Source organism: Eschrichtius robustus, chromosome 6, assembly GCF_028021215.1.
Source record: "Eschrichtius robustus isolate mEscRob2 chromosome 6, mEscRob2.pri, whole genome shotgun sequence".
NCBI classification, from domain to species: Eukaryota; Metazoa; Chordata; class Mammalia; order Artiodactyla; family Eschrichtiidae; genus Eschrichtius; species Eschrichtius robustus.
The window spans coordinates 74,763,074-74,889,332 of record NC_090829.1 but is presented as its reverse complement, the minus strand read 5'-3'; the positions used below and the strand labels follow the sequence as shown (position 1 = coordinate 74,889,332).

Here is a 126,259-nt window from a genome sequence, read left to right as displayed (position 1 = left end):
TGGATACTGGAGCACTCCCTGCTCACCTGGGACACAGGCGTGGAGGGTGGGAGGGACCCACACAGACCACGTCACTGGCACCTCCCCGATCTGGGCCTGCTGGTGTCCCTGGGGGTCTGTCTGCAGTGTGTGGGGTAGACGACCACTTGGCGTGCCACCTGAGGAAGGGGTCCTGGGGCCATGGTTCCATCTGCCCACCCAGGCTCTGAGGGTACAGGGAAGTACAGGTGGGGATTCCCCAGGGACGCCCAGCTGCTCTCAGCCTCAGGTTCCTACAGTGCCTTCTTTAGTCCCTAAAGAAGGTTTATTCTTTTCTGTTGTAAACAAACCTGGCCATGCCCTGGTGACTACACAACCTTTGATAATCTAAACACCTGCAAAGCAACCCATAGAGGGAAACATGGGCTTTGGTGACAAGCAGACTTGGGTTCAATCTTGCCTGCTCCCCAATTACTAGCTGTGTGAAAGTGGACAAATTGCTTAACGTCTCTGAGCTTGATTTTCTTAGCTCAGGAGAGGGAATAATAATACTTACCTCCTAAACTTATTGGGAAGAGTGGATGAATAACATGTAAATTTCTAAGCCCAGGGTTTTCTCTAGGGGATCAGCAGTTCTCAACCAGGACAGTAATGACCCCTAGGGGACAGTTTGGGAAGTGCTGGGGTGTTTTCAGTTGTCACTGTGCCAGAGGCTACTGATGTATTGGGTTGGTCAAAAAGTGCCTTTGGTTTTTAAGTAAAAATAAAAGACACATTTTTCATTTTCAAGAACTTTATTTGACCACCTAGAGGGGTGGGATAGGGAGGGTGGGAGGGAGATGCAAGAGGGAGGAGATACAGGGATCTATGGATATGTATAGCTGATTCACTTTGTTATAAAGCAGAAACTAACACACCACTGTAAAGCAATTATACTCCAATAAAGATGTTAAAAAAAAAGATAAATTAACTGATAAATATTTGCCCTCTGATTATCCAGAGTTAACTGGACTGTTATAAAAATGTTTCCAATCTTCTTCCACATATGAAAGTTTAAAAATGACCTATATATATTTATGTGCATATGAATTAAATTGTAGAGAAACAGAATTTGTAGAAACACTGACCAGCAATGGGTTTGGGAAACTAGTGAAAATAAATGTTATTGAAAACAAACAAAAAAACAAACAAACAAAAAAGAACTTTATTGAAAACGTATTCACCCTTTTGTTCCACTACCTTCTGCCATTTTTCAGGCAACTTCATAATTCCATCTTCCCAAAACTTTTTATCTTTTTGAGCAAAGAAGTTCCAGGTGCCTTTTACAGTCTTCCAGGGAGTTGAAATTTTTTCCATTAAGAGAATTTTGTAAAGACCGAAATAAATGGAAATCCAAAGGCGCAATGTCTGGTGAATACGGCGGATGAATCAGGACTTCCCAGACAAGCTGTAACAGTTTTTGCCTGGTCATCAAAAAAACATGCGGTCTTGCATTATCCTGATGGAAGACTATGCGTTTTCTGTTGACTAATTCCGGATGCTTTTTGTCAAGCGCTGCTATGAGTTGGTCTAATTGGGAGCAGTACTTGTGGGAATTAATCGTCTGGTTTTGCGGAAGGAGCTCATAATAGAGGATTCCCTTCCAATCCCACCATATACACAACATCACCTTCTTTGGATGAAGACCAGCCTTTGGCGTGGTTGGTGGTGGTTCATTTCGCTTGCCCCACCATCTCTTCCGTTCCATGTTATTGTACAGTATCCACGTTTCATCGCCACTCACAATTTGTTTTAAAAATGGAACGTTTTCATAACGTTTAAGTAGAGAATCGCATTTGGAAATATGGTCAAGAAGGTTTTTTCGCTTATGTGGAACCCAAACATCAAAGCGATGAACATAACCAAGCTGGTTCAAATGATTTTCAGTGCTTGATTCGGATATTTTGAGTATGTCGGCTATCTCCCACGTGGTATACCTTTGACTGTTCTCAATTAATGTCTCGATTTGATGGCTATCAACTTCACCTGGTCTACCCAACTGTGGAGCGTTGTCCAGTGAGAAATCTCCTGCACGAAACTTCACAAACCACTTTTGACACGTTCGATCAGTCACAGCACCTTCTCCATACACTGCACAAATCTTTTTTTGCGTTTCAGTTGCGTTTTCACCTTTCTTGAAATAATAAAGCATAATATGCCGAAATTGTTGCTTTTTTTCTTCCATTTCAATATTAAAATGGCTACACAAAAATTCACCAATTTTGATAAGTCTTCTTTAAAATGCACGCTGATATGACAGCTGTCGCATACAATCTAACAAAATTGTTTCAAATGAAGTTAAAGACAACTAAGTGCTACTAGAGCCAGCTTACGGAAAAAACTGAACGAAACTTTTGGCTCACCCAAATAAAAGGCCAGGGATCTTCTGCTTTACACGGAGCAGTTATGCACAGTGAGGAAATGTCCTCTGTTCTACATGTGGCAAAGGAGGGTTTTTTGCACGATATTAAGAGACACTGAATTTTCCAGGAATGCAACTACTGGATGAATTGAGGGGATTTCATGTGTTTTGTTTGGCACTTTACCAAGACTTGTTCACTGATTTAGAAAATCTCACCACTGACAGCACTGCTACTTGTGGTCTCTGAGCGGCCATGAGATAACTGTGTGTCAGTGCACGTTCGTAATCACACCTGACCCTTGTGATGTCTCAGTGATGTGTTCTAACTCAGTGCACACTCATCCCCTGGGGACCGTGCTCAGGTGCAGATTGGGATTCCAGCAGGTCTGAGGTGGGGAACTGAGACCGGCGTTTCTCACAAGCCCCCAGGAGAGGCCAATGCTACAAGGTCCTGGTGCAGTCACACCTGAGCCATGACATGCTTCATTATAAATTATAAATTCCACTTCTCCTTTGTATGACGGTTAGAGCATTGTCTTAGGTTGAGTTTCCCAGGAAACACCCTGAGAGGGATATTTCCGTGTAGGTGGTTGCCTGAGGTGTGTTGGAAACCCCTGTGAGGGGTGGGAAAGGCGGAGGGAGCTGAGCTGTGAGGCAGTCATAGAAGGATCCCTCAGGGAGCTCGAGGTCTGGATGGTCTTTCAAAGATGTCTCACATTGACACAGGGCCCTGGGCTTCTGCTCTGACTCTGAAGGATTTGGGTCATCCTTTAATGCATTCATTCACTCATTCATGTATTCATTACATTCTCACTGAGTGCCTGAAGCCACTCTGGGCCTCTTTCCCTCTGTGGCCCCCCTCCACCATGTCTCCCAGCACCCAGACCCTCACTGACTCCTTCCTGGGAGAGATGTGCACAGACTGGGGCCAAGGAGTCTCTAGGTCAAGGAGGGGAGGGGCGGGGTGTGTCCTGAGCAGGAGGTCCCGGTGGTCCCTCCGCAGCAGCCTCATCCTAGCCTCCAACTAGGAGAGAGAGTGCCCCTCCTGGCACCCTCTTCTGCATCCCTATTCTCCAGCTTCTCCAACCTGAAAAAGGAGAAACAGCCATTTGTGCCAAGTGCTTTACACATTTTTTTCATCACATCCTTACAACCACCTTAAAATTTATGTTTTATTATGCCCACTTTATGGATGAAGAAACTAAGGTTCAAATAGACTAAATATTTCGCCAGGGGTGGCCAGTAGAGAACCCAGAACTCTGGGTTCCAGAGCTCATGCCCTTTGCACAGCAGCGTGCAGCCTGCCAGAAGCCCTCTGGGGACTCTCCAGGCTGGAGAAGAAGAAGCTGAGGGAAGATTCAGGAAACATTTTCTGGTCAATGTGGAGGTTTAATCGGAGGAGCTAGTGCCTGTCCTGTCCCGAGAACAAGGCTGAGCGTATGGTCAGAGGCATGACTGAGCATCCCCCAGGGGCAGGCTGACGCTACTATAATCTAGGGTCCGGGTCCGTACTGGCACACCTTTGAGTGTGAAAAGGGTTGCTATTAGCAATACACAGAAGCAATGGGCATAAACAGGGATGCGCCAGAGAAACTGGGGAGGGATGGTCAACCTGCTCAGGGCAGACAGAGGGTGGCGAAAGTACTCTCTAAGGGGATTGCCCAGAGTGGCCAAAATGCACAAGCTCACCCCTCAGGTGAGCTCTGGGCAGCGAGTGATATTCCGAGCAATCATGTGGTTTCTTCCGGTGACTGACTCTCCTTATGGCTGGGTTCCCAGGACCCAGCTTGGCAGCCACGCTGGTTGTTTATGTAACCAGTAGCTATGGATTCCAGTGCTATCTCTTTCTGTGCCTTTGGGAAAATTACCAAACCTTTCTGAGCCTCAGTTTCCTTGTCTGTAAAATGGGACAATAAATTCCAGCTTGTGGGGTTACCGTATTATACGAGATAAGGTCTGCGAAAGTGCCGACTGCTTAGTAGGTGCTCCATAAAGATAGTGTTTACCTTTGAGGTGGGGTCGGTATGTGGGTGGGATGGGGACGTCAGGGTGATGATGTTAATTAAGTGTCAAGGTCAATGTAAGTTTTCTCCACCGGGGTAAATCCTGACTGGCCTGTGGCTTCCTTCTGCAGGAGTACCCTCAGGAGCACTAGCCTGGGAGGCAGGTGCCCGTCCTAGTCTGAGGTCCGCTATTGGAGACTCTGAGAAGTAAATGGTGGCAGGTGGATGGGGAAGAAAACCGGAACCTGAAGTTACATCAGACCAGCAGGGAATTTTCCTTTTTTCCCCTCTGGCCTCTCCAGACCTGGACTAGGACAGCTGACCTGGAGCCGTGGTCGGAAAGAGCTCCAAAGAAGCTCTCTACCTCTGGTCAAAGGAGCAGAAAGGGGGGCTCATGGGTTAGAGTGAGTGGAGGGGATCTCCTACATTTTCTGTTGTTTTTTCATTCTCTTCCACCTCAGTTTCCTGGCAAACCTACAGCAGCACTGGCAACAGCTGGACAGGCACCTAAAGCTCCAAGGGAGAGAACTCTTCTCTCTGACCAGAGAATCTGTGGCCCCCAAAGTATGGGGGGAATCACACTGCTTTTTCTTCTCTCTCTTCACTCTCCTTTTGCGTGGTCAGAGGCAGTTGCCGTCATGGGAAGTGTGGGATAGAGCAGGGAAACTAAAGCCCTGGCTTTTTTTTTTTTTTTAATAAATTTATTTATTTTATTTTATTTTTGGCTGCGTTGGGTCTTCACTACTGCACACGGGCTTTCTCTAGCTGCGGTGAGCGGGGGCTGCTCTTCGTTATGGTGTGCAGCCTTCTCATTGTGGTGGCTTCTCTTGTTGCGGACCACAGGCTCTAGGCGCGTGGGCTTCAGTAGTTGCAGCATGTGGTCTCAGTAGTTGTGGCATGCAGGCTCTAGAGCGCAGGCTCAGTAGTTGTGGCGCACAGGCTTAGCTGCTCTGTGGCATGTGGGATCTTCCTGGACCAGGGCTCGAACCCGTGTCCTTTGCATTGGCAGGCAGATTCTTAACCACTGCGCCACCAGGGAAGTACCAAAGCCCTGGCTTTCAAGCCAGAGAACCTGGAAGGGAGGCCCCTGGGAACCAGAAAGTGCCAAGGAGATTGTGAGGAGGAGGAGGCTCCAGAAATCGACCCTATAAAATTGTAGAGGAACTCCTGGGCTCATGCCCACACTGCACATGCCTGGTCTTTCCCTAAACAGTACACCAAAGGAAAGAGACAGTCTGCCACCCAGGTCCCAAATTGCCCACTGGGTGATGCACACATGGGCAGATCCAAATAGCATTACAACACACTAGCAAAGACTTGAAAATTGAACTGACATTGGAATCCCAGCTCACAAGGCAAGTAGGAACTTGTAATTGTAAATCCATTGCCTGCTAAAACAAACAAACAAAACCAACATTCTCCATAGGCTTTAAGCGAGACTAGAGTCTCACAACATAATATTTAACCAAAACAAAAAATTCACTGGATGGGTACCACACTAGAATGAGCCACTGGCAGGCCAAGGGCTCCTTGGGTTTAAAAGACAAGGTGTGGAGGGTCGGGCAGGAAAGCCAGCACCAAACCAAGTGGCTTTGGCCCCAGAACACTTAATGCTGCTGCCCTGAGGCCTACATGTGGATAAATCTGCCCAGCCCTTCCTAGACCAGCCACTCTAGCCCCCCACTCAGAAGCTGGCTGTGCTTACCCTCCAGCCCACCACTGTATTTTCTAACCACCTCCTTGATGAGCCCCCTCCATGTATAAGCTGCCTACGGGGAGGGACTGGTAGTTTTTCCTCTGCACACAGCAGGAGGTACAGAAGGAGGACTCACCTCCAACTGGGGCTCGGGGGGGAAGGAGCAAAAGTGAACAGCTAATTAGATCTCACAGCTGGAAGCCCTGACATGTCGACTCCCTCACAATTGCTCACTCCCATTTCAAGAGGAGGAGACTGATGTTCCTGAGAGATTAAAAGACAGGGATGAGGTTGAATGTGAGTAGCAGAGCTGGGGTTCAAACTAGGGCTTCTGCTTATAACCCTGGGCTCTTTAGACAGAGAAGACAAGAGGGACAAGGGAGGGGAGCACAGATGGCAGCTGCGGGCAGAGTCAAAGCATCCGTCTTCTCCTCCCAGGGACGGAACACAGACTAATAGAGGCAGGGGACAAGGACCCTCCTCCAACCCCTCCTTTACGGTCTGTGAAACTCAGGACCAGGGAAGGACCGGGACTTGCCTAAGGTCATACAATCAGTGGCAGAAATACCTGTTTTCCTGAACTTTCTATATTTCTGGAGAATTCAGTACTATCAGGCTTCTACAGGTTTCATTAAGGATTTCATTTTTACCAAAATGTGCACAGTTCAAGAAAAAAGGTTCTTATATTTAGATATCCTTAATAAATAATTTGCTAAAATAGCGTGACAGGTAATTACTATTTTTTAAAGGAATGCACCAGATTAAATGCAAAGCACTGAGAGGAGCTGGTTAAATAGTAATAAGTTTAGCACAATTAGCTTTGGCAATAAGAATTATAGAAGGAAAGTAGGAACTGCTTCGATACTCAACCAAAGGGCAATGGTTAAGAATATTTGGCACATGTACTCAATGGACTATGCTTATGAATCTATGATGAAGTGAATACAGTAAAAACCAAACAAAAACAAAAACAAAGACAAGACAAATACCAAGATGTTAAGCACTGGTTGTATTCAAGTGTCAGGCTACAAATGAGCTGAAGATGCTATTTTCCTATGTTCCAGAAATTCCATAATGAGAATGTTCTTTTAGTAAAGAAGGAAAATGTTTTATTCGGCCAGGGGTGGGGGGGGGGGTGGGGGGCGGGAAGCCACTCTTTCATTTTAGTGGGAGGACAATAGATGGAACAATAGCTGATCTGACTTTAAGCAACTTCCATGCCTGGTAATCCATTTCTCTTTTGCTCATGACTATACCTCTAGCTCCTAGCACAGTGCCAGGTATACAGTAGGAATGCAGGAAATATTTATTGATGAGTAAATGAATGGATGGATAGATAGATGGCATATTTGGAAATATTTAATACTTGAAATTTAAAAACATCTAGTAGAGAAACAAAGGAGTTAAAAATAAGAATTATTCCAAATGGGAACTCTGTAAATGAGACAAAGAGAAATAATTGCATATTAGCGGAAGCTGTTAGGCTTTTCACCTGTGAATTAGGCTGTGGTTAAACAGACAATGACTATCAGACATGACAGAGTCCTCACAACCCCAAGGCCTTCAGCAGTCAAACCACTCCTCCAAAACATGGGCCTGATGTTGGTTTTCTGCGCCTCTACCATCCTTCTCTGACCAGCTGTCCCTCACCTCCACGGCCAATGTCAACCCCGAGGTTCTGAGGGGAAGCAAGTAAGTGAGAGGGGTGGGCAGGCCGAGAGGAGACCTGGGCACCTTCCCTCCAGGCTGAGTCCTTCCGGAGGCCTGCCCCGCACCCAGGGATGCTCGGTGCCCCGACGGGCCTCTCTGGTTCTGGCAGGGAAGGATGGGACTGGGGGGGCAGTGACTTGCCATCATAGACAGTGTGTGCATCTTACAGAAATACAGTTAATGTATTCCAAGCACCCAACAGTAGCCACTCAGTTATAACGGGGAGGGAAACACTGGCCTGGAAAACGAGGAAAGCAACACTTGCCCGGCGCACATAAGGAGGGGGGCAAGATACAGGTCTGCTCTCTAGAACTTAAGACCTGGTCACGGAGACAACACCATCCCCTGAGGTCACCCGTCCAGCGCTTCCTCTGGGCTCTCCCCTACCTCCCCGCACCCCTGTCCAGCCACCGTTTCCTACCACACGAGTGCTTCTGTGATTCCAGATCTTTGTTTCTTCTAACTTCCGCTTTCTGTGCCTGGCAAGCGCTCATCCATCTAGGTTCACACATTTCTCCGGTTGTGCTGCCAGGGCCCCTTGTCCCTGTCTGTCCCATCAGAACTCTTGGCTCGGCGTCGTATAAGGATCTGTGTGTGGCCATCTCCCCTCATTCACTGGGAGCCCGTAAGAGCCTCGTGATGGCTCGAGAGGGCAGCTCACATAGACGGGACGCCTGCGAATGAACCGTAGGGGAGGGGCTGCGGCCACGGGCAGGCGGAAGAGGCAGCCTGGGCGGGAGGGGCTGGGAAGGCCGTGTGGGAGTCGGCACTTACGGGGTGGCTGCCGTCAGCAGGACTGCGAGACGTCTCCGCACAGGGGCGCCGCCAGCCTGGCGGGGATGGCAAGAGACACATGCGAGGCGCTGCTCCTCCAAGAACCGGCTGATAAAAACCCTGGAAAAAGGGTCAGGACAGAAGGTGCTGGCGTGTGTGTAGGGAGAGCTGGGCCCACCTCACATGCTTGGAGACGGGAGAAAAGCAGGATTCCTAAGGCCAGTGAAACTAAATGGCGAGAGAGGAGGCTCCAGGTCATGGGGTCAAGCAAGAGGGCAGTTAGGACAACAAAAAACCAACAAACCAGTTAAAAAAATGGAAAACAGATGACCAACAAGCACATGAAAAGATGCTCAGCATCACTGATCGTTAGAAAAGTGCAAATCAAAACCACCTTGTACTCATTAGGATGGCTGCTATTTTTAAAAATAAATAAATAAATAAAATAAATTTTGTAATGTGTATTTTACCACACATAAAAAAGAAAACTGGGTGGGGGTGCGGAATTCCCTGGCGGTCCAGTGGTTAGGATTCCGCGCTCTCACTGTTGAGCGCCCGGGTTCAGTCCCTGGTTGGGGAACTAAGATCCCACAAGTCGCCTGGCTCGGCCAAAAACAAAAAGAAAAAACATCGGGAAAAAAAAGTATAACAGAAAGTCATTTTCCAATAGAAGAGAAGTTTTTAAAAAAAATTTTTTTTGTTTTTTTAAAAAACCAGCCGCAATCCCATCACTAAGAAATAATCAATTTTAATATTAACTGAATATCAATTGAATATTCTTTTAAGGATGGTTTGATATGCTGTGTTGTATCCCATTCTGTGGATGAAATAAAGTATGTTCAACCAATCCCCCATTATCGGACATTTTGATGATTTCCAGTTGTTTACTGTTATACACGGTGTTGTGATTAAATTCCTTGTACATATATTTTTAAACGAATTGTTTATTCACAAAAGGGGGGGAGCATTAGAATGGGTGATGGGTCATCGGGGAGGGCAGGGCAGGGAGCACAGCCCCTGCTGGGAGAGGACCAGGGGTCCTGGGAGCCAGCAGGGCCACCCAAGGCCCACCAGCTCTTTGGGATTAGAGCAGAGCTGCCTTACTTCAAGCCTTTACACAGTTAAGCGTGTCCGAGGATCCCCTGGGAATCTTGGTAGAATGGAGATTCCAGTTCAGTAGGTCCAGGGTGGGGCCCGGGTTCTGCATTTCTAGCAGGTTCCCAGGTGATGCTGACACTGCTGGACCTACCTCATGCCACTCTTTAAGTAGCAAGGATAAGGATAAGGATACCCTTAGCATAAAAGATGAACACAGGATGCAGCCTGTGATAACAGGACTGGAGATGTTTCCCTCAGAATTTGGCCCAGCAGTTTGTAAAACCTCCACCTTGTCTCTACCTCACAAAGGCCAGCAACAGAAGGGGATTCTGTCCACCTGATGCCAGAGCTGTAAAGGGAGAAGCCATGCATCCTGGGGGCCATCCTGGAGGTGCAGCAGAAACAAAGTCAGAAACCTCCAAAGGGACAGTTTCAGAGAAGACAACTGGACCAGTGAGAATGTTCCCACCTGGAAAGTGCGTGTATTTTCGTGTAGCTTTTTATCATGGAACAGTTCATTCACCCCCTTAAGTAGAATAAGCCATCACATCCCATCACCAGCTTCGACAATTATCAACTCATGGCCCATTTCTTCCAACCATCTGGACTATTCTCAACAGATCACTTCATTCAGAAATGTTCTTAAACATGGCTCCAAAATATAAATCCTGTCTTTAAAAACATATAGGTTTTGTTTCTATAATTCAAAAAGATACATGTACCCCTATGTTCATAGCAGCACAATTCACAATAGCTAAGACATGGAAACAACCTAAATGTCCATCGACAAATGAATGGATAAAGAAGATGTGGTATATATATACAATGGAATACTAAAGAATACACAAAAAGAATTTAAAAAATACAGTGGTGGAAGAGACCATAGGCAAAACATTCTCTGACATAAATCGTACCACTGTTTTCTTAGGTCAGTCTCCTGCGGCAATAGAAATAAAAACAAAAACAAACAAATGGGACCTAATCAAACTTACAAGCTTTTGCACAGCAAAGGGGACCACAAACAAAACAAAAAGACAACCTACGGAATGGGAGAAAAATACTTGCAAACGATGTGACTGACAAGGGATTAATTTCCAAAATATACAAACATCTCATATAACTCAACAACAACAACAAAACAACCCAGTCGAAAAACGGACAGAAGGGACTTCCCTGGAGGTCCAGTGGTTAAGACTTCACCTTCCAATGTAAGGGGTGCAGGTTCGATCCCTGGTTGGGGAGGTAAGATCCCAAGTGCCTCTTGGCCAAAAGACCAAAACATAAAAACAGAAATAATATTGTAACAAATTCAATAAAAACTTTAAAAATGGTCCACATCAAAAAAATCTTTAAAAAAAAAATGGGCAGAAGACCTAAATAAACTTTTCTCCAAAGAAGACACGCAGATGGCCAATAGGCACATGAAAAGATGCTCAACATCGCTAATTATTAGGGTAATGCAAATCAAAACTACAATGAAGTATCACTTCACATCTGTCAGAATGGCCATCATTAAGAAGTCTACAAATAACAAATGTTGGAGAGGGTGTGGAGAAAAGGGAACCCTCCTACACTGTTGGTGGGAATGTGAGTTGGTGCAGCCACTATGGAAAACAGTATGGAGGTTCCTCAGAAAACTAAAAATAGAATTACCATATGATCCAGCAATCCCACTCCTGGGCATATATCCGGACAAAACTATAATTCAAAAATATACACACACCCCTATGTTCATAGCAGCACTATTCGCAATAGCCAAGACATGGAAACAACCTAAATGTCCATCGACAGATGAATGAATAAAGAAGATGTGGTACATATATACTATGGAATACTACTCAGCCATAAAAAGGCACAAAATAATGCCATTTGCAGCAACATGGATGCAACTAGAGATTATCATACTAAGTGAAGTTAAGTCAGAAAGAGAAAGACAATACCATATGATATCACTTATATGTGGAATCTAAAATATGACACAAATGAACTTATCTACAAAAAAAGAGACTCACAGACACAGAGAAGAGACTTGTGGTTGCTGGGGGCAGGGTTGGGGGGATGGGGGAGGGATGGACTGGGAGTTTGGGATTAGCAGATGCAAACTACATTTAGAATGAATAAACAAAAAGGTCCTACTGTATAGCACAGGGAACTCTATTCAATATCTTGGGATAAACCATAATAGAAAAGAATATAAAAAGAATGGACATATGTGTATAACTGAGTCACTTTGCTGTACAGCAGAAATTAATACATATTGTAAATCAGCTATACTTCAATTAAAAAATAAATTAAAAAAATAGAGTGTGTGGTGGGGGGGGGGGGGTCCCAAAGGGCACTTTTGTCCTCCCAGGACTTTTCCCTTAGCCCACAACTTCCTCCCAGGTAGCCCAGAGTTTCTTTCCTAGGTTAGGGGTGGGCTCCTTCAAAGCCCCCCACTCAGTCCCTCTTCCTGGCATTAAATCCTAGCTGGCCCCTCTTTGGCTCCAGATGATGGGCGAACCTGTTCCTTTCCTCGCAGCTTCTCTGGAATGAGTCCCTTGAAGCACCCAAGGGCCTGGGCCCGGAGCTTTTGGACTTGATTATTGGGCAATGACTTTACACAACCTCATCCCTCCCCCTAGCTGACATTCAGCCCAAGAGAGTGCAATGCCCCATGTTGCCAATAGGTGGTGCTGCCTAACACAAAAGCACTCTTGCCTGGGAGTTCTGACGATAGATTTCAGGGATCATGATTTAAATTAATAATTGCTTGAGAGGGTGTGCTGATATAGCATTGCTACGTAAGGGTGAGGGGACAAATTTACCCCCTACCACTGCCATCACCACACAAGAATAGCCATTTTAATACCAAAAACGTAGGAAGACAAAAATCTCAGAGTAAAGAAAATCCCTGCAACTGAGCACATTTCATTTTAAGAAAAACTCAGTTGCTTGCTTCTTATTCTTAACATTTCACCTCAGGCCAGTGAAAACTTGACCCTAGGCCAGCACTGGCCTTGGACTGGCCCTCAGGACCCCTGTTCTACCCAAGGATTCCAGGAATTTGTGGCCTCTTCATTCCCCAAGTTCAAATTTCTGTAAAAATCAATTTGCTTCAAATTAAGAACACATTTATTTTCCCATTGTGCAGCGAGACAAATATGCTAGATCTTTCCTCCACTCGTGGCCGCAGTGGAGGAGCGAGCCACTTTAAAGCAGAGCCATCTCTCCTTTTAAAAAATTTTATTGAACTATAGTTGATTTACAATGTTGTGTTTAATTTCTGCTGTACAGCAAAGTGACTCAGTTATACATGTACATATGCTTTTCCATTATGGCTTATCACAGGATATTGAATATAGTTCCCTGTGCTATACAGTAGGACTCTGTTGTTTATCCATTCTATATATAATAGTTTGCATCTGCTAACCCCAAACCCCCATCTCTCTTAAAAACACAGGTCCGACCACATTATTCCTCTGCTGCTGCTTCTCTGCCATCTCCCTTTGTCTACAGAGTCAGAGAACTTAGCATTTCACACCAACGTGTTCATGATCCAGGCCTGCCATACTAGCTAGGATCACACGAAAGCCACTTCCAACCCACCCCAGAAACTTAACAAAAGGATGGGTGCTAACCTTGCCAACTTCAGTTCTCAGGACAGGCCTGAGAACTGGAGATTGGCATCTCCATACCGTTACATGTGCAGTTCCCCACACCTACAATGCTTTCATGCCATCTCACCTTCCTGGCATAGGCCTATTCTTCCCTGTCACATCAGACAATGTCACCTCCTCTGGGGAGCTACCTCCTCTGATCCCAAGGCACCTGGTGCATAATGATCTAGAGCACTCATCACCTTGCAATGTCACAGTCCCCTGGGGCACAGAGTATGTCTGTTCAACTTGTATCCCCTCTTCAGGGCTTGACACAGAGAAGGTGCCCAATGAATCCTCACTGATTTATCAATTCTCCATGTTGGCAAACAAACCTGGGTCAACTTTTTCAATATCTTTCCTTGAGATCTTCTCAATAAACCCAAGAGATGCTGGCAGAAGCTGGCAGGCTGATCAGAAGTGAGAAAAACAGCAGGAAACCCTAGAGTTTAGGGAACTGTGTGTCTGGCAAGAAAAGTATTCAATACATTGGTTCTCCTGACCCCCTGAGGAACCCCCAGACGCTTTGGCATGCCCCTTACAAAAAATATTTCTGAAGTGTATTAGCTCTGCCATTATTTATCAAAAAATGACATTTTTCAATGAAGTCCAAAGTGCCCACGCTCTATAAATAGGAGAGCGGCTTTGCAGCAAAAAAACAAACTGTTTCCCAAAAAAGGGGGTGGGGGATGGGAAAAGAAGACAATTGTACACTTAGAGTTGTTCGGTGTATAATGTAATCTATTGATTGGTAGGGACAGGCAGGAACATGAAGAAATAAAATATATTATGATTATAGTTTATTGGGTACTTACCATGGCCCACACACTTAGCAAAATGTTTTACCTATGTGACCTCATTTAATCCTCACAACCATTCTATAAAGCAGGAATTACTCTCCCCCAGTTTACAGGCTCAGAAAGCTTAAGAAATTTTACCCAGATCCAACAGCTGAGAATGAAATCCAGGTCTAGCAGTGATGCCCAAAGGTAACAATACTTTTTCCCTTCTATGATATCATATTTGACTAATTTTTTAAAATTGCAGCTACATATAACTTAATTCCTGCGTTAGTGAATAGGACACACAGAACACATTTGGATCTGAAGGCTAAAGACCTCCCAGGCCTCAGGAACCACCACACAAGCCATCCTGGAGCCCCAAAGAGAGTGGCTCAGACCCACCCTGAATGGCCTTTGTTTTTAATAAACCCAAGCCGCCAGCTTGCTTTGTTATGATTTATCTCTTTTCCTAAAGTTCAGATGATAATACTGTAAAGCTCAAAAGGCTAAATTTCTTTTTCAAGTAAATTCCTTAGAAACAGTAAGAAACAGATTAATAACCTAATCCTTAATGGGTCAAAGCTGTCGTGGTCTGAGCGCGGGTTGGAAGAAGAATTTCCAGACACGAAGTATTTTAGAAAAGAGTGAGTTTATTGAGAACAGAGAGCAGAGCAGAGTTAGTGAAGGGCGCTGCCAATACAGCAGGCAAACTTCCTGATAGACCAGGGAGAGCCGGCCCCCTTTGTGGGCTAGTAGCCAACTTTTATAGCCTCAAGACAAAATTCCTGCTGGCAGGATGGCATTAGGTGATTGGTCAGGATGCTACAAGTTTACGTACGACATGGTTATTATTTTGCCTAATATGGAGCTGGGGGGCTGCCTAGTTTAGACTAGGAGAGACCATGGCAACAGTTGCTATGGGAGTTTGGTTAATTCCAGAATTTTTGTCCTGTGTCCTTGATGTAGACTGTCCTTGATGCAGGGCTCCACATTCCCCCCTCTTTTTATTTATGGGCCAAATCTTTGGCCCCTTATCACTCCGCTCATGACTAACTCTCTGCCTAGCCCATCTGGGGCCATAGGAACCTAGGGTATTGGGGAAAGAGGCGATGACCTTTCTTAGCTTCTTCCTGCTGGACAGGGGCCTCGTGGGGCCCTGGTCCCCAATGCCCGCTCTCCATCAGGGTGTATTTACGGAGGGAGATGAGAGCCCACAGAATGATAAGGCGGCTTGTTCCAACGTAGTTCGTGTGCCAACTGGCTGGTATCCTTGTTGTAGCACCATCTGGAATTGAATCTTTTGAACCTGTCAGGAGATGAACTTAGATAATGTGTTGATAATGCAGGGGCCAAACAACAAAACAAAGGCCATCAGGATTAATGGTCCCATCAAGGGCAATAGCCATGTCCATATCTGGATACCCATAGAGGAGAGGAGGCTGGAAAGCCAGCTGGGGCCCTGTCCTGCTCTCTCTTTTAAATCTTCTATTAATTTGATGTTTTTCTTTAGACTCTGAAGGTCTTCTTCAACCTGGCAGGAGGTATGAACATAGAAGCAGCCTGTCTCATTTAGTTGGGCACAGACACGCCCCTGCCTCAGCTGTCAAAACATTAAGGGTCCTCCTGTTTTGTAAAACCACCTCGGCCAGAGAGCCTAGGGCTGACTGCTCTTCCTCAGTGGCTGCTACCATAGTCTTCCAAGACTCCAGGACCACGATGGTGAGATGGAGAACGCTCCTCTCTAAGGGTTATGCCTGCAAACAAGAAGAGCCCTCTAAAGACACTATGTATTATTTCGGGCCGATCAAGAATTGGGATATCATAACCATGTCCCCCAGTCAGTGGTTCGTTTTTGTCTCTCCGGGACAGGTCTTAAGGCCTCCTCGAGGAAGGACCCAAGGTTGGGAATGCCTCCCGAGGAAGCTAAATCCTTTGTAGTCATAATGGTCGCCTCTGGGACCGCAGCAATAATCATGCAGGAGCCCCCAAAGTGTGGGAATATCCAGATAGACCCTGTTACCACATAGAAATGAAAATCCAGGGCCCCTCAAGGATACCCCATTGTGGGTCCCCAGAGCCAGGCCCTGACCTTTTGGGAGATTTCCTCTGGAAATAGACTGGGGTCCCATGGCCTAGGATTATATTGGGAAGGCCAAACTCCGAGGAAGTAATCATCTACGCATAAAGGGGAAAATCCGGGCTCTGACTGATTATGAGTGTGATGGGGGGATCGGCATAACAAATTTCTGAATGTTAGTTGAATTATGTTATATTTCGGAGGAGAGGCTTGTCAGGAGGTTAAACTAAGTAAGTGTCCGGTCGTCACACCAATCCCCACATATTTAGTTCCCAGGGCCAAGCTGTTTATGTGGATATGGTCTTCATTAATATATTTCTTAGTTGCATTTTTCCTTGAATTTTCCCAACACAAAGTGAAATTATCTTCACATACATCATATTCATCCTCCTCTGACCAGGGATCCCACTCCAGGCTAGTCTGATTAAAATTGAGGGTGTAGATACAAAGAGAGTCATTTAGCCAGCCCCAAATGGGTCCCCATCCATCCAGGTTGGAGATAGTCCTTTAAATTATGTCTTTTCCAGTATGCACAATCCCCTGATTGTAGGTCGTAGGGCATCTGATCTTCATCCAAAAATAGATTACTGAGATAGATTTAGAAACAAACTTAGGGTGTCCTTTAATAATTCAATTAAACTTTTTAGCAATATAACATAACAGCAAGGAACTATCTGGGAAGTGAGTCTTGGTAACACAGACCTTAATTAACAAAACTAGAATCTAATATTCAGTGAAACGTAATTTTTTTCCCCCATTGTGAGGGCATTAACCCTGCAGCCAGGGAAGTCTTTATCCCATCAAATAAAAAAATGAGGTTTGTCAAGGAGCTGGAAAAAACCAAACGGCTGTCTTGGATTTCCCATAGCCTTGACTGTTTGATTGACAGCTATTGTTTACCCATTTTAAATTCCCTGATTTAGGAGTAGACTGTTGCCATGTTTTAAGGGCATCAGGATGGCAAAAGTCTGGAAATGAGGGGTTAATTTTTGTGGAAGCAGAATGAACTTTATCTACATGCGCCATAATCTTCATAGATCATTGTGAAATACTACTTATTTACTCAACCAAAGTAACAAAAGGATTTTAAAAGCAAATATAAATCACTTAAATGCAAGGTAATTCACATAGTCTGTTATCAAAAGCAACATTCCAAGATAACTTCGTTCTCTTAACAGAGAGAAAGAACCAAATTCCAGTCTGGTACCAGCTTACTGTTAATAATAACATAAAGCATGCTGACGCATAGATAGTGGCGACAGAATTATGTGGAAAACAAGGTTTACTGATTTATTGTCTGCTATTCGTTCCGTACTAAACCTATATATACATTCATGCTCTTTGAATAAACTTGCCTTGCAACCAAAAAAAAAAAAAAAAAAAAAAAAAATTTTACTTACCTAATTAATTTTAATTCAATCTTAGAAAGTCCTTTCTATAAATCTTGAAGAGGCAGTATTTTTGCAAAGGCAGTTCAACATCTTAAGAAAATTGTAGCATGTATAAAACTCTTTTCTCGGGGTCCACTTTCCACAAACCTTTTTTTATCACTTTCTGTATCCATCATTTTATTTTCCCATTCAAAAACAGCTACCTGTAAGTCAGTCCTACTTCCTTTTTCCTTAATAAAATGCAATTCCATTCCTCATACCTTTTTTTACTAAAAACATACATCCTACTTTCCTTAAGCAACCATGAACTGTCCTTTATATCATCACTCTGTAGATTGGTAAACATATAACCAAATAATAATTTTTGAAGAATGTGCTTTCTTATAGTAAGTATCTCAGTGTGGCACCAACACATTTTTTAATAGTTCCAAACCTTTTGTTTCTCTGTAAAAGGAAGCCAGTGTTCAGTAATTAATGTTTCAGTATCTTATTTTATTTGGAAATGGACTAGGTATTTAATAAACTTCCATCCTTTAACTTAATTTAGCACAACTCAATGTTTTAAGTTGTCGACTATCTGGAGAGATTATTCTTAAGCAGACATTCCTAAAACATAATTATCCCTAAAAAGTTCACCCAAAGCTCTTATCTCATTTGTATTTTCTTTTCTTAAAAGTTTCTTCACCTTGAATTATTTTCATTGCTGACAAATTTGCAGCAATGAAATAATAAGATCTTATTTAGTTTATATTAAACCTAGGCACAATAAAAGTATTATACTTAATGTTGATGGCTCGAAAGACATGTCTATATTAATTAGATCAACAAACATAAACATTAGCACAGGTATTAATTTAATATTGAATATTTCCCAGTTCACATGAACCTGAAATTTATTTAGCTTAATTTTTCTTGTTTTAGAATTGTTTGATTTGTAAGCGCTTACCTTTCTTTTAAGCCAATTAAATAGAGCTCATTTACAAATTAACCTCAGCAATATTATCCAAAGAGAAAGACACATACTGAGACATACACATATATCCAGACAGTCAGAGATCTCATTGTTTCCACTTGAAATTTAAAATGTCTCTTTGCCTCTTTTTTTTTTCTTGGCTTGAAGTTCTACTCATTAACCCAAGGCTGAAGTCTGAGGCAAAGTGGGCTGTGTTTGTAGCTCAAGGACATGATAAGAGTTAGCTTCAAACTTTTTCCTAGGCATATTTTTGTTCTCTCAGGGTCAGCATTCTAAAAAAAAATATTTCAACAGGCTAGCTTTTCTAACTGCACATGCAAAAAGAACCCCTTTTGCAATTTCAAAAAAAGTTGTATTTTAACCAGTTTTCTCCGGAGTCTAAAGAATATTGTGGCCATCCTGACTGAAGGAACCTAACTTGTTTTGAATTTGGGAAATGTCAGACATGGGAAAGGGAACATGGACTCAGTGCTCATGTCTCCATTTGCTACTTCCCTTAAAGGAAGCATATTAGAATCTGTTTCCTGGCGTTGGCCAGTCCTCCACCTTTTGTGGGGAAGGGAGAGGGGGCTTTTGCCCTGATAAGGGGGTGCCTGTTTGGGAGCTGTGGGTTGAGGCAGGGGCAGGGGCTGAAGCCAAGGGGGTTGATGGGGTGGGGGACAGGAAAAGTCGAGTAGAGGGTCGCCTAGGAGATCTGATGGAGAGGGAGACAGAGGGGGTTGGGAGGATAAGGCGGCAACAAAAAGACACATGTGGCACGAGTCCCTTAGCTCCAGATTCTGATTAAGGGCCATAAAGGTCTGGACATAAGGAACCTCTGAGTCCTTTCCTTGTTTCCGGCAAAAGAGATCAAGTTGGAAGATCGTGTTATAATTTAGTGTGCCATTAAGAGGCCATTGTTCTCGGTCCCCCAGTTTATACTGAGGCCAAGTCGTGTTACAAAAGAAAATGAGCCTCTTCTTTTTGAGATTTTCAGGGTCAAATTTTTCCAGTTCCTGAGGATACAGCCGAGGGGTGAGTCTGAGGGAGGCTCCCGAGACATACCAGAACCCACTCTTAGCCTGTATGCCGTAGAATGGTGGTACTGAGAGCCACCAGCTGACAGAAAGCGTCCCCTGTGTCCCAGTGATCTCTTCATGCGACTAAGGCACAAAATGGGCCGACCATCCCAACAATCGCATCCGACTATGAGAGATGACCCCTGAGCGTGCGACTAAGCCACCATGCGACTCGGGCAGGGAAAGAAAGGAGAGATTCCCAGGACCCACTGTTTGGCAATTCCCTGAAACGTGACAAGGCACTCCTGGGATGGCTCAGAGGCAACACCTAGGACCCTGTAAGTCAATCTGGACTGAGAAAAAGGTGAAAGTAACAGAGAAGACAGGCTGAGGAATCTACCTCATAGTCCTGCCAGGAAGGTGGCAGCCAAGGGGAGGGGGCTCAGTGTTTTGCTTGAACCAATATGTACCCCATGGTGCATGGAAGTTGGCTTGCTGGGGGCAGACGCTGTAACAGCCTCGGCTGTTCCGTGACCCCCCTATCCTTTCATGGGAGTCTTCAAGTGGCAGGTGCCCTAATGGCTTTTAAATGCCTGACCCGTGCCAGCACAATACCAATCGGCCTAGTCCTTGGTCAGAAGGAAGACAGAGGGAACCTCACCCGTTCTGGGCGGCAGTTCCTGGGGCAAAGTGAGCTGTGGAGCCTTCAGAACACACCAGGGCGTGGCCCTGGCCAGAGTTCCTCTGTTGCTTCCCCAGCAGCTTGCTTGTTCACAGAGGGTCCCAAGAAATGAGGAGAGGAGGTTGGGGAGGAGACCCCCCAAGAGATGTCCCCGTACGGGCCACCAAAATGTCATGGTCCGAGCGTGGGTTGGAAGAAGAATTTCCAGACACGAAGTATTTTAGAAGAGTGAGTTTATTGAGAACAGAGCAGAGCAGAGTTAGTGAGGGGCGCTGCCAATACAGTGGGCCGACTTCCTGATAGACCAGGGAGAGCGGACCCCCTTTGTGGGCTAGTAGCCAACTTTTATAGCCTCAAGACAAAGAAATTCCTGCTGGCAGGATGGCATTAGGTGATTGGTCAGGATGCTACAAGGTTATGACATGGTGATTATTTTGTCTAATATGGAGCTGGGGGGCTGCCCAAGTTTAGACTAGGAGAGCCCACGGCAACAGTTGCTATGGGGGCTTGGTTAATTCCAGAATTTTTGTCCTGTGTCCTTGATGTAGGGCTCCACAAAAGCTATTAATAGGTAGCTTATAGAAAAGGAAATATAAATGGCCCAACTTATTTTTTAAATGTTTATTCATTCATTAGAGGAATGCAATTAAAACTATCAAGACACCATTTTCCACGTGTCATACTGTCAAAAATCAGAAAGCTCTGGTACCACATGGAAAGCTCTCACACACTGGTGGCTGTAACATCGGGAAGAGCCTCCTCTGTGGGGAGAAAACTTTCCCAACTGGCAGGATCCCTCACTAGCCGCACACACCCTGACTCAGGAGCGCCGCTTCTGGGAACTCATCCTTCAGATTGCCTTGCAAGTAAGGAATAACCCACATTCGCCATTTATTGATGCAATGGCTATAACTGCAAAGGACTGGAAACAACCAAATACCCCTCCATCCAAAGGGGCCTGGTTAAATAGATTATGGTAAAACCATATCCATGCAACCCTAAACAAGAGTTCTTTCAGTAAGGCTATGGAGCTCTTCAAAACAGTGAAAAAAATTAGAAACACACGGGAAACATGATAAAGGCAGCCTCTGGAGAGGGGAGGTGGCAGCTGGGGTGGGGAATTTCACTGTATACTCTTTAGTACCTTCTGAATTTTGAACCATGTGAATTATTAGCTATTCAGAAAAAGAAAATTAAAATACTTATACATATTGAGTCCTTCCGTGTTCTGAAAGTTTCTGGCTTAGCTCCCGCTAATTGAGTTACTGTACTCTGTCCTGCGGTATATCCTGCCTCCTGGAACATCAGAGATAAAACCTAGGGACTCTGAGTCAGGTGGGGCTCTGCCCACTGCCAGCCCCAGAAGGGGAGAGACCCGTTACGGTCAACCAGGCCTGCACTTCCCCCCTCCGTCAACAGGTGGCACTACAGGGCCTGTGGCCTGGGACAGATGGCAGTGGCTTGGGGAGCCCAGGAGCCTCAGGCCGCTGACAAAGAGGCAAAGAAGCAAAGAAGCAGGCAGACACAAATAAGTAACATAAAATAGAAACTAAATTTATTTCTCTGGAAGAAGCAGATATTCATAGCCGGGGCAGCAACTTTGGCAAGAGGCTGGTGGGAAAACAAAGAACAGCACAGGGGAAGAGCTGGGTCAAAGAGGAAGCACTGGTGTCCCTCCAGGGCAGCTGCCCCCTTGGTCTCCTTCCAACCCTGGGGCCTTGGGCCCTGGTCCCTGCCAGAGAACGATCTGGCACCCTAGCTCTGCTACCTGAGCCACCTCAGGCTATTTCCAGGCACAAGATCCTAACACCAGCCAAGTCCCTTAACATGTCCATGGTGAGGCCACAAGTCACATTCTGTCTGACACCCCAACTGCCGCCAGGGGCTCCCTGGGGAGGGCCGCCGCCGCACACCCTGGGTGCTGTTCCACCTTTCTGCACGGCCAACACATCCTCCCTGCCCGGGGTCAAGCCTGGCTTCCCCGCCGGCAGGGCCTGGCAACACATTTCAGCTACAGGCCCCACCAGGCCTGCCTTCAAGAGGCTCCCTCCTGCACCTCGGCTGGGTGCACTGAGAGCTCCGAAGTTGCAGGGACAGCGCTGGGTGAGGGAGGGACAGGCAAGGCGGGGCTCCCAGCCTCCTGCTGCCTTGGCCTCGCTCTGCCACTGGGAGCAGCAGGTGCAGCAGGTCCTCCAGGCCTGGCAGGGCATCTCCCCACCCTCGTCAGATGGACAGGCTCAAATGATTCCTTCAGGGCAGATCCTCTGAGTCTCCAGACATCTCAGCGCCTAAAGGATGGGAAACAACCAGAAAGCCCTTCCATCAACAGGGGTCGGTGCAACAGAGTATGGAATGTCCAGTGTGGGTGGGTGCGAGAGGGGCCTCTCAGGGTCAGCCAAATCGGTTGAAAACCGGTGGTTCTAGGCACTAATTTTGGAATTTAGCATCCTGGGATGACTTCTTTAATAAACTAAGAATAAGAGACCAGCCGTATCGTGTATTAGAGTAACGGAGGCAAATCAGTAAGAATAACCATGAGGTAACGGCCAACATTCAGTGATGGCGTCCCATGGGCCAGACACTTGCTGTGCGGCGCATCCCTCATTAATTCTCCTAACCAGTTCTACGAGGTAGGCACTATCATTTACACACGTTTTACAGATTGAGGACCCTGAGAGGTCAGGAAAGGAGCATAAGCTGACGCCACGTGTGAGAAGGCTGGGCTCCAGCTCAAGCTGTCTGCCGCCAGAGGAATCCGACACACCCGCCCCGCCAGCGCCCCCCAGGGAAGGATTTCACTTTTTGACTTGATAAAACTTTCATTTGTATGTATTTATACTCTATATCAAGTATGCTATTTATATATCTATATATTTTGTTATATAAACACGTACATACTTTTTTTATAGGAAAGTAATGGATTTTTTTTTTTTTTCCTTTAAAAAGGCATTAAATCTTTGTTACTTCAAACTGCAATAGGAAATGAAGAGGTGAGAGAGATTTGTTTAAACCACTGGATCCTAAACTGCTTCTCACTGGAGCCCGGTCAGGAAGCAAGCCCCCTGCAACCAGAGAGGCTCCAATTCCTTTTACTCATTAGCTCATTTGAACAAAGCAGCTATGAAGTCTAGATAAACGTGCTTAGGAGAAGCTGTTTTCTCCGAGAACTGTCTGTGTCCTGGGATCGGGACCCCTTTCCCTCCTCCCGCCTGGAGCCCTGTGTCTGGCCGTGTGTGGCTGTGAGCTGTTGGCTTTTCCCAGAGTGACTGCTCCAGGACACCCCGGGGACAGGAAGGTGGCAGGGGCAAGGTCTGCTCACTTGTGGTGGGCTGGGCCGCAGGAGCCCAGCAGGTGGCAGCCAGCCTGCTCCAAGTTCCAGTCGAACATCTCCAGCACTTTGTGGCACTCGCCTCGCGGCCGCAGACCCAAACCAAAGAGCTGCTCCACCTGAGGAGCAGAGGGTGGTGCCGTGGGACACACTGGGGCCAAGGGGTGCTGGACCAGGGCGGGACAGAGGAGAGTGAGGGTGGGGGCAGGGAGCAGGAGGGTTGGAGGAGAGCCGCAGAACCAGTCTTCAGGGTCCCTGAAAGCCAGAGTGGGCAGGAGGTGGTGGTACCTTCAGATACTGGGCAGCCCTCTGCACGCTCCAGCTGTGGCTCTGCAGGGCCGCCTGGCACTCCTCTGTGGTCACCCCATGCACCATGGCCTGCAGCTGGGCACACCCACCCACCCGTCAGCACCACTCAGGCCCCTTCCTCTGGGTCCCTCGGGCCCCTGCCCCTCCTCACCCTGTAGCCAGGCCCACTACTCACCATCTGGATCTTGTCTGCTGGCCTTCCAGCCTCTGGCCCGTCCCCGGGGCAGCCCCTCTGTGGCGGCCGAGCAGTGGCCCTCAGGGCTGGCGGCTGGGCCCCTGAGTTGCTGGTGTTGGTGGAGAAGTTAGCCTTGGGGTCTGGGGCAGCCTGAGGCATTGGTCGAACGGTGGCAGTGGGGGCAGCAGGAGCTGGGATGCCGGGAGGGGGCAGCAGCAGGGGCACAGGCATGGGGGCCGGCTCTTCGGGGCTCCGGGTCTCACGTAGGAAGCGCTGGTAGCGCTCCAGGTAGGGTGGGCGCTCAGGCAGCAGGTAGTAGTGGGTGTTGCTGACCTTCTTGCCATCGCGGACAATGGGTAAGATGCAGGGGCCAGCCCGGGGGCCAGGTGCCTGGATCACCTGGGGTGTGGCATACTTGGGGTCTGAGGCGAAGCTCTGGGTGGTGGGCATGGTCTTCCCAGGTGAGCTGGAGAGCCGGGGTGGCAGCGGGGAGCTGCCGCGTGGCACCAAGGGGCTGGGGGTCCTGGAGCCTTGTGGGGACAGGGGCTCCCGGGGTGGTACCCGGGGAGGGGAGGCAGGTCCAGGCCACCGCCCCATCTCCTCCTCGCCCGAGGGGGCTGGAGACAGCTCCCCACGTGGGCGCGTGGGCCTCGGGGGGATGGGCACACGGGGGGGCACCTGGGGCTTGTCGTCGCCCACCGGGCTGGGCGAGGGGACCAGAGAGCCGGCCGGGACCTGTAGCTGCCGCATGCACTCCTGCTGCAGCGCCTGGAAGATCTCTGCGGTCTGCGCTGAGTTGGGCGGCTTGCCCCCACCCTGAGGCGGGAGGAACAGGTTGTCCTCCAGGGGAGGGAAGAGCCGCGCCGGCTCAGGCACAAAGGCGTAATTGGTCTCGCCCTGGCTGGGCCCAGCAGAGACCCCTGCACTCACTAGGGTGCTGTTGATGGAGCAGACCTCAAAGTCATCCTCATCCTGGGCCACGTCGTCGTAGGCAGGAGGCGGGGGCAGCGGGCGCGCATCCCAGTCCACCACCGGCGTGGGATGCAGGGGCCGGGGCAGCGCCCGCGAGGGGCTCTGCGGCGGGGTCTTGTCCAGCAAGGAGCAGGCATCCATGGCCAGCTGCGCCAGTGAGGGCGCACAGGGCTGCGGGGCCGGGACCACGGGCTCCTCACCAAAGTCGATGAGCGTGACCTCACTGCTCCCGCGGCCCGCTTTGGTGCCCGGCACCCGGGCCGAGGGCTTCGCGAGCCACAGCCCACGGGGCAGTCCTGGCTTCCACAGGCCCAGCCTCTTGAAGTCGCTGGACAGGGGGTCTTGGTCCTCACTCACAGGGTCGTAGGTTGGTTCTGCGACGGAAGGTAGACCCCAACAGGGAGGCGGCGTCAGGCAGGCCGATGGGAAAGGTGGGGTGTGGGGAAGACAGCCCACCAACTCCCCACTCCCAATTCCCGCAGAGGTCGGCCCTCAGCCGCCAGAATTCTCTGCGCACCCAGACCCCATTCAACAGGAGGGCAGAACCTGCGCCGGTGGTTGGCAGCCCTCTATGGGGCCTGGCGAGCCCCTCCCTCCATTTCAGCTAGAGCAAGCAACACCCCACACCTGCCTGCCTCTGACACCCCTCCATCAACACAAGACCCCATATACCCCAGCTCCTGAGCCCTGGTTAGTAATCCCTACCCCATTACGGCACACCATTAGTGCAGGCAGGGGGCTATGGGCAATCTCCCACCATCAAGGGCAATAGGAGCTATCCTTAGAGAGGACAGAGCTCCTGATCAGCTGGCGTAAAGCCCAGACACGGCCTCTGCAGGTCCCAAAGGAAGTGAGGCAGGGCCAGGCAATGGCGGACAGTGGCAGAGTGGGCGCCAGGACCACACTCCTGTTCCAGAAGCCCAGGCTTTTGGGGGTGGGGGGAGAGGCAGGCATGCCGGGCCAGGTCAGCAGCAAAAGCTCACAGCACACACCCACTTCCCCTCCCACCAGCCGGCAGGCCAGGGCTCTGTACCTTCCAGGAGGAGAGAAATGAGAGGAGAGAGGGGGCGGGGGCGGGGGCCAAGGCACCAAGAGCAGCCCCACTTACTCTGAGTGAAGATGGCAGGCTGAGGAGGGCGAGGTGGAGGCTCCCCTGCGAGAAAGGTCATGCGGAGAGTAGAAGGGGCAGAGCAAGGGAGAGAGGACAAGGGAGGGGAGACAGAGTCAGACAAGAGGGCAGAGTGTGGAGGGGAGAGGGGGTGGAGAGGGAGAGGGAGAGAGAGAGAGAGAGAGAGAGAGAGAGATGTGAATAGGGGCAAGTGAATGTACAAACCCAGCAGCAATGGGAAGCAATGGGGCGGCAGGATGGGAAAACTATGTTCCGGAGCGACAGGCCCTGGATCCGGGAGATGGATGAGGCTCCTGGCCAAGATGGAGCCCGTGGGGTGGTTTTGGCAGGAGAGGAGAGCAGGATTAGGGGGAGTGAGGAGAGCCAGCATCTGAGCACGGCGGGGAGGAGGAGGGAGGAGGGAAGCTGAGCGGGCAGGCCAGTGCGGGCCAGACCGAGGGTGCCCACCTGGGCGGATACAGCTGCCTCTCACCGTCCGCCCCACGCCCAGCCGGAGCCAGGGACACAGCTGTCCCCCTGCTGCCCCGACCCAACCGCCCCAGAGCAGGAACAGCCAGCTCGGGGTGGTCTGAGGAGACAGCATCCCTTCCTGGGCAGCTGATGAACTAGGGGACCAGGGCTTGGGGGCCCTTACTTTTCACCCTGCCCAGATGCTGGGTGGGTCTGGAGGTGCTCAGTTCCACACTCAGCAGGTCGGGAGGGTCCATGGGGTTTCCCAGATACAGTCTGTGGGGAGAGAAGCAGGTCAGAGATGGGTAAGGGTGTGGGGTGGTGGCAGTGAGGGCACCTTGGAGGAGATGCTGGGCCTGTCCCCTGGGGTCAGGCAGAGGACAGAACCATCTCATCCAAGCCCCTTGCAGACGTAGGCCTGGAGCCCAGGACTTCTGACCCCCAGTAGCTCCCTTCTGTAGATCTAGCAGGAACCCGGGGAGGGTACCGTGGAGAGGGGGCAGAGAAAGAACTCCTGACTGTAGGTTGAAAAACCTAGTACTGTAGGAGCTCTAAGGACACCCCAAAAGGGCAGAGCTGGCCCTCTGTAACCCCAAGGCACCCCAACCCATGCCCGGCAGCCACCTGCTGGCACACTCTCTTCTCTCCTGCCAGGCCCTGAGGCGTCTGGGCCACACTGCCCCAGCCAGCGTGGACAGGAGGCATCCTTCTGCCCCACTGCCAGGAGGTAGGGTACGGGCCGGGCTACCGCCACGCTCCCAATTCACCTGCAACCCCTGTGCCTACTCTCAGGATCTGGGACGTAGTCACTGGGGCTGATTAAAGCCCAGAGGAATGGGGCTGGGCTGGCCATGGAACGCCAGGAGCAGGGCAGAGGGTGCCGGGCCGCCTTCTGGAAGGTGTCTGCCTTCTCCGGCCCCAGCTCTGCCAGGCCCTCGCCTGGCTCCTGTGAGGCAAGAGACAGGCACCCTCCCAGGGCTGTGTTCTGGTGTGCAGGGCAGGGGGTGATGGGCCTGCTGCGCCACACCCCCGGGGGCAGAAGCCTGTCAGAAGTCAGAGGAGAGAGCGCTGCCCGGAAGCCCCGTGGTGCCAGCACAGAGGCTCGGAGGCCCAGCAGGAGGAGCTCCAAGTGGCTCCCTCGGGCGGGGCCCCCAGGAAGTGACTAATTCTCCTGTGTGTCCTCCCCAGATGCCCCCCCGATGACCTCATCCTTTCACTTAAAGGAGACTGAACCCCCCTCCCAGGTGCAGAGTGAGCAGGCAGGTGGGCGCTCTGAAGTTTCCCCGCAGGGAGCTTTTTCTGCACCTTGCACCCCTGGGCCTGAGCCAGCAGCTCCCATCTCCAGGACTCAGGTACTACCAGCAGAAGAAGGGAAACTGCCACCCAAGTGCTGGGGATCATGAGAAGCTTTCCTACTGAACTGCTTCCAAAGGCTGTTCCCAAGTCCACTCTCCTAAAGCCAGTTTGCCAGGGGGGCTTAAGGTGTGGACCCTGGAGGCCTTTTATCCTTTGAAGCTCCAACCCCAGTTCTGCCGACAAGGAAAAGCTGCTGAACAAGAGACCCTTGGCCCACGGCTGTAACTGGGACCTTGGGGGCCTGGAGAGCCTGCATGCCCAGAGAGGGGCTGCTGGCCCTGGAGCCCCCAGGCGGGACCCTGCCGGTACTCACTCATCAATCCTGTCAGGGAAGCCCCAGCAGTGCCGGGGGTCGCTGTCACCATGCCCTGTGTGAATGAAGCTGTTCTGCAGGGGCTGGCTGATGTCCTGGGCCGACAGGCCGGCCACAGAGGTCACCACGTTGCGAGGGAAGGGCCCCACGCAAAGCGTCCGTGTGTTCTGCCCGCGCCACCAGTAATTCTCAGCCCTGCGCAACAGAGGTGACATGGTGAACACCAGGGCGTGGTGGGACGGTCCCAAGGACTGGGACCCTTTTCACACCAAGCTCTCTTTAGCCATGGTATCTGACCACCTTGGCAGAAGGGAGCACAAGGGCTAAGGCCCCAGGATCAGAGTAGCCTGCCACCAGCCCACCTCCTCCCAGCAGCCCCCCAGGACCTGCCACTCACCCAGTACAGGGCCTGGTATTTGCACGCAGCCTTACCCTAAGTGCCCTAGGTGGGTCAGACAGCTTTTCCTACAGTTTACAAATACGGAAACAGGTTCAAACAAGTGACATGACTTGCCTACAGTTACCAGAAAGAGTACAGCAGATCCAGGATTCAAACCCAGTTGTTAATCCATGAAGCCAGCGCCCTTCTCACAATACCACCTCGCCTCCCTCCTCCCCCGGCAAGGCCTAAGCCCCAGTCCTCTCCTAGCCACCCGATCTCACTCTTCAACCCAGTTCCAGGAGTTCTGAGCTACAACAGCCCAAGGGAGCACCATGGCCTTAGGACTGGGCTTGGGGCCAAGCCCTCCTACCATAATCCCATCTCCTGCAGGCAGCCCTCCAAGTTTTGGAAGCACCTGGGGCAACCCACGCTATCACATCACCAGTTTACACATCTCCAGTGCCTTCCACCACCTCCTGCCAGGACTGTGGGACCCCCACTCTGGCCCCCATCCACCTCCTTGGGAGGAGAGCTCCACTCTTGTCTTAAACAAGGGGTCCAGAAGGGAACCCAGCCTCCCAGTGTGGCTGGACTATGGGACCACCAGCCCCTCGCTCTGACCTCAGACACAGAATCTGTTGGCACAGCCTAAGTCCAGGCCTGGGGTGGGGGTGGGAGCTGGGCCAGGTGGGCAAGAAAGAACAGAGCGCCCTCCTGGATGCTTCCAATGCCCAAAATCCAACAGGCCACGAGGCTCCTGCATCTGCTGGAATCACGCACACCTGAGGACAGGCACAGAATCTGGGCTAAGGCAGAGGTGGTGACAGCCTCATGCTGCTGCTGCAGCGGACGTGTGTGGCACCAAGCTGCATCCGCTCACTGTCAGCCCCCAACCTGTACATCACCTGTCCACAGCAGGAGCATAAAGAAAGGTTTCCACCAAGCTGCAGCCAGACCAGAGGGGTTGGGGGTGGTGGAGGCTGGAAGGAGGCAGTGAGGCCTGAACACCTGGAGCCCCCTCCGTGAGGTGATGTGGCCACTGGGCCAGTGTGACCCCCAAAGAGCCTGTCCCAGAGACCAAATGTTGAACCCCACAAACACAGCAATCTTTGGGGAGCCAAGAGGCGTGGAGGGGGAGGGACGAGAGCCCAGCCTCCTTGTCAGCAAGGCTGCTGACCGGCCACCACAGACACAGCAATCCTGTGATTACCACCCAGCCCCCCTGGGTGGGAAGGGCAGGAAAGGAAGGAAGAAGAGAGGACAACACCCGGGAAGGGACAAAGCCCATCCAAAAATAGCAGGGCCATTCCAAAGAGAGAAACGCCTCCCCTCCCCACACCCACCCCCAGGCCGGCTGAGGCCAAGGAGGCAGGGTGGGGAGCCCCTGGCCCCCAGACCCCGATGCTGCTCTCACCCAACACCCATGGGCCCCCTGGGTCCCACGTGCCCCTCCACGGAACAGGCTCAGACACCAAGCCCATGGCTGGACGCTGGACTCTGCTCTCCACACCTCTTCAGAGATGCTCGTTAACTGAGGTGGAGAAGCAGTGCAGAGTGGGACAGACTCGCGTCCAAGGCCAGGCTGACACCGTGATCATGCCCTCCCAGTGGACCCTGAGCAAGACCAGATGGGCAGGAGGTCACTCCCTCTGCTCCTTTCCTTTTGCTAACAGACCCTCACTCGGAAGCCTCCTCTGGACCCACTTCTGAGAGCAAGAGCAGAGCCAAGCCTACCTCTCTTTGTTACAGGTATGGCCAAGGCTAGAGCCAGGCCCGGAATAAAGGGCTCCCTTTATCACTGCTGGGAGTCCTCACATCAAGTCCCAAAAAAGGAGATGGGAGGTGAGGGGCAGGAGGCACGACAGCCCTTGCTACTGGGGGAGGGGAGTTGGGAGTGCGGAGTATGTATAAGAAAGACCCCCTTGGGAATGACATCCCAAGCACGGAAGCAGCATCCTCCCAACGAGGGTCAGTTATAACTCCCGAGATGGCCAACATTACATCACGCTGCCCACTGGTCCCCCCTCCAAGGCTCAGTGGGGCGGAGATACCAGCAGCCCAGAGAGGACCAGACCAGCCCTTCCCACCTAGCCTGCTCTGGCCACACCTCCCTTCCCCTTCCAAGAACAGCCCAGAGTCTCCACAGCAATTGGAGGGCAAAGTCCCCGCAGCAAAGACAGGCACCTCCAGCAGGATGCCTGACAGCATCCTGGGACAGGCAAGATGTGCAGCAGCACCTGGGAAACACCAGGGCCTGGGTTAAGAACCACCGAAGGCTGCCCCAGCTCTCTTGGGGACAAGCCTCTGGAAACCTCAGCCCCTTATCCCAGTTCTGGCTTAGGTAGCCCAGAAATGGCTGACAAATGTGGCTTAAACATTCTGCTCAAAACACCACCCCACGCCCTTCTCTCCAGGTGTCCCCGGCAGCCCCTGGCCTTGAGGGACAACACACCCCCTTTGCTTCCCTCTCTCCCACCCACCACAGGAAGCAAAGGCTCCAGGGATCACGCCAGGCCAAGGACCTACACATGGATTTCAAAATCTCTGTCCCCCTTCTCTGGTTTGTGAAAACAGAACATCAAAGTTCTGTCAGCCATCCCAGCCTCCAAAGAAGACCCCCTGGAAAAGAGTGGTCATTATCTGTCCCTCACAGTCTAGACAGAGCCTCGCAAGCTTGGCTCACAGGACATCTGGTGTCCTCTCTCTGCCCCCTGCCTGGTACCCCTAGAAGCCCTGAGTCTAAAGAATCAGTCAGAGCCAGGGGCAAGGGTGCTCCAGACTCTGGCTAGGAGACAGCTTCTGCAAGAAGAAATCCCAGTCTAACAGAAGAGCACAGATACGAGACAGCTGAGAGCCAGGCTGCTAAAGGAAGACGGAGAAACAGACCGAGACCCACATGTACAAACCCAGACCCAAAGGGACACCCATGAACAGAGCCCACCCACCCGGAGACACGGAGACAGAGCCAGACAAACAAACACACTTGGGGCACCAAGGAAACAAGGGGGCATTTAAAGCTCTGGTACCACCGACACACAGGCCCACTCCCAAAGCCTCACCGGCTGTCATGCCTCCTGCCCCTCACCTCCCACCTCCTGAGTAGCTCCAGGGACCTGCGGCAGGCACTGTGGTCCAAGTCGGCCGGTGGCCCTGGAGGAAGAACCCAGCAAGCCCACACTGGCAGGCAGTGGCGCTGGAGCCAGCAGCTGGGCCAACCCAAGCCTGTGACGAAAGGGCGGGGCAGGGCCCGCCCACGGTGGCCTCACAGGAGGAGCGGCTCCCCTCTCCCCTCCTGTTCCCCGCCTCACTCCAGTGGTGACCCAGGGTGCCAGCTCCACAGACAAACGCCCCAGAAACACACAAAACCCCTGAGTCACCCCCTAGGAAACACTGGGCCCTGGTACACGGGCCCCCACTGAGAGCAAGGGATGAGGGAAGTAGAGACCTGGGGACTACAGGGTACAAGAGGGCTCAGGTCCAAGGCCCTCTGGCTCCTGGAGGTGGGAATGGCTGTAGGCTCAGATTCTAGCTGAAGGTCCTTCCATGCACCTCCAGAAGGGCCCCCACCCTAATCTTCCTATTTCTAGAATGCTCCCCAGACTGCCATGCCTGCATTCCCTTCCCTGGCCCCTTAGCTCCAAACCACAGACTACATATTCCTTCCTGTCCTCCAGGCTTCTCTCCTAGCAGCTTTCTACTTCTGTCCACCACCACGAACTCCCCAACCATACCTCCCCCCGCCCAACTTGCTGGGATGTCACTCTTATTCACAGATACTGGGCCCGAACGCTGGGGGAGCCCTGGCCTGAGGAGGAGATGCTGGGGCCACAGCGCGTGCAGGTCATGCTCCTCCGCAGCCAGCCCAGGCTCCAGGGCCTACTCCATCAGTCTGACTCAGACCCAGAAACACTCCCTCTCAACAACCCCCCATGAGGCACAAGGTTTATCCAAAGGTCCCAGACCCATAAACCTGAAGTCCAGGTCGAAAGGGCTCTGTGGGAAGTCCCTGCCTGGCTCTGAGTCAGAGGAGCTGGGAGTGCAGGGAATTTCCTCTGCCTCGCTCCTCTTCCTGGTCCTCCATGCTCACCCCCACCCCAAAGGCACCTCTAGCCCGCCCCACCGCAACCACTTCCTCAGACACCCTGGGGATGAGATAACAGAGGGTGGGCTGAGTGGTAGGGGGGCCTCCACAGCAGGCAGGCTTGAACTTTGGGGGCTCCAGGTGGGAGACCTGACTCAGGAGAGGCTGCCTGCAGGCAGACACGTGTTGCCAGGTGTGAGGGGGAGGGAGGGGGCAGGAACAAGAGACCCTGTGAGGGCAGCCTGGGGACAAAAAGGCCAGGTGGGAGGCCCAGCAGAGGATGGAGGAGAGCCCTGGGAGGGGGCAGTGGGCTCAGTGGGAGGGCAGAGGCTGCCAGGAAGAGGCAGGGCTGCTTGGGGCTACTGAAGGGCACCCAGGTGGGAGTCCAGAGTCCTTATCCTGGGAGGAGGGGGAAGAGGAGGGGCAGGGGAGGATAAGAGGAGGAACGTCCAGGAGTCCCAGTTGGGCCCCGACGTCAGGCTGCTCCACTTCCTACACCCCACCATAACGGCAGTGCGGCCCCGACCCACAGAGCCTAGGGCTGGAGCCTGGTGGGAAAAGGGTGACAGAGGAGACACTAGGCAGGGAAACCCCCCTGCGAGCCACCGCAACTGCATACTTAACCCCAAGCACTCAGGAGGACCCAGGCCTGCCCTTCCCTCTTGCTGCAGGAGCCGAGAGGGGCTGTTGCCATGGGGACCTGAGAGGCAGAACGGCTCTGGGTCCCAGGCCCAACCACTCTGCGCCCTTCAAGGTGGTGCAGGCACAGCCCCCGCGCTCCCTACCTCCCCTCAATGACAGTGATGACATCGTTCATCTGGATGTGCAGCTTGTCTGGTTCCTCAAAGTCCTGAAGGGCCCGCATGTCAGTGGGCTGGGCCTGGGGGCAGAGACAGGTCACTAACCACCTCAGGCTGACACCTGCTCAGATACCCCTGCCCCCGGGGGCAGATCTGCCCTCACCTCCAGCAGGAAGTCCCTCAGGGCCACAAAGGTGGGTCTGTCCTCTGGCTTGTGAGCCCAGCACTGAACCATGACATTGTAGATGTCCTGGGGGCAGTCCTCGGGCCGGGGCAGACGCTCCCCCTCCTTGTCAATCTTATGCAGGATCTGGTGGTGGGGAGGTGCAGTGTGAGGACAAGCAGAGCACCCGGCTCTTCACCGCTCGTCTTCCCCCCAAGCCCACGGAACAGCTGGAACTGCTGGCCGCCATGCCTGTACCCCAGAGAAGAGCTCTGCCTGCGCCCTGGGCCTCTGACCCTCACCCCTAGGTCTGGGGCCTCCGAACTGGGGGCTGTGGCAAAGGAGGACTGCGAAAAAGCCCAGGCCGGCCTGTTCCTGACCACTGGGGGCCGTGCTCTTTGCTCAGCTACCTAAGGGGGTGAGGCAGACACACGGCACAGGAGACAGGGATTCCAACAGGTAGGAGCCAGTTCCAACAGGGCCAGGTTGGGAGACAAGGATCAAATCAACCCCCAGCCACGCTGTGGGGAGCATAGCCCCAGCCCCCTCACCTGACTGCCATTGAGGCCAATCCAGGGCTCCTGGCCATAGGTGAACATCTCCCACAGCGTGACCCCAAACATCCAGGTGTCGCTGGCATGGGAGAAGGTGCGAGTCTTCAGGCTCTCAGGGGCACACCTGGCAGAGGCAGGGGTCAAGCAGAAGGCCTCTCAGAGCAGCCCCACCCCCTGCATCAGCACCAGTGGACCCCGAATGCTCATGCACAAGTGTGCCGTTGCCCCGCGTGCCCGGGTTCACAGTAGGTACTGGGGGCGCAGTGTGAAGTTAAGGACTTCTTAACTACGGGGTGCACAGATTTGGACAAAATTGTCTCTGCTCAGGTCTTTTAACCACACACGGCCTGGGGTGGGGAGAGGAGGACGTTCCCATGTCAGGGAAAGGAAGAAGGTCAGCAGCTCCAGGAGGGGCAAAAAGTGGGGTGGGATAAGATCTCAGGCTGTTTTCTAATTGTGGTGGGAGGATGACAATTTCCAGATTTGGGGCAGGATCCTAGGATTTAGGTCATTTCAGCAGGAAGGTGTGGGTGGGAAATCTGGATAGGGCCTGGGGAAGAACCAAAATGGGTGGGAACAGTCACAGTGGCTTTCCTCATCCCACACGTTCTCTGGGGCTCCCTCTTGGGTAAGGAAGAAAAATGGCACTGCAGGGAAGCTAACAAAGGGTATTCATTCCAGGGTGGACTGAGGCACGGGGAGTAAGGAGGAAGCCGCCCTCGATGGAGAATCAGAGATATCTCATGGGACTGGAGGGCTGGCCCTGCCACTCAAAGCGGGTGGGACCCAGGGAGAGTCACCCAAGAGCTCTAAGCCCCACATTCCTCATCTGTGAAATGGGAATAACAATAATCTGCTCACTTCACAGGATTGTTTTAAGAGGGCTGCATAAAAAAAGGTGACCTTATAATTTACCATTCATACCAGGACGCTTGAGTATGAAAGGAGGTGCTATTAATTACTCCAGGACATCAGGCATAATCCAGGATGTGTGATCATCCTAGATATAAAGTCAGTAATTAATTAGGGGTGACTGTACATCCTGGATTAGAAGGGTTTTCTGGCAACCAGAACTGGACCAACTCCTCCCACCCCAAAGCAAGGAGACGACACTCCTTCAGGAGCCTCTGACAGCAGAGGATCGTGATGGTCTCAGCACACGATAAGCTCACGCAGGGGCCAGGGCAGGGACAGGTACCACCCCAGTGTGCAGGTGGACATCCCTCATCAGTCTACAAGGCCCTGCCTGCCCCCAGCTCTACCTGGGACACGCTTACCAGCCAGTCTCTGCCTGGCTAACTTCTCCTGATATTTCAAGAGCTTAATACTGGGTCTTCCAGGAAGCCTTAATGTGTCCCACAGCACTTATCCTTGTGCATCCTAGCACCTGGCACGTGGGCCCCTAAGAATTCCTGGATGCATAAGTGAATGGATGGGCACACAAGGGCACCGCAGGCCCAGAAGAGACAAGGGCTGGTGGGTGTGTGGAAGGCCCTGGAAGCTCTGAGGCCTGGGTGTGTAGGGACCAGGGCGGGGCGGGGCAGGGCTGGATGGGGTCCAGGCCCCACAAGCCGGCAGCGCCTGCCCCTCACCAGGCAAAGGGCACCTTGCGATGCTCCTGCATGACGTAGTGGTCGTCATTCTGGGGTAGTGCTCGCATCAGCCCGAAGTCCCCGATCTTGACCAGGTCACGGGTGGCCAACAGCAGGTTGCGGGCGGCCAGGTCACGGTGAATAAAGCGCTTGGACTCCAGGTAGCCCATGCCCTCAGCCACCTGCACAGCGTAGCGGCTCAGGGTACCCAGGAGGAAGTGGCCCTGGTGCTTGCGCAGCCGGTCCAACAACGATCCCAGAGGTGCCAGCTCTGTCACCTGAGGCCACGGAGGAGGAGGGAGGAATAAGCATGGCTGAGCCCTGCCCTTCCCTCAGCTCCTCCCCTTAAGGCCTGCCAGAGCCATGTTCCATGCTCCTTCCTGGCCTGTCCTCCAGGGACCTCTAGGAGTCCTACAGCTTGCCAAGCCTCTCCCCTCTAGGGAACATGGGAAACCGAGGCTCAGAAGAGCAACCCAAAGAGGCTCAGGTTAGCAATGCCAAAAACTAAACTCTGGGACCGGCCCCTCCCGTGGGTGCAACCCTCTGCCGGTGAACACAAGCCAAATCCAGAGAGATGGAAGTGAGCTCCAGCGGACACCGGGGTCAGTCAGTACCGGGGTAGGCCTGTGAGCCCCTCTGCCACATAAGGTGGGGGACCAAAGCAGGATCTGGAGGACCTCTGACCTTCGTCAGGATGGAGGGAGTAACCACAGCACAGGCAGGAGGTGAGGGGCACAGGGCCCTCCCTGCCGCCATCCCCCTCCTGCCCACAGTACTCACCATCTTCATGGGCGGCGTGAGCACCACACCGTAGAGGCGAATGAGGTTTCGGTGGTCAAGCGAGTGCATGGCATTGACCTCCCGGATGAAGTCGTCCATGGCCTCTGGCTGGCTCAGCACATCAGGCTTCAGGCACTTCACAGCCACACTCACCTGGCCAGAGTGGGGACTGCAGAGAGTCAGGACAGGCCCCAGCCTCCACACTCCGGGCCAGCCTGCTCCCCCCTCCAGCCCCAGACCTGCTCATCGGGCGGGTGAGCGTGTCCCAGGTGCCTGTGGCCTGGCAGGGGGAGGGCAGCTGGCTGACCCCAACAGCCGTGAGCCGGGCCTCCCCTTCCCGCAGGAGTGCCCAGGTTAAGTGGCAACCGCAAGGTAAGAGATGACCGGTACAATTACGGAATATTAAAATGTTATGATAAAAAATGTTTTTGGTGTAGAAGGAAAATGCTTTAAATATAATGCCATAAAACTAATTACGGTGACAGAAATCAGAAGAATGGCTTCCCTTGAAGGGTGACAGAGATGTTCTACATCAGTGGTCCCCAACCTTTTTGGCCCCAGGGACGGGTTCGTGGAAGACGGTTTTTCCACAGACCAGGATGGGGGGTTGCTGGATATGAGGGTTCAGGCGGTAATGCGAGCCATGGGGAGCCGCAGATGAAGCTCGCTCACTCGCCCGCCACTCACCTCCTGTTGTGCGGCCCGGTTCCTAACAGGCCTCGGACTGGTCCCGGTCCACGGCCCGGGGGTTGGGGACCCCTGTTCTACAACACAATCTGGGCAGTGGTCACACGGGCCCATGCATATGTGAAAATTCACTGAGCCGTACACTCAAGAACTGTATGCTTTACTGCACACACGCTATCTTTCCCTCTGGGGAAAATTTTTAAAATACAATACTAAGATGAAAGGGCAAGCGTTAAAAAGTTGTATCTAAAATTTGTATCTTAAAGAAATTCAACAAAATATCTGAAGGGGAAAAAAGGTGTAAATGCTAACTCTGCTTCCTCTGAGTGGTGGGATTACAGGCTTTTTTTTTTCTTCTTATTTTTAAGTCTCCAAACTTTTATGATAATTAGTTTTATAACTGAAAAAAGGAACATGTGTCTAGTTAACCCTGAGCATGGACTCCAGGGTGAGCCACTTTGGACCTGTCCCCAGCCCCCTTCACATCCCAGCAGAGGGGACAGATCCGCCTTAGAGGGCAGAGCAGGGCCTGCCACGCCCCGCAGGACCCAGAGAGCTCACCGTCTTCCCTGAGGGGGCGTCCCACTCGCCCCTGCGCACCACGCCAAAGGAGCCATCTCCCAGCTTCTCAAAGAGATGCAGGTCCTTCTCCCCAATGAGGCAGGTGAGGCTCTGCAGGGATCCCTCCACTGCTGGGCCTCCGGGGGTGGGTGAGGTCTTCCGGAAGGTGCTCTGAGAGTGATGAGGGGGGAACTCAGCCTCCAGCCGCTTTCCACTGAACACCTGTTTGAAGGCAGCCAGGGGCCAGATGGAACCCTGAGGCCCCAGAGCCAGTCATTCAGTCCTGCCACTGGGTCTTTGGTGAGGCCGCCAGACAGGTCGTGGCTTTGCCAAACTTCTGGGGGGAGGCCTGGCTGGAGGCCCACGCCCCCTCCTGACCACACCTCCAAACGGGAACCCACGGCCTCGGTGTGGCCTCGGGCTACGTGCCAGAAATGGGCTGCCAGGCATGTAGCCTGCGGCGGCTGCAGTCCCACACCCAGCTGTGGGGTCAGGGGTAGCCCAAAGCCACTCCCGGCACCACCTCTGCCCCCCTTCCTGCTCTGTACCCCTACCCAGCACAGACTCCAGCCCCTCACCCGAGCAGATGGGCAGGAGCCCGAGGGGCCCTCACAAACACCTCCTGTCCATTTTTAGCCCTGGCCCCGTCTCTGGGTTGCCCATTTGGCGCTGTCTGTCTCCACCCTCCCCAGGGCGTCGGCTGCTCTTCATCCTGCCCGGGGAGAGGATAATTTGAGCCTGAGGTTGGACCGTGAGTGTGTATGGGGGTGCAGATGAAGCAAGGCCTTGCTGGGGAAGGGCCTGGGAAGACAGCTGGGCTTCTGGAGGGAGGCCTAGAGCTGAGGGCTCAGAAAGAAGGAAGGTTGAAGAGGACTCTGCAGCCTGGGCTGGAGAGGGAAGGGGCCAAAGGTCAGGGGACAGGAGGGAAGCCCTGAGGGTCAGAGCGGCCCTGTCAGTTTGACTTGACCACCCGACCAGGGCATGCAAGGCCTCGGCTTCAGGCAGCACCCTCTGCCCAGCTGGTCCCTGCCCGCAAGGTTGGCAGAGCCTTGTCTGTATGGGGTGAAGGAGTCTCCAGTCTGAGGGCCTCTTCTGGCCGCTGCTCCGTCCTTCCTCCCAGCAACTGGAATCCCTTCCATTTGCAAGCAGTGTTCAGCTGACAAGGTCCTTCACAGCCTTTTTCTCAAGGGACCCTCCCCAAGGCCCCGTGAGGTGAGCTGGGCAAGTGTGGCTGGCACTGTCTTACTGGCCACATGCCTCAAGTCTGGAGTGGTCAACCGACTGGCCCGGGGACCTCCTGTGAGTTGGTGGTAGATCCAAGACCCCTTGAATCCTGCACACCGCGTGGCTCTTCCCTCCTGTCTTCGCCCGCCCCAACACACCCATCCTCCCCTAAAACCTGGGCAAGGGACCAGGACAGTGTCCCCAGAAGAGGCCACAGGATCCCAAGAGACAGCCCCTTGCCAGATCACAGCCAGGAAATCTCTGCGGCCCAATCCCAGGTCCAGCTGTTCTGCACTGCCCGCCCCTCTCCCCAGCCCTGAGGCCAGAAGTTGGGGGGGAAGGCCCGGCTGGTTCACTTCCTCTCACATTGTCTTCCAGACAATGGGCAAAGTTCCACTGAGTCAGACCTGGGACTCACCACTCCAGAGACCCAAATTAGGGCAACGGGGGTGGGGGCGGGCCTTGGGGAAGGAAGCTGTCAGTGGGGCCCGGTGACCAGAGAAACCCTCCACAGACTAGGGAGGTGCGGGACAAGGGAAGCAAAGACGTCCTGGGTCCAGACGGCCCCACCGCCCCACACTGGACACCGGCCCCAACACTCAGACAAAGCGAGGGCTCAAGTTACAGCGCACTTGTCAACAAGCGCCTGTTCCATGCCGGGCACCACTGCCCAGCGGGAGGGGACGTGAAGCCAAGGCTGCACACAGGCTGCTCAGTGCTGTCTCCAGTGGAGACAGACGCTTAGCCAGGCAGCTCTACAAGCACCCTGCCCGATAAGACCCCGGAGGAGGGAGGTCTGTACAAAGTGCGAGATTATACTGCGGGGAGTGGGGGAAGGCTCTCAGGACGACACCAGAGGAGGCCCCAGTGAGCCACCCCTCCCACGTCCCTCCCTGTCCACCCACCTTGCTCATCCAGGACTTGCGTTTGCACACGGCCTTCCTCCTCTTCACAGCCTCCCACAGCCGCCGCTGGCCTGCGGGGAGGAAGGGGAACCCGTGCTGTTAAGGCGCTCACGCCCCCAAGAGGCTGCTGCCCATCGCAGGCTTCCTCGGTCACCCTGCAGGGAGTCCACCACTAGACACTGCCCAGCACGATGACACCAAGGAAACAAGCCATCCCCACCAACCAGGGGCTGCCATTAACCAGGTGGTCACTGCATTCTGCTTCTAGGCAATTCTTCTCGAACTGTATGGAGGTATTTAACCACCAAAATTGAACAGTAGTGCTCTTATGCCAACTCTCAAGAAAAAATAAATAAATCAAGGTAACGGACAGAATTTCCCCAATTTTGAGTTTTTCTCCCATAAAATTTTATTATGTTACTCACATAGATATCAACTCTCTAGGCTAAAAGCAGCGTTAAGTCAGTGCCTAAATTAGCACATTATTACTTATTTAGCTATTTTAGGCTGAATGCACTCAAAAGTTTCTAATGTTCTACAAGGAACACCGTGACTTCTAGAAGCTATAGCCACTACTTTCAGGATAAACACATAGAAAAAAAAAAATGAGTTCAACTTATAGAACAGATCTTTGTAGGAGAGACAGAGAAAGGGAGAGATGGGGAGAAAAGCAGCAAACCATCATCTGAAGGATTTTATCTTCCCTTCTCCACAGACCTCTGGACACTAACCCCCCTGGTGTTCAGAACAGACTCAATTCTACATTTATAAAAGAGGAGAAGATGGAAGAAGTACACCCTAGAAATGTCTGCACAAACAAAACAGGGTGTGTAGTTAATCGTGAGTAGCCAGAAATTTAAGTAAGATTCCTCAAACTCCAATTCACCTTCACAACTGCAAACTGTTCTCATGCACTCACTGTGTGCAGCATCTACTGATGCCCCTCTGCCCCACCGCGGGGGCTCTTGGACAGGCAGTGAGAGTTCTCAGCTCTGCCACCCCACGGAATAAAGGGGGGAGGGCTCTTCCATGCGGTTGGCGATCCTGAGGACAGAGGAGGTAAATGGTCAGTGGGACGACGACAGGCGAGGCCAATGCCCCCACCTACCAGGCCGGCCCATGCCAATCTTCTCCAGGTCCTCATTCTTGACATACTCAAAGTGGGACAGGCGGGTAACGTTGAGGTCGTCGCGGAGCCGCAGGAAATATTGCTGCAGCTGCACCTCGGACAGCAGCTCCAGCAGCCAGCCTGTGCCCTCCTCCGGCTGCATGCTGCTGCTCCCCAGCCTCTGCGGGGAGAGAAGAATGGCTCAGGGACCACGGGATGCAGGGGGGTAACAGGCGACCCTGCCTCTGCCTTGGGCTCACCCACATCCTACTATGTGCTGTGGGGAAGGACTCAAACCACCTTCTTGCTCCCCAAAACAGCTGTACAGAAGAGCCTGTAGCCACCTGTCCTCCTCCTATGGCAACAAGGGTAGAATCAGGGCAGTTGGGACACAGCCCAGGCCCTGGAGTTAGGGTCTTACTCCCCAAATCTGCCATCCATGGCCGAGTGACCGGAGATCAAACTCTGTTCTCCGGTTCCCTACTGGCTCTTAAACTCTCCTGTTGTCACAAGGCCTTTGAGCATCTGATGGAAACTACCGATTGTGTCTCCAGGAAAATATATGCATCCTTATTCATAATGTTTTAATTACAAAACTTTTGGGGGTGCAGTGTCCCTTGAGACCCATCCATGAGCTCCCCAGACCTGATGGACCCCACAGGGACTAAATGAGCTCTAGCTACTTTCCTTTCAATGCCTGACATCGCAGGAGCCTCCCCCCAAGTCCAAAGACCCCTCCACAGGCCACCACACAAACACCTCCAGGATCACAGGAGGGTCAGAGGGAAGGAGGGGCGGAGGCTGGGGCGGGTTTTCAGACTGCTGTCAACGGCTGTCACAACAGACTCTGGCCCAGTGTGGTCAAAGTTTTCAACTTTTTCAAGAAATACCAGAAATCTGAATCTACGTGTAAAATCTTGCTATTAAAATTTTTTTGAAAAGGTAATATATCCACATGTAAGATATTCAAAAGGCACATGAGAGCCATAAAGTCTCATCCCTCTCTTAACGCACAGCCACCTCACCCCCATCCCCAAAGTCGGCTGCCATTAATGACTTTTACGCATTCTTCCAGACTTGTTTTTTCCCCACACAAATACTCACCCATTATCCACACCATTCTGTTCCTTGTTTACACTTGACATTAGATCTTTCTCCTGACTTTTGAACTATGTCAACTAATTCAAGTTTGAAATACACACACGCAAGCACATGTGTATGCTGTGCTGGCCAAACAAAACTACATGCAGGCCTCAATCAGCCAAGGGGCCACCAGACCTGTCACACCCTCCGGGGCCCAGAGAAAGAAGCCAGTGGCACCCTCAAAGCTAGGCAGCCCAACACTAAACCCATCCCTGTCCGAGTAAGACCCGTCAGAGCTGACGGCTTGGCCAGCCCCTGACCTGTGTTCAATCCCCACTGGAGAAGACAGGGATGAGGGAAAAGGCCAGCTGCCCCAAGACCCCCTCCTCCCGACTTGGAGGTGGCCTTGTTCCCCAGCTCTCATCACAGGTCGCACTGAGAGAGCAGGTGCTCACAGCCTGGGCCCAGCGTGAGCCTCCTGCTCCCACCGTTCCCAGCGGTGCTGCCAACCCAGTGCCAGGAGCTCAGACTCTCCCAGGCAGCTCAGGGCAGTACAAAGAGCCACCAATGGGAAAAAGAAGCCCTCAGTTCAAACCCTGGCTCCTCTACCAAAGCGGCTGGGCCAGAAGGGGGTTTCCAAACTTTAGGCCCTAACCCTTCACTCAGATGGTTCTCATGAGGGCCATACAGCTCCCTAGGGGGCATTTTTGGTTGTCACAGTGTTGGGGGACCATTAGTGGCACTGAGTGGGTGGCTGGGGGACTCACACACTGTCCCAAATCCGATACAACTTAATTCATGCAGGTGAGAAATTTGTTTATAATCATCTGATTATAAATCAAATCCCATTTTACATATGAACAAGAAAGTATTTTTACAGTGTTAATACAGACTGAATTTTTCTGGAATGGAGCTACTGTGTAAACTGAGGGAAAACTGGCCTTTCGCTTTGTTTGGAACTTAGCAGAAGTTGTCCACCATTCAGAAAAATATCACTGAAGGCAGCCCACCCTACTATTTCAAAACTCTCCTCTCAGTCAGCACTTCTAGATGTTGCTGTGCTGGTTCTACCTGAGGTCTTAGCATCTGACTGCTTGGTAATGTCAGATTGTACTGACATATTAGAATACATGAAATGCTACAATTGATTTCCTTTTGGTTCTCCTTTATATTACAGGAGGCATCAAGTTGACTGACCACACACACACAGAGTAAACAGGTTGCATTTCTCTTAATTTTAGTTAAGAAAAATAAAAATAACTCTAACACTTCAACTACGGTTAAAACTACATGCTGGGCACAGTTCTGAGCACTTAGCTGTATTAACTCACTTATCCACAACAAAGCCATCTGTTACAAACAAGGGGGTGTGGACTTAAGAGGGCAGGGCACCACTGCTTTCCAGAAGAAAGGCCCAAAAGTACCCTGTGAAAATCACCAACCTAGGCAGCGTCTCTCTGTGCCGTGACCAGGAGAGGCCAGCCAGCACTTCTGCTATCACTATTCCATCCCTGGAGCAAAATGATCCCACCCCTTACACGGCTCAGCCCAAGAAGAGGCTGGCCACCAGGGCAAGTGGTCTGAAGACCCCCACTGCTTCCTCCCCAGTCGCCAAATCCCAGGGCTCCAGGCCGCTCATTCCTACCCTCCTGGGGGTAGAAGGCAGCCACTCCTGAGAACAGCTCCAAGCCCTGCCCTGTGTGGTCCGGGCTGGGAGAGACCCAGAGGCCACTCCCCTGAAGAAGCTGCTTAGAAAGCACAGTCTGCCCTGTTCCTTTATCCCTGAAACACCAGCTAACAAATCTCCCTGCTCGGCTGGGTCCTCCTCTCCCTGCTCCCCAACCCCAGGAACAGGGCTGCTCTGCGTGGGGCGGGGGTGTGCGTGGGAAGAGAACACTGGGATCTGGGTGAGAAGAAAGCAGCCAGGGTCCCTGTCCGGTCTCCACCACCCTGCCCAGGGTGACCCTGGACATGTCCCCTCCCTCCCCTCCCTCCCTCTCTAGCCCGTGTCTGTGTCGGTGAAGCACAGAGCACTGCTGCGGCTGCCCCCAGCACAGCCCCGTCCACACACCTGTGTCTGACACGTGTGGCTCTCATGGCCGGCACGCACACTTCCCACACACGCTGTCCTGACACACTCGCCACCAAGAATGCAGCCGCTGGAGCAGGGAGGCCCTGAACCCCGTCAAGCCGCCCGGTCCTGCTCTCTGGCCCTCAGCGCAGGGCTGCCTCTGAGGAGCCGATTCCATCCCGGTCTGTCCAGCTCCCGCCCGCAGCCCCCCACTCACTGTGTAGAGTCTCCGCCGGAGTCTGGCCAGAAGAGGGAAGGAGAGCTCTAGGCCAGGGAACCGACGAGCTGCTGGCATCTCCACGGAGCTGGACCCCCTGACCAGGTCACTGGGGCTCTGGCCCGAGGAGGTGGGGGTGGGCAGTGGTCTCAGCTCCTGAATTTCAGGTTCTGCCCAGAAGGGAAGTTGGCCAGAGGTCTGCCCCAGAGGCCCCCCAAATCCCACACCAGGGGTGGGAAATGGAGCAGAAGAATAGGGTGGTCCCCTTTTCTCTGCTCTGCAGCTGTTTCCACAGCTGGCTACCCTGGCAGGAGAGAGTTAGTTCTTCCCTCGGTTGACTGCAGCCTGGGTCCTTGGTCCTGTTTCTCTGTCTTCTCTCCAGCGCAGTGGTCACAGCTCCAGCCCTACTCCCTGGCTCCCCCGCCAGCCCGCCTCCCTCCCCCCTCCCTCCGCAGCTGAGCAGCTCTGACACTGGCTGAAAAAGGACCTTTCTGAATCACTGCCAAGAGGGCGGCGGGAATGGGGGGACTCTTCCTCCCAGCCACCCGCGCTGCCCCCACCTCCTTCCCGCGCTGCCCCCACCTCCTTCCCGCACACAAGGCCCCTGTCTCTGGCTTCCACCCCAGCCCCCAGAGTTGCAGACAACCCCTGGGATTTTAGGGTGGGGGCTAGGTCAATCAGGCAGCAATATACAAAGAGGCCCCGTACGCGCTTATCTGGGGCTGTGAGGGCTTAGTGCACAGCCTGAGTTGGGGGCTTGGACACCAGAGAGTCGTTCCTGGACCTTGCAGGCAGACCCTTCGGAGACCCTCCCCCATCTCCCAGTCCCAGCCTTGGCTGGGCGTCTCCTGGCTCAGGCCCTAATGTGGCCCTGTTACCCTGGTGCCCGACGGAAATAGGAGTCCGGCAGCCTGCCAGAGCGGGGCAGTCCAGCCAAGAGCCGGGGAGGGGGGAAGAATCTCCCAGTCCAGCTGGCCAAGATCCAAAGCCCCCTCAAAACACACAAATATGCCCCTAAACCCTGCGATGCCCCCAGCCAAAGCTAGAGGATTCCGGGCTATAGGATGTCTCCTGAATAGCACCTACACACACAGACAACAGCCCCAGCTAGAGGGAACTGCAGTCACCCCATGAAGCCCCCGTGGAACCCACACATTCCTAGAGCTGACAAGTGATCCCTCTGGCCCTCCTCAAGGGCGCCAGCTGCTCTTACACCCCCCTCGCTACAGCCCCCAGAAACACCTGACAGCTGCAGGAAGTCCTCTCAGGCTCCCTCAGCACCCCCCTCCCAGCCATGCCCAGGGAGCCCCTGTTTCTTGCACACTACTCTCTTGTCCCTATCCAGCTGGCCACCAGCTCTGGGAGTCCCAGCTGGCTGGTGGACTAGGCAGCTGGGGTTGAGTCTTGGGGAGTCAGCATCCCAGGCTCTTTCCAGGGCCTCTCTCTCAGTGCTTGACCTCCCTGGCAGGGAGGTGCCTGCAGGGACAGCCGTTTCCAGATCTGACTCAGGGAGGGGGGAAACGGGACACCCCCCAGCAATCAGTCCCTCTTTCCCATCTCCCTGTGATCCACCACTCCCCAAAGCTTGTGAGGCCAGCCAGGTGCAGCCTCCCTTTGGTGCCAATGAATCACCAGTCTGAGAATGGAATCAGAGCTAATGGACAAGATGAGGTCGGGTCAAGGTCACACTGGAGCTGACCTTCCTGCAAACGCTGCCTCACAACGCCCACAGCACAGAGAAGCCTATTGCTTATTTCCCACAAAGCACCATTCTGAAGGAGATCCAGGGACCTGACTTCAGGGGACAATTTAAGCAGGATTATTCCCTCTACCGCAAGTTGGGGGACTGCTGGATTGGAATGGCCAGACTGAAAATTATAGCCACCCCTGAAAGATGTGCCCCAAATCAACCAGAACCCCATGCCTGCCTGTTCCCTTGCACATCAGGTAAGAACAAGCCTCAGTAGCTTGCTCAGCAATCCAGCTGTGGGAGGCTGTGGAGAAAAGCAAAGCATGGTCAGGGGTCAGAGGTCAGGCCAGCTCCTGGACCTCTTCTCCCAGCCCCGAAAACAGCCACCTTTCTATACCGCCACCCCCACCCCGCTTCGTCCTGTCAGTGACTGCCCTCTACTGGTCAAGAGAGAAAGTGCTTGATCTCCAAGGGGAAGGGAAGACGACCCATAAATACCATGATCATGTTTTCCAAAGCAAACAGGGACATTTGGCTTAATACGCAGATTCATAAAGCCAGTAAGAGGGAATGTCCAGGGCACAGGGACTCAGTGTCCATTAAGCACTAAACCCACATCCTGGCAGTGCTTTCGGGGCTCCCCTGCAGCGCTGAAGCAAGCCCAAAGGGCAGCTTAATTGGGTCCCAAGGACTCAGAGATACTGAAGCAGATGTCAGCAACAGGAATTCACCACCACTGACTCGCCCCGCCCCACCCAACACACAAACACATCACCCTTCTTTACCCAGCATCCCAGCCCCCAGGATCTGTCCTGGGGCCAGGCTCACAGATACCCCTCACTCCTGAGAGGCTCCCCTCAGCTCACCAGCAGACGATGCGGTCTAGGGCCCGGCTACCTGGCTATCCCCCATGTTTCCCCTATTACCTGCTGTCCCTCCTCGGCCTCAGTTAGGCGCAGATATGCAAATCTCTCACCCTCGGAACCCAAACTCCGGGCTTTAGGGCCCGGGAGGGGAGCAGAGCCCTCCCGCAGTCCCCGCCCCTCCAGCGCACCGGCAGCGTCACTGCCCTGCGTCCTGAAGGGCCAGGCCTCGAGCATCCTCCAGAAGGGCAGGGGCCGCTAAAGCACCTCAGCCAAGGGAAGGCCCAGTCCTCGGGCCCGCACGCACCCCACAGCCCCATATCTGCCACCTGCAGCCAGAGCGAGGGAGCAGAGCCTGGTGGTAGCGGTCTCTCCCGCTGGGCCTGCGGCTGCCCCTCCCCCAATCCCGTGCACAGCCTCCATTCCAAGGAGCCGCCTCTCCGCAGCGCAGGCTGTCCCCCAGAAAGCCAGGTGAGGTCCCTCCAGGACCCCAGAGATCCACAGCCACCGATCAGGTCCTGGGGACTCAAGGGCCCCCATACTCCATGACAAGGGGGAGGGTGTCCATCCAAGAAGCTCACAGAAGAGAAGCCCCCATCCTAACTCGACCTGAGACCCCTCCCTCTAGACCCCTCTCCTTCCACCAGCCCAGCTTCCACCTGGCTCCAAGCATGCGCCCACCTGCCAGGCTCCCTGGTGCGCTGCCGTTCCGCACTCCACTCAGGCCCGGGGAACCTGCCCAGCCCACTCCTCTCCGCAGTGGAAGCCACGCCCCCCGCATCCGCCCTGGGAGACCTCAGCCCTCCGCAGCCCACGCCTCTTCTCACCGGCCTGGACTTCTCCCCGCCTGCACTTCCACCCGCCCCGCCCCCAAGACTGCGCGTTGGGGGGGGGGGCCGGGAGCTCGGGGCTGGGCAGAGCACTGTGGCTGACCTCTCTGGACTCAGAAGAGTGCGAGTACCCACACTCCCTCCCGCAGGAGCTGCCCCAACAAGTGTCCACGCAGGGCTGTCACCCAGTGCCAGGATGAGGACATTGCTAGTGGAGGAAGTCCCACTGCAGAGGCCCCAAGGTGCCACACGCACACCCTCTCATTCCAATGGCATCTGAAGCTTCCACTGACTCCTCAGTACCAGGTATTTAGGGCTGAGCTCAGGGCACCCTCACCCCTTGGGGGTTTGGGGCAGAGGAGGCGGGAAATGCTGAGACACCTCTACTCTCCACTCCTCCCCCCACACACACTCCACCTCAAGACTGAGGAAGGAGACTCCGGGTGGGCACTAGGTGAGTTCCCATAAGGCTCACTCTCTTCAAAAGCTCCTTCTCCAGCTGAAGCGCGTTGGCATAGGGGATGACCCTGCCAGGCAGGGTGTTTATTCTAGGCAGAAGCTCCTCTGCACCTTACCGCAGCTATGGCAGATACTGGTTTTGGGAGCAGCTGCACGAACACTCAGGAGGCTGTCGAGAAAGAGAGGCTGAAAATGCCAGGCCCACAGACCCCTTCTTCTCCTGGTTGGATAAAGGGTCTGATCTAAACCATTCCCCCTTCCTGCTTTCTCCCTACCTCCTCCCTCCACAAGGCCCCTGCCTCCGAATGCCATCCTATTACAAGATACCCACAAGATCCAAACTGCCTCTAGGATTTGGGGAATCCACCCCATGTGTACACCCTCTGGTCTACAACTTGCCCCCTTATCTCTAAAGGGAGCCGGTAGTGGCCCAGGAACCAGCCTGCCTCTGCTGTCCACTCCCCTCCCCCAGGCTCTCCAACAGCATCAGTCAAGTTACAAATCCACACTGAGGAGCAGACGTGACATGTAATTTCCGGCCAAGAAGATTTTTCCAAAACAATCTACCGTATTCTCAGGAATATATGCCAGGCCAGCTCTCTCCCATCTCTGCCCTCCCTCTTCTCCAGGCCCTGGAGGGAAAACAACATATTGGGGAGGAGAAGGAGGGGGGCTTATGGCTCCTCTCCCAACCAGAGGATTATCTTGCCTACACATGCCAGCCCCACCAAGCCCAGTCAACCTCAACTCACCCCTCTGTGTGCAGCGCCCAAGCTTCTGGACCAAGGCCAGGCTGGTTCCCCTTGGGACTTCACCCCAGAGGGAACTGTACCAGGTAACCCCACACCTTCAGGTCATCCCAGGTTTGAAATCACACTGGTCTGGGGAGGAGGCTGGCCACGGGCCAAGGGAGAGAAGGGGGTGATTCAGACACATACCATGGCTGTCCACACCCTCTCCATCTCCAGGCCACAGTGGCCCACTCCCTTCCAGGGGAGCTTGGCAGCTGAGGCCCTGAGGACAGTCAAGGCTGAGGCATATTTGCCAGCAGTGCTGAGCCCACAGGCCCTGAGTCTAACCCTGAGGGCTTTTCACCCTTCTCCTGTGGATATTTCCTGTGGATATTTCCTAACACTTTGGAACTCGCCCTTCCTTCTCTTCCCTCCCTGGGGGTCACCTCCTCTCCTCCCAGGGCTCCAATTAGCACCATGTGCTGTCTGTCTCCATTCCTGAGCTCTAGAAGCTCTACACCCATGCTTCTAGACATTTACAGCCAGCTCCACCAGGAGGATGCAATGGTACCATAAATTCTACATGCCCAAATTGAGCTCATCAACCCCCGCCTTAAACCTAGCTTATGTGTGCTCTTATATCCTGACTGAAAACATCACAAGCCAACACCAGCCACCTAGGCTAGACATCTCACCCCTGACTCCCCAACCATAACTCCCTTCTTTCCCCACTGGGCAGGCCACAAAATCTTGTTGTTTCTGCCTCCTCATTACTCCTCCCATCAATACCTTTGGGACAAGAGTCAGGCAGACCTGGGCTGAAATCTTGGCTGTATCACTCTCTAGTCAGACAACTTCTGGGCAAATGCCTTAACCTCTAAGCCTCAATTTCCTTATCTGCAAATGGGAATAAACAACAGTACGTCCTTCATAAAGTGCAAACTCAATGAGATCATGAATGGCACACTTAGCACAGCATCTAGCACATAGTTCCCTATTGTTATACTGTCATCTGAACACAGATCCGAAGTTCCTCTCCTGCTTACATCCTTCTGTAATTCCTCACTGAGCCAAATACAAGGCCCTTCAGGATCCATCCCTTGCCTATTTGTCCACCTCCACCTCTTATCATTTCCTTCAAACGTCTCCATATTCCAACCAAGTCAAATACTTGCCCTTCCCTAGACACACCATCTTCTTTAATTTTAATGTCTTTGAGCTATTCTTTGTGATACTCTTTTCTCTTCATGATGAACTCCTACACATCCCTCAAGACCCAAATAAAACGTCATCTCCTTTGTAAATTCCCATTTCCTATCCCCAAACGGTTCTTTTTGCCATTGCTTCCCATGTTATCTTGTTAAAGTATGTTTGAAAACAAGAGCAGTATAAACACATAATACTACACGTGGAAAATAGCCAAAAGAATGAAAAAAATTTTAATTATCCATCATGCTCTAATCCTTAAAGGGTACTATTTCTGTAGCACTCTGTATTAATACATAATTCTATTGAAGGAGCCCTATGTACGCACCTCTTGTAGTTTGTACATTGTAACCATCTGTTTATATCTGTCACCTTGAAAGAAGAATCTGGCAAGGCACCTGGTCAAGAGAGTCTGCTGAAAGGGACTTCAAGCCTTTGTGACAGACACTGGGGAAAGGAGGCCTGTCTCTTTTCCAGTGAGCTGGTACCTCCTTATGTCCAGTGAATACCAGGAATAAGTCTGGTTGCCCTTGTCGGCCCTGGCTTTGCTTCCCCCCATTATTTCGAATCCAGAAAAGCAAGCACCTTCGTGGGAAGGAGGGCAGCCAATCTCATTACAGCTACTCCTGTCCCAGAACCACTAAGCTACTTTGCTCCCACAAAGCTATTTCAGCCCCGGGGACAACACAGCAGTCCCTCAAGGCAGAGGGAGAGCTTTGACTGAAGGCTGCCTTCTCATCAGACTGCGGAGGGAGAGCTGGGGATACCACAGGGTTGATCGATGGGCAGGAGGTCTGGTTTGTCAGGCCTCCCAGCCTCGCAGAGAGAGGAGGGAGACAGGGGGGTCAGAGGGTGGAAAGGCAGGGCACAGAAGCAGGGGCAGACACACCAGATACAGGGACCCTCCTGTGCCTCATCTCCTTTGACTCCAGCAGAGAAGGAGGTGTAACTTTCAGAGAGGAAAGGAAAGAACCTGACTAAACACCACAACACAGACCCTCACTGAACCCAGTACCTCCCCACATCTACCAACTTGGTCTTGAAAGTATTTTTTAGCTGTTTCACGCTCCACCAGTGAAAGACCAGTGTGCCAGCCCTGACACCCAGAGACAGGACACTGAGAGCCCTAACACATTCCTGGAGCATCCCTCCCCCGCACATGAACACCACTCAAGTGTGACAGTGGGTAAATTCCTGCAGTTGTCTGGGTCTCTTGCACACGCGCACCACTCACGCCCGAGTGACAGGGCTGGGATGCAGGGTACTGCGGAGAGCTGCCTCTCACTATCCTCTGGCCCAAGCATCCTCCCGGCACCAAGGCCCGGCAGGCGGCAGCCGAGGCTCCCGGGAAGAGAGGAAGGATGTAGTCTGGCTCCCAGCAGCCAGCCACTCCCAGGGCTCTTCCAAGGCTGGGCAGAGGCCTCCCAGCTGGTCACCCTGCCTACCAGCTCAGGCCTCACCCCACTCCCCCCACCCCCTCAGCAAGAGCCTAGAGCTGAAGGGGCCTATTGTTGGGCCCTGGAGGTGGGGTGGGCCCAGAGCTGTGAATTGGAGAGCATTTACTCTGTGAGAGGGACTGCTCATTCCCTTGGGACAGCGCCCACACCAGAACCCCAGGAGCTAGGAACATCCAGCGCAGGGTGGGCTGCTGGGCCAGGGAGAGAAAGGGTCCGAACCTGGAAGTGAGAGAGATGTCAGGGACTGCAAAATATTTAAGATACCTTAAATCCCACCCATTTTAGAGATAAAGAAACTGAGACCCTGAAAGGGAAGGGACATGCCTGGTCTGAGGCACCTAAGAAGCTGTCATAGGGAATGGATCCCTAGGAGCTGGGGAGCAGTTCAGAGCAATGGTGATTCCTCTCTGGCCATGGAGAGGCAGCCCTGCCAAAGTCAGGGACTAATAAACGTCAGGGGCCTGAGGGGAGAACCTGCCTCAGGAGGAGACACAACATCCAGGGGAGAGGCAGAGACAGGAGGAAGCTAGAGTTCTCACATCCAGCAGAAGCTCTTGGCTCCCAGGACCTAGAGCTGCTGAAGGAGGGCCCAGGCCAAACCTCTCACCCCACCGGCCTCTTTAGTCACTCACCACATACTGACTGTGTGCTCACCCTGTGCTAGGTTTGGGGGACTATGAAGGAGGAGAAGTCACGATTCAGGTCCTCAAAAAGACACTGTGTGCAAGTTCTTTACTAAAAGTTTTATCTTTCATTGCCTGATTAACCTCCCCCCCCTCCACTACCCTACATTATCCACATTTTACAGATGAGGAAACTGAGGCTCTGGAGAGGTGACCAGGGTCACCCGTTACTGGAGAGTTAACAGGTGAACCAGAATTCAGTCCATGTACAATTGGACACGAAACTGCTCGGTTCAAGGATTTGGGCTCATGGAGGGCAGAGCTGGAGTCTTATTTGTTGAATATATACTAGATACTGAATGAATTCATGGATTCTGCGAGGAAGTTTAAAGAGGGAATAGAGGCTCCAGGAAAAGATAGATTGCACAGATGCACATAATTTCACTCCTTCCCAAAACCCCACCAAAGCCAAAATTATCGAAAGAGAAATTTTCTGAAGGGCAAAAGTCCCTAAGGACGGGAAGAATAGTAGAAGAGAAAACCACAACATAGCTTTGGAAGCTGGAAAGCAGATGGCCAGTGACTATGGAGAGCAGACCTGAGAAAATCCCCAATCCCAAGGTGAAAAGGACCTGATTGACCCCCCAGAATCCTCAAAAGGCCTGGGAACTAGAAGCCTCAGAAACCTCTAGAAGAAGAACAGGTGCTAAAAATACAGAGGATTAGTCAAAAGCTGTTTAAGAAGCCGTAAGACCCCCCTGGACTCCCTCCCCAGTACAAAGCCACTGGGTTGCTGCCCCGGTACCACCCGGCAAAATCGGGATTTCCCTTCAGGGGTAAAGTGCAGGCCTCTGCACTGGCGCAGCAGGCTTGGCTGAGAGCGGGGTGCCACGGACCTAACAAGGAAAGCACACATAGATGTGGAGATCTCAGTCCCCTCCTCGACTCCCTCCAGGAACATGGAGCCAGGCCTCCACCTCCTGGCAGAAGACAGGAGCGTCCTTTCTGGGGACTCTGATCAGGCCAAGAAAGATATAAAGAAACCAACATTGGGAGTTCTCCACAAACCGAGCAGCCAGGCCACCATACAAAGAAGCTCAGTCAACAAGGCCACCCAGTGCCTGTAGTCAAGAGCAGATGACAAAAAACTATTGGACACCCAAGGAAAGGCTCTAACATGGAAGAGTGAGCAAAACACACAGAAAAAAGCAACTGAGAAGAAATGCAGACTATGCAGGAGAAGGAAATTTCTGACAGAAAATGCTCATTAATATCCTCAGAGGGCTTCCCTGGTGGCACACTGGTTGAGAATCTGCCTGCCAATGCAGGGGACACAGGTTAGAGCCCTGGTCCGGGAAGATCCCACATGCCGCGGAGCGACTAGGCCCGTGAGCCACAATTGCTGAGCTTGCGCGTCTGGAGCCTGTGCTCCGCAGCCAGAGATGCCGCGATAGTGAGAGGCCCGCGCACCGCGATGAAGAGTGGCCCCCGCTCGCCGCAACTAGAGAAAGCCCTCGCACAGAAACGAAGACCCAACACAGCCATAAATAAATAAATAAATAAATAAAATTAAAAAAAAAAAAATCCTCAGAGAGACAAGATGTTGTATCTATAAAACAAGAAGAGAATATTATTATTTTTTAATAGGGGGAATAAGAAATTACAAATATGACAGGAAACATAAAAAATTCAACAGACCCATCCTCACCCCAACCAACAAAGTCTGGCCCACAGCAGGTGCTCATAAATATTTGCTGAATGGATAAATGAGGCAGTATTTCATGAACTTTAATGCACATACAGATCACCTGGGGGAATCTTGTTAAAATGCAGATTCGGATTCCATAGATATGGGGTAGGGCCTAAGTTTTACATTTCTAACAAGCTCCCAGTGATAATGTTCTGGTCCTTAGACCATACTCTAGGAAGCAAGGGTCTCTGCTAAACCCTGGAGCAGTGGGTCTTTGCACTGGCTGTGCATTAAAATCACCTGGGAGGTAGGAAAGTGGCGGTGTGTGGGCCCCGCCCACTGAGATTCTAATCAGCTTGGTCTAGGTGAGACTCAGGCATCATATCTTGAAATCTCTGCAGATGAATCCATACTGGGGTCGAGAACTGCTGCTCTGGAGAAAGCCTGTAACTGCGCCAATCATTGGTCCTGGCCAGAACAGTCCTGTTTTCAAATATTCTTTCCCATTGTTGACACTGACCACTCTTTCAGAAGGCCCTTCTCATCATGGCCATGAGCATCAGTTTATGGGACTATTTACTATACAGATGGTAGTTCTTAATGCTAAGTCCCATTAATGTCAGTGGATGGAGAAATCATTCTACTAAATTTCCAAAAATTCATTCTGAGAATTTTTTCCTTATTAGATTCACACACTTATCTTAATTTTTCTAATTAAAAAAAAATCTGGACCTTAAAACTTCAGCAAGTCCTTTTAAAAAAATAAAGGATTTTAAAAAGTGAAATGTGGATATCTCCCTAGCCAAAAATCCTAATCCATTATTCCAATGTTTCTGTTAAAACTTAAGTTGAATTTAGTAGTTTTGTGTCTACCTCATCCATGCCATGGGATAAAATAATATCAACAGACATTTACTGCTGTTAAAATTGCTAAAATCACAATAGAAGGGTTGGAGGATAAAGTATCTTCCACAATGGAGAGCAAAAGCCCACACCAAGCTACATAATTAAAGAATACTGGAGATAAAGAAAAGATGCTACAAACTCCTGGGCAACGGTGTAACACAAGTTCCACAAAAAGGATTGGGAATGATTTTAGACATTAATGTTAACTCTGGAACTTAAGAGCAATGCCCTTAAGATTCCAAAGGAAAGCAATTTCCAGCCTAGATCTCTATATTCAGCTAATTAAGTGACTGAGTATCAGACTGGCAAGGTCTCAAAATAATCTACCACTCTTTCACCCTCCTCTCTCAGGAAGCTACTAAAGGATGTACTCTACCAAACTAGAGAATAAACCAACAAAGGGGAAGATAGGAAACAGGAGAGAAAGGCACAGAAAGGCAGTGAAGGAAATGCCCAAGATGCTGAAAGGGAGATCCCAGGAGGACAGCTAAGCATCAGTGATAGAGAGCAATTAGTCCATGCTGCTTTCGGGCACAAGGCTCTGAAAGAGACTTCTTCAGAGAGGTGAATTTGATAGAATACCTAATGGAATTGACACCCTGAGAAATTTATACAGCTACTGGAGAGTTTAATTAATTGAAAAGTACTTAGAAAACTAAGCAAACAAAAAAAGCAACTCCAGGAAGAACAAAAAGGTGCCCAGGAAAGGAAAAGTCACAGTTTACTACACCATAACAATATAAACAATGAACAGTAGATTGAAGAAAAAATGAGATATGCCCAGAGTGGATGGGCTGGAAGATGGGATGAGTAGCAGGGTGGGAATGAGGGAATTAAAGTAAAATCCTCATCTTTGACCAAGATGGAATAACACGGATCAGACTTACCCTCCTGACTGAAACAACAGAAAAATGGACAAAATATACAAAATGGTTTTGAAGACACCAGACATCAAGATGCAAAGATCAGTGATACCTAGGAGATAGGAAACAAAGGAGGTCAGCCCTGTGGTTGAGTTTCCAGGCTACAGAAGAGGGAAGGGAACCAGTTGGACCCCAAAGGACTCTCTGAGTTGAAGAGATGGAGCTGAGACTCTGGGGAAACTCAGGTGGCCAGAATTCACAGAACAGAGCATCAGAGAAGAGAGAGCACCACAGAAGTCTGTAAAAGATCCCCCTTGAGTAATACGCTGAGTACTGGTCATCACATGAATGTATGGAAACTACCCAAGGCTGGGGAAAAGAACCACCCAAAAGGATTAGATATAGCAGTGCCTGGTGCTCACAGGGCTGGGAAAAGGGCCTGTTCCCACTAGCCAGACTGGAAAAGCTAGGCACTGGGTAGAATACACAGGTGGGGAGCTTCCCTGGTGGCGCAGTGGTTAAGAATCCGCCTGCCAATGCAGGGGACACGGGTTCGAGCCCTGGTCCGGGAAGATCCCACATGCTGTGGAGCAACTAAGCCTGTGCGCCACAACTACTGAGCCTGCGCTCTAGAGCCCGCGAGCCACAATCACTGAGCCTGTGTGCCACAACTACTGAGCCTGCATGCCTAGAGCCCGTGCCCTGCAACAAGAGAAGCCACCGCCATGAGAAGCCCGTGCACCACAACGAAGAGTAGTCCCCGCTCCCTGCAACTAGAGAAAGCCCGCGTGCAGCAATGAAGACCCAACACAGCCAAAAATAAATAAACAAAAAATAAATAAATTTATTAAAAAAAAAAAAAAGAATACACAGGTGGGTCTTGCCTCAGCAGTGTGGAATTATTAGCCCCAGACTGAGCATGGCTCTGGTCTCACCTAACAAATCTTAAAAATGAAATCCAAAAGGATCAAACTATTTCCCAGTCATTTAACTGGATTTCAGAACAAAGCTCAAGAATATTTATAGGAATACAAAAATACCCAGCAACCAACAAAGTAAAATGGATTGTCTGGCATCCAATAAAAAATTACCAGAGGGCTTCTGGTGCAGTGGTTGAGAACCCGCCTGCCAATGCAGGGGGCACGGGTTTGAGCCCTGGTCCGGGAAGATCCCACATGCCGCGGAACAACTAAGCCCGTGCGCCACAACTACTGAGCCTGTGCTCTAGAGCCCGCGTGCCACAACTACTGAAGCCTGCGCACCTAGAGCCTGTGCTCCACAACAAGAGAAGCCACTGCAACGAGAAGCCTGTGCACCGCAACGAAGAGTAGCCCCCGCTCGCTGCAACTAGAGAGAAGCCCACGCACAGCAACAAAGACCCAACACAGCCCCCCCAAAAAAAAAAAAATTACCAGAAAAAAAAAAAGCAAGAAACTATGATCCATAACGAGGAGAAAAAGCAATCAATCAAAACCAACCCAGAACTGACACAGATGTTAGAATTAGTAGACAAAGACACTAAAACAATTATAACTATGTTTTTAAAAGACTATCATTGAACTTTTAGAATAAAGACTACACTATATGAAATGAAAAAAAATAAAGTGAATGGAATTTAAGTCAGATTAGACAGTGCAGAAGAAAAAGTGGGTGAAACTGAAGACACAGTAATAGTACCATTACTATAGTAATACTAGACTACCCAAAATGAAACACAAAGGAAAAAAGATTCTTTTTTAAATGAACAAAGCATCAGTGTGCAGTGGGACAATTTCAAGTGGCCTAATATATGTGTAATTAGAGTTCCCAAGAAGAGTTGGGAACAGAAAAAAAACATGAAGAAACAATGACTGAAATTTTCCCAAATTTGACAAAAACTAAGAGTCCACAGATTCAAGAAGCTCAATGACTTCAAACACAAGACACATGAAGAAAACTACACCATCGCACATCATAATCAAATTGCTCAAAATCAGGGATAACATCTCAAAAAGTAGCTGGGAGGGCAAGGGAGACATGCTACATACAGGGAACAAAGATGACAACAGATTTCTTGCAGAAACAATGCAAATGAGAGGACAGTGGCACAACATCATTAAAACTAATGACTTAGAATTCTATTCCAATGGAAATACCTTTTTAAAATGAAGGCTAAATAAACTTTCTAAATATACAAAAGCTGAAAGAATTCAACACCAGCAGACCTGCACTATAATAAATGTTAAAGGAAGTCCTTCAGACAGAAGAAAAATAATACATATAGAAATATGGATCTATGCACAGAAATGAACAGCACTAGAATGGCAACTACATGGGTAAATAGTTAACAAAATTGTTTTACTATATTTAAATTACTTTAAAAGATAAACTGACTGTTTAAACAAAAATTATACCAATGTAGTGCGGGGTTTATAACATGTATAATTTTGATAATAATTGCATAAAGGAAGGGAAAAATGAAAATATTTTAAGGTTCTTACATCACTTGAAGGCAGACTATGATAAATTAAAGATGTATATTATGAATCCTGTAGACATTACAAGAAAAATATCCTCATAAACATAGATGCAAAAATTCTTAACAAATTCTTTAGCAAATGGAATCCAGCAATATACATAGAGAATTATAACCATGACCCAATGGAGCTTGTCTCAGGAATACGAGGTTGATTTAGCATTTGAAGACAGAATCAATGTAATTCAACACATTAACTAAAAAAGAAAATCCTATCATCATTTTGATAAACACAGAAAAAACATCTGACAAAATCCAACATCCATTTCTATTAAAAATCTCTGTAAAATAGGAACAGAAGGGAGCTTCTTCAACCTGATAAAGATCATATATGAAAAACTTACAGCTAAATCATGCATAGTGGTGAAATACTGAATGTTTTCCCCTGAAGATCAGGAGCAAGATACCTAATCTTCTATTCAACATTATATCAGAGGATTAGCCAGTGCAATCAGGCAAGAAAAAGAAATAATAGACATAAAGACCAGAAAGGAAGAAGTAAAACTGTCTATATTAGCAGATGACATGACAGTCTATGTATAAAATCCAATGGAAGCTACAAAAAAGCTACTAGAACAACCTGTTTAGCAAGGTGGGAGGGTATAATATACAAAAGTCAATTTTATTTATATATACTAACAACAAACAGCTGGAAATTGAAATTTAAAAAACATCACCATCTTATAGCAACGTTATTGGCAATAGCAAAAAGGTAGTAGCAACCATTGATAGATGAATAAACAAAATCTGGTATATTCATACAATGGATTACTATTCAGCCTTAAAAAAAAAAAAAGAAGGGAATTCTGACACACGCTAGAACATGGATGAACCTTGAATATATTACGGTAAGTGAAAAAAGCTAGTCACAAAAGGACAAATACTGTATGATTCTACTCCCATGAGGTATTTAGAGTAGTCAAATTCGTAGAGACAGAAAGTAGAATGTGATTGCCAGAGGTGGGAGGAGACAGGGGAATACAGAGATTGTTTAATAGGTACAGAGTTTCAGTTTTGCAAGATAAGAAAAAGTTCTGGAGATGGATGATAGTGATGGTTGTGCAACAAGGTGAAAGTACCTAACTCTACTGAACTATACACTTAAAAATGGTTAAAATGGTAAATTTTATGTTGTGTATATTTTACCACAATTAAGGCAGGTAAATTTTTTTAACAAAAAACTGAATTCCATTAAAAATACCATTTACAATAGCATCAAAAATATGCAATACTTAAGGATATATTGTAAACTACAAAACACTGGTGAAATTCTTAAAAATCTAAATAAATACAGAGATACACATTGTTCATGAGTCAGGTTCAATATTGCTAAGATAGCAATTCCCCCCAAACTGATCTGTAGATTCAATGCAATCCCAGCAGGCTATTTTGTAGAAATTTACAAATTGTTCTAAAATGGGTATGGAAGTGCAACAAACCTAGAATAACTAAAGCAATTTTGAAAAGGAAGAACAAAGTTTAAGATCTTTCCTTGGTTTCAAGGCTTACTATAAAATCTACAGTGATCAAGATAATGTGGTCCTGGGATAAAGACAGACAAGTTAGATCAATGGAACAAAACAAAGTCCACAATTGGATCTACACACAAACAACCGATTTTTGATAAAGGTGCAAAGGCAACTCCACAGAGAAGCAAGTCTATTCAAAAAATTTTGCTGAACAATTGGATCCCCATATGCAAAAAACTGAACTTCCATTCATACCTTGCACCATATACTAACCTAAGAGTTAACCCCAAATTGATTGTAGACCTAAATGTAAAACCCATAACTATAAAAGTTATAGGAGAAAACCATCATGCTTTGGGTTAGGCAGAGAGTTCTTAAACACCAAAAGCACAATCCATAAAAGAACAAGCTGGTAAACTGGAGTTCATTAAAAGTTAAAACTTCTTCTCTTCAAAAGACACTGTTAGGAGAATTAACGTGCAAGCCAGAGCCTGGAAGAAAATATTTGCAAATCACATATCCCATAAAAGGCTTGAATCCAGAATATAAAAGAACTCCCAAAACTTAGTACGAAAAAAAACCCCCACACAATTAAAAAATGGGTAAACAATTTGAACAGACACATCCCCAAAGATATACAGATGGCAAATAAGATGAAAAGATGCTCAACATTAGTCATTAGAGTAATGCAAATTAAAACCAGAATGCGATACCATTACAGACCTATTAGTATGTCTAAATTTAAAGAGACTGATCATACCAAGTGCTGACAAAGTAGTGAACAAACTAGAACTTTCATACACAGCTGGTGGGTACATAAAATGGTACAACCACTTTGGAAAACAGTCTGGCGGTTTGTTAAAAATTAAATGTACACCTACCATATGATCCAACTATTCTAGTCCTAAGGATTTACCCAAGAAAAATAAAAGCATGTGTCCATACAAAGACTTACACATATGTTCATAGCAGTTTTACTTTTAATAACCAAAAACTGAAAACAACCCATCAGGAGGTAAATGGATAAACAGACTGTGGTATACTACTCAGCAACAAAAAGGAATAAGCAATTGATACCCACAAAAACATGGATGAATCTCAAAATAATTATGCTGAGTGAAAAAAGCCAGGCAAAAAAAAAAAAAAGAGCACATACTGTATGATTCCATTTACATAAATTTTAGGTAATGTGAACTAATGTAGAGTGACAGAAAGCAGACTATTGTTACCTGGGGAAGGGGGATGGCAAAGGAGGGGTGGGATGGAGGGATTACAAAGGGGCACAAAAAACTTTTGGGGGTTTGGGAATAATGGGTATGTTCATTATCCTGATTGTGGTGGTGGTTTCACAGGTATACACATATGTTAAAACTTACTAAATTATGTTTTAAATATGTTCCATTTACCATATGTCATTATACCTCAATAAAGCTATTATTAAAAACAAACACTTCATCTTCCAGGATAAAGCACAGGGCAGGGGGATAATTGTGGGCTCAGGGGCTAGAGGAAAAGGTCTGGGAGCGCTGACCCCTCCTGCCTAATGTCCACTGGCCATGGCTCCTGGGAAGGTGGACGCTAGGCTGGCAAAGAAGGGTCTGAGCCCTCTGCACTCAGGACACTGTAGGGAAAACCAGGGCCCGCCTCACAGACGAGGAACTGAAGCCCCGAAATGTTACCCTAGTTACACACTAGTTACACAGCTAGTAACACTAGTTACACAGCTAGTAAAACCAGATCTGCCAAAGTCCTCTTTCTCTTCGTCTACCACAAATTCAAGAATCAACCTGAAATAGGGTGAAGGTGTATGCTTATGTGCATGTGTTTAGAACAGTTCTCTCCATTGAAGCCAGAGCGCAAGAAAAAGTCTGGCCATCCCAGAAGAGCCAGACACCTTGGACACAGCAGCTGAACTTCCGGTGCATGAGTGTTTGGGGTGGCAGGATGACAGGCAGGCATGGGACGAAGTTGACAGTCAAGTCTGGGTTTGCATGGGGAGCAGGCTAACTGGCTCCTCCAGCAGAGTCCCAGCAGCTGCCTGCTTAGGACGCGACCACCGCTCCCCCTGCCCCAACAGAAAAGGACTATCTCCACCCAGTCCGGTTGGGACAGGGGTCTGGGGGCCATCTGACTAAGAGCCACTCCTTGGGGTGGGGCAGAGATGGGTCTTGGCTAAGGCCCCGAGACAGGCAGCAACTCTGTACCCACTCCCACCCGAGGACTAGAGAAGCAAGCACCCAGACAGCGCCAGCTAAGAGGTGAACATCCCTAGGCAGATGAGGCCCGCAAGTGGCCAACCAAGCCCCTATGGGGCAGGAATGAATAGGCCTGGCACCCAGGCCATGAGGAAGTCAACAGGAAGCCAAATTTAGCCCCCACCTCTGCAAGCCCCACCTCTAAGCTGGGCTGAGAGCTGGCCCTGGCTGGTACAGAACCCATGATGCCACAGCTGCCCATCTGTCCACCTCCATGGGGTGGGGCTGAGGTCTGGGCCACAGAGGATGCCCAGAGTCCAACAGTGCAGATACCCTCTCCTATCCCACACTTTCAGGTTGGGGTCCTGAGAGCCCACACGGAGACAGAAGTCCTCACCAGCTCTCCACCCTTCTGCCCACTATTTATCCTTGGCTCTGGGCCCTCAGTATTAATCAAATGTGACAAGAAGGTGTGGCGGGAGCAGGCCAGGCTCGTGCCCAAGTTAACGGCTGCCACACTCACATCTCAGCTCACGTGGCCAAGAGGGTTACAAGATAAGGTCCTGTCAATGCAATGCTGCCCCTTCCCTTTTTTGGAACGTGTTTTGAGGACGTGAGGCAGCCTGTGCTGATTGCACCAACCCAGCTATAGCATGGAGATACCCCTATCTCCACCGGTAAACGGGTGGTGCGGGGGTGGAGGAGTGGAGAGGTGACTACTTCCTCTGCAACCTCAGCCCGGGCCTACCCCCCTCTCCCTTCTGCCCAGGCTTGGCAGCCACCCAGACAGTCTCACCGCCAGTCTAGACTCTAAGAAAATGTCCCATCACTCCAGTTGGCATATACAGTACTGGGGGGAGGAGTCCTGTCTCGCTGTTGAACACTGCACTGCTTCATTCCTCTCCAGGTTTAAACACAGGGGAATGAAAAAAAGCAGTTTGGAGACCACGCTCTCCTGAGATAACTGCAGCCCCCTCCTTCCAAACACACCAATTCCAGCTGAGAACAGAATTGGGCTTCCTTACCTGCTGCCTTCCACTGGCTCTCTGCAGACAAAGCTTCTATGATGTCCCGGCTGAGGTGGCAGAAAAGGACCCAGCAGGACACTGCCTGCTATCGGGCAGTGGTTTCCAACGCTCCCAGGTTCACGGCGCTCTTCTGCCCCCCACTCCCCAAACCCCTACATCCCGCGCTCACCACGGCCCCGGCCCGGCCCGATGCTGGTGCTGAGCAGCCGGCCTGTGAGTTACCACCTCCTCCTCCGCCTGCGCCTCCGGATCCTGTGTCTCTCCAGGGGCCCCTCTCCCTCCTGGGACCCTTTCCCGTCCAGGTATGTTTCCTGGACAGCCCGCACCACCTGCCCTTCCTGCACCCCGGGTAGCCAATTTGCTTCCTGCACCCCCAGGCGCCCCTCTCCCTCAGGCCCCTGGGGCCCCACTGGCCGGGCCCTCCCCACCAGTTCGAGTCTCTTGCGGCGTGCCGGGGCCGCTCCCAGGACCTCTGCCTCCCCTCTGAGGTGCCCGCAGCTCTCCCAGTACTGCTCCCCCAGCTCCTCGGAACTTTCGAACTCGTCTCTTCTCTCCCAGAGGCCGTCCCCGAGCTCGGACAGCTGCTCGGGCTGCTGTAGCAGCCTGCGTGGGCTCCCCTCCCCCTGCTCCTGCACCCCGGTGCGAGCCTCCCCCCGCTCCTGCACTGCGGAGCTGCCTCCCCCTTTCTCCTGGTGCTGCTTGCGGGGCCCCAGCCCCTCTTCCTGCACCACAGGCCAGCCCGCGGAGCCGGTCCACGGCGGCGGGCGCCTCCAGTCCGCGCCGTTCGCAGACCCCCACACCACCCCCAGGCTAGGCTCGCGGCCCCGGCCGCCCCGCTCCTGCACCCCCGGGCCCACCCCGCCCTCCTCCTGCACGGCCGGACCCACGCCCCCCTGCTCCTCCACGCCGAGCTTCAGCCCGCGGAGCTGCTGCGGGCCCCAGCTGAGAACCCCGATCCGCTGCGGCTGCTGCTCCTGCAGCGCTGGGCAGAGCCCGCCGCGCTCCTCCTGCGCTCCCGGCCTAGGGCCCCCAGCCGGCACTGCCCAACGCACTCTCCTGCCCCCCAGAGGCCGCGCGGTCCCGCCCCTCCAGATGGTGCTGCCCTCGCCGCCCGCTCACACCGGCCCCTACCCGGCTCCTTCCGCCCCGTCCCCCGGGGGAGGGGGCTGCGGGGTCGCGTCCCCTCCCACTCCGTCCCCACGTCCCGGTCCCGGCCCCCAGCCCTAGCTCCTGGGCGTCGACGTCCGCCCGCCGGGCGCCGCGCCCTGCGCCAGCCCCCGCAGGTGCTGCAGCCCCGCGCCCCAGCCCAAGAACCAACAGCGCCTGCCCTCCCGCCGGGGGTTCCTGGAGCCAGCCTGCGCCTGCGCCGCCCCAGGGGGGCGGAGCCTGGCCGGATTGGCCCGCCACCTTAAGGGGCCATGTACCACTTACTTCTTCTCCTTCCTCTTCAGAGCACTTACTGCTCCCCCTTCTTCGTCCCGCCAGAAGCCCTGCTTGCGCCTTCCTGTGGAGCCAAAGGGAGAAGAGGTGAAGCAGAAGGTAGGGAGTTCACACTGAGACGGTGTAGTCAACAGGACCCAACGGAGGAGCGCTGAAATAGGAATCTCGAATTCTAAGTAGCAGTTCAGCTGCTCCTGACTTGTGAGTGTAAAAAAACTGAGGTGTGGCCTCAGTTGCTTCGTTTCTAAAATGAAGAGGAAGTTGGACTGGAAAGTTTCCAAGGTCCCAATCCAGTGAGTGTTTGACTGCAGAGAGGGACTCTAGTCCTAATCTTTCAGCAGCAGCCCAGAGATCTATGAACCTGGGCTGCCTCCACCCTTTCCCTGGGGCCAAGGGAGAGCTGGGCTCAGGCCTGTGACACTTCCTGTTGGGAATACAGGCAGAAAGAGCCCCGGGCAAAGGGGGCCTTCCTCCCTCTTGCACTGCTCCCTCTTGGGTCTGTACCCTGAAAGGAGGAGAAAATTCAGAGCTCCTTGTCCCAGTGATAGTGCAACCTGCAGACCCAGATCCTAGCACAGCTGGAGGCGGCCTTGGGCTGCCCAGCTTAGAACCCAAAAGCTAGGGCAAGTTGGCCCTGTTTCTGACTGTACCTCATCTATAAGATGCGTTTAATAATAAAACAACTCCAGACAGAACTGTCCCAAGGATCAGACATCAGAGAACTGTGTAAGGGTGACTCCTTCTGCACTCCTATTTTCCAGCATTGGGCCCAAGGGCTCTGGCCTGAGGACAGTAGGACAATGAGAAGGGGGCGGGTTCTAGACAGCTATGGGGGAGTTGGACTGGGTGGATTTGGATCATGGCGTCTTGCCCTGTGAGGTGAGCAGGGCAACTTTCTACTAAATCATTCGATAACAGTGTGTGTAAGGGGGTTGCCCTTCACCATGCAACCAGGGCCACTGAGCAGGAAGTTGAATGCACCCCACCTGGGCCGAGACAGGGTCTAGGGCAGGCAGTACTCCACAGGTGATAGAACTGAGGCTCTACACGATTAAGTAACAGCTGGTAGTAGTGAAGCCAGAATTCAAATCCACTTTTCTCACTCCCAAGTCTGCTCTGAACCAATAAGGCACAACAAAGCAACACCATACCCAGGAGCTTTGGGAAGCATCAGGTCTTAAAGTAGAAGATAGATGGGCCCCTGGGCTGGACAGCTGGTGATTGTCAAGTGGAGCAAAACTGAAGTTTTGTCCTCAGCCAGACAAGAATGACGCCCGTTTCCCTTCCTCCATTAATATGGACGGAATGAACTAGCAGTGGGGAATTTGTTGCAACAAAAATAGAAATGAAGTTTTTCCTCTCCTGAGAACAAGGAAAGTAAAGGGAACAGTGAACAGGCTAGAGAAGAAACAAACGGGACGGAAAGAGTTAATCACTCCTAGCTTTATTTTAACTGTTGCTAATCTGTAGTGTCTGTAACTGGATTTGTCCTTCACAAAGCTAACCTATTACTCCCTGACACTATGTGAATTACATCCTGCATGGTAATACCCCCTAACTCTATGTAAATTACATCATGCACCTACATACCCTGCACTCCCTTGTAACAAATCACCCCTTGTAGCCTTTTGCATTTCAGAAAGAAAGATAAACCAGAGACAAACAGGCTCAACTACCGGGCTGCTGGACCCAGTTACCCGGCTGCCTGACACCAGCTGTGACTGTTTTGAAATAATGCAAGAAGAATGCAAGACCTTCACAATTTTGATCCTTATCATATACCCTGGACTGTGAGCCCCACCTATAAGATCTTGTCTGATTCCCCGGGAAGGGGGGGCACAGTTCTTGAGGTGCTAGCCTGCTGTGTTTTCCCCTTTGCCAGGCAAAGATTAAAGCCATTTTTCTTGTTCCTCCAAAACTCTGTATTTCTGTTTGGCATTGGTGCACAGAGAGCCAAGATTTTTGGCATCAGTCTGACCAGATTTTGGGGATCAATAGATGCAAACAACTGATTTGGAGCAAGTTTCTCTGCTGGTAAATCAAGCTCTAAATCAAACAAGGCAAGGGGTCAAAGCACCTACATGCTGGATTTTTCTGCTGGGTGATTCTCTTAGGGGAGCCCAGCTCCCCATTCTCCCATCTCCCTTCCAGTTGCTCTCAAGAGCCAAACCCATGCCTCCGACACCCCTAGTGCAGGGTTATCTGGAGCTTTAGGCTCACAGAAAAGAGGTCTCCTGCTCCCTTCCCCCATCCTTCCATCTCAACTCCTGGACTGTCCCCACCACCACATTGAGCACTGGGGCTGTGATGGAAGTTGTCTTGGAGCATGTCTCCTTCTCTGCATTGTGTTTGACTCTGGTACTGGTAGCTGGGGAGACTGCTCTCTCCCAAGGGGACTGACAGCACAATAGAGGAAATGAGACACAGGCTAGAAACACAAGGCTTAGGAGATTCAGGAGGCTGTGGGGATAACCCCAACCCTCCAACGTGCCTGTGCCAGTCTCTTCCCTGATCTGAAACTTGAAAAGAGCTGTCCACAGCAGAGTGATTCTGCAGGGAGAAGGGCTTGTCAGGTCTAGTTCTAAGCAGAGGCAGCCCAAGCTGCTTGAGGGAGGCTTGTGGCAGTGCCTTGAAGAATCTCCACTGTGAGATGGTTGCATGTGTGGGGTAAGCAGGAGGGCAAGGAAGGCAGCGGCAGGTGGTGAAGGCAGCCTGGCTCATACCTGTAAGCAGGTGCTCGGCCAAGAGTGTTGATGCTGCAGAGTGACTGGGCTGAAGGCTTTTTGGGTTCTGTTTTGTTTTTAAAAATAGAGCAATGTTTTTTAAACTACTCTTGCAAACTATTAGCTGGAGGTGAACTGAATTTAGTGAGTTTTAACTGGCTTTTTTTTTTTTTTTTGGCTGTGTTGGGTCTTCGTTGCTGCATGCGGGCTTTCTCTAGTTGCAGTGAACAGGCTTCTCATTGTGGTGGCTTCTCTTGTTGCGGAGCATGGGCTCTAGGCACGTGGGCTTCAGTAGTTGTGGCACATGGGCTCAGTAGTTGTGGCTTGTGGGCTCTAGAGCACAGGCTCAGTAGTTGTGGTGCATGGGCTTAGTTGCTCCGTGGCATGTGGGATCTTCCCAGACTGGGCTCGAACCCATGTCCCCTGCATTAGCAGGCGGATTCTTTATCACTGCGCCACCAGGGAAGTCCCTTAACTGGCTTTTTTTTTTTAATGGAAGAGGACAGTAATAGAAAATATCAGAATATAATTTTCTGAACTTTTCATTGAAGTATAACATGCATCCAGAGAAGTGCAAAGACTTGGGCATTTTACAAAGTGAATATCCCCAGCACCGAGATCAAGAAACACTATAATCAGGATCCAGAAGTCCCCCCAAATGTAAGTTTTAAAAGAAACTATAATCTTCAAGCATGTCCTTCATATTTATGATTTACTTTTAACTTTCTGACAACCCTCCCTGGCCTCCGCCCACCAACATAAACTCCACAATGACAGGAAGTTTTGTCTGGGGACAAGACTGCCACAGGCACCTAGAACAATGCCGAGTATACAGTAGGTGCCAGCAATATCTATTGAATGGATGAGAGTGCATCACAGATAGTATAACCGAGCAGGACCCTATGGGGCCTTCCCAGGACAGACCCTACCCCCCACCATGTCCTCTGCCTCCCTCTTGTCTGTAGAAAAACTTTAGCCTCCTAGGCTTCCCCAACTTCCAAAGAATAAATTTAATCAGAGAAGTAAGAAAATGCAGAAAGAAAGGAAAACAGCCAAGCAAGACAGAATAATAATAGTTTAGTCATTAAACAAAGTCAAGGACTGTTAGTTCCTCCTCAAGGGCTATAGATAATATACTGGGCCATATCCTTTGAGCTGTTTGACAGCTACTAAAACCCCCACGAGGTGGAAGAAGTTAACTGCATGCTGCCCACAAGCACGTAGACCCCAGACCAGTTGGAATCAGGAGGTTGATGATGTTGATTCCCAATTACTCACCAACAGCCAATCAGAAGAATGTCCACGAGCTGATCATCCACCCCTCTCTCTCACCCTGTCTTTAAAAACCTTTCCCTGAAAGCCATCAGGGAGTTGGGTCTTTGGAGCACTAGCAGTCTGGACTCCTTGCTTGGTGCCCTGCAATAAACGCTGCACTTTCCTTCACCACAATCCGGTGTCAGCAGATTGGCTTTACTGTGCCCGAGTGAATGGACTGAAGTTTGGTTTGGTAACAATAGTAAAGGTATGGTTTCATTATATATACACAGGTGTGCTCTACATCTTGATATAAAATGTGTTTCTTTCTGCAGATCAGAGGCAAAGACTTCTGAAGCCCAGTGCTCCAACTTGAGAAAGCTGTGGAGGCTGTGGTTCAGGCCCAGGGAATGAGCGTGGATGAAGTAGAATAGTATGCTGACTAGACCAGTGCTTCTCAAACTGCAGTGTGCCACTGAATGACCCAGGCGTCTGGTTGAAAGGCAGGTTCTGATTCAGCAAGCTGGGAAGGGGATGCTGCGATTCTACATTTCTGTCAATCTCCTACACTTGGTTAGCAAGGCCTTGAACCCAGAGATTCTCAATAATGCTGTACATAAGAATCACATGGGAAGCTTTTAAAAACACTGCTGCCCAGGTCCCACCCCAGAGCAATTCAGTTGGAATCTCTGGGGTGGGGCTCAGCATCCATAGGTTTTAAAAACTCCCCTGGTGATTCCAGTGTGCAACCAGAAACAGTGGGTGCTGGTTCCCTGGAGTACCCCCAGTGCCTGAGCTGAGGTGGGAGGGAAGTGAGGTGTGGGATCAGGTCTGGTGTCTGAGCAAATGATCCAGTATCACAAAGGGCAAGAGATTTCTTAGTCAGGAATGGACCATTTGCTCCTTAGTGGAGGTGAAGGGAGGGATTTCTGAAGGAATTCTTTGGCGTGGGACTATCTGCTAACCCAGGTCACGTCCTCCCAGGACCAAGAACAGACCCGTGCCTTCACCTTATCAAGCAAGTCAGAGCTCCCCAGAGCTGCTCCGGGGGCTGGGCTCACATGCCCCCAAGCAGTTCAGACATTTTCAGAACCTTACTAGGGCAGTGGGAGGAGGTGCTGCCAGCTGCTCCCACACCCTGCCCCCTCTGCCCTGCTAGAGAAAGAGCCAGATGAGTCCAGAGATTACAAACCCTGGATCAACATGGACTATTCAGGATGAAGCGCCATGGTCCTGGGTTCTGACGCCCTCTGGTGGACACCTAGAGTTGAAGTTGGTAACCAACAAACAGACTACCGCGTCCAGGTACTCTTTTTTATTTATTTATTTTTTAAACGTTTAATACAATTTTTAAAGGTTACTTTCCATTTACAGTTATTACAAAATATTGGTTGTATTCCCTGTGTTGTACAGTACACCCTTGAACCTATCTTACACCCAATAGTTTGTACCTCCCATTCCCGCACCCCTACACCACCCCCCACTGGTAATTAGTTTGTTCTCTATATCTGAAAGTCTGCTTTTTTGTTTTATTCATTAGATTTTTGTATTTTTTAGATTCCACATATAAGTGATATCATACAGCATTTGTCTTTCTCTGTCTGATTTATGTCACTTAGCATAATGCCCTCCAAGTCCATCCACGTTGCTGCACATGGCAAAATTTTGTTCTCTTTTATGGGTGAGTAGTATTCCATTGCGTGTGTGTGTGTGTGTGTGTGTGTGTGTGTGTGTGTATTACAGCTTCCTTATCCATTCATCTGGGTTTTTTTGGTTGTTTTTGCCTCAGAAAATTTATAATTTATTTCTTTAGATTGAAGTATAGTTGATTTACAATGCTGTGTTAGTTTCTGGTGTACAGCAAAGTGATTCAGCTATACATATATATATTCTTTTTCATATTCTTTTCCATTATAGTTTATTACAAGATATTGAATATAGTTCCCTTGGCTATACAGTAGGTCCTTGTTGTTTATCTATTTTACATATAGTAGTTTGTATCTGCTAGTTCCAAACTCCTAATTTTCCCTCCCCCTCCCCTTTCCCCTTTCCCCTTTCCCCTTTGGTAACCATAAGTTGGTTTTCTACATCTATGAGTCTGTTTCTGTTTGGTAAATAAGTTCATTTGTATCATTTTTTTTAGATTCCACATATAAGTGATATCATATGGTATTTGTCTTTCTCTGTCTGGCTTACCCTACTTAGTATGATGATCTCCAGGTCCATCCATGTTGTTGCAAATGGCATTATTTCATTCTTTTTAATGGTTGAGTAATATTCCATTGTATATATACACCACATCTTCTTTATCCATTCACCTGTCAGTGGACATTTAGGTTGCTTCCATGTTTTGGCTATTGTAAATAGTGCTGCTATGAACATTGGGGTGCAAGTATCTTATCGAATTAGAGTTTCTGTCTTTTCTGGATATATGCCGAGGAGTGGGATTGCTGGATAATAAAGTAGTTCTATTTTTAGTTTTTTAAGGAAAACTAAAACTGTTTAGTTTCCTTTTTTAAGGAAAACTAAACTCGATACTGTTCTCCATAGTGGCTGCACCAATTTACATTCCCACCAAGAGTGTAGGAGGGTTCCCTTTTCTCCACACCCTCTCCAGCATTTATTTATCGTTTGTAGACTTTTTGATGATGGCCATTCTGACTGGTGTAAAGTGATACCTCATGGTAGTTTTGATTTGCATTTCTCTGATAATTAGCAATGTCAAATAGCTTTTCATGTGCCTTTTGGCCATCTGTGTGTCTTCTTTGGAGAAATGTCTGTTTAGGTCTTCTGCGCATTTTTTGATTGGGTTGTTCGGTTTTTTGTTATTGAGTTGTATGAGCTGTTTGTATATTTTGGAAATTAAGCCCTTGTTGGTTGCATCATTTGTAAGTATTTTCTCACATTCTGTAGGTTGTCTTTTCATTTTGTTCATGGTTTCCTTTGCTGTGCAAAAGCTTATAAGTTTGGTTAGGTCCCATTTGTTTATTTTTGCTTTTATTTCTATTGCTTTGGGAGATTGACCTAAGAAAACATTGCTACGATTTATGTCAGAGAATGTATTGCCTATGTTCTCTTCTAGGAGTTTTATGGTATATGTCTTATACTTAAGTCTTTAAACCATTTTGAGTTTGTTTTTGTGTATGGTGTGAGGGAGTGTTCTAACTTCACTGATTTATATATGGCTGTCCAGCATTCCCAGCAACACTTGAAGACTGTCTTTTCTCCATTGTATATTCTTTCCTCCTTTGTTGAAGATTAGTTGACCATAGGTGTGTTTATTTCTGGGCTCTCTATTCTGTTCCATTGGTCCATATGTCTGTTTTTGTGTCAAAACCATGCCATTTTCATTACTGTAGCTTTGTAGTATTGTCTGAAGTCTGGGAAGATCATGCCTCCTGCTTTATTGCTTTGGCAATTCTAGATCTTTCATGGTTTCATATAAATTTTAGGATTATTTGTTCTAGTTCTGTGAAAAATGTCATAGGTAATTTGATAGGGATCACATTAAATCTGTAGATTGCTTTGGGTAGTATGGCCATTTTAACAATATTAATTCTTTATCTCCCTTTTTGATGGAATGTAGTCTTGATCTATCACGTACCCAAGCCAATGTCAGGCACAATCAAAGAAGACATGACCCATATGCATAATCAAGAAACTGCTAGTTGGGGGAAGCAAGACTAAACAAATAAAGGACTGGCTCCTTTTATTCTTCACCTACTCCTTCTTTACATCCCCCAGATCTGGCTTTCCTTGGAACTCACTGTGCTAAGTTTAGAAATGAGGAGCACTCAGGGCTACTGAGGTATTTTTTCACTTTTGGACCTCCCTGCTCTTCCTCTCTCTATCTTTGTTTAAATCTCCCCATTTGTAGTGTAGATACAGCACAATCCTTAGCTGACTGTTCTTCCTCTTTCTGCTTCAGTGATGACCATCCCAGGGAAGCTCATACCTGCTGCTTTTTTGGCCACCTCTGCAGTTTGGTCAGTTAATTTCCACTCATTGCCACCCCCACCTGCACACACACACACACATCTGAGCTAATTAGGCCCACAGGATAGAGCTCCCTGCATCTGTGGCTGCCCTCTTGAGCCACGATGTTCATTGACTACCAGACACTTCCTTTTGGTCGCGCCAATCTGAGGAAGTGGCAACAGAACCCAAACTCTCAAATCCAGCCCTCTCTCCTCGACTCCCCTGGCTCTCTCATTTGCCCAGGAACCAGACTCAGGTCCTTGGCTGCCTCTTTCCACATCCCCTCCTTCAGCACTGTGTGCAGACCCCAGACACTGCAGGGCTCCAGCCTGCCTCCTCCTCCCCAGACTCACTTCCTCTCAGCTACCACCTTAGTGCCGTTAGGGAGAACGTGGGTCCAAGACACCTCAATATCAACAGCCCCAAAGGAGGTGATCAGGTGGTTAAACCAATGGGAAACACTAGTTGGGGAGATCCAGGGCACCTGCATAAGTGTCTGAAGAATGTCTACAAGATAAGGACAGATTAACAATCTCATCGGTAGCACATCTGAGCTATTGGGATGGGTAAGAAAGGATTGTAAAGGTACCCTAAGAGGATAGAATCAAATCTGGGTTTGAGGGAAGAAACATACCTTCTCAGTGGGAGAGGGATTTTTTGTTTGAGCTAGAAATTATCTTAGAGAACATCAGGCCTAACCCCCTCATTTAGAAGTGAGGAAACTGAGGTCTTGAGATGTATAGCAGATTACCCAAGGACGTCCAGCAATTTAAGGGTGGTGATTGAATTAGATTAGAATCTCCATGACCCAGTTACAAATTCAGGGCTCCTACTCTACTATTTCTTTTTCCCAACTTCCTAACCCCTCTAGCAAATACATATATACCATGCCAAAGCTGAGCTGCAAAAACAGAAGGGAGTAAGAATATCTTAGTGAGTTCTGATGATTTACATATAGAAATTATATATGGGCCAGTCTCTGTATGCTTGGTTGGGGGTGATGAGAAAACACCTTATGGAATTAGTTGAGGGGAATAGCTGGATATCAAGGAAGGCTGGGGCTGAGTTCTAGCATGGGAACAGGTTAGACCATCAGGCCTCCTTACCTTCCAGTTCATACATGCATGAATGCACCCGCACATAGTTTTTTCTTAAACACTGGTAGCCTGCGTGGATAGTAGTCAAACACACTTTGAGCTGACGAAGTTCCTGGTCCTTGGTGTGAGCACTTACATAGGATAGACTTTTTCAGCAGGGAGAGGAGCAGGAAACAGGGCAAAAAATACAGAAAAGAGAAGGGGCCGCAGGAATGATGCTACATCAAAAAGGTGTTATAGGATCTCTTTAAGTATTAAGGAAGCCTTTTCTGTATGGAGAAAACATTTTTTATTAGTTTGTCAATTATCTTATGATTTGGTTTATGCTATTTTTTTTTTTGCAGTGCAACAATTTGTATGAAATCAGTTTATCAATCTTTTCCCACATGGCACTTGGGTTTCTTTTAATTTAATTTTTATTTTATATTAGAGTATAGTTGATTTACAATGTTGTGCTAGTTTCAGGTGTACAGCAAAGTGATTCAGTTATACATATACATATATCCATTCTTTTTCAGATTCTTTTCCCATATAGGTTATTACAGACTATTGAGTAGAGTTTCCTGTACTATGCAGTAGGTCCTTGTTGATTATTTTATATATAGTAGTGTGTATATGTTAATCCCAAACTCCTGATTTATCTCTTCCCCTCACTTTTCCCCTTTGGTAACCGTAAGTTTGTTTTTGAAGTCTGTGAGTCTGTTTCTGTTTTGTAAATGAGTTCATTTGTATCATATTTTTTTAGATTCCACATATAAGTGATATCACATGATATTTGTCTTTCTCCGTCTGACTTACTTCACTTGGTATGATGATCTCCAGGTCCATCCATGTCGCTGCAAATGACATTTTTTCATTCTTTTTTAATGGCTGAGTAATAGTCCAGTATATAAATGTACCACATCTTCCTTATCCATTCCTCTGTCAATGGACATTTAGGTTGCTTCCATGTCTTGGCAATTGTAAGTAGTGCTGCTATGAACACTGGGGTGCATGTATCTTTTCAAATTATGGTTTTCTCAGGGTGTATGCCCAGGAGAGGAATTGCTGGATCATATGGTACTTCTATTTTTAGTTTTTTCAGGAACCTCCATACTGTTCTCCGTAATGGTTGTACCAGTTTACATTCCCATGAACAGTGTAGGAGGGTTCTCTTTTCTTCACACTCTCTCCAACATTTACTGTTTGTAGACATTTTGATGATGGCTATTCTGAACAGTGTGAGGTGGTACCTCATTGTACTTTTTTTTTTAAATTTATTTTATTTATTTATTTATTTATTTTTGGCTACGTTGGGTCTTTGTTGCTGCACACGGGCTTTCTCTAGTCGCGGAGGCTACTCTTCGTTGTGGTGCGCGGGTTTCTCATTGCAGTGGCTTCTCCTGTTGCGGAGCACGGGCTCTAGGTGCATGGGCTTCAGTAGTTGTGGCTCATGGCCTTAGTTGCTCCGCGGCATGTGGGATCTTCCCGGATCAGGGATCGAACCCGTGTCCCCTGCTTTGGCAGGTGGATTCTTAACCTCTGTGCGACCAGGGAAGTCCCCTCATTGTACTTTTCATTTGCGTTTCTCTAATAATTAGTGACGTTGAGCATCTTTTCATGTGCCTCTTGGCCATCTGTATGTCTTCTTTGGAGAAATGTCTATTTAGATCTTCCCATTTTTTGGTTGGGTTGTTTGTATTTTTTGATAGTGAACTGCATGAGCTGTTTGTGTATTTTGGAGATTAATCCCTCGTTGGTTGCTTCATTTGCAAATATTTTCTCCCATTCTGTGGGTTGTCTTTTCATTTTGTTTATGGTTTCCTTTGCTGTGCAAAAGCTTTTAAGTTTAATTAGGTCCCATTTATTTTTGTTTTTATTTTCATTACTCTAGGAGGTGGATCCAAAAAGATATTGCTGCAGTATGTCAGAGAGTGTTCTGCCTATGCATTCCTCTAAGAGTTTTATAGTATCCGGTCTTACATTTAGGTTGTTAGTCCATTTTGAGTTTACTTGTGTGTATGGTGTTAGAGAATGTTCTAGTTTTATTCTTTTACATGTAGCTGTCCAGTTTTCCCAGCACCACTTATTGAAGAGACTGTCTTTTCTCCATTGTATATTCTTGCCTCCTTTGTCATAGCTTAGGTGACCATAGGTGCATGGGTTTATCTCTGGAATTCCCATCCTGTTCCGTTGATCTATATTTCTGTTTTTGTGACAGTGCCATACTGTTTTTTTTTTGTTTGTTTGTTTGTTTTAAATCATAGATAGAATTTTTACTCATTCATTCAAACATTTTTTAAAATTATTTATTTATTTATTTATTTATGGCTGTGTTGGGTCTTCGTTTCTGTGCGAGGGCTTTCTCTAGTTGTGGCAAGTGGGAGCCACTCTTCATCGCGGTGCGCGGGCCTCTCACTATCGCGGCCTCTCTTGTTGTGGAGCACAGGCTCCAGATGTGCAGGCTCAGTAGTTGTGGCTCATGGGCCTAGTTGCTCCGCGGCATGTGGGATCTTCCCAGACCAGGGCTCGAACCCGTGTCCCCTGCATTGGCAGGCAGATTCTCAACCACTGCACCACCAGGGAAGCCCTACCATACTGTTTTGATTACTGTAGCTTTGTAGTATAGTCTGAAGTCTGGGAACCTGATTCCTCCAGCTCCATTTTTCTTTCTCAAGATTGCTTTGGTTATTTGGGGTCTTTTGTGCCTCCATACAAATTGTAAATTTTTTTGTTCTAATTCTGTGAAAAATGCTATTGGTAATTTGGTAGGGATTGCATTGAGTCTGTAAATTACTTTGGTAGTATAGTCATCTGACAGTATTGATTCTTCCAATCCAAAAACATGGTATATCTTTCCATCTGTGTCATCTTTGATTTCTTTCATCAGCATCTTATAGTTTTTCAGAGAACAGGTCTTTTGTCTCCTTAGGTAGGTTTACTCCTAGGTATTTTATTCTTTCTGATGTGGTGGTAAATGGGATTGTTTCCTATAATTTCCCTTTCTGACCTCTTGTTATAAGTGTATAGAAATGCAACAGGTTTCTGTATATTAATTTTGTATCTTGCAACGTTACTGAATTCATTGAGCTCTGGTTGTTTTCTGGTAGCATCTTTAGGATTTTCTATGTAGAGCATCATGTCATCTGCAAACGGTGACAGTTTTACTTCTTTTCCAATTTGGATCCCTTTTATTTCTTTTTCTTCTCAAATTGCTGTGGCTAGAACTTCCAAGACTATGTTGAATAAAAGTGGCAAGAGTGGACATCCTTGTCTTGTTCCTGATCTTAGAAGAATTGTTCACCGTTGAGTATGATGTTAGCTGTGGGTTTGTCATATATGGCTTTTATTATGTTGAGGTATGTTTCCTCTATGCCCACTTTCTGGAGAGTTTTTATCATAAATGGAAGTTGAATTTTATCAAAAGTTTTTCTGCATCTATTAAAATGATCATTTGGGTTTTATTCTTCAGTTTGCTGTGTGTTGTATCACACTGATTGATTTGTGGGTATTGAAGAATCCTTACAAACCTGGGATAAATCCCACTTGATCATGGTGTATGATCCTTTTAATGTATTGTTTGATTCAGTTTGCTAGTATTTTGTCAAGGATTTTTGCATCTATGTTCATCCGTGTTATTGGCCTGTAACTTTCTTTTTTTGTGGTATCCTTGTTGGGTTTTGGTATCAGGGTGATGGTGGCCTCAGAATGAGTTTGGGAGTGTTCCTTCTTCTGCAATTTTTGGGAATAATTTCAGAAGGATAGGTGTTAACTCTTCTCTAAATGTTTGATAGATTTCACCTGTGAAGTTGTCTGGTCCTGGACTTTTGTATGTTGGGAAGATTTTTAATCACAAATTCAGTTCCAGGACTTGTGATTGGTCTGTTCATTTTTTGTATTTCTTCCTGGTTCAATCTTGGAAGATCGCACCTTTCTAAGAAATTGTCCATTTCTTTTAGGTTGTCCATTTTATTGGCATGTAGTTGCCTGTAGTAGGCTCTTATGGTGCTTTGTATTTGTGTGGCATCAGTTGTAATTTCTTTCTCATTTCTAATTTTATTGATTTGGGCCCTCTCCCTATTTTTCTTGATGAGTCTGGCTAAAGGTTTATCAATTTTATCTTTTCTTTCTTCCTTTTTTTTTTTTTTTTTTGGCAGCACTGCATAGCTTGTGGGATCTTAGCTCCCTGACCAGGGACTGAACCCAGGCCTCAGCAGTGAAAGCGCCCAGTCCTGACCACTGGACCAGCAGGGAATTCCCAATTTTGTTTATTTTTTCAAAGACCCAACTTTTAGTTTCATTGATCTTTTCTATTGTTTTCTTCATCTCTATTTCACTTATTTCTGCTCTGATCTTTATGATTTCTTTCCTTCTACTAACTTTGTGTTTTGTTTGTTCTTCTTTTTTAGTTGCTTTAGGTGTAAGGTTAGGTTGTTTATTTGAGATTTTTCTTGTTTCCTGAGGTAAGCTTGTATCACTATAAACTTACCTCTTAGAACTGCTTTTGCTGTGTCCCAAAGGCTTTGGATTGTCGTGTTTTTGTTTTCATTTGTCTCTAGGTATATTTTGCTTTCCTCTTTGATTTCTTCAGTGATCTATTGGTTGTTTAGTAACATATTGTTTAGCCTTTACAGTTTTTTTCTTGTAGTTGATTTCTAATCTCATAGCATGGTCAGAAAAGGTGCTTGATATGATTTCAATTTTCTTAAATTTACTGAGGCTTGCTTTATGGCCCAGCATGTGATCTATCCTGGAGAATGTTCCATGTGCACTTGAAAAGAATGTGTATTCTGCTGCTTTCAGATGGAATGTTCTATAAATATCAATGAAGTCCCCTTCGGTCTAATGTCTTATTTAAGCCTGTGTTTCTTTACTGATTTTTCTGTCTGGATGATCTATTCATTGATGTAAGTGGGCTGTTAAAGTCCCCTACTTTTATTGAGTTAACATTTGCCTTATATATTGAGGTGCTCCTATGTTGGGGGCATATATATTTACAGTTGTTATATCTTCTTGGATTGATCTCTTGATCATTATGTAGTGTCCTTCTTTGTCTCTTGTAACAGTCTTTATTTTAAAGTCTACTTTGTCTGGTATAAGTATTGCTACTCCAGCTTTCTTTTGATTTCCATTTACATGGAATACCTTTTTTTCATCCCCTCACTTTCAGTCTGTATGTGTCTCTAGTTCTGAAGTGAGTCTCTTGTAGGCAGCATATACATGGGTCTTGTTTTTGTATCCATTCAGCCAGTCTATGTCTTTTGGCTGGAGCATTTAGTCCATTTACATTTAAGGTAATTATTGATATGTGTGTTCCTACTGACATTTTGTTAATTGTTTTGGATTTGTTTTTGTAGGTCTTTTTTCCCCTTTCTTCTTTTGTTCTCTCCTCTTGTGATTTGATGACTAGTTTTGTGTTTAGATTCCTTTTTCTTTTTTTTGTGTATATCTGTTATAGATTTTTGACTTGTGGTTTCCATGAGATTTTTTTATAGCTATATATATATATATATGTGTGTGTGTGTGTATATATATATATATATATATATATATACACACACACACACACACATATACACATACTTGTTTTAAGTTGCCGATCCCTTAATTTCAAATACATTTTAGATACCTTCCATTTGTACTCTCTCCCCTCACAATTACTGTTTTTGATATCATGTTTTACATCTAGTTGTTTTGTTTATCCCTTAACTACTTAGTGTGGATACAGATGATTTTGCTACTTTTGTTTTTAACCTCCCTACTAGCTTTGTGTACAGATTAATTCCTGTCTTTACTGTATGTTTTCTCTTACTGATGAGCTCTTTCATTTCATAATTTTCTTGTTTCTAGTTGTGACCTTTTCTTTTTCACCTAGAGAAGTTCCTTTAGCATTTATTGTAAAACTGGTTTGGAATTCTTTTAGCTTTTGCTTGTCTGTAAAGCTTTTGATTTCTCCATCAAATCTGAATGAGAGCCTCCCTGGGTAGAGGATTCTTGGTTGTAGGTTCTTCCCTTTCATCACTTTAAACATATTGTGCCACTTCCTTCTGGTCTGCAGGATTTCTGCAGAAAAAATCAGCTGATAGCCCTATGGGAGTTCCCTTGTATGTTATTTGTTGCTTTTCCCTTGCTGCTTTTAATATTCTCTATCTTTAATTTTTGTCATTTTTATTACAACATGTCTTTTGGTTAATGCTGTATGGGACTCCCTGCACTTCCTGGACTTGGGTGACTGCTTCCTTTACCATGTTAAGGAAGTTTTCATCTGTTATCTCTTTAAATATTATATTTTCTCAGCCCTCAGGCTCTCTTCTCTTGGGATTCCTATAATACGAATACTAGTGCATTTGATGTTGTCCCAGAAGTCTCAAACTGTCCTCATTTTTTTTCATTCTTTTTTCTTTTTTCTATTCAGCAGCAGTGATTTCCACTACTCTGTCTTCCAGCTCACTGATCTGTTCCTCTGTATCATTTAGTCTACTATTGATTCCTTCTTTTGTATTTTGCATTTCAATTTTTGTATTCTTCATCTTTGTTTGGTTTTTCTTTATATTTTCTAACTCTTTGTTAAAAACTTATAACTTCTCGCTCTGTGCATCCATTCTTCTGCTGAATGCTTTGATCATCTTTACAACATTGCTCTGAACTGTTTCTCAGGGAGATTGTCTATCTCTACTTCACTTAGTTCTTCTTGGGTTTTATTTTGTTCCTTCATCTGGAACATATTCCTCTGCTGCCTCATTTTGTCTGAGCTTCTATTTGTATTTTTATGTATGTGGTATGTTAGTTAAGTTTCTCGACCTTGGAAAAGTGACCTTCTGTAGAAGACGTCGTATGCATCCCAGCAGTGCACTCCCCTCTCATCACCTAAGCTATATGCTTTAGGGAATCCCCCCTAAGAGGGCTGCATGGGTTCTTCTGTTGTGGTGGGCTGACTCTGTGGGCAGTGTGGTAGGCTTTTTGGCCCCTAGTCTTGTTGGTTGCCTGACCCTTCCATGTGTGGATGCTGCTTGCTGCTGTTTAGCAGGGCTTGGTCACAAGGTGGCTATTTGTAGAAGCCTAGGGGACCCCAGGGCTAGTGCTAGCTCACTGGTGGGCAGTGTCAGGGTCCTGAAGACTCTGGGTCTGTTGCCCACCCACTGGCAGGTGAAGCCAGATCCTGGGGTTAATGTTGTACTAGTGGCAGGCAGAGCTGGTTCCTGGAGTCTGGCTGCAGGGCCCAGGGATCCCAGAGCTTGTTTCAGATCGTTTGGGGCAGATGGGTTCTTGACACTGTTGGGCATGGGGGCCAGGATGTCCCACAGGTTACGTTGGCCTGCTAGTGGGCAGGGCCAGGGCCCATCTGGTCCCAGGGTAGGGTCTGACCTGCTGTTGGTGGTCTGCAGGGTACGGGATCATAGTGTTCTTGCTTCTGGCACCTGCCCACTGGTGGGTGGAGCTGGGTCTTGGCCCTCTGGTTGGCAGGGCCATGTCTAGAGGCATATCTAGAGGTGGCTGTGGGCTCAGGAAGTCTTTAGGCATTCTGTTTGCTGATGGGTGGGGCTGTCTCCCTGCGCAGTTAGTTGTTTGGCCTGAGGTGTCCCAGCACTGGCACCTACAGACTGTTGGGTGGGTCCAGCAGCCACCAGTAGCAGTGCTCATGCAGCTGAATGCCCCCCAAAATGTCTGCAGCCAGTGTCCATGTCCCCAGGGTGAGTTGCAGCCATCTCCCCCCAACCCCTGCTGCCTCTCCAGGAGGCTCTCTAAGACCAGCAGGTAAGTCTGGCCCAGGCTCCTATCAAATTCCTCTTTTTGCCATGTGTCCTGGTACACATGAGATATTATGTGTGCCCTTTAAGAGTGAAGTCTCTATTTTCCCCAATCTGATGGGGCTCCTGTAATTAACCCTGCTGGCCTTAAAGCCAAGTGCTCTGGGGGCTTGTCTTCTCTGTGCTGGACCCCTGGGCTGGGGAGCCTGATGTGGAGGTCAGAACTCTCACTCCTGTGGGAGAACCTCTGCAGTATATTTATTTTATAATTTGTGGGCCACCCACCTAGGGCATATGAAATTTGATTATATTGCAAGTCTGCTCTTTCTACCCGTCTCATTGTGGTTCCTTCTTTATGTCTTTAGTTGTAGAAAGTCTTTTCTTGTAGGTTCCAGTCTTTTTCACTGATGGTTGTTCTGCAGATAGTTGTGATTTTGGTGTGCTTGTGAGAGGAGGTAAGCTCAGATCTTTCTACTCTCCCATCTTGGCTGCTCTCCTCTTCATTCTTTTTTATTTCTGCTCTTCAGACTGGATAATTTCCATTGCTTTACCTTTAAGTTCACTAATACTTTCTTCTGTCTGCTCAAATTTGCTGTTGAATAACTCTAGTGAGTTTCTCATTTCTGTTATTTCACTTTTAAGCTCCAGCATTTATTTGGTCCTTTTAATATTTTCTATCTTTTTACTGATATTCTCATTTGTTCTACATAGTTTTCCTGATTTCCTTTACTTCTTTGCCCATGGCTTCCTTTAGCTCATTGAGCATGTTAAGTCAACTGTCTTAAATATCTTTAATTAATTCCAGTGTCTGGGCTTCCTCAGGGATGGTTTCTGTCGAAATCTTTTTTCCCCCGTGATTGGGCTATACTTTCCTGTTTCTGTTTCCTGTAACTCTTTTATTGAGAACCAGATACATTGAGCATTATGTTGTCTTAACTCTGAAATCTAATTCTCCCTCTCCTCAGGAATTGGTAAATCTTGCTAGTTGAGGGCCAGAGCCATTGTTTGTGGCTTCTCCAAACTATTTTTGCAAAGTGTGTATTCCTTGTTTTGTGTGGTCACTGAAGTTTCTATCTGATATCTCTACAGTCAGCCAGTAAGCTGACAATATTTCCTCAAATGTCTAGCTCCCAAAGGGAAATACTGTCTCTAATCCCCTGTAAACCACTTTAGTTCATGGGGGTTGAAACAATGGCCAACCTTTTTGCTGGCCCCTCAGTGATCAAAAGCAGCAATTATCAATCAAAACACACAATCCTAATATTTGGAGGACAAGTTTCTTATTGTCCAGGAAGCTGCACCAGGAATATGGGCCACCATCTCTCCTTTCTGCTCCCTGCTTCAGAGGATGGTAGTGGAGGAATGGTGGCCACTATGTGAAAGACCAACATTCCCAAGAATTTACTGATTTACCAGTCTCTTCATCAAGCTGTACCCTGAACATTGCAAGTATTTAACTAGACTCCAGAATTCCAAAATAGTTGCTTTAGACAGTTCTTGCCAGCTCAGTAGTTGTTTAGGTGGAGAAATGGCTTCCTTCCCTGACATCATTCCATTTCTTTTTATTGCCAAATAATATCACATTGTCGGCTTATACCACATTTTGTTTATTCATTCATCAGGTAATGGACATTTGGGTTGTTTTCAATTTTTAACTATTATGAATAATGCTTCTATGAACAATCGCTTATAAATTTTTGTGTGGACTTGTGTTTTTATTTCTCTTGGGTGTATACATAGGCATGAAATATCTGGGTGTAATGATTACCATTATTAACAATGATTACTATTATTAACCTTGCATTCCTAGAATAAACCCTACATGGTCATAACATATTATCCTTTTATATATTGTTGGATTCAATTTGCTAGTCTTTTGTTAAGAGTTTTTGTATCTACGTTCATGATAATATTGGTCTGTAAATTTTGTTTTTGTAATGTCTTTGTCAGGTTTTGGTATGTTATACTGACATCAATAGTTTCCTCTGCCTCTATTTTCTGAAAAAGTTTGTGTAAGGTTAGTGATAGTCCTTCCTTGAATGATTGATAGACTTCACCAGTGAAACCGAGTCTAGAGTTCTTTATGGAAAGTTATGATAAATTCTGTTTATTTGATACAGGGCCATTCAGATTTCCTGATTTTTTCTTGTATTAATTTTGATAATTAAATTTATCAATACATTTGTCTACTTTATGTAAGTGGTCTAATTTGTTGGCATAAAATTGTTCGTGATATACCTTTATTATCCTTTAATGTCATAGGATCTGTAGTGATAACCTTTTTCATTCTTGATATTGGTAATTGTTTTCCATCATTTTTTTTTTTCTTGATTGCTCTAGCTAGGGGTTTTTCTATTTCATTATTCATTCCAAAGAATCAGATTTTGGCTTTGTTAATTTTATCTATTGTATGATTTTCATGTCATTGATTTTTGTTCTTTACTGTATTTCCTTTCTTCTATTTCACGTGAGCTTACTTTGCTTTTCTTTCTCTAACTTATTAAGATGGAAACTTAGGTCATTGATTTTAGATGTTTTTCTAATATAATTATTTAAAACTATAAGTTTCCCTCTAAGCCATGACTATTCAATAGCACTTTCTGCAGTGATGGAAGTATTCTGTTTTCTGCTGTCCAGTACAGTAGCCACTAGCCATATGTAACTATTGAGCACTTGATATGTGGCCAGTGTGTCTGAGGAATTGAACTTTTGTATTAATTTAAATTTAGTCACATGTATCCAGTGGCTTCTGTAATGAGCAGTGCATCTCCAAGCACTGCTTTACCTGCATCCACAAATTTTATGTTGTAATTATCATTAAATTTAAAATATTTTCTAAGTTCCCTTGTGATTTCATCTTTTTGATGAATAAATTATTTACAAATGTGCTGTTTAATTTCCTGAGGTTTTGGGGGTTTCTGGATATGTTGTTACTGATTTTAAATTTTTAATTTAATTCCTTTGTGATCAGAGAACACACCATGTATAATTTCAATACTTTTTAATCTGAGCCTTGTAGAGCCCAACATATGGTCTATCTTGAATTTACCATGCATACCTCAAAAAAAATAGTATTTTGCACTTGTTGGATGTAGTGTCCTATAGACATCAATTAGATTGAGGTGGCTGATAAAGTGGTTCAGATCTTTTGTCCTGATTTGTCTAATTGTTCTAATGACTGCTAAGAAGTGGGTGTTAAAATCTACTATGGCAGAATTATGTTTCTCCCCACAATGCTATAAACTTCTAATTCATGTATTTAAGGCTATCAGGCATCCTACATACATATTTATAATTGTACTATCTTCCCAATGAATTGTCCTGTTTATCATGAAATGTTCCTATTTTTATCTATGATAATCTTTGTCTTAAAGTCTATTTTTATCTGGTGTTTATGTAGCCACTCTTGTCCTATTATGCTAATTTGCATGTTCTTTGTTTTCCATCCTTTAACTTTCAACTTATCTGTGTTTTTAAAGTGTTTCTTGTAGGCAGCATTTATTTTATTTATTTATTTATTTATTTATTTATTTATTTATTTATTTTTAGTTATGGCTGTGTTGGGTCTTCGTTTCTGTGCGAGGGCTTTCTCTAGTTGTGGCAAGCGGGGGCCACTCTTCATCGCGGTGCGCGGGCCTCTCACTATCGCGGCCTCTCTTGTTGTGGAGCACAGGCTCCAGATGCGCAGACTCAGTAATTGTGGCTCACGGGCCTAGTCGCTCCACGGCATGTGGGATCTTCCCAGACCAGGGCTCGAACCCGTGTCCCCTGCATTGGCAGGCAGATTCTCAACCGCTGCGCCACCAGGGAAGCCCTGTAGGCAGCACTTAAATGAACTTTTTGATTAGAATGTTAACGTGTCACTAATGTAATTATTGATATAGTTGGACCTTGGCATATTTTATTAGTTTTTTGTTTGTCCTCTCTTTTTGTCCTTACCAACTCTCACGCTTTTTTTTTTTTTAAGGTCACTTCTCCAAGCTTTACTCCCATCCACAGTCTGTTTGCCTGTGTTTACTTTTTAAGTCCTCAGGTGGGTTTCTTTTCCTTTCTTTTTTTTCTATTTTACTCAGAGTTTATCATCGTAAGCAGTGGAGGGATGGGTTGTAGGGGCTTACATTGTGATACTGGAACCAAAACTCCTTTCATGAAGGTTTCACGGCTATTCTCACTTACGCATAGACTATTTTGAAAGCATATGCAAGAAATTGGTGATTGTGGATATTTAGAGGGAGAAATTGTGGGGACCAAGAGGAAAAACTTACTTTTCAATACAGATCCTTCTGCACTTTGACCATTAGTATGTAAACATTTTTCAAAAAAGGCATTAACAACTAGTCAAAATAATCAATTTGGGATGGATTAAACATTAGGTAGTTTAAAGGATAGATGTAGCAAACTACAAAGGCTTTAACTCAAGCACCTAAGAAGGTAAGCTCATTGATAGCTACAAGGAAGATAACGGTATCTGATGTGTTAAATTCCAAGCGAAGGTATATGTTGCAGATAACCAACCATATGTCTCTTCAAATATTTGTTTAGGGCTGCCTCCTGGCCCATCACCTTTCACAAGGCACATTTTCCTTAGAATAGTCATCTATTGTCTTGATGATTTTCCAGGCTGTGCACGTGGCTACTAATTCTGACGGGAAAGCTTGGACATAGGTGAGGCAATTAAAAGGCTTCCCAATTCTAGTGGCTGCAATTCCTGCAAGCGTACTGAAGAATTCTGGCTGGCACTTGTAGCTACGAGATTCAGTTGTATAATGGTTTTTTTGGTAATTGCTTAGTAGAAAGCCTGTAAAATAAAACCCTTACCAGTTATGCCTTTTACTATAGAGCAGCAGTGTCCACTAACCATTAGCTATTGAGCACTCGAAATAGGGGTAGCCCAAATTGTGATGTGATAAGCACAATGGATTTTGAAGACTTATTATGGAAAAAGGAATATAAAATATCTTGGCAATAATTTTTAATGTGTACATGTTAAAATAATAGCATTTTGAATATATTGATTTCAAATATACTAAAATTTCATGTTTCTTTTTAGGTTTTTAATGTGACTAAAAATTAAAATTAGATAGGTAACTCACCTATTTTTGAGGGGGAGGGGAGACAAAATAGGTCCTGTTAGAATTTTCTTTTTTTTTAATTGAAGTATAGTTGATTTACTATATGTTGTTAGTTTCAGGTGTACAGCAGAGTGATTCAGTTTTATATATATATTCTTTTTCAGATTCTCTTTCCTTATAAGTTATTATAAAATATTGAGTATAGTTTCCTGTGCTATACAGTAGGTCCTTGTTGGTTATCTATTTTATATATAGTATTGTGTTTATGTTAATCCCAAACTCCTAATTTATCCTTTTCCCTCCCCCCTTTCCCCTTTGTTAACCATAAGTTTGTCTTACATGTCTGTGGGTCTGTTTATGATTTTTTGTTGTTTTTTATTTCTTTTAAATATGTGTAATTGCTTAAACTAGAATACCTTTCTGTATCAGGCTATCCAATGGTCTTTAGGAGGGAGCTAGGGAGAAGTTTTTTTTTTTTTTCAAACTTTGGGTTTATTTATTTATTTATTTATTTATTTATTTATTTATTTATTTTTGGCTGTGTTGGGTCTTCGTTTCTGTGTGAGGGCTTTCTCTAATTGCGGCAAATGGGGGCCACTCTTCATCGCGGTGCGCGGGCCTCTCACCATCGCGGCCTCTCTTGTTGCGGACCACAGGCTCCAGACGCACAGGCTCAGTAATTGTGGCTCACGGGCCCAGTTGCTCCGCGGCATGTGGGATCCTCCCAGACCAGGGCTCGAACCCGTGTCCCCTGCATTGGCAGGCAGATTCTCAACCACTGCGCCACCAGGGAAGCCCCCTGTTTATGTTTTGTACATAGGCTCATTTGTATCTTTTGGTTTTGGGGGTTTTTTTAGATTCCACATATACGTGATATATGATATTTGTCTTTCTCTCTCTGGCTTACTTCACTTACCGTGATAATCTCTAGGTCCATCCATGTTGCTGCAAATGGCATTATTTCATTCTTTTGTATGACTGAGTAGTATTCCATTGTATATATATACCACATCTTCTTTATCCATTCATCTGTCCATGGGCATTTAGGTTGCTTCTGTCTCAGCTATTGTAGATAGTGCTGGCTATGAACATTAGGATACATGTATCTTTTCGAATTATGGTTTCCTCCGGATATATGCCCAGGAGTGGGATTGCTAGGTTATGTGGTAGCTCTATTTTTAGTTTTTTAATGAACCTCCATACTGTTTTCCATAGTAGCTGCACCAATTTACATTCCCACCAACAGTGTAGGAGAATTCCCATTTCTCCACACCCTCTCCAGCATTTATTGTTTGTAGATTTTTTGATGATGGCCATTCTGACTGGTGTGAGGTGGTACCTCATTGTCGTTTTGATTTGCATTTCTCTAATAATTAGCGATGTTGAGCATCTTTTCATGTGCCTTTTGGCCATCTGAATGTCTTCTTTGGAGAAACATCTATTTAGATCTTCTGCCCATTTCTTTATTGGGTTGTTTTTTTGATATTGAGCTGTATGAGCTGTTTGTATATTTTGGAAATTAATCCAAAACAAAAAGACAACCTACAGAATGGGAGAAAATATTCGCAAATGATGTGACCTGCTAGAGTATTCTTACTGAAAACCAATGACCAATTGGACATCCATATGCAAAAAAAATGAACCATATACCCTTTACAAAAATTACCTGAAAATAGCTCAGACCTAAATGTTAAATGGAAAAATAAAACTCCTATAAGATGACACAGGGAAAAATCTAGATGGGTTTGGTGATACATGAAAGAAATAATTGATAAGCTGGACTTCTTTAAAATTAAAAACTTCTGCTCTGCAAAAGACACTTTCAAGAGAATGAGAAGACAAACCACAAACTGGGAAAAAATACTTGTAAAACACATATCTAATAAAGGACTGTTATCTAAAATATACAAAAAAAATTCTTAAAACTCAACAATAAGAAAACAAACAACCCGCTTAAAATAGGAGCAAAAGATCTGAACAGTTCACCAAAGATATACACTTGGTAAATAAGAATATGAGACATCTTGTCATTAGGGAAATGCAAATTAAAATGAGATACCACTACACACCTACTAGAATGGCCAAAATCCAAAACACCGACTCCACCAAATGCTGACAAGGACGTGGAGCAACAGGAACTCTCATTCACTGCTAGTGGGAATGCAAAATGGTATAGTTACCTTGGAAGACAGTTTGGAAGTTTCTTACAAAACTAAAGATACTCTTACCATATAATCCAGCAATTGCACTCCTTGGTATTTACCCAAATGAACTAAAACTTACATCCACAAAAAACCTGTACACGTTTATAGTAGCTTTACTCGTAATTGCCAAAATTTGGAAGCAACAAAGATGTTCTTTGGTAGGTGAATGGAGAAATAAACTGTTATATCCAGACAATGGAATATTATTCAGCACTAAAAAGAAATGAGCTATCAAGCCATGAAAAGGCACAGAGGAATCTTAAATGCATATTACTAAGTGAAAAAAGCCAATCTGAAAAAGCTAGATTGAATGAATTGTATGATTCTAACTATATGACATTCTGGAAAAGGCAAAACTATGGAGACAGTAAAAATATCAAGGGTTGCCAGGGGTTCCTGGGAAGGGAAGACGAAGAGGCAGAGCACAGAGGATTTTCAGGGCAGTAAAATTATTCTGTATTGTACCATAATGGTAAAAATGTCATTATACATTTGTCCAAACCCATAGGGTGTACACCACCAAGAGTGAATCATAATGTCAACTATGGACGATAGTGATGTGTCAAGTTAGATTCACTGATTGTGACAAAGGTACTTCTTGGGGGTGGGGCTCTCAGGATGTCGATAGTGGGGGAAACGGGTGGGAGCAGTGTGCAGACAGGGAGTATATGGGACCTCTCTGTACTTTCTGCTCAGTTTTCCTGGGAACCTAAAACTGATCTAAAAAGTCTATTAAAAATGACAACAGTGTTCAAGCATTTTATTAAATCAGATGAGGAATCTCCACATTGTTGCACATACCAGATTGTATACAATTATAAGGGCATATCACTTGTTTACGAAGACACAGCTGAGCAGTAAGTTGACAAGTCCAATAAACCATGTTTAGCCAACTAAAATTTCAAGAACATTCAAAAGGAAACACAGTAAAGGTCATGCAAGTTCTAGAATAGTGAATCATGACAAAGCTCACTCATTTTATGCTTTACCTTCAAAATGCACATGACATCTAAAACCAGAAAAAATCTGAAGACCAGTTGGTTGTCACTAGTCAGATACACATTTCATTCAGGAATATTAAGCCCCTTACCACTTACTGACTTGTTTGATTGTAAATAACTTAGTCCTAACTACAGAAAAGTTTTTTGAAGAGATTTACTGTTGTAAAATGTATGCCCATTGTTCATAATATGCCTTGAAGTCACTGAACTTTCATTAAAATACAATAAAGCATGATACTCAAACCAGGAATCCCAGCTATGACCTTTTCACTTACCACTAAATATCAGTTCAAGATAAAACACTGTAAAGACTAAAATAGACTGTGAATGGTCAAATCAGTGAGACTGTATTAATCTACATCTATTTTAACTTACATAAATGACACTAAGTTTAAGAATCTGAAGAGACCCTATGGACTTTTTCTTAGGCGACAGTATTGAACTGCCTCAGAACAAATAGCTGATTATCAGGTTTATAATGATGGCTGAGTAGAAAATAAATTCCTAACTGATGTAGCCTCAAACTTATTTGTTCACATCTATGTTTAACTTATAACCACCAAATCCTAATGGTTGGGGAGACATGATCAAATACCTCTCTGCAAGCTTCATCTCCCCACACCCTCCACTCCCCCCTCCCCCCAAACTCCTATATAAGTTTCCCCTGCTCTAAGCTAAAAGGTCAATTCTGGATTCAGACTTGTATGAACTAAGTTTATAGGCGATAACATGCAAATAAGGGGATAAAGTTAAATTCGTTTGACAACAGCAAACATTATAAATGTATGCTACTATCCCGCTAAACAGAAGACCTGGGGAAGCCACAAATATAACAAAACACAACGTTAGGTTTAAAAACAAAGACTCTTGAAGGAAGTAATTTTATTTTACAGTGGTTGAAGTTATCCACCAAATGCTTAATGACCTCCATGTTTCTGCAACTAAAACTAAAAGAGAATTAGAGGGAGCTGGGAATACATGTTAGATACTAACGATCTTCAAGCTTTGAAGACGGCATTGCATGAAGAAAATTATGGGAAACACTGTTCCCGATAATTACGTACACCCTTAGTGTAACATATGGAGATCACTGTCTCCGATATAGACACTGTGGTAGGCAAAAACTACCTTGTTCTTTATACATTATGGAAGACACTGCTCCCGATAATGTGAGTTAGGTTTGTGAAAAAGGTACTGGAAATTTTGCAAAATTCGAATTAAAGTTACACTTTGGATAAATTGAGCTGTAAAATTTTGCATGTACGAGTACGATCACAGCTTTTAAGTGACATTAATTTATAACTTGGTCACAATTCACTGCATTTAGGGGAACTGCTGTTTTTAATCTGTTTAGCTAAATAGAAATTTAACTTGATTAGCAACCACTAATTAAATTTAATTCTTCTCCAAGACTTAGCTTTATAATTTTATTTGGCTTGCGGTTGTTTTCTAACACTCGTAAGTGTCGACCACAAATGCAAAACTTCCAGTATCTGTTGGGTTTTATTAGCAGATGCTGCTATTATTTAAAAAAAAAACGACAGTATAACTGTCATAATTATGGAAGGCACTGCTTCCGATAATTATCTTCTATAAAAAAAACACCATTTATAGTGAACTCTGTCACTGATAAATAAACAATAAATATCTCAGTGCCAAAATGACAGGAAGCTTTTCCAAAAAATTAACACTTTGGCCAAAATTTGGCAGTGTGTTCTTTAAAGTCTGACGAACTGAGTTTGAAATTAAACACCTAAAACTTGGTTCTCTTTCAAAATACCTTGGAAAAAACGAAAACAAAAAACTAACAAAGGTTTATGGGACAAGGGACAGAGGAAGAGGAAATAGACTAGGTCTTTGGCTTCTGGTCTCCTCTTTTCATACATAATCTTGAGGTTAACACATTAAGGCCTTACTCCTGTGATTAAACAGTTGAACCTCCTTTTATGCAGCTGAAGGACCTCTATTTCAGACCTCACTGGCAAGAAAACAAGTCCCATCTCTTCTGAAAGTGAACTGTTTCACTTTCAGATATGGAAACCAGCTAAATCCTTAGAGAAGGCAGAGATCTCACGTGGAGAGTAAAGCCTTACAGCCTGGGATCTCCTATCTGGCATCCAGTGAAGGCGGAGGATCACGCTAAGCTGCCACTTTCCACCTTCAGCAGGTATCACCTTCCGCCTCCAATTCAGAAGATACCAGTTCACGTACTTAGGATTTAGAGCAATAGTTCACGTAACTGGTTCTGACTTTTTCATAACTGTAACAGGAAAGAGGCAGTTACCATTACAAAGCACTTAAAACTCTAGAGAGAATCAGAGAAAATATTCTATCGTGAACATTTTTTTAAGTGGTTAGTCACTTTAACTTGAAGTGCAGGTACCTACCCTGTATTAAAAGCTGCTGCCTAAAGACATCTAGCAGTACCAAGATTGGGTAGAATTTTAACAATATTAGGTTTTGTAGCCCTACTGAAAATTTAGCACAACCAACACAAGTCTAGGAACCACACTACCCTGATGTTCTTATATAAGTTATAGGTATCACATTTAAAATTCATTGTCAATGTCCCAGATGTCACCAGAAAGGGCATTTGCAGCTCCCTGAATAGTCCAAGTTGCTAGAGCCAACTGGTTTTTCAACAGTGTTTGATTAAAAGCACCATTATTTTTCTGCCGCAGCTTCAAGTGCTCTAGTAAAGCTGACAGAGTGTGAGAGCCAGAGCCCCAGAAGATATGTCGGAAAGGAGACTCTCTTGGAGATACGTAGGGTGACAGGAAGTGATATTCCACCTACGAAAACAAAACATACAAGGGAGCTTACACAGTGCTGTGACTTTTGTTGTGAGGAAAGGACCTGATAGAGTAAAACAACTGTCATTCTCTCACTTCAAATGTTAAAATTTCCCTGAATTTAAGAATGTTGAGAACAGGCTACTAATCTTCTAATGTTAAAATTGTAAAGCAAGTTGTCAATTCCTTTGTAAACTCTAACTGCATTGGGTTTTTGTTTTTTTTTTTTTTGGTCAGAGCCTATATAGGGAAGGTTTACAAGTTTCCACTGTAATGCAGTCTTCTGCTTCTTCCAAGCAGACTAGGCTAAAAGCAGCTAAGGGCTAAATTAAACAGAAATACCATTAATGATCCCTTCTTTAAAATGTTTTTAAAGCCTAAAAAAGTTAATACGAGGTCAAATGTCTTTTGTATTTCCAGTTTAGATATGTTGGCTTTATACCTTGCTAATAAGTAAAAGTTAAAATTTGTGCTGAATTCTAAAGCAGCAAAGGATTCTAGGCTCCTGGAATTATTACTCTACTTTTTAGAAACACAAGATTTACCAATTAAAAATGCACATACTTGAATTCCTCCTTTTCTAAGGGTTTACGTACTTTCATGATACGGTCATTGATCTCCCTCATGACAAATCTGTTTGTTCTCTCAGCATTCTTATAATCGGTTGTTAGTCTAGACGTAGCACGGAAGAAGTCTCCACGAGCAGAATACAGCCACTGTAGATTCAGACCCATCTCCTGAAGCAGAAAGATATTAAACTCACTATTTATTAGATGTTATATTTCTAAGGATGTTATTCTGTATACCTTTTTAAATTTAGGTGTACTAACTGAAATGATTCTGATAAAAGGGGGTGAGACTCACAGACAACCTCAAGCCAGCAAAAGCTAGACTTAACCGTCTTGTACAGGAGGTTCCAAGTTCTATAAACTCATAACACACTCATATTTAAGCTCAGCAGATAGTACAATTATCCATTCTTAGTCTCATAAGAAAACCATCCTCATCAAGAAATGTAACATAATGTACTTAGTAAAAGTATATAATCCTGTGTAGTATATTCTTTCTGGTTCAATTTCCCTTTGGTGGCAAACTTCAAACATTTTGGTTCAGTGAACTTCAAAATCTAGTTATTTCCATCTGGTAAGTCCCAGTTTCTGATCAGTTACAATTAGTTTCAAGTAAGCCAATCCTAATAATTAAGATTCGGTTATCAATGATTTACTTCATTTAAGGGATCTGTTAAATTGACTTTTAGTACCATAAAAGCCACTTATTAATATTAATTTGGTTTTATCAAATGTTTGAATATTAGACACAAAGGATCAACACTAAATAACACTTTAACCACTGGCTATGTTCTCTCTCCATCCATGTCATCTCTGCAAGGCACATGTGGCCCAACTCATAGGTTCAGAGTCATAGTTGAGATCTTTATATTCTCTAGGCCCAAGTTCTTTATGGGTTGCTTGGGATACATGAATGAGAGAAAGCTTAACACCATTTTAGATTCTGAGAGACTTGCTGTGGTCTATCCTATATCTATAACCTTCAGCCTCCCAACTTCTCTTTCAAATGAGTTACGGATTCTAAGCAAAATTATACTTCAGTTCACTTTAAAACATACTTTGGCTACCAATCATGCTGCCTAGGAACAGCTAAACATTATTCTTCAAACTGCTTGATACTTCAGCAGTAAGAACCTGGTTTTAGTTAGTGCTCACCTTTATGTCTGCTCTGAACTGGTTCATTTCTCTCACAAACCAAAGTATTTTGTCATTATACATCTCATAGTTCAGGTTCAATTCAACATCATGGGTAAGTTTAATCACAAGCAGACCGGCTACTTCTGCTGCTGCACGTGCCATTTTGTTCAACTGAGGAACATTCTGATTCAGTACCTCATAGGTATCCATGGGAGTACCCAAATAAGGGTAATCTGTGTCCTGGAAAACAAAGGTAGGTTAATGTACTCAGGTGGGTTATAAGACTAGGAACCTCACATTCTAGTTTCCCCATCAAAGTAATAGTAACTGTAATTCTTCCTTTGCTTCTAATATATTCCTACTCCAACTTATCTCATATCCACTACTTTAAGAAGATACGGCTTTTGCTAGTTCCTCTGAACCTAACCTACTCCTGGAATGATTAGTTTCTTCTAGGTTCCATAGAATCCCTGTTCTATCACATCACAGACCCTAAACAGATTTCTAGCCAAATTGCTTGAGGTTATATCCTTGTTCCCTTCTCTCTGGGAAGTTTGGCCCATATTAATGAGGAAAGAGGAGAGCACGCATGAAATGTACTTTCAATATAAAGTGTTACTTTTAGATAAAAATTTACCTTCTTCTTCTTCATGCAGCATTCATCCATTCATACATGTTACCTTTCTAACAAGACCGTTTGATGCTTACAAGAACTTCTCTCCACTTTCACTGGACAACTTTAGTAGCTATTTCTTCAACTCTATTCCCTACCACTGTCCTCGGTGACAATCTCATCGGCAATCCTTTGGTTTGACCTCAATTCTTTACTTTCAGACTGTATATATCTGTATTACCTATACCTCTGAACCAGCACTGCTAGGAATCATTAAGAAGTTTTTAAAAAAAACATGACTTCTGAAGGTCAACAGAAATCATCCATAAGAAGTTTCCTCAACCCTAGGACCTGACACTTCTTCCTAAAGTACGAAATAGACATAATGACCAGATGTTTCAATACCATTCATACTGTTGCTCTAGCAGAAAGGGGAATTCCAGCTATGTTAATCCCCAAATCCAGATCTTTCATCACTCCCTCACTTCACACCTTTCCGTCCTAGTTCCAGGCTAAAACCCCCAGTGGTAAGAAGTTATTAAGGACCTGGCCCCTACTGGATCATCAGTTTGATGCCAAAGTCAACAGCTTCCACGCTGGCCTGCTATGCTAACTCTGGGATCTCTTCACACCTCAGAAGAGCCTGCTGCGGAGCTGGTTTTCCAACTCTAGCCCTTCAGCACAGAAGCCTTCCTTCATCATTCTTTTTACTCTGCCTGGTTTTCAGTGCCTTCTAATTGGCTCTTGTACCAAGTCAATCTTGTTTTCCAACTTGGTCAGTTCAAAGTTCTGTCTCTTAAAAATCTTACCTCTGTTTGGTTTTTCTGCTTTTATCTATAATCCCTGCTTAAGAGACTAACATCTCTGGACGAACATCTACAACCGTATTTCAACAGGCATCAAGAACAGTATTATCCTGTAGAACTTTGTTTGAAGGAAATATTCTATACTGCACTGTTCAGTAGACGGCCTTGTTATTAAAACTCATCCTACATAACTGAAGAAGTTTAGCAAATAAACTCAAATGCTAACTAAGCCGAGATTAAAATTCTATCTTAAGACTGATAATAAGGGAGATTACAATAACTGCATGTATCTAACTTCTCAAAACATATAAGCACTCTAGGAAACTTGGCCTCAAAACTGACGAAAGAAGATCTAAGATATAATGCTGTAGCATTCTTCAGACTTACCTCACAAAAACAGAAAGAGACTGCTGGGATTCCAGAATATGCAAGGAAAGGGAAAGCAGCATTATCAAAAGAAAGTTTCTCGCTGCAAGAAAAGCAGGAATGTGTTTTTAGAAAGTTATCATCTAAAGAAAAAGACTGTGCTACATGCAACCCTACCCTACCCCCAAGTAAATTTTAACTCACTGCAAGGTTATGTTTAAACCTCTACCTAACACAGTAGGTGCTACTTATTGAGTGACTCTGCTTTTCTGTTAGCTATTCATTCACTTTTCTCAGCTTACACTTTGTTGATCCAGTTGCTGTCCCGATATAGAGAGAGCCCAGTAACTGGATGTTTCACCTGTAAAATAAGGAATTATTTTATCATTACAATGAACCTTTCTGGACTCATTCATTCAGGCTAGTCACCAACATTTTTCTCTATAAACATCTATTAAAAATATTAAATTTTTTATTATATCTTCTTGAAAAAAATTTAAGACAGTTAAAACAATCCCAAATTTCTGAAGTTACTCCTACTAGGCTCGTGCTGTTAGTTCCTCTAGTTATGGTGAGAAAAAAAAAGTTTTCCTTCTTAACATTTTAAAGGTGACTTCACCACAGTTTTAAAAGCCCTCTCTAGTCTTTATGATCTGCCTATCTTCTTTCTGGTTTCTTCCTTCCAGCAGCACATTTTATACTACTGCCAGCCTAACCTGCAAGCACATTACTGCCCTGTTGGAGACCCTATAGCAATCCCTAGTTTCCCATGGGATCAAGGTCAAGTTCCCTGACCCTTATTTCTCTCCAACTTCAGTCACTCCAATATATTGTCTCTAATCCCATCAGGGAAACTTTGTTCCTCACTCATTCACATGTCTGTTTTTATTCAATGACTATCTCATCTGGCCTTCTTATTTAAGTCTCAGGTATGGTTCAAGTTCATTTAAACCTTCCTTAACGTTCTGACTCTATAGATAACCTCTGTGGGCACCTACAGTTTAAATATCAATGTTTTTCATCTTAATTTTTTGTCTAATTTACATTACACTTTCATAAGTAGGTATACACTCACATCTTGCATCGTCTTCTCAATAAGCGAATACAACAGTGGGCTGGAAGAAACTTTGAACTTGCTGGTACCTGCAAAGAGATTATTTTAACATTGCTCCTTCTTTAGTCAAGCAATTTGCACACTGCTACTTCTATAACTAAAACTACTTGGCAAACAGGAAGACAATAACCTAGATCAGTGGCATATACAACAACTGTCGTCTTAATGAAGTAGATAAAAAAAATGGTTGAGTCAAGCTCTTTCGTGACTGATAACCCTAATTTCACTCAACTGAAGCTCTTACTCCTTGAGTTTGCATATTTAATGTTAATGACCTGTTTTTCTGGTACCTTTCTGGTTCACCCATGTTAGGGCAGGCATCTATTAGCTACAGTAAGCTTGCTATATTCAGTATATTCTGCTGCAAAGGTAAAATGGCAATAATGACTAATCTAATAAAATTTAGTTTAATTGTAACGCCTTCCTTTTTATTCCCAAAGTAGACATTTCATTACTCTCCAGTTCATCCAATTTATTCAGCCAGTTCATCCACTAGCTACATCTGTACTTTAAATAACACCGAACTCTTTCAGAAGTTTGATTATCTTGTATTTCTATCCATGATGCCACAATCTAGCAAGTTGTGAATTAGTCTCTAGAATACCATTCTATTGGTATGGTTTAGTTCCTTCTGGTCCAAAGTAGAGAACTAGTGGGTCTCAAACTTTAGTGCAACTGAATCACCTAAAGCACTTGTTAGAACACAGTTTGCTAGACACTATGCTCCAGATTCTGATTCAAAAGGTCTAGGGTAGGGCCCGAAATTTTGCATTTCTAACAGTTCCCAGGTGATCCTGATGCTGCTGATCTGGGACCACATTAAGACCACTGCTCTAGACAAGGCAGTCTGTACCCATTCTATAACTTAATCCACTATTTAAAAGGAAGCTAAGTCAGTCTTTTGATCTGGTTGTGTCCAGTGTAAATCGTAAAAAATAACAAGTGCTGCTTTAGAAAGCTTTCTTCTACTATTCTATAAGTAGTTTATAAATTTATAAATGGCTAATGAAAGGATACTTACCAAGAATAGCTTTATCCAGGTTAATGTAAGTGAAAGCCTTTAAATGCAAGGAGGCAAGGTATCCCTAGAAGAGAAGGAAAAATACGAATGTACTAATATGTATTAACTTAATTATCACAGACAGTAGCTATTATTAGGGATTTCTGTTTAAGTTTGGATTCTATTGAAACTAAACATACAAAGGTAAAAATGATATAATCAAATTTAAAAGAGCATGGTTTCTGGAGGACAGCTTAAGCCAATACAAGTTCGAGTGCCCATTCTGGGTATGGATGATATATAGATAATACCTCTAGCCATTCAGTGGCACCAATAGCTCCAAAGTCTCCACCACTCCAGCTGGCAAAGACAATGCTCCTGCTGGGTTTAAACTGACCTAAAAGACAACAAAAAGTTAGTTTTGTCTTGGTAAAGGTTATAGGTAGGTAACTGACTTAAGATGAAATCAGAAACTTCTAATTCAAGACCGCAGATTCAGAAATATTTCTTTTCCTTTTGAGGCCCCAGGTGAAAGAACCAAAAAAAGAAAGAGAAATCAAATTTTAAAGTAATATAGCAAAGAACAGGATAGGAGATCATTTGCAAATAAGATCTTAAGTACATAGTAGGGACCAGCTTACTAGACCTCACTCTTTTACACTCCATTCTTTGAGTCCCTTATAACTTCCAGACCAAGAGATATCTGAAATCATAGCCAAAGTATCTTCTTTGAAAACAATTTGCCTAGAGGTAAGTCACTTAAAACACTAGATTACTTTAAAAACAACTGTTTGAAATAAAATTAAAACTCACAAATTTAAGTTTAGGAAAGAGTGAGTTTTCAGAGAAATTACATTAATGACAGCTCCTTTGGGGGTTTTATGTGCCACTACCCTCCATCCCTCCCCCTCCCCTGGGTATGTAGTTTTCTGCATTAATGTACTTTTGTATTAAAGTTAAGCACTGCAACTTACCCTATGACCCAAAGATTCATGAATGTGATGGGGGTTTGCATGTGGGTGGGTATAAAGGAGTGGCAAGTACTATGGGAGAAAGGCTTGAAAGGAAGCCTTTCTTACATAAACAAATTATATACTATATAATATTATATATTTATAAATCAAATATATAAATACATATTCTATGTTGTATTTATAAATATTTAAGTTATATATTATCATTTTATAACAAAACTATAGAACATTAGTGCAAAGGTATGACACTGCTTGCTTTCAAATAGATTCCTTAGGGACCATGTTAGATTTGCCGTATCATTCTGGATATGTCAAACTAAGAATTTAGGGCCCAATATAATGCTTTCCAGCATCTCAGAGAAACTCATGATTCCCAGTACAATGAAGACACTGCACAGAAAGCTGTTTCAAAGTCAAAGGCAGATACAACAAAAGACAACCTGCTTTGTACTTAAGAATTCAGGGTCTAACACAAGTGAACCATAAGAATATAGGCAAAAGTGAGCAAAGCATATTACAACATTTAGAAATACAGTACATAGATGTTCAAGTTCTCAAAATTTGTACTCTACCTTTTAAGACCATATCGGAAAGTATCTGGGCAAGTTTCAATAGGAGACTTGTTCCTACACTGGACTTTGCAGCTCCAGGACCCCAGGCATCCCTCTGGGCCCCTACTATAACATAGCGATCTTAATTAAAAAAAAAAAAAAAAAGATAAATTATACAATCAGCTTTTAAACTGTTTTCTAATATTGAAGTCTAGAATAAGCACGTTAGTAGAAGGGTAAAAATGTAGTATATGCATTAAGGGTAAGAGAGCCTTCCTTCAGATCTGACTTAGGACTCCAGGGATTAAAAAATTCACATGACAATACTGATCTCTTTTCCCTTATTCATACTGCTACTCTTTTTTCTACATTACCAATAAGGTTACTCACTGACTACTTATTTGTGCTAGTTGTCTAATAAGCACTGAAGTCCAAGGGCTGTCCTTACCAAATATTATTATTTGATGGCATTCAGATACATTGGCAGACTACAGCCTGCATGCCCGTACTGTCCATGGCTATTTTTATGCTACAGTGGCAGAGTTGAAGAGTTGCAATGGAGACTGTATGGCCTGCAACATGTTTATTATTTGCCCCCTTAAGAAGAAATTTGCTTACCTCTGGTCTATTTAATAACTTACAAGAGATTTTCTAGTCATAATGGTCAGTTTTTGACAAGTTAATTTCCTAGGACCTTATTACCTCCCACTAAAACTGACACCTGAACAGTTCGCTTTAGGACAGATAAGATTTAGCATTTCAAGAAACCAAGCCAAGTCAGGCTTCCTGCACTCCCTCCCTCTGGCCACATCCTTAAGAGTAAGGAAAACAAAACAAATGAAAAACCCCCAAGGATCTTTACCTGGTTCTTCAAAGCCCTTAATAACTCCAAAGATGTTAAAAATTCTTATCTCTTTCAGCACATTGTTCACAGTGAGCTTCACATTCTTATTCTGTGAGGATACCAGCTTACATGAAGAGTCTATTCCCCAAATAGAAGGACAGTCTCCTTCCATATTTCTAGAAGTAGAAAACAGAGATCAGAGTTCTGAGTTACTGTTAACCTCCCGCCGGTTTACAAAATCAGTCCTTCCTACTGTCCAGTAAAGTTCTAGGTTAAGAGGACATATAAATAGAACATACAGAATTATTCACTAGTGGCCAAACATTTGTGTTTTACTCTGATCTGTAGGCGGTCATTTGAAAATCATGAGTTACTTCCTAATTTAACCAATGTTTTCTAAAAAATGTATTACCTATCCCATCTGATGTGTGCCTTTCTGCCAGAGACATAGCTACAATTTACATCTGAAATAGATTCCAAGATGGACTCAGAAGGAAGTTCTTATACATAAAAGTCCATTAATATATTCTCATGTTTCCTAACAAGGGTAGTATACATTCTTATTTCAGTTAAGAAAGAATACTCTCATGCTGCTGGTAGTTAGGTTAGCTATCTTCCCCTATCTGATTCCTCATGTGTTATCCAAACACTGACTACTCTAAAAGGGCTTACTTACATAAATATGTCAAAACATCATTACTCCACACTACACAAGAAGATAAGGGGCTGGCTTCATAGGTTAGGAAAGACTTGTAGATGGTAGGAAGAATTAGCTGATTCTAAGTTTGGTTTTAGTCAAAAAGAATCATCCATTACAAAAACCTCTTAAACAGCATTATTAATAGCCATATAGGATATCTGAAAGTCCTTACATGTACATGGCTCTTCGTTTGATACCAATAAACCTGCTAAGCAGAATATACTTTATAGCTATCCAATTAAGTCAAAGAAACATGATCAATGGGGTTAAGAGTGACTTGTTCTATGTCACATAGCAAATAAATGCTCACATGAGTTTTGAAACTAGACTGACATCCCATGCCAATACCAGGTGGGAAATATATCCAGAACAAGATAAAAATTAATGACATGTACTTTAATCAGACTGAGTTCTATTTCTAAAGAGGGATACTAACACACTAGGGAGATATCCAGAAGAACTAATCATGACTATAAAGCATCTGGAAACTGTCATGAGAACTGAGGATATTCAATCTATAGACAAGGAAACTTGAATCATTCTGTTGCTTAAAAAGAAAATCCAGAACTAATGAGTGTTCCAGGGAATAAGATTTCAGCTCAATACAAATTCTTATAGATCTCCAGTAATTGAACGGGTTGCCATAGGTAACAAAATGCTTTACCACAGGAAGTACTTAAGCAGAAGCTATGCCGGGAATATTACACAAGAAATTCACTGGGTGGATTGAACAAGGACTCCTTGAGTTTATAAATCCAATGTCTGTTATTAAGATCACTTTATGGAGGAAAAATTTCATTTTTATCTACACCAAGTTAACAGCTAACCATCCCCAAAATGTCCAAAATGTGGAAAATTATAGCCAATTGTTTTAAGATTTTATCAAATCAACAAATTATTATTATTTCTCCCTAATCATAAAACCTGACCCTGCATTACAGTTTTCAAATAAGAACTTACTGAAATAGCTTTTCTGCACCAGCTCTGGAAATTGTTTGGACAGGTATGTTAGGCAATCCTGATGACTGAGATGGTGGAAACTGAGTGTGATTGAAAGAAGGGAATCCAGGTGTGTAAGGGTCACCTGTTCCCAGATGAGCCTAGTAAAACAAAAGAATAATTAGCTCAGGCATTTATTCAAGAAATCCCTGTAAGATTCAAATTCAGTATGGGGCTATAACCTGAGTTTAGTTTAGCACCTTAAAGTTTGAAAGTCTGAGTGGTTCTATAATATGTGACTCTTATTTTTATATGGCATATGTCAAATTCTCAATTCAAGATACTATTGATAAAGTACTTTTACCAATAAGTAATAATTAGGTCTCAAAGTCACGTAATTCATCTTCTCACTTACTGCTAAAACTCTCCAAGGGAAAAAGAGTATTTAAGGATGGCACAGTTCTCTTTCTGTTAATGTAGATGGAATCCAGCAACAATTTGGAGAACCCAGTAACTCATTTACTCAAGAAATAAAAACTCACATGTCCAAAAACTGGAAGATCTGCGTTAACAATGGGAAATTTAGTCTGGTCCATGTATATCAAGACACCAATTGCATTTAAACTTTCAGCATTTGCAACCTAAAGAAAAACAGGTAAAGCTCAGAAAATGAAGATCTAATCAACCAAAATTAGAAGAATACATACTGAACATATACTGAAAGACAAAGGTTTACAGCAGACTACACCAGTACTCCCAATGTTTCAAATAGCTTATATGTTTAGAAAAAAATACTTGCCTTAAAATTTAACTTTTTTTAAAAATTTAACTGAAATTTTTAACGAGATAATTGTAGATTCATTTGCAGTTTTAATAAGTAATAGAGATCCATTGTAAACTTTGCCCAGTTTCTCCCATTAGTCAAACTTTGCAAAACTATAATGTAACAGCCTGAATATTAACATTGATACAATACAATCCACCAATATTATTCAGATTTCCCCAGTTTTACTTGTACTCATTTCTGTGTTTGTGTGTATTAAGTTCTAAACAATCAAAATATTGAACAATTAGTTTTAATACCACAAAGATCCTTCCCATTGCCATTTGATATCCACACCCACTTCCTTTCCACCCTCAACTCCTGGCAACCACTAACCTAACCTCTCCTCCATTTCTAAAATGTTGTCATTTCAAAAATATTATATACTCAAAAAGCTAAACAGAGTTACCATATGACCCAGCAATCCCACTCCTAGGTAGATACACAAGAGAATTATAAATATCTATTCACATAAAAACACATAAATGAATGTTTATTGTAACATTATTAATAAAGCCAGAAAGTGGACACAGCCCGAATGTCCATCAGTTGACAAGTAGCCAAGCAAAATGTGGTATATCTGCACAGTAGAATTCTATTCAGCCAAAAAAAGAAATGAAGTACTGATTAATGCTACAACATGGATGAACCTTGAAAACATTATGCTAAGTGAAAAGAAGCCAGTCAAAAGACGCAAAATATTGTATGAGTCCATTCATATAAAATGTCCAGAAGAGGCAAATCCATAGAAACAGAGAGTAGATTAGTGATTGCCAGGGACTAGGAGGAGGGGGGAATGGGGAGTGACTGCTGCTGGGTATGGGGTTTCTTTAGGGGACGATGAAAATATTCTGGAATTAGATCGTGGTGACTGTTGCACAACCTGTGAATATACTAAAAACTGAACTGTACACTTTAAAGAGTGAATTTTATGATATGTGGATTAAATCTCAATTTAAAAAGTAAAAAAGAAACAATTCAATGTGGCTGCACAACAAAGTTTAACTAACTCTTAAGGAGAGTTCAAAAGATAAGAGAAATAATAAAAACCCATCCAAAACAACCACTGTCTTTCCATTCTAAGCCCTGTGTAGGTGACTTTTAATTTTCCTTTTTATAAAACATAGTTATAACTGAATTTTTTATATATATATATATATATATATATATATATATATATATATATATATATATATATTCTATATATAACTCAGTTACATAGACACAATTTAAACTTCTTTCACTTAAGCATTTCAGATTACTGCATTTTTATTGAAAGACAATGACTGCAAAATACTCCAAGTGGATATGCCAGTTTTGGAAGTATCCTATAACTTTAAATAACTGGAACTTATTTGATTTGTAGAGTACTTTAATAAATTATATTATCAGGTATGAGAGTTTAAGACAGATGGTTTTCAGAATGTAAGAAAATTAACAATACCATTTAGCTGAAGAATGTTATGATACCAATGTATTTAATAACTCATACTCACCTTTTCAGCAAAAGTAATTTTCCCTGCTCTAACAATCACTAAAGATCCATTCACAGGCATATTTAAATCCTCAAAGTCTTTTTTAGTGCCAAAATTAGCATGGACCAGTTTACCCTAGAATAAAGACATTAGATTCAGTGAGCATTATGGTATTAGAATAGCGACAGAGTCTGCCACCAAATATTTTACAGGTCAAACCCAATAGAGAAAACCAAGAGAGAAAAAAAAGAAGGCCAAGGCCAGGAAAGAATATATGAGAGTTCTAAAGTCAAAACTGGTCAGGGTTAACAGGAGTGAAGTCAAGATTTCTGGTCTCCTATATTCATGCCATTTATTATCTTATGATGCCTTTAATTAACATTGATTATTTACGTCAATTAATTTACATTGCTTCAGATATTTGGGGGGAAGAGAAAGGATAATAAGATATCCTTAAGCAAAGAGACATCTATCAATATAAATACGGTAGGCTAGCCAAGGCAGTACCAATTACATAATGTTCCCACACTTGAACTCCAGACAATTGAGGACATAAGAATTAACTAAAAGTTCTGATAATAAATCTGTCCAAAAATTGTTTTATAATAAAATGACTTGCATAGATCAACTTTTAGATGTTTTTATAAGCTGTTATCATAATGCTCCTAAACTCTATCAGAGTTCAGATGTACAGCTATAAACTGACATTAACAACCAAATATCTAAATATAGAAAGCTCGCAGGTGAACCAAAACTCTCCACGTTCTTTAACAGAACAATCTACCCGCCTCCAAACCACTGGCTTGTGGGTGGCCTGGGAAAGTGATACAGCACAGGTAAACCAGGAAGGCAGAGAACAACCCTAAAACTTCATTTGGCTCGGAAGGCAGTTTTTAGATAGACCCCAGCATATAAATATGTGGTTTTTAACCTAAAAAACCTAGATAGATCTATCTAGCTGTTTTTTAATTTTATAGTAGTTTGGCCGTATTTGCCTAAATTTTAAAAGATCAAGCATTAAAGAACCAAACTTAGACTCCAGCTGAGACGGTTATTTATATCTGTCCCCACATAAGGGGGTACCTGATACATGAATTCATTCAGTAAATACTACCATGTGTCAGGCACTGTCCAAGACTCTGGGACATAGCAGAACATGAAACCAACCCCTAGCCCTTCATGTAGTTTACATTCTAGTGTGGAAACAAGTAAATAAAGTCAGGTGCTATAAGTACTAGGAAGAAAAATGAAGCAGGATAAGGAGAAGTGATTAGAGGAAGGACATTTTTGATCAGATAATCAAGGAAGACTTCCCTAAGGAGGTAATGCTGGGAAGAGACTTGCACAGAGTGAGGGAAGAAGCCATGCTAATACTTAAGGGAAGAGTAGGCCAGGCAAAGGGAAAGGCGACTTCTATAAAGGCCGTGAGGTGGGAGCATGCTTGAGTTTGAGAGTTTGAGGAACAGCAGGGAGGTCAGAGTGGCCACAGCAGAGTGAGCAAAGAGGGGAGCAGGAGAATTACTCAGTGCCTTGCTGACCAAGATGAGGACTTGGGATTTTACTTTAACTGTGGCATAGGAGGGTTGAGAACAAAAATATCCCAAGGTCAGTTACATTTTATGAGTAAATTTATACTAAGAACAGTAAAGACAATGAGTTTTTGAGCTAGTCAACAGGGGAAAATGTCTCACGCACGGTTTTGCCTTACTCACAGTAACTGTCGTAGCCTTACTATACGCCACATAACCCTCGGGATTCTCCACCTGGTACGCCATACTGCTGCCGCCGCTCTTACTCACTATGGTCACCGAGTTCTGAGCATTGCTAAAAAAAGATTAAGTTAAAATGAAGCTAAGGCATTCCTGAGAAACAAATTAAATGGATTTAATACATTTAGCATTTGACTTGCATTATTTATTTTGAAGGTCTTTGCTATAATTAGCACACCTGAGAATAGCTACTTCTTATAAAATAAGGTTACCATCTTTCAACATACCTGCCTTTGACCTGAATCTTAACATAATGTTCATCGTGCCAGACTTTGCTGAGTTTAAGTTCACGGAATTGATTTTCAATGTAAAAAGCAAGGCTTTCATCTTTTTGAGATCCAGCCTCACGAGGGACATAAGAATTTTCATTCAGCATCCTGGAGGAAAAAAAGTCACTGTTAAATGAACTAAAGTTTAACCTAAAATAAACATTGAACTCAAGTATCAAGCAAATCGTTTTAAAAGCATAACTCAAAAAAATAAATTAACTGTGACCCAAAATCCTGGATTAACCAGATAGAGACAAGCTTAGAAGAAAAAAAATGTGCCCATATTTTAGGGAACTTGTGACTTCAAACTTGTTAAAACCTCTTTATCTGATGTATCTGCTTAGGGTAATTTTAGGGGAAATGAGTAGCTTCCAGAAGATCTGCTATAAGCAAAATGAAAGATAGTATTACTACTGGTGAACTCAAGATGTACAGCTTCAATTTTCACTTTTTTGAAGCATTCTGAATACCCTGGAAGCAAAACTCCTCTTCGTTCCGATTTCTTTCCCATGACTCTTTGTAAATATACACATCATATTAGTTATATGATGTTTTTTTTGATAGACCTCATCCTCACTTTATCCATAATGCCTAATATACAGTATACACAGAAGTATTCACCAGATGAAGTAAAAAATGCCAAGATTTCTAATTTAAGACCAAAAGAATTACTGTAACATTGAAACTATAGGGGGCTAACAAAAGGTAAAAGATGATTTGTTCTTTACACAGAGTTAGATATGTGTCCAAAGAAGACCTTAAAAATCTAAGGACAGGAACCTTAAGGACACTTCTTAGGGTATAGATTGAGTGAGAACCAGAAGAAATCAAGAAATACTAGAGATGTATCAAGCTGGGCAGTCAAGTTAGTCTTGAACTAGAGGATGAAAAAGGCTACCGATGCCCTTATGGATAGCAGCAGAGCTCAGCATGACTTATAAGGGGTTGAGACGAAAAATCGGAGCAGAAGAAAGTCTGACAGCAAGCAACAGGCTACAAAGAACCAGACGACAAAAAGATCAAGAGCCTGTGAATTTTCTTTAAAAAAAGGAGAGTCCCCACAGAAATTCTAACATTTTTTCCTAACATAGTTTGAGTTCTTTACTGACTCTTTACCCTCTAACTGAACATGGGAAGTCTCGCCTATTCTATAAAGCTTTTCCTCCAGACTATCACTTTTGTTTTGTTCCACTGCACCTAATAATCAATATTTGTTTAGGCACTGAGGTTGAACTTGTAAAGCAGCTCAAGCTTACTTGATGGCACTGGTGAAGTCTATGGCATCCAGTCTCTCCGACAACATTGATTTGAGGTCTGCCCAAAATATGCGACGTGTTTCGGGGAGCTGCTCTTCTGTTTCGAAAGGTTCTGTCTCCTCTGTGCACGAAGGCCCTGTTCCTGCCGGTCTCTCACAATCGGCTTTTGGTTCTACACGTTTACAATAGCCCAAGTAGCCAATCATAAATCCTAAGGATAAAAAGTTTCAGAGCTGAACTCATAGAATTTCATTTATAATCTATTCCTATAAGAATTGTTAATATTTTCAGCTAACCCTTGAAAATACTGGTTTTAATCAAATTGTAAGCCATTTGAAAGTAAGTAATGCATCTCCATTTTGTCTATTTTAAACCAGTCAATCTATTATATAATAATTTTATTTTAAACAGTTACCTTTTCAAAGCAAAGGTACCTTTTCTTCCCCGAAGCCTTCCTTGAATCCTCAGGTCCAGGGTCTATGCTACAAATATCCTGTGCATATTTCTAGTGTAACATTTGCACATTACACTGAAATGATTCATGTGTCTCTCTTCTCCCACCAGGCTAACCTCAAAGGCAGGTATAGAGTCTTAGCCATCATTGTATTCCTAGTGCCTTGCACAATGGCACATAAAAATGTACGAAATAAATGTTTGCTGATCTGGATGAACAGAATTCCTAGAGTTGGTGACAAGGAACATTTAAGTTTTGAATGGCCATTCTTACCAATCAAGAAAAAGACGATTACAGCAATAGTCCCATAGCAGATATATCCATTTAACCTTTTTGGTTTTATGACACTGGTGTGGTTACCCCTCATGTTATTGTCAACATTTTCTTCTTCATCTACAGCTAGTTTCATCTCCACATGACTGTTATCGCCATCTACTTGCCGAGCCAGACTAAACCGGGTATATGACAATGGTTCTCCACCAAACTGAGATTAAAAAAAAAAAAAAAAGGACAGAGAGAAAGCATTATGAAGGAGAAGAAAGGGAATAGGGACAGTCAAAGAAAGTTTGGTGAGGTGTTATACATATTATTGGGCCATTACTATGACTTGCTATACATTCTCAAGGAAAAAGAAGTTCCCCCTTCAAATCAGCATTCTTCCCTGTGCCCAGTTCTGTCAATGGCAGATGAGTGCTGGATCACACACTGGCCTTCATCTCATTCAGACTTTTCCTTCAGGGTTTCTGTTATGCATGTCTACTGGTATACAATTTGACCAGTGCTTTCTTTAGTTCATCTTATCTACTTGATTGTCTCTCTGCCCTGAAACTTCTTACAAGATTTTCCATAATTAACTCTACTCAAGACTGAATATACCCTTCCTTTGTGAGATCAGTTACACCTCAAGACCACCACTTCAAATATAAATGAATACCTGATGAAAACTTTGGGTATTATTTCCTGCTTACTGGGTGAAAGCCATCCTTGTATACTTCGTATTCTTGCAAACTGGTAACAGATAAATCTTTCTTACTGAAAATCTTACCAAGTTAGAGAATGCTGATCTTGCTTGATCCATCATTGTGAGCTGCCACACAGAAGAGCCTAGTAGTAAAATACAGAATTAATATAATGAGATAGATACCACTGTATCAGACTGGTGAGGACTTTTCATTACCACACTAGATTATTATATATCAAATATCCTTTAAAATATATTATCACCTTTCTAGAAATGGTCTTTAACCAAGATATTTAGTTTACATGACAACTAAATTTAGTGTGATCCTTGATTAGATCCTGAATTGGGGCGGGAGGCAGCTTGAAGGACATTACTGGAAGAAACAAGAAATTTGAATATAGACTATATCCTAGATAACAGTATTGTATCAATATTAGATTTAGGAGTGTGATAATGGTATTGCATTTTTGGGAGGAGAACGCCCTTTTCTTAGGAGATTAATGCCACAGAATTTAAGGATGAAGTATTGTGATGTCTGTCACTTAATTCCAAAGAGTTCAGTTTAAAAAAGTATGTAAGATATAAAGGAAATGTGGTTAACGATCAGTGAATCTAGGTAAAGGGTACATGGATATACACTGTAATATTATTTCAGCTTTTCCTGTAGGTTTGAAATTTTTTTAATGAAAAATGTGAGGAAAACTGGGACTTCCCTTGTGGCGCAGTGGTTAAGAATCCACCTGCCAGCACAGGGGACACAGGTTCAAGCCCTGGTCCGGGATGATCCCACATGCCGTGGAGCAACTAAGCCCATATGCCACAACTGCTGAGCCCGCGTGCCACAACTACCGATGCCCGTGCGCCTAGAGCCCATGCTCTGCAACAAGAGAAGCCACCGCAATGAGAAGCCCGCGCACAGCAACGAAGACTAGCCCCCATTTGCTGCAACTGGAGAAAGCCCGTGCGCAGCGACAAAGACCCAATGCAGCCAAAAATAAGTAAATAAATTTATTAAAAAAAGAAAAAAATGTGAGGAAAACTAGTTAGCATGTTATCCATGGTAAGTAGATTTAAGTAATTGAATTTAGTAGTCAAAGAAAAGGGACAAATACAAAAGAAAATAGACTAGCACCTGGAAAAAAAAAAACCTAACAAAAGTAAAATTAAGACTGGTTATGCTACACAAATCAGTAACAAATCACCGCCAATAGAAAAGGAGAGAAAACCTGATCCTTCTGATTAAATGAACAGTTCCTAACAAATGATTTGATAGATCTTCGATGCAAAAAGAATAGGTAAAAGAAAAACACAGAGTATGCTATTTTACAGATGAAAATGCCAATTATTTGAGACGTTAAGTGACTTGCTCAAGGCTGAAAACTGATAATCCAAAAATGAAGTCCAATGGGTTTCTATAACACTGGTTTTATAGAAAGCGCGTTCTCATCTCCAGAAATTTAAGAAATTAATTTCAACTTTTTTCAAAGCAAACTACACCTCTGTAACCAAGAGAGAGTCTTAAGTTAAAGCGTAGGTATTAACTGAAATCTAGATTTTCTGATTAATTTGGTTTGAATCCATCTAGATGCTTGAAAGTGATAGTATGTTGAGATGTATAAAATGGACATTTATTTCATACTATTTTAAAGCTTTTCCTCCACTACAAGTACACTCATAGCACATTTTAACACCCACGTTGCACAAAGCAAGCTATGATATATATGCAGATTGTAAAACAAAGATATTATTAAAACTGGCATTAGAAAACTCTATCAAAACCTATTAACAAAAAAACAATTTTTAATCCCCAAGCTTTAAAGACCAGAGCCAATAAGCAATAGATCATATTCTTAGAAGCACAATCTCTTGCCCCATGTGGTACAAAAAGCTTATCACTACCACTGCACCAGAACCGTACAGACCCAATCACTAGAGCCAGAACTAGAAGGCCCCACCCTGAACCAACTTTAGTCGCCCTTTTCTAGGAAAGAACAGCTTACCAGTTTAATATTCATCTGACCCAGCCATTCCTCAAGGCTTCTAGTTTTAAATTAAAGACTAAAGTGACAACATATTTAAATAAATGATCTACATATAAACAATGAGATTGAGTGATTGCAAGTCTGAAAAAACAGATATTAATAGCACATGCCATGATTTTGTATAATTAAAAGTATATTTTTTACTGAGAAAACAGATACACTATTTCTATTTCAATCCCCAGACACAATATTAAGACTATAACATAAAAGAAATCAAGTCAGGGGGAAAAAAGTGTGACCTAGGTAATTTCCATTTTAACTCCATCATTTAACCCCACGTCTGTGAAGACCACAATTAATTCTATGATATCCACAAAAGTTATTCCTGAAGTTTTACACATAACAAAATTGAGTTATTCTTTCAAAATAATCTCACACATAGTAAAGCTATTTCAAAGAACCCTTAATGAATTTTCTTCTAACTAAAATAACTCTAATTTACGTGCTCTAAAAGCATGGGAGAGAAACTTTTCATACCATTTATATACCAGTCTATAAACAAGTAGTTCTCTTACAAGACTATGTATAAAAGGCAAACAACCCTTATTTGGCTTCTGTCAAGATGTCACCACCAGTGCTAACAATCTATTACAAGAGACAAACCAAACATCACCTTGATTTTTATTCATATTAGCATCTTGTATATCTTTAGTGTTCTCAGTGATAACTGGGAAAACTATTCAGTTTCTTACAATAATGAAAATTAAGGTAAGCAAAACCAGAGCCCCACATGTTTTGAACATGAAATGGAAGGAAGATCTGAAATGTTTTTTAATTGAGCCATGGGATGGAAGACAGGAGGCAGGCAAAGGTACTCGCTAGACTACAGCCCCAAACTTCTTTCAAATTCAAATCATCTTATTCCTACTTTCTTGAAATGTGGCATTAATTTCTATTTAATTTTTTTTTTAATACAGTAATTATCTTGTGGTCTTAAGCTACTATGGGATGTCTTAAAACAATAGTTCTGTACAAAATATGTACAGCTAAAGGGCTGTGGGGATCAGGTACCAAAATACACTTTCACCTATATATAAAACATACCCAAAGCTGCTACTCCACTTTACCTGAAATAAAAATAAGACACTTGTTTGTTATTATTGACAAGCCCATTTCAATTTAGAAAACAAGCCACAGTTTCAAGTCCTTGGAGATCACATAAAATGAAGTTCCTCTGCCTGCTTTTGAGGCTCTGTTCTAGAGACCTACACTACCTAATTACTTCGCCGCCCTCTATCTTCTCCAAGATGAGACAGAATCCAGCCCCTGCCTGTACCCACTAACATTCTTCCTCTGTTCTTAAAGTCCTACTCATTTCTTCCAGGATCTGTTCAAGGGCCATCTCTATGAAGCCTTCTCTGATATCCCTATCCTATAATACTTGATATGCAATTATTTCATAATCAACAAAGACTAAAGATATTTTATTTGTTAACAGTACTGGGGCATGCTTAATGTATATGAGGTTCACTTTTCATATCATTTGGAAATTATATGAAAGAGAATATGATGAAAACCTTGGATGTGGGATCTTCCCATCCTTGCTACTATTTTGGTTTATCCTGAAATCACTGGGTAAAGCTTGGGTAGTAGGGAAACTTTAAAAAGTAGAAGAACTTTCACCTTTACCTGGCAGAGCTCCAAGATGTCAAGCAATTGGTTATAGACACCCATTTTACAAACAATTTCCCAAGACAATTAGGCACTTGCAGGTGAAAATGAAAAGATTACAGGAACTTACAAAACTTCTGCATGGCCCTCAGAATGCACATACTTGTGTATACCCACAATGACTTGTAAAGAGACGGTTGGTCAAGGTCTTTACTAGCTTCAAGAGTTAACTTTACGGGCCTAAAATGAAAAGGCAGTGGAGGAAGTCAAAGAAAACAAGCAAAATCTTCATTCCTATTTGGCTTTCTGAAAAAAAGATTGCTCAACTTGAAGGTCAGGACCACCTGAAGTCCCTGCGGTCTGTTTGTGTAGTGCTCATCTGCGAGAGCAGACAGAAGGCACACACACAGAAGAGTTCCAAAAGGCCTCAGAGAATCATTTTTAGGAGCTTTCAGTTGTTGTCTGATTCAAGTTTAGCTGGGAGCCGTCTCCATTACAGATAACTACATTATCAGAGGCAAATAAATGCCACCCCTTAGGGCAGAGTTAGCTGAGTTGTTTACTATCCAACAATCTTCAGCACAGGCTAGGTTCACAGCCAGCACTACAATGTTCTTGTCAGAACATTCCATCAAAGAAAAGTTAAAGGATGCTATGCTATATATAGACTTTTGGAAAATATTTCATATCAATGACAAAATTTTTTTAATTCTGGATTTTCTTGTGAAGCATATTGAGTTTATTATAATCCAAAATTGAAGGGGGGGGGGGAACAGCAGGGCAAACAAGTATACTTTAGATAGCCTAACCTTAATTTTCAAAGCAGAAAATCAGGGACCTCCCTGGCAGTCCAGTGGTAAAGACCCCAAGCTTCCACTGCAGGGGACGTGGGTTCGATCCCTGGTCGGGGAAATAAGATACCACCAAAAAAAAAAAAACAAAAAAAGGTAGAAAACCACTTCTGGAAATCACCTTAAATGTCTTTGTCAATAAGGTCAAACTCCCTAGCTCAGATACCACAGAATCAGCATCTAGTATTCCAAAGTCCTATCAAAGCCTAGAATAAAGGTATCCAAATACTTTTGTAACAGGACAACTATTTCCTACTTCAATCTTCTCCGAAAAAAGCAGCAGCAATCAATTTCCTTGGTATACCCAAAGTCGCCACAAGCAGTAGGCAGAGGGAAGACATTAACCCGAGTCAAGTCACAACTTACCCACTCTCCCCACTACGAGCTTAGAAAGCTGTCCACCCGAAACAGTGACACAATGCGCCTCTAAGCCCATTTATACCATACGGCACAGCCTTTTTATACCATATCCCTAATTTCCTGAAGGCAAAAGCCGATTCCAATCCAAATAGCTTTTATTTAGCCTCTAGACCATAGCTTTCACAAAGTATAAATCTTATTCCTACGGTCTCCCATCTGTTGGTGAGGAGGGCCTAGCAATCCGAATATTCTTAATATGAACACCTGCGGCTTTCAGTCGGCTTCTGCCTTGGGAAAACTGAGAACCCACACACAAGGCCAACAGGCAGCGCTGAAAGATCAGGTTGTATTAGAGTTCAAATATACAGCTTATAGAAACCCCCGCCTAAATGCCCAGGACCCAGTCGTAATGCAGTCGAGGACAGCAATGAGACCAGGGCCCGGGCGGGCCCCAAGGAATCCAAGAGCTACGAGCTCAAGGTCACCCACGCACCGCGACAGCCATTCCCTGGGAACTCTTCCTGAAGCGGCCACGTGCTCCCCGCAGAGCGGCTCTGCGCTGCGGCAGCGTGGCTCACGCCTCGCTCCCGAGCCCTCAGGCTAGGGCTGTCCCACTAGGGCCTGCATTTTTTAAGGGCAAGCTACTGAGGACAAGGGATCCGGGTGGCCTGAGGAACCGGAAGAAGAATGGCGGGGCGCAGAGCGACAGTGGGGCACCCCTCATCTCGCCTAGCAGTAACAGAATCCATTCGCCGGTCGGGGGCCGAGAGGAGGAGGGCACCAAGAGAAAGAGAAAGGTAGGGCAGCCCCTCTCTGCAGCGCGGCTCCACCCTGCTTGCACTTGCAGCCTACTCCGCTCTCCGCCGCAACCCCTTCCCCGCCGCCACGCGGCGCGCATCCCCCTCCCGCCCCACCCGGAGGCGCTGCAGCCTCCCCGCGACCCCGGCGGCTCCCTGAGGCTGCTGGACTGCACGGCGGAGGGCCGCCCCCGAGACTGCTCGGAGCAGCCCCGCAGGCTGAACGGAGGGCAGGAGGGTCAGCGGAATTCTAGCAGCAGCGTGTCACTCACACAGGCGCCTCCCGGGTCCGCCGCTCCACTGCCCGTCACCGGCCGATGCTGACGCCCTCTGATGGGTTGGTTGCCTGCAGTCAGCCGTTTATAGTCTCCCGCCCTCTCCAGATCCTCGGAGACCCTTTGCGTCACTTCCTGCCTCACGTACACCTTAGGAGGCGCTCTGGAAACAGCCCGGGGCTAGGGGTGGGCACGCAGCCGGATGGGGGCCCTTCGCTGGAGCGCGGAACCCGAGGAGGCGAGGTCGGAGGGAAAAGGCGTCAGACTGCAGGTGCCGGGAGGGGTCGAGGGGGTGGCGCACCAGCTTCCTCCTCGCGTCCTCGGCTGGCCGGCTGGCGCGCGGGCCGCAGCCCTTCCTCCCGGAGCCCTCCGTCTAACCTTGACCGGTCTTCTGGCCCTGCAGTGCAAGGTCAAAGGGGTGTTAGCGTTTACTCCTAAATGCTGGATACTTACACTGAAATAACACTTTAAAGTGTATGTCGTTGATGGAATATTAGGTAGTCACTAAAGCCATGTTGTGAATATTTTTGCAGCATCAGAAATACTTAGGATAAGTAAAAAGGAAAAAGAATTAAAAGCAAAATGCAACTGTATAGCACAAGGAACTATAGTCAATATCTTGTAATAAACTATAATGGAAAAGAGTCAAAAAAAGTATATGGATATGTACCTATATATGTATAACCAATCACTTTGCTGTGCACCTGAAACTAACACAATATTGTTAATCAACTATAATTTTTTAAAAAAAGCAAAATGCAAATTTGCATTTAGGATGTGTAAAAGCTTCCCGTGAATCCCTAAGGCTGGCACAGAGCTTTGCAGAATGTTTTAATGCATGAGGAAATGGAAGATAAAATAGAAACAAGCGATTTATTAGGGTGATAGAATTGTAGAAGAACTTTAATGTACATTGTCATTGTTATTATAGGATTGTGCAATGCATAATACATAAATAAAATAGGATTGTTATCACTTTCTAAACTCTTACAAACATTCTCACCCTCTCCCTCCCTTTGATCGGTAACCTACAGTCCTGTGAGGGAGATTAGACAAGTTTACAAATAGCCAGGAAGCAAGAATATGTCTGGGGCCATAAAAGGGTTACAGATAAAGCGCTTTCCAGGTCAGAGCCCAGAGGGAGGCACAATAGCCCTTTGAAATCCAAATCCGTTTCCCGGCCTCGGGCTTCTGCTCTTCCACTTATTACGCTCCGAAATGCGGAAGTACAGAGGGGTGTGCCCGCCGCCCTAAAATCTCTCCCCAAGAAGAAATATTTTAAAATCTTATAAGTAGGAATATCGCTGCACCTTAGTTGCTCTACACAGGAAAAAGTTAAAGCAGGGAATGGGATGGATTCGCTGTGATGCGGCCAACTTGAAATTCTGACAGTAGGTCCTGAGTCCCTTCTCTTTCCCAGACTGGTTGGACCTTAAAAAAAAAGAAAAGAAAAGAATGCTAATATCCAGGTGAAAAATCTTATAACCACGTGGAGAAAATAGACTTAGGAGACTGGAGGTCAGGATGGAACCTATGAAAATCCAAATTTAAAAGTTTACATTTAGTAAAATGAAACAATAAAGAAGACACTAAAAAGCGTGCCAATTATATGTTTATTTTCATGCTTTTATTAGTAATAACGGATACTGTGCAATTACATTCCCTTCACTATCCCTTTCTCCCTGGAAGCTTTGCAGGATCTCCCTCCTCTGCAATTTCAAGTAGATGAAAATAAATTTGTCTTGCTTTGTTGTAGAATCTTTTTTTTTTTTAAATTGGGGTATAGTTGTTTTACAATGTTGTGTTAGTTTCTACTGTATAGCAAAGTGGAGTTCCCTGTGCTATACAGCAGGTTCTCATTAGTTATCTATTTTATACATATTAGTGTATATATTTCAATCCCAGTCTCCCAGTTCATCCCACCCCTTTTCCCCCTTTGATGTCCATATGTTTGTTCTCTATGTCTATGTCTTTATTTCTGCCTTGCAAACCAGTTCATCTGTACCATTTTTCTAGATTCCACATATATGCGTTAATATACGATATTTGTTTTTCTCGTTCTGACTTACTTCACTCTGTATGACAGTCTCTGGTTCCATCCACGTCTCTACAAATTACCCAATTTCGTTCCTTTTTATGGCTGAGTAATATTCCATTGTATACATGTACCACATCTCCTTTATCCATTTGTTTGTCGATGGGTACTTAGGTTGCTTCCATGACCCGGCTTTTGTAAGTAGTGCTGCAGTGAACATTGGGGTGCATGTGTCTTTTTGAATTATGGTTTTCTCTGGGTATATGCCCAGCAGTGGGATTGCTGGGTCATATGGTAATTCCATCTTTAGTTTTTTAAGGACCCTCCATACTGTTCTCCATAGCAGCTGTATCAATTTACATTCCCACCAACAGTGCAAGAGGGTTCCCTTTTCTCCACACCCTCTCCAGCATTTATTGTTTGTAGTATCTATACATACTGAGAGGCAATTTTGCTTTGTCTGGTAACCCATACATATGTTCAAAGATTTTATTTTTTAAATCTGATTTTCGTTGTTGTTGTTGCCATTATTACATAGCATTGCCTCCCACTTCTGGAGACCCAGTAACTTGGTTGCTTGCAATGAAATAAATGTTTGGTAGCTTTATTTAAACTATCCAGCATAACTGAAATGGACATTATTCAATTTCCAACTTTCCACAGACTGTTGTTACACAAGACTTACCTTACAGTGGACCTAAAATTCTTGCAGTTATTCCAAAAGGTACACAAAAATTTTTCTAAATCATGTATGCTAGAAATTTTGCATAAAGGAAACTGGAGGTTGGAGAGGAATGTATGATGTGCTTAAATAATAAACAAGCAAGTAAATAAATAAAAGCCCTGGAGATCTGGGAAAAGAGCACGAAACCTGGAGTTGAGGAACTGGAGTTCTCAGCTTTCTTGAGCCTGAGTTTTATCGGCTCTTAAACGGGAATAAAAATACTTGCCTCACAGATTTTCTGTGGGTTTAAGTGAGATAAGGCAGGTGCAGTCTCCTAAAAACACACAGTAAACTGGCACAGAGTAGACTCTTCGTTGAGTCAGTCTGGGTGGGATGGGGCAGGATCCGGCAGGAAAGTAACATGGAAGATGTCTTCAGGCCAGACTTGGATTGATGAGGAAGAAATAAGGTATTTAGCCAGAGGAGACCGGCTTGCCTGTGGTGTGTATTAAAAATCCTACTCTACGTAAATACCTCAGGGAAATCACTGGTGGAAAAGAGAGTTATAGAAATCATCAGCTGCACAATTCTCCCTCCCTCTCTTTTTGCTTCACGTTGAGATGAAAGCAGGAATCTTCCAATTTAGTGAGGGAGAAATAGGAGGGAAAAACAAAGCAGAGAAGCCACTGATGTAGTGAAAAGAGCCCCAGCCTCGAAGTCAGCAACTAGTCCAGAGCTGTCACCAACTGTGCTGCAGAACCATGGGCTTAATGGCTCGATGCCTCAGTTTCCCCATTGGCCACATGAAGATAACATCCCTTTATCTCCTTCACCAGTGAATTAAAAAGTAGGAAAGCTCCTTTAGCTACACTGTTATACAAATGCAAGGTGCTGCTAGTTCAGAGCCCAAGCCAAGTGAGTAAATGTGGCCTGAGGGGGAAAAGCCTGGAAACTGAGAAATTCTAAGCAACTAGCAATGAGGTTATTGCTCCAGAAAAGGAAAGTTGTCTTCAATGGCATCTGACTGCCCTGATTCCAGTAAAAATGACTCAGTTATTGATAATGGCTGAGAAGAAAAAGTAATCAATTATCATTTATTGCATTTATACAATTACGTTTATTGAATAGTACTGTGTGTCTGGCAAAGCCACTGAAAGAGATAAGAAAGGAATCTGTACCCCTGAAAAGGCAAACAATGTAGCTGGGGAAACAATTTATACTTAAAGGACAACAAACAAGGATGCAAATATGAAATATAAGCAAAAATAAAAGTGAGTCAGGGTCTGTGACAGACAACTGCCCAGATCTGAAAAGGAAGGTAAGACTGGTGTGCTCACCAAGGCACGCTGTAGTTCTCTAAATCTTGTTCCAAATTATATGCCTATTTAGATTCTAGTTAATTACCTGCTTTTTAACAATCTATTTTGTAATGTAAAAGTACAACTGAATGTAAACACACTCTCCTCTCTAACTCAGTCACAGGTACAAGAGGGAACTTTTGCTCCTTGCCCCATAAGGTCAAAATCAAAACATACACCTGTTCCGGGAGATACAGACCAGGAACCTAGTCCTGGTCCTAGTCCTAGGAGGAAAAACAATGGGGATGGGAGAAGGGGGACGGCATTGTAAACCCAAACCTCTAAGATGATACAAGTTGGGGGTGGGAGGTTTTTAGTTTTTAGACAAAGGCATTTAGTGCTTTTTCCCTTACATTTTAAAACGTTAGTCTGTTTATGTTATGTATATTGTATCACAATTTATAAAAATACATTAATCTGTCAACTCAGTAATAGAGGATCCAAAATCATTTGCTTTCTCTGGGGTCCTCTCTGTGGCCCAAATGCTAAATGGGTTCTCTTAGGTCAGCATTTGTCAAACATTTTTGACTGTGCTCCGTGGTAAAATGTTCACTTTACTGCACAATCCAGTATACACATGTGTGTATGTGCATGTGCATGTGCGTGTATGTGCGTGTGTGTGTGTGTGTGTGTATTCACATGAAATAAGCAAAAGTTTCATTAAATTAACACCCTTGCTGTGTGCAAAGCAGTCTGGAATTTTCTATTTAATTTTTTAAAATGCTGATTTCAACTTATTAAATTGATTTCTCAGTGGGCTACGACCTGTGTTTGAAAACCACAGTCTTAATCCATCTCCTTTCTCAGAGCATAAGTCTTTCTAGTGAACCGGACAAATGACTCGCTCAAAGTTAAATATCAACTTGCAAGTTTTCTCCCTGTTACTTTGCCCAGTGTTTCGACTTTCTACCACCCTGCACTTGAGCGAATACTGATTGAGGTTTTATGAATTGGGAGGCAGTGTTAGAAAACAAAACATAGATAAAGCCCTTTCAAATGCTTTCAAACATGCTTTGGTCAGTCATGGCTGTACTCTGCTGGTCACATAGTATAGGTCCTCCCAGCAACCACTACAGACGCTACTCCAACCTACATTCAGCTCTGACCACAGCTCCTATTTGACAAGCTGTATCCACTTTCTTTACTTTGGAACCCTAAGCCCAGGGCAATCATTTTAGGGCCAGAATCATAAAATAAAAATATGGAGCTCTGCGCACTGGAACAGGATGTGTTCCAGAGAATGTAGGTGAATTGTCAGCTCATATATTTATTTGAGGTTGATATTTGAGGTTGGTACTATTTTCCATTTTATTTTGCATTTTTTTCCCTTTAAAATGTACTTGGAAACCTTTGGTTTCCTGTTCTAATACTGCTGACTAAATTATTCTTGGTTTCCCCTGTGCTAAAAGGAAGCTTACATGGGAGAACATGGAACAGGGACAATCCAGGTTGATATGGTGGAGTTTGCCCCTACTTTATAGCAAGTGGCAAAAGTTACTCAGGTCAGGGAAAGCAGAATATATAATTAATTATATATTATTATAATTATTATAATAACTATTATAATTATAATTAATAATAATATATAATTACATATAATAGAATATATAATAATAATTAATTATTATAATTATTGCAATTAGTATAATTAATTATATATTATTATAATTATTATAATTTTAAAATTAATTACAAGAATATTTATGCCAATGAGTATAGTGGTCAAAGTCAGAGTTTTGAGCAGGATATAAGGTCCTATTTAGCCCTTCTAGTTTCATAATAGAATTTCAAGTTTGGCAGGAACTTTACCTCATGTACCATACATGGCCTGTAACAGACGTCCACTAAACATATGTTGAATTCATTTGACAAAATTCCTCTACTTTACCCCATCAAGTGGTTATCGAGCTTCTCCTCAATCTTTCCAATGAGAGCAAAGTTATCACTTCCCAAACCAGAGAGCCTTGGATGGTTCAGACAGTTAGAAAGTGTTCACCTAGGGAACTCCCTTGGTGGCCCAGTGGTAGGACTCTGAGCTTTCACCGCCAACGGCCTGGGTTCAATCCCTGGTCCGGGAAGACCCTGCAAGCCACACGGTGTGGGCAAAAAAGAAAGAAGTTTTCACCTATATTATACTGAATTCTCTTTCCCTCTATTTTTGATAAATTGGTCATTGTTTGAAGACGGCTCTCATGTCCACAGCTGTCTTCTCTCCTTCAGGCAAAATATCTTAATCCCTCCTAAGGGTCACCACAGGACGCGATTCCATGTCTTCCCACCCGCTAGTCACTTTTGGAAGCATGGTCTGACCGATCCAGATGGTCAAACAGAGGAATGGAGCAGGGCTACCACCATTCCTCTGTTCCACAGGCTTCTGCCTGTACACATCCCATTTGCCTACCACCACATTCACTGCATTAACAACCACTGCACATTGTCAGCTCATGCTGAGCTCTTGGCAACAGGGTCCAAAGAGAACAGATTGGCCTTTGGAGCAGAGAGACCCGGGTTCAAAATCAAGTGTTGCCATGTACTATTCCATATTTCTCTCTTTTCCGTGGATAATGTGATATCCACATATTGTTGCAGTCTGATACAGTATGCATAGACTATCTTCCCCAGTTTATTGCCACTCTAGTTAGCGAATGATGGCGAAGAATCTAGTCTATTTGGCTGGGAACGTCCTGGAATATAGAGCTGAATGACAGACAACAGCTAAGATTTACTGATCATCTACCGTGTGCTGGTAACAATTCTAATCCCTTTATAGTATTAGTTCATGTACTCCTCATTAACAATCCTTAAACATAAGAATAAATATTATCTCCATTTTCCAGGTGTGGAAACTGGCATTATACAGAGGGAACTTGCCCCAGGTCGCATGGCTAACTAGTGGTGACAACGAGAATTCAAATCTAGGCAATCTAGCTTCTGAACCCAGCCCCAAATGACACCACTGTACTGCCTCATTATAAATCTAACCGTGACACAGACTGACTGCAAGGCAGAATTTTTATTAAAGAGGTTCAGGGAACATCCAAGTGGGATTTGAAAAATTTGAATATTTGGGGGGGATCCATTTATTTTTCATTTCAGATTTAATTTTATTTCAAAATTTGGATTCAGATTCATGTTGAGGGGGAAGTCGCAAATAATTCTAAAAATAAGACTTTGGAGAGTGACTGATGCTCCAGAAATCTAAGTACAGGTTTAACAGAATTGCAATGCATTCATATTATCTCTACAAGACAAGCTGATGTATTAAATTCTCAGTATGTGTACTTATCTTTGATAAGGAGAGTCATTGAATTAAAATAATTATATTTGTTTCTAAAATATCAATGAATCAGTTTCATCTTCCTCTTTTTGACATCTGTAGCTTACAACTCTTTCACTTATGTCTTAGTTTCCCTTCCTCTATGGTGTAAATCTGGCATCTTAAACAATAATACGTCTGATAAACTCTGTGCAGTATGGCCAAACTTAGTATAAGTTGAGGTCTTAAAAAAAGGGGGGTCTAAAAAAAGAGGCTTTTGAAAGAATATTGTGAAGTGCTGTCTGGCCGCTGATGTAAAAGGGGAACATGAACAAATGTGTAAAGAAAATACTTGCAAACATAATTAAATCTAAATCCTAAATCAGCAAATCCAGGGTTTGGAAAATATATCATCTGAAACTTTTTGGCTTCTTCAGCTTAATACGTGCAAGTAGACAAATGTTCCCTTGGTTTGGAAAATTATCCTGCCAAAAGTTTTATTTCTCAGACATGGAAATGTGGTCAAGGAGGCGACAGTTTGGTGGTTACATCCATGAGGGCTGGCCTGCCTTCCCTGCTTTATCACACACAGTCTCCTGAATGGTAGGGAAGCCGTGTCCTACAGCTAAGATTCCCAGGTGTCAGTCTATTAATATTCACTGAGCCCCTACCCGGTTTGGGTAATGGGCTGAGTGCTTATACTGGGTCAGTTTTAGCCTGCCAACAATTCTGTCAAGTAGGTACCATATCCGTTTTATAGACGAATATGTGGGAGTGAAAAGAACCCAAAGTAATTGATTCCAAGTGGCACAGCTTAGCTTCAGATCTTTGAGATCTTCTATCTTAAAGCCACCTTTCACACATCTCAGGTATTGAGACACTGAAATACTATCCAGCAGGCAGATGGCTGAAGCTCTGTGCCCAGAATAGAGTGACTTACTGCCAGGCTCCAGCCTGGATCTTGTAACCATAGCCATCTTAGGAAGGTTTGAGTCCAGTTTATATTTGAATTTGATGCCACAGGCATGAAATAAAAGACCCTAAAATATAAAGACAAGGTCACTAAGTGCAGTGTGCCTGGGATAACTATCCCCCAGAATGTTTCCTAGAAATAACCTGTGCTAGAGTGAGATTTGAAATTTGCTTAACTGATGACATTAAAGTCCACAGCCCCCAACCAGGTGATCAGAAAGCAGCTAACCTAAAATATAATCATTGTAAACCATCTCTAAACGTCATAAGATTACTGCTTCTGAGACTGGATTCAGACAGTGAAGCATTTGAAGAGACCCACTGACTTCCACAATAAAGTCCACGCCAGGACTCAAAAGTAGGCAATGGCTGCAGAGAGCTGCAGAGAGAAAGAGAATCCAGGAACAGGAGGCAGCCCTGCTGATCCCAGTGCCCTCCCCGTTGCCAGCGGGGGATCCCGGGTCCAGCCTTGAGGGACCCTGTGGACAGGAAGGGTTCCCTGCGGGTGTTGAGATGAATCAAGCTGATGTGGATTTTGAGATCCACATGGAGCCTAGACTCTAGCCCAGGGCTTCCTTTTTTTTTTTTTTTTTAACATCTTTATTGGAGTATAATTGCTTTACAATGGTGTGTTAGTTTCTGCTTCATAACAAAGGGAATCCTCTATACATATACACATATCCCCATATCTCCTCCCTCTGTGTGTCCCTCCCACCCTCCCTATCCCACCCCTCTAGGTGGTCACAAAGCACCGAGCTGATCTCCCTGTGCTATGCGGCTGCTTCCCACTAGCCATCTATTTTACATTTGGGAGTGTATGTATGTCAATGCTACTCTCTCACTTCGTCCCAGCTTCCCCTTCCCCTTCCCCGTGTCCTCAAGTCCATTTTCTACGTCTGTGTCTTTATTCCTGTCCTGCCCCTAGGTTCTTCAAAACCATTTTTTTTTTTTTTTAGATTCCATATATATGTGTTAGCATATGGTACTTGTTTTTCTCTTTCTGACTTACTTCATTCTGTATGACAGACTCTAGGTCCATCCACCTCACTACAAATAACTCAATTTCATTTCTTTTTATTAGCCCAGGGCTTCTTAAACTATAAAAAGCATTGGTGTCCTGGGAGTCTGTTAAAATGCAGATTCTGACCCCAGGTGGGGTCCTGTGACTCTGAATTTCTAACAAGATCCCTGGTGATGCCCAGGCAGCTGGTCTTCAGCGCTCACTTGAGTAGGTTTTAGAGCAAGGAGAAGTTTTTACTAGCAGTTTCTCCAGTACTCCCACAGAGAGGACACACTGTGTGGCCAGCTGGCATGAAAGTGGTTTCTGCATGGCAGCTATCTTTATGTGGCTAAAGGCAATTACTGGGGCTATCACAGCTTAAGTAAACAACCCTCAAGACCATTCAGCTTCTTTGCTGGGAATCCACAGTTTCCAAACAACCCACTCATCCTGATTTGAGAGGATTTTCCCCCGAGAAGCCCCTAGACCCTGATGTGAAGATTTGGCCTACAGGACAGTTCTCTTGCTCCATACAAGTTAAAAAACAGGCCTTATGAATCAATGTTTGTGCCCCTGGGTAGCAGATTACCTGATGACCCTGGGTGAACTGATAAAATTGAGTCTCTGAAACAGAGGAATGACCTAGAACTGTTGGTGAACTTCACCAAGGACTCTGGTCTGAGAAGACCAGTCCCTGCACACTCTGCTCTGGAACCTCTCCTGAGACAGGGCCTGGGCTGGAACGAGGGTAGAAATTTTCAAAAACAAGCACCACCCCCAATTTTCCCCACCCCCACCCCAAACAAACAAACCAACAAAAATTCTTACTGGAAAACTAAAGGGAAACAAATACTAAATCACTATCCTGCCTCCTTCCGCAACTCACTCACACATTCATAGGATATGAAACAGATCACAGACTGCACATCTGGAAGCCTAGTTTTGGAGCCTAGGTAAAGGTCGGCTTGAGTAGGCACTAGCCTTGACCGTTTTCCTTTTCTTTGCCTGAGTTGGCAGAGGGAGTGGCTTCTGGGCAAGGACACTCATACTTGGAGCTGGGGAGGGTTGGTGCTGGCACAGTGTGGGTGGCACAGCCGGCTCTTACCTGGGAATGCACTGTCAACGTTATCCTTTCCCTCCCCCCACCCCACCGGGATTGCCCTGACCTGAAGCATCCCTGGCCACCCAGGCCCTCCACTAGAAGCTGAGCCTCAGGTGAGCCCCTGATCCCTCCCCCAAGGCCCTGCCCCTCTGCACAGTGCCCACAGACCCACTCCAGCCTGTCTGGAAAGCTCTGTGTGGTTAGCTCCTGGAAGGCCAGCCCTTGCCTTGACTCGTTTCTTTCAGTCACTAGGCTCAGTCATGAATGGCCCTAAACCAGCATCCTGCCTGAGTGGCAGGGGTCACCTACCCTGTGCTTGTCTGCATGGTGTCAGGTCCCTCTGCCAGAGACACTGCATTACCTCATCCTGTTTCTAAGCCTGAGCTTGCTTTGGGACCATCTGTCAAGTCCCCTCTCCCTGTCTGAGGGATAACTCTGATTTTCCACGTGTTCAGAGACTAGAGAAACTCTGTTCCCATTCTTCTCATCTTATTAACAGTGTATTGGATGAACATTTGTGGAGGATCCACTGTGTGTCAGGCACTGTGTTGAGCCCTGGTGATAAAGAGCTGCCTCAGAATGCTTCCCTTGGCTTCTCTCTGATGACTTACCCATCTTCCAGAAGCCTACCATTCCACTTCTATAGTACCAAAAGCCTTTGAAACATTAAGAGAAGCTTCCTTGTTTCATATTTAGATATCACTTAAAACAGACAAATGACCAGCACAGAGGGCCCATAGAAGTGCTTCACTGTTATCCACTTCCAAGAATTTTTGTAAAAACAAGCTAGGCAACAGACGTGCAAATGCCATGAGTTATCAGAAAGAAGGTAAGTGATGAGTTGAAGGTCAGGTACCCACATGCTCCCATCTGCACCTCTACAGTGGAATTCATTCTGCTCGCTATACAGACACCAATTTGTGTCCTCTCTAAGTGCCAGATCTTTATTCTCAGGTGCCTGCTGGATGCCCCCACCTGGATGACCCACTCAAGTTCAACCTGTCCCGAAGAGAACCCAACACCTTCCTCCCCAAACTTGGTGCCCCTGCCTCCTGTCTTCC

The 126,259-nt window shown here is 45.5% G+C and overlaps 3 protein-coding genes across 19 annotated transcripts; 1 reads left to right on the top strand and 2 right to left on the bottom strand.

Annotated features, from left to right (window-relative positions):
• Positions 1-21,735: 21,735 nt before the first annotated feature.
• Positions 21,736-63,594, bottom strand: TNK2 (tyrosine kinase non receptor 2). Of its 17 annotated transcripts, none has more exons than XM_068546543.1 (16): positions 62,965-63,594; positions 41,072-41,252; positions 39,964-40,034; positions 37,835-38,056; positions 36,587-36,739; positions 35,807-36,084; positions 34,212-34,338; positions 33,661-33,807; positions 33,483-33,577; positions 28,235-28,429; positions 26,750-26,841; positions 26,095-26,139; positions 24,015-25,360; positions 23,819-23,914; positions 23,522-23,649; positions 21,736-22,490 (listed from the first exon to the last, which is right to left on the bottom strand). In XM_068546543.1, the coding sequence occupies exons 2-16, from the start codon at positions 41,232-41,234 to the stop codon at positions 22,484-22,486; spliced, it is 3,165 nt and encodes a 1,054-aa protein (XP_068402644.1). In that variant the 5' UTR covers positions 41,235-41,252; positions 62,965-63,594; the 3' UTR covers positions 21,736-22,483. The 17 variants fall into 17 exon arrangements, with proteins under 17 accessions (XP_068402644.1, XP_068402645.1, XP_068402634.1 ...); XM_068546544.1 differs by lacking the exon at positions 62,965-63,594 and adding an exon at positions 47,677-47,733; XM_068546533.1 differs by lacking the exon at positions 62,965-63,594 and adding an exon at positions 47,059-47,159.
• An 822-nt stretch (positions 63,595-64,416) lies between these two features.
• On the top strand, positions 64,417-114,860 carry LOC137765903 (uncharacterized). Its single transcript, XM_068545657.1, has 6 exons — positions 64,417-64,506; positions 67,682-67,790; positions 68,720-69,689; positions 70,004-70,065; positions 85,154-85,219; positions 114,358-114,860. Exons 3-6 carry the CDS (start codon positions 69,556-69,558, stop codon positions 114,858-114,860), a joined length of 765 nt encoding a protein of 254 aa, XP_068401758.1. The 5' UTR covers positions 64,417-64,506; positions 67,682-67,790; positions 68,720-69,555.
• On the bottom strand, positions 89,202-114,919 carry TFRC (transferrin receptor). Its single transcript, XM_068546531.1, has 19 exons — positions 114,809-114,919; positions 108,960-109,018; positions 108,188-108,398; positions 107,461-107,671; positions 106,163-106,312; positions 105,879-105,990; positions 104,188-104,301; positions 102,411-102,509; positions 101,890-102,029; positions 100,248-100,405; positions 99,407-99,526; positions 98,172-98,257; positions 97,882-97,945; positions 96,822-96,889; positions 96,049-96,107; positions 95,768-95,849; positions 93,980-94,201; positions 92,852-92,992; positions 89,202-92,255 (listed from the first exon to the last, which is right to left on the bottom strand). Exons 2-19 carry the CDS (start codon positions 108,993-108,995, stop codon positions 92,013-92,015), a joined length of 2,316 nt encoding a protein of 771 aa, XP_068402632.1. The 5' UTR covers positions 108,996-109,018; positions 114,809-114,919; the 3' UTR covers positions 89,202-92,012.
• Positions 114,920-126,259: the final 11,340 nt, after the last annotated feature.

Excerpts from the sequence above, each read along its gene's own strand:
- TNK2 (XM_068546537.1), bottom strand. The coding sequence starts at position 44,520 with ATGCCAGCAGCTCGTCGGTTCCCTGGCCTAGAGCTCTCCTTCCCTCTT. Across the intron at positions 25,361-26,094 it reads GCCTGCCATCTTCACTCAGA|AACCAACCTACGACCCTGTG; the intron begins GTAAGTGGGGCT and ends CTTCCGTCGCAG. Across the intron at positions 23,650-23,818 it reads GGGCTGCCCAGTATCTGAAG|GTGGAGCAGCTCTTTGGTTT; the intron begins GTACCACCACCT and ends TCTGCTCCTCAG.
- LOC137765903 (XM_068545657.1), top strand. The coding sequence starts at position 69,556 with ATGAGTCCAGAGATTACAAACCCTGGATCAACATGGACTATTCAGGAT. Across the intron at positions 69,690-70,003 it reads AAACAGACTACCGCGTCCAG|CATAATGCCCTCCAAGTCCA; the intron begins GTACTCTTTTTT and ends TATGTCACTTAG. Across the intron at positions 85,220-114,357 it reads TTTACTTTTTAAGTCCTCAG|GGCCTGCATTTTTTAAGGGC; the intron begins GTGGGTTTCTTT and ends CTGTCCCACTAG.
- TFRC (XM_068546531.1), bottom strand. The coding sequence starts at position 108,995 with ATGATGGATCAAGCAAGATCAGCATTCTCTAACTTG. Across the intron at positions 107,672-108,187 it reads AATCGTCTTTTTCTTGATTG|GATTTATGATTGGCTACTTG; the intron begins GTAAGAATGGCC and ends TTTTATCCTTAG. Across the intron at positions 92,256-92,851 it reads TCAATGACCGTATCATGAAA|GTGGAATATCACTTCCTGTC; the intron begins GTACGTAAACCC and ends TTGTTTTCGTAG.